This window comes from Canis lupus, chromosome 34 (genome assembly GCF_011100685.1).
Source record: "Canis lupus familiaris isolate Mischka breed German Shepherd chromosome 34, alternate assembly UU_Cfam_GSD_1.0, whole genome shotgun sequence".
Lineage (NCBI taxonomy): Eukaryota > Metazoa > Chordata > Mammalia > Carnivora > Canidae > Canis > Canis lupus.
The window spans coordinates 11,656,462-11,767,594 of NC_049255.1; the positions used below are offsets into that span (position 1 = coordinate 11,656,462).

Sequence of the window (111,133 nt, forward strand, 5' to 3'; positions counted from 1 at the left end):
TCGTGAGGCAGGAAGGCTGGAGGTGTCTGCTTGCTTTTGCCCAGTCAGATGGGGCTCTGGCATAGTACTTACTCCGAGGGACGCCTTTGCTCTGTGAGCGGGAGCCACGGGCGTATTTCAGATGGTCCTCCTCCTATCCTCTTGCCTGAAGCACCGGGTACAAGGTGACTTCTCTCCCATCTTCTCCTGAGAACCTACCGGGGCTCTCGGAGCTGGGACTCACCACAGTGTGGTGGCCCCTGAGCCATCCCCAGGACTTTTCAACTCACAAGCTCATTGATTACCACTTAATTCCTATAGTATCTGGTTCTGCTCATGGCAAGTGTGCTTCTCGATGCCCTGTTCTGTCCTGAGCCATTCATGCCCCTAGAGACAGGGAGGCCCCACGACACTGGGCTCGTGTCGTGTGTGAACCAATAGATGCAAACCTGTGAGCTAGAGAGGTGAGTGTGCCCCCCAGGACCCATGGACCTCCCTGCTAACCCACGCCAGACCCTACAGGACATCCCATAGAGGCAGCCCGCGGGGCCCGGGGGCTGACAGCCTCTCTAGTGTCTATCTTCCCAGGACCGTGGGAGAAGCCTCCCCAGTGGGTCTGCCTGCCTTCTCCCCAACCTGCTGCATGGTGAGTACAGGGCATGGGGCTGCCTCGTGGGGAGGACTTGCAGCATCTCTGCAGTGAGGACCCTCTGCCTCTCTATCCACATCCGGGTGTGTGTGCCATGTGCCCGCCTAACCCGGGGCAGCTTCTTACCTAAGGCTATGTAATGTTTACATTGTAGGGAACAAGTATATGAGACTTTCCAGGCAGGACCACAAAATTAGCAAAAGCCTTCATACTTCCTTCCTCCAAAACCTTTACTGGTAACTCAGAGACACAAAGATTTATTGCTCAGATGGCTCTCTGGACCAGCCTGTCCAAGAGCATGCACTGTAAGCCATTTATGTACAAGTGATTTTCTAGTTTTCACATTTAAAAAGAAACCCAAAAAGAAATAGATGTCATTAACTTTGATATTATTTAACACAATGTGCCACAAATATAATCTTGGCCACAGCTTAACCAGAACGTACAGTTGTTAGGATGCTCTGCATTCCTAGTGCTGTGTCTTCACAGCCCTCCATGGAAGGCCGGTGTCAGGGGCCTCACAGGCCCAGGTGGCTGGTGTCCTAGACACGTCACATCACATTCAGGGGCAGTCACACCCAAGTCAGCCCATGTCTGCCCCACGTGGGGCCCTGGGCTGCAGGATGTGTGGGGTCCAGGGCCGGGGGACATCGGGATGGGGGAAGGGCCCTGAAGCTTGCCTGCGCTGTGAGCTCTGCATCTTGCATGGACTCTGAACCCTGTACAGCAGCAGGCCCCCAACTCTGAGGTCAGCACCCAGGGATGTGCATGCACCAGCTGCTGAGACCCCAGCAGGCATTGACCTAGGCTCAGGGTAATGCCTGCCCCTGCCTCTCTGGAACATCCTTCATGCTCTGGGCCACAGGCTTGTCCCCCAAGAGGGTCCCCATGTACCTGCCTGTGGTTGGTAGCACACTGCCCCTCGGGCCTGGGGCTTGTGATCATGGAAGGGTTGGTGGCCAATGGGACCTCTCAGCTCCCCTGCAGGCCTCCCTGGAGGCCAGGCCTTGATGCACCCGGGCTCCGTGCCCAGGCTCAACCTACAATGGGTTATAGGCATCCAGATGTAGCCACCCCACTCTGACAGCCCCAGCAGGGAAGCCGGGTTTGTGCCCTGCTGTAGCCTTACCAGTAGACATTCAGGGCCGGCCTGCGGGCACTCGGATGGGCCTGGGCCCATTCCTGTTTCCCGGCAGGCCCAGGCAGCTGCCCTTTCCCTGGCCACCACAGGAGGGAGCTGGAGCCGCAGGTCCTGCCTCTGCTGGGTGCCTCCCAGCCTGTGGCCACGTCCTAGGATGCATCTAGGATGCATCGAGCCTCAGCCACCAGCTGTCTTAAACCCCCAGACTACTCTCTGGCCTTAGATCCCTGAGGCGCATCTTGGTGATGGACAGATCAAGTGTCATGACCTCAGCATCGACAACAGACAACACTCCAAACAGCTGAATAAAACTGAACAAACGGGGCCTGTGGACAGAAGGCAAAGGTGTTGGGACCTGGGAGGCATCGCCCTGCGAGCAGCCCCTGGAAGAGCCGTCCGAGGGTGACTTCCAGGCTAACAATGAAGTATGCACAGGGTCCATAACTATACTCCCAAGACAAGTGGCAGTGTCTACAGGGAGGAGTGGGACACACAGGAAACAGACTGACACACTCAGTGCCTGAAACACAGGGTGCCAGCGGGCCGGAAGGGGCCTGGGTGGAGCCCTCGAGGCCAGAGGGCCAGAGAGTCGGTACCTGCACCTGGGGTCACGGGAGAGAGCAGACAACCCAGAAGGACAAGGGACTCGGGCACTTAGGACGTGCTTTTTCTGAAATATTGTGTGGCAGCCCTCGAGGCCACTGTCCCCTCGTTCAGATGAGGTGCCAGGGCTGATCCCCAGGGACGGACTTGCTGTGCCAGGCAGAGGGAGGGCCAGACGGGGGTCAGGTGGCAGCCAGACAAGAGTCAGGTGGGGTCAACAGGGATCAGACAGGGGTCAGATTGGGTCAGACAGGGGTGAGATGGGGGCCAGACAGGGGTCAGACAGGTCAGAGAGGGACCAGACTGGAGCCAGACATGCATCAGATGGGGGCCAGATGGGGCTCACCTGTTGGGATATGTGCTAATACCAGGACCCCTGGTCTGTCCCTGAGGGTCTGAGAGCCCCGGCTGCTTAAGGGTCCTGGCGACTGATGGGCTTGTGTTGAGCAAATCTGGCATCAACTCCAATTTTTCCTGAAGATGAGGACAGACTTGGTCATTACCTACACACATCTGGAGATCAAAGCCTTTGACCATTTTATTTTTTATTTTATTTTATTTTATTTTATTTATTTTATTTTATTTTATTTTATTTTATTTTATTTTATTTTATTTTATTTATTTTATTTATTATTTTTGCCTTTGACCATTTTAAAGTGATGCTGGTGACCTGTGGCTGAAAGTTACCAGTACCATACTTCTCACGCTGAGTGAACATGCAGCCATTCATCTCCCAGAGGAGGAAACTGATCTCAGAACAAGGAGGCAGCCCCAGTGTCCTGCATCACTGTTTCCACTAAAAGTCTGTCTTTTTAATCAGGATGTGGCCAGAGTTTTCCCACCTGTGCATCTAACGTAAGCAACAGGTCCTCCTTCTCCTCTGTTCCAAAAGCTAAGTTGAATAAAAACTAGACAATCACTTGCCAGTTGTCCTCCAAAAGGGAAATAAAAGATGTTGTGTGTCAGCAGAAAATATAATAACCCTGCTAGAGACTGGTGGGAGGCCGGATCCTGCCCTAGAGTGGCTCTTGCTCTCCTGACCCAGACGGTGCTGGGGCTTCGTGGCACTCCCATTGGCAGCCAGCTTGGCCCAGCACATGCAGGAAGGGGACCATCCTGCTATCACCACCCATTCCCCGAGTTACCCAATGTGTTAACAGCAAGTCCCCAAATCACAGGGTACAATAAACTAAGCCCTGCCATGTGTTCTGCTTCAGCTCACTTTGATTTAACAACTTTAAAAAAAAAAAAAAAGATTTACTTATTCACGAGAGAGAGAGAGAGAGAGAGAGAGAGAGAGGCAGAGGGAGAAGCAGGCTGCACACAGGGAGCTCGATGTGGGACTCCATCCCAGGTCTCCAGGGTCACACCCTGGGCTGAAGGTGGCGCTAAACCACTGAGCCACCTGGGCTGCCCTGATTTAACAACTTAAACATGTGTTCTTTCCCAAATCACAGGGGACCCTGCTCACAGGTGAGTATAGTTCTAGGTGAACATGCACACAGGGACAGGTGCTCACAGGGGACAGGTTCATGATGTTCAGCCCCCTGGGCACCTGTAGGAAGTATGACATGGAAACATTACGTGTGATAGCCCTAATAAAGGTGAACATCTGTGGCTGGGACAAGCACCACCTCAGCATACAGAGAGCTGACCTAGGAGAGTGCTGACATTAGCCAGCCCTCGCTCTCTAGCCCCAAGCACAGTTGGTTCTACCTACATGGGGCATAAATTATCAGTCTAGGTGGCTGTTAAGCAACGGAAAAAATTAAGATAGTCCAAAGCCAGTGCCTGTCTTAAGCATGGATGTTTAAAACTCACAAGTTAATGTAAAATAACATTCTGTTACAAGGACTCATCAATGATGGCTAAGGCAGCCCAGCCCCAAGAGAAGTGAGTGCACTTCAGCTCCCTGGGAAAGGAACCTGGGGAAGGGCATGTGGTGGGGGACAGGATGTGGTGGGGGACAGTGAGGGTGGCTCTGTGGCCAAGGTTGTGCTCTCCTGGGTTCCCTAGGCTCTGAGGCCGACCAGGGAGGAGGGCTGGGGAGGGAGCGGATGGCTGTGAGATCAGTGGCTGGCTTCCCTTCCAGACTTCCTCCACCCTTGTCACTCCTTATCACAGTGTCCCATGCGGCAGTGAAGGTCAGAGCCAAGGGCAGTGTGGGCACAGGTGCATCCACTCCCTGGGCCAGGTGAAGGGCCAAGCACATGGCAGTCTTCAGGAACTGAATCTAGCATGAAGGGGCCCACAGACTGGGCTTGCATTTCACAGGGCCACTTGTAGCTGGGAGCAAGCAGGTTAGCCCCCAGGAGGCAATGCAGTTAGGGCCCCATGTGTGGTTCGGCACAGTAGCTGCGGGCTGGCACTGTCTCTCCAGAGCTGCTGGCAGGGCAGTGGGGTCCCCACCTCCCCCAGCGCCCCTAGCCACAGGGTCCCACGTGCCTGGTCCAGGCCAGGAGCAGTGGCTGCTGCACGCTGTCGGCACCATACATGGCAGAGTGACAAGCATCGGAAAACACCCTTATTTTCTGAAAAACTCAAAAAGAAACCAAAACACTGATGTACGAGAGAGCAAGTGACTTGACCCAAGTGGTTGAGGGAGGGCCTCCTTTCCCTCATGGCCTTGGGGAGACAGAGGAAAGGCTCGGGGACAAGCAGACCCGTAGCATCCTGGGTAACCTGGCCTCGTGGAGCGCTCCCGGAACACACGCTCTCAGTGGGCTCCTTCCCGGGAGACAGAAAACTAAAGCGACAAAGATCATCTGTGCCCCAAACTAACTCCAGAGAGTAGTCAGGATGTGCGGATTCACAGCGGCCATTCAACATGCCTGCTTTCTCCAGGAAAACACTGCTGGGCGAAGACAAGAAGACCATCGAGAGCCAAACAGGTGAGCAGCGCAAGGCTCTGGGGATGGAGGCACAGAGGTCCACAGGGGAGGACCTGAAGGAGAGAAAGGACCCTCCCACCCCGGGACAAGTCAGGGGATGCAGGAGGAGGGTTTCCTGTGTGCACATCAGGAGACGGGGGAACAGTTCATGATGTGTGTGAAAACTTAGGAGGCGAAAGACAAGGTTGCCGCTTGGAAATGACACCTGGGCGGTAAGGAAGGGATGTTTCCAGTCATAAGTAACTCAGATGGCCAAGAAGGGCTCTCTGGTCGCAAGCGGTGACACAGGCAGCAGAGGGAGTGTGGCTCCAGGGCATGTGGTAAATCAGCCCGTAGAGACCTCTGGTCATGGATGGCCGCTGGGGTAGAGACAGCCTCCGCTCTTCAGTCAGTGCGCCAGGTAGAACCCCGCCGCAGCCATCAATGGCGGCTCGGCTAACGTGGAGAGAAGCTTCTGGTCAAAAAGGAGAACTCAGCTTTGACAGAGAGAGAATGATTTTAGTCCTAGTAACTCAGTGGGGCAGACAGAGATTTCCAGCCCCACACTGTGCCCAGATGCTGGGGAGCCGTGTTTCCAGGGGTTTGCGACAAATGGAGGTGGATGAGTGAGGGAAGGTGACAGAGCCACAGGTGGCTGCACAGAAGACTCCGTCGTCAGCCGCCACCCACAGGACGGGAAGAGGTTTCAAGAGGTACGTGGGAGCTGATGAGGAAGGTTCTAGTCATTACTGATAACTCAGATGCTACAGAAGGAAGGCTTCTCATATGAAAGAATAACTGCAGACACTAAGCCTCTGATCAGCAAGGATGACTCAGGTGGTGAGGAGAGACCACGAGTCACAAACGATAACTGGATGACAGGACACCCAAGGCTGCCGGGTGTAAACGAAACTCCTGTGACCTGTGAGGAAGGCCCCAGGTGCCAGTGTGAGCTCAGGTGACACAGAAAGGGGGGTTTCCGGTGACCATTCACAAGTCGGGTGATGGACAAAAGCAGACCTCACGGGAGGGGAGGGCTCGTGTGGATGAGATGTGGCTTGTCAGCCACAATTGTAGATGCAGCAGACGCTCCGCGGCAGGCAGGTGGCGGAGACAGGTGATTTCCAGGCTCAAGTGAGAGATCACGGAGGGAGGAAGGTGTCTGACCACGAAGGACAAGTCGGGAGGCAAAGGCAGAGGGGATCCGGTCATGGATTGAGACTCAGGCAATACCAGCCCCAAATGATGACTCTGGAAAAGAGAAGCAAAGTTTCCAGGAATAGCCATTCCATAAGCTGGTGGGAAAGGAAGCGCTCCCATGATATGTGGTGACGGTAGAGAAGGGTGCATTCCAGTTGGAAACCACGGCTACGACATCCAGAAGGGCCCAGCTCATCAACGGCAGTGGAGTTTTGTCATAAACCATAATCAGGAGACAGAGAAGAAAGAACTTCATGGGAAATGGCAACTGAGGTCATGGACAGTTCTCCAGGCTGAAATGGCAGCTCAGATGAGGGGGTTGAAGGGTGGGCGCCGCCGCAGCTCGACACTGGGGCACAGGCCTGCGGTCGTGACGGCCTGCAGAGAGGAAGCCGGCCGCCCAGCGACCACTCCTGAGGTCGAGGCAGAGGAACCCTGGCCACACGCTGGAAACTCACGGTGGCAGCGAAAACGGGCACATGACTGCAGATGGGACTCACCTGCTGGAGAAGGGTTTCCAGCCCTTGGTGAGAGCCCGCGAGGCAGAGAAGGTTCCATCTGTACTGTTGGTCCAGGTCGTGGCCCTGCGGGGCACGGCAACAAGAGGGACAAGGGAGCATGGTACCCATGCTGCTCGCTGTGCCGAGACACGAAGACCTCCCTCTGCCACCCAGTCTTGAATTTCTCACCAGCATCCATGGGACGCATTTGCTCCGAAGTGACCCCCACAGTAGTGCAAGGGGCCAGTCTTTTCTCCCCACAGGGCCTCTGCCGATGGCCCGTCTTGGCTCCGGTGGCCCTGTGGCTAAGTGCAAAGGGTTGAGTCTGCTTGGCAGTCTGAAGGCGTCCTTGCCAAATCCTGCTTCTTCCCTGGGTGGGGTGCTCACCACCTGGTGGGGAAGGTGCTCAGCCAGCAGGGACAGAGGAGGCTGGCTGTCACCTGCACAGGAGCCAGAGGGGTGTGAGGTGCTCGCAGGAATGACCAATGTAAGGACAGGGCGGTGGGTGGTGGTTACTAAGGTTCGAGGGTGTCCTGTGTGCATGAAAGGGATGACCGCGGGGGAGCGTGAGGGCCAGAGTCTGCAGATGCTCAGGGAAGCACAGCTTACACAGCAGAAAAGCAGAGAATTCTGTGGTTGAGCAGCTGGACCCAAGATGGTTGAGTGCTCTGTGGAGACCCCACCATTCAGCGCCCCTGTGGGATCCCAGACCATTACCCAGGGATACACCGTCTGGGTGAACGGGCCCCGAGTCTACCCCAGACCCGTCGGACCTTCTAGCCTCTAGCCATGGCCCCAAACCAGGGCTGAAGAGCACAGCTGGGGACCTGCCCAACCCCAGGATGCTGCGAGGGAGCTGGAGGGAAAGACAGGCCTGCAAGCCTTCGGGACTTCAGGTGCTTCCTTGGGACATGGGGTTGGATCCCTCAGCAAAGACCGGGGAATGAGCAACCCCTGGTGCAAAGGCCCTTGGAGGCCAGGTGGAGCCATGGCAGCCAAGGAGGGTGGGTGGGCACAGGGGGCTAGGGACCAGGCCTCGGTGCTTGAGGGCCCACATGGCCACAGCGCCACCTGCATCTCCTGGCTGCGCTTGAGATTGCGCCGAGTTCTCTACATCGGGTCCCGCCCATTGGGAGAGAGCAGGAGACCACCTGGGAACCCAGCCTCCAGCAGCACGTGGTAGAAGGGGGCAGGGGGCGCCCCTCCCATTCCTGTTCATTCGCTGCCTGGAACTTCTGGGACCACAACCCTGTGATGACCGTGGACATCCTCAGGCTTGGCTATGCGGTGGCCCCACTGGCCCTGGTGCCCACACCCCTTCGCCAGGCACAGCCTCGTGGCTACGGTGGTCTAGGGGGCCTCGGGTTGTGGCTCGTGCTCCCTGATTTGGAGGACTCAGAAGAGACCTTGCCTGTGTGGTGCTCATCTCCCCATGGATCAAGCTCACGGCCCCCGGGCAGCTGCGGCAGGGAGGCAGCGCTCTGGCCTGTTTCTCCAATGCGGAATGGGCTGCCCACCACAGGGACATGGTCCAGCTGCCCCTCAAGAACCTGCCCCCAGGGCAGGGAGCCCCTAGGAGCACCTAGCCGTGCCCAGCGACGAGCACGTGGGGAGTTGGGGCCACCACCCATGAAGTGCCCACAACAGCCTGTGCCAGGAAGGAGACTGGGCTTGTGTCCTCTGTCCGGGGGCCCAGTGTGGCCCCCTTCTTACACTTTGGCCCACCCGTCTCCAGCAGGCCCCTCAGGACAGCTGAGTGGGTGGGATTGGCCCCTACAGCTTCTTAAACTCACCTGTGAGCTAGGTCCTAAGGAAGCATGACAGGCTGAGAACACTTGTGTCCCCGCGGCCCCTGCTGGCTCCCAAGAGGTGGGAAGTCCGTACCTACACACGTCCCAAGGCACAAACACATGTGGACACACATGCCACATGGGGAGAAGAGAGGGCCTCTGCTGACCAGTTGGTCTGTCTACACCAGGGCCCTTGCTGAGCCCTGGAAACCCCTCCTGTCCCACTGCATGGGGCAGTGTCACCCTCTAGTGGCCCACAGGCAGACGCATCAGATGCACCCAAGAGCGTCTGGAACCGACTTTCTGAGAAACGGGTCTTGGTCTGGTGGACCCTACCTCCCCTTAGATTTATCATCCTCTGCCTGTGGGGCTGGCCTCTAGGGCCCTGTGCCCACCTGGTCTGTCCCTCCGGGCCCTTCCTCCCCCTGCCACCTATCCCCCCCACACCCCCGTCTTTCTGCCCACCTGCACCAGCCCAGGGCCTCGGCCCCTTCCTTCCATCTGGGCACCCAGGTAGCAGGCATTTCAGTAGCAAACTGGCCAGATGAAGTTGTCTCAGGGTCCCTGATCCTGGAGCATGGTGCGCCCCTTTTCCTGACCCCCACTTCAGGGTCTCAAGGGAACCAGAGGGCCAGGCTCTGGTCTCCAGGCAGGAAGGCTCCAGGCTCTGAATCTGGTTCGTGGTGCCATTCCCACAAACGGGCACAGTCCCCTCCTACAACTCAAAGCATGGCACAGGTTCAAGGCTAATTATTCATGTGAATAATATTTTAATAAAATTCAGAGTGAGAAAAGTCTGGGGAAAAAGTTTTAGTACTTACAAAGTTCTGTAACAAAGAGTAACATGTTCCTCAGAGACGTATATAAAACACAAACAGAATTTTAGCATCAGATAAGAGCAAAACCTGGCATTCCATGAGACACCCTGATTCTCAGCTACTTTACATTGTTCATGTGAATCTGCACTGGAGCCACGGGCAAGTGAGGGAAGGAACGACGCGACAGGCAGCACTACTGCACGACAGGCTGCACGACACCACCTGTTGCAGACGCCAAGGGGTGTGGCACCGGCCCCCAGACGCGGAGGCTGAACCTTTCCCTCAAACAGCACCAGCAGAGTATCGCGAAGAATGCTCTACCTGCAATTTTTGTCTCAAGTCTCAGGACACAGGAATAGGGTGTTCTTTATTCATGGGTCTGAAATGTTTGCGGTAAACAAAACAAGCTCGGGGCAGGAAGCAAAGGCTGCCTTCTGGCTTCAGTGAGGTGGGCATTTTTAATGCTATGATTACATTCTTCTTTAAGGAGGTAAGTTTTCTCTTTTGTTTCTTAAAACCTATGTTAACTGCCTTCTTCCAGCATTTGTCAGCATTTTGTGTCCAATCGACCAGACACAGAATGAAATGAGCACAAGACGGTTCTTTACAAGACAGAACTTAAGTGATCGTCTTTCAAAACAGTGAACACAACAGGCTGTTTGTCTTAAAAACACGTAAATAATAACACATGTCTGTGAACACTGCTCAGCCTTGTGGGCTTCTGGCCTGTACACCTGGGCCGAGTGTTGGGAGATTTCTGGGCAGTTGCTGCTGTGAGGAGTGACATCACTTCCAGTCGTGTACACAATTAGAAATCCTGGGGCCAGGAGCCCAGATCAAATGCAAGATGAGAGCTTCTTCCTCTCTTCAAACTGCTTGTCCACTGCCAGAGACAGGGCCTGGAGGAAGCCCTCAATGGTGACGGTGGGGGCCTAGAAGGAGATACGGGCACGTGGGCTGTGCCTGCCCTCGCCAGGGCCACTAGCAGCTGCAGGGGCACAGCCACAGCATGGGGCAGGCAGGGGGACTCCACCGTGCTATTTTGCATGGGTGCTCCGAGTGGGGCAGGGAGGGCTGGGGAGGGCCAGGGTGGGCCAGGGAGAGTCAGAGAGGGCCAGGGAGGGCCAGGGAGGGTCAGCGAGGGTCTGGGAGGGCCAGTATGGCTCTCAGTGAGCCACGGACGTGTGTGAGTTGCCAGCACCCCCTGGTCACCACAGAGGCAGCGAGCCATAAGCCTCCTCTTGCCCAGGAGCCCATCTCTTAAAAATGGAGAGAAATCAGGTCGATGGTGTCCCATGCGATGCCCAGCGAGGCCCTGCCCTGCCACACAGAGCAGTGGCAGGGAAGGCAGAGAGCCAGAGGCAGGGACGGCCGCGGAAGACTCACCTGGATGTACAGCGCGTGAGCCAGAAAAGGGAGTTTTCTCAGGACGCGGCCACTGAGGCCCTCACTCTTCCTGTGGGCAGAACCAGGTTTGGGGAACAGGTTCAAGCCGGGTTCCCTCATCTCTGAACGTTGTCCCCCCACCAGTGGATCTCGAAGGGGGCTGGTCTCCCCCAGTCCCCAGCTATGGCCCAAGGCGGGACGACATGCCACCTGCCTTGGAGCGCGCACATGACACCATAGGCACCGCCAGCGGCACAGCCCCCAGGTACCAGGCTGCTCCGAGTCTAGTACTTTTGCACAAGTGTCTGAATGCCCCTCCCGGCCCCTTGTCAATCAGTTTAAATCTCTTCAACAGATTTACCCAAAAAACAATGTTCATCAGGCTATCCCTTTGTTCAAAACCTTCCACAAGCCTCATGGCTTCAGAAAGTTCATGCTCCCTGGGCAGAACGCGGCCTGGGGACTGTGGCTACCTCATCTCTGCAGCATGACCCAGCTAAGGTCCCCTTGCACACAGGGCACCTGGTCCCCTTGCACACAGGTCACCTCATCTCTGTAGCATGACCCAGCTGAGGTCCCCTTGCCACCCCATCTCTCTCCAGTTTATCACAGTTCTGTCCTTTGAGGCTCTGCTCCATCTCCCTGCCTTCCCTCCTCATGCCCTCAATCACCCAAGCCATCTGGGAGGCTGACAGCACTGTAGTCGTGGGCCCCCACACACGTGCAGCCCCCCCCCCCTCGAGGCTCAGTGCAGAGCACGTCCCTCCTGACAGCCAGGGCTCTGGGTGTGCTCTCTCCTTCCCCTCCCAAAGCACCAAGCACAGGACGCTGCAGTTCTTTACTCCGCTTGCTCAAACAGAAGCTTCCCATGTTTTCTTCTTGACAGTTTGTACACATTTTACAAATACCATTTTAGAAACCATTGAGATGTCGAGAGCCTTGATTTGAATGTCTACCTTTACAGACAGAAGCACCGTGCTGTTTCCAAGGTTTGAAAGCCGCCTGTGGGAGGGCAGCTGACACTCTGGCCCAGGAACCCGAGACCGCGGTGGTCAAGGGCCCTTGACACGTACAGGACAGAGGCCTCAGGATTCAACTCCCTGCCCCTGGACAGCAAACTGCCACCTCAGGCTGCTACAGCCAGCTACGCCCTGCCCATCACCACAACGGAGGCACTTTTCTTGGTGCAACGAAGTCAATTCATACCTTGAAATTTCACTCAGGAGAAGGCTCAACTTCGACACGTTGTTTTCAATGAAGCCAATCATCTCCAGCTCCCGGAGGGTCAGCAGCTGCTGGCGAGGGTATATGATCTGACACTGGAGACAGAGACAGGGCATTACGGCAGGCTCGGCAGGGCAGAGTGTGCCCTCCCTGTCAGCCACGGGGACGGCACCCAGGGAGCAGGCGACCACATGCCATCCCATGGCAGTGCGGGCGCAGCCACACCAGCTGCCGGCCGCTCCCCTCTTGCTCATATGCACACCCCCACTCCTTCCAAGACAGGGAAAACCACGCCTCAGGGAGCAGCAGCCCACCCTCTTCTGTGCCTTTGGTCAGGAGGTGTCTTGACTGCATTGTCATGGCAGGGAGGGATTTGGGGGGCCCAGGCCTGCCTGGTCCTGGCTTCAGTGCTACACCTTAGCCCAGGAGAGCAGAGCTGGCCCAGGAGCCAGGACCTGGCCTGAGCTGGCCTTTCTAGGACAGTCTCCATGCATAATTTTTATGATCAGACTGTTGTGTGGTCCAATGGTGCAGCCTGACCCTGGACTTGGGCCCCTGAATTCCCGCCCAGGCTAAACGCATCAGGGTGCCCAGTGACCACTGTGGAATGACTCCTCACGTGAACTCTTTTTGGAGGGTTGGTGAAGACTGTGGGTAAATTTAAGAAACATGGTTTGTGTTAGGAGTGTTTTCTTTCTTTCCTTTCTTTCCTTTCTTTCCCTTCCTTCCTTCCTTCCTTCCTTCCTTCCTTCCTTCCTTCCTTCCTTCCTCCCTTCCTTCCTTCTCTTTCTTTTCCTTCCTTCCTTCCTTCCTTCCTTCCTTCCTTCCTTCCTTCCTTCCTTCCTTCCTTCCTTCCTTCCTTCCATTTTTATTTATTTATTATTCATGAGAGACACAGAGACACAGGCAGAGACACAGGAAGAGAGAGAAGCAGCCTCCATACAGGGAGCCCGATGTGGGACTCCATCCCGGGACTCCAGGATCATACGCCCTAGACCGAAGGCAGACGCTCAACCACTGAGCCACCCAGGCATTCCTTGTTCTCCTCTTTCTAAAGTGACAGTCCCTCAGGCCCCCTGCAGCCTTCCTGGGACCCCCCCCCCCCCCCCCCCCGGCGACACAGGCCATCCAGGCACACGAGAACTGCTGGCTCCTGACACAGTGGGCCAGTCTCAGGTGACAGCCTTCAGGAGCAGCCAAATCTGCACTAGGCCACCAGAATGTCTTCATTCCCTGTAAACCATCTAAAGAACCACCCCTGCCCCACATGCTCAGCTCCTAGAAAAGTCTATACGTTTGTCTAAGCCTTAGAGCATCTCCTGGATGCACAGCCTCCATGCCCTTGTGACTGCCAGCAGGATCTCACCATGCCGACTTCCCGACAGCGACACTTTCTGAAGTTTACCAAGGACCTCAAATCACAGCTCCATAGGGCACCTCCCTTTCTCTCTGCCACAGAAAAGGTGGGATGCACACACCACGACCAGTTCTCCCATGCCCACCATGGGTGACGTCATCGTTGCTGGGGGCATTGGGGCCCCAGCTCCGTGGTGCCAGGCGGGGTTCCTCCATGCGCCATGACCTCCGGTCAGGCTGACGTCCCCGAGCGCCGTGACCTCCGGTCAGGCTGACGTCCCCGAGCGCCGTGACCTCCGGTCAGGCTGACCTCCCTGAGCGCCGTGACCTCCGGTCAGGCTGACTTTCCTGAGCACCGTGACCTCCGGTCAGGCTGACCTCCCCGAGCGCCGTGACCTCCGGTCAGGCTGACCTCCCCAAGCGCCGTGACCTCCGGTCAGGCTGACCTCCCCAAGCGCCATGACCTCTGGTCAGGCTGACCTCCCGTGCACTGTGACCTCTGGTCAGGCTGACATCCCTGAGCACCGTGACCTCCAGTCAGGCTGACCTCTCCGTATGCTGTGACCTCCAGTCAGGATCCCTGTGAACTGTGACCTCCAGTCAGGCTGACGTCCCCGTGGGCCATGACCTCTGATCAGGTTGACTTCCCCGAGCACCGTGACCTCCAGTCAGGCTGACCTCCCCGTGTGCTATGACCTCCAATCAGGATCCCTGTGAACTGTGACCTCTAGTCAGGCTGACTTAATGAATCAGTGGCCACAATTTCAAATATCAACTCAACCTGCAAGTCATATCTGCAGTTTTCAACCTAAGAGGGTTAACGTCATGATCAGATAACTAACTCCGTGTTGGAAGATCTATTCTGAGCTATGTTAGGGAACAAACAGAACAGAACACCAGAAATCCACTGCTAAAAGAATGAAAGGACAGCCAGTACCTTCATCAGTTCTTCCAAACAGGAGAGGTAGATTTTGAAAATGGCTGCTGCAGAGGGTGGCCCGATGTATTGCCTGATGTCAGCCCTGTCCACAAAGGCCACGTCAATCCTCTCCGTGATGTTAGAAGTAGTCAGAATCACCACGTTGCAGTGCCTGGAGGCAGAGGACGTGCCAGTCACCAGGTGCCTCCATGACTCCCTCACACCCCCTGCTCCTGGAGGTCCCAGTGTTCAGCCAGCGTTCCAGCAGGCTGCACTCCATGTCCCGACACCAGCCCATATGGCCTTCCGAGGCTCATGCCTGAGCACCTGCCGGACTCCGACTTCCACCAGGCTCTCTTGACGGCGACACAGGACACCAAGCAGATCCTCTACTCCTCTGCCTTCTGGAAAGTTCTCCTAGGTACCAGCGCGCCCCCCCCCCCCCCAACCTTAACTGTCCTTCTCCTCCCTCAGCCACAGCGCGGCCCAGCTCTCACCTGTGTGCAGAGCCCTGACCACCCCATCAACCTGCCCAGTAACTGCTCTAAACACGTTCTCATGACCTCCACATGTCATGAAGCAGACTATTTATCCTAGGTACCAGCTCCTTCCCCTCTAGCTCTGAAGCTGCGCGAAAAGGCACCTTTGTCTAGTCTGCTCACTGATGTGGGCCAGCACAGAGCAGGTATAAGACAGTGGCGGAGGCTCGCGGGCGGTGGACGCCGCAGGGTCCCCTGGGGCCAGAGGGCCAGCTTTAGCTGCTGGATGCATAACGCAGGGTGAGCAGGGGTGAACCAGTGAGGGTGGGGGCAGGGAGTGCTTGGATCCTAGGAGCCCAGGAGTCAGACCCACACGAAGGCTGGCTGGGAAGAGTCACCCCGAGGGACCTGAAGTAAAGGGGACAGGAAGGTGCACAAGACCGGACGCCCACGTGTCACCATCCCCTCTGGAGCCTACCCTACAAGGTCCCAGGGGCGTGGGGCCCCACCTATTGGCTCGAGTAGTGGTACCCCACAAGGCCATCCATGCCCTGGGAGCCCTGGATGTGGGGGTTTCAGTGCTGAATGAGTGCACCTGACCTGGCCCAAGAAGACCACAGGCCTCTGAAGGCTGAGCGACAGAAGAGGGTAGAAGGCCAGGCATGGGCTGCCCAGGCCGCCTGAAGAGAGGAGAGGCCAGCGGCAGAAACTGAGGTGGCCTGGAGAGTGGAGGCAGGAGAGGTTTGCTGGGGTCAGATGCTGTCGCCAACTCCTTGGAGAGCAATGGCCCTCAGGTGAAGGAGGCGGGGGTGGAAGCCAGATGGGGACAGGGCAGGAGGTACGGGTGGGCCCGTACCTCACACAAGTGGCCTCGCAGCCCACCCCAACAGCCGATAGCAGTATCTTAGGCAACCAGAGCCTCTCTGTGGTGAAACTTCCCCGAAGGCCTGGAGCAAAGAGCCCTTAGTACAGCTCAGTTCCTTGCAAGTCCACACGTAGCAAGCTGGCTCCTGAGTGCCACTCTGGAGGGCAGGGCCCCAACCCAGCTGTGACCACCTTTTACACTCAAGCTTCGCTTTATGTTTTTAGTAGTTTAGTACAAGTACTTAATTCCTAAGCTCTGCATGTAACAGATACACTACCTCACATGGGCGTAGACAGAACCAATACTCAGCAGCAGCAACCCCATCTCCATAAACAGGAGGCAGAGTTAAGACCTAGGGGTGTGCAGGCCCCTCACACTCTGCCTTGGCTCCTCATGTGCCGCCACCACATCACCATTACCTCTTAATCTGATCGATCTGGGTCAAGACGGCGTTGACCACGCGAATGGCATCTGAAGGCTCGGTGCCTGCTCTGCAAGCATTGCGGGCGGCCGTGAGGCTCTCCACCTGTGGGGACGGGACAAAAGGTTCCCCTGGGACGTTGCCCCAAGAACATCAACTGAGCAAGTGAGGAACAGGTGCATGCACGTGTAAGCTTGCCATGCTGGGAGCGCCCTGCGTAGGACGCCCAGGAGGAGCGGGCTGCGTGATTGCAATGCCGGATGGAGGCCAGGCTCAGCCAGTGCTTGGATTTGCATCAGTCCCAGGTGTGATGTCCAGACATGCTTACCTCATCAATCAGCACAAATACCAGGGCATCTTTGTCATCAATTAAGTCCTGAATCTTCTGGAACATCTTTGTTACCAGCTTGCCACTCTGGAACCGAAATGATCCTTCAGTGTTGACTTGCACTTTCGAATCCGTGGTCCCTACCCAGCTCGGGTCGGAGCCAGGGGGCCCCACAAGCCCACTGTCTCCTGAGGGCCCCTTGGAGAAATCCCTAAATCCCAGAAGGTGGGGCCACATGGGAGAAGGCCGACCCACATGCCAGCTTGTCCTGCTCCATGTGCCAGGGCAGCGAGTCTGGACCCACACTGGCTCAGCTCCGGGCCACTTGGCATGAGCGCCTCACACCTCAGTGCACTTCCTCCTTCTCTTTACACACCGTCCCCATGACCGGGAACAAGATGGGTCATGGATGCAAACATATAAGCTGGTGGGTGCACACCTTACAGGGGCTCCCCATACTGGCTCACCACCCCAGAGGGATCTTCTGACACAGGCACCTGCGTAGAGCTCTCCTGGGTGAGGGGCCCCTACAACATCACCCTGGCTGAGCCCCGAGGGCATGCTCAGCTGAGGATGTGACCCTTGCTAGAATGTGGGTCCCCTCCCTAAGCTGAGGATCTGCCCCACCCAAAGGTCTGGATGTGACCAGCAGAGGGTCCTCTCAAGTCTCACACTATTTCCAAGTTACTGCTTAGTTCCGGGACTTCTCTCTGACCCTTAAGTCAGCCCCACTGTCATGTGTTACCATTTCTAATGCTCCTGGTAAAGGAAGTTTGCCTACTACGTGGGACCTTTTCAACTACGTGGTCAGCAATCCTGAGAAGTAGAAGTGATGCCAATACTTACTTCTGAAAACCACTTAGAAAAGAGGCTGTGGCTGTTTATTTCAATTAGTTGGCCATACTGGTACCTGGGAAGATAAAACAAAGTTAAGACAATCGGTCTATAAATCATTCCTATGGCACCTCCAGTGGCAACCACTCCTTCTTTCACACTGCCCACTAACTGGTTATATCACCAGCTACCAACCAGGCTGGAAGTAATCATGAATCACCTCAAGATAATACTAACGAGGGCTCCAATAATTATGAAAACTTAATGACATACGGTCGGTGGTTCTGGTTGAAGCAAACAAAGTGTTTTGAATTGAATAACAGCTTCATTTGAATCAAAGCAAGAGTAAAATCTCCCCTACTTCTAACCTACTCACAGTTTACACCCCTAGTGTTATAAGAAGCCAAACAAAACATCATCAGAAGTTGTTTGCTGGAGCTGAATAAGCTTTCCTTCTTCTGTAAAACCAAAATGAGCGTGACAATCTGTTTCCTAACACAGAATCACTGCCTGAGCCCTGGGGTGCCCAGACGCTCCAAAGTGAATGTCATAGTGACGTTCCACATACTGACTGTAATCTAGTGCTGACCCTCTTTGCACACTGGAGGTGGCCGAGACCTGCATGGGCTTAGTTCTAACTAAAATCAAACAGGGTGAGACTGAGGCAGAAGGGAAGCTAAGCCAGGTCCCCTGCACCTTGAAAGTCCACACGAGAAAAATAATCACTTCCAAATCACTTCTTTTCTGTTTACAAAAGAGGAAAGAGAGAAACAACCTAACGATATAAAGATGGCCTGAATGTTAATGTTTAATTCTAAAGCATTTTGATAAGAAAAGCAACAAAGGCTAAGGTTTATTCTTACAATTTATAAGCCACAAAATAAATGCATATTTCTAGATGGTTGTACAGATGTATTTATTAGTAACATCCTTAGTCTCTGGTGTTTTAGGAAACAGCCCCAAGAGATCTTGAAAACATGGGTGCATTTCAATAAGTCAAGATGAAAACCAAGTTGTTAAACATAGAATAAACAGTAGAAATAGAGCAATTTCCCTACATAAAAATACTTAAATCCTTTAAAAGAAGTAAAATAGATTAATTTAAAGTACACCTCATAGGATTCCCTCTTCTAAAGTCATACTGGAGCAATAAGTATCAGATTAACTCTCCAAATTAATCAACCAGAGAACAAGAGACAAAACTGCAACAGCATATGTGAAGGGACTGGACAGCAGACATGAAGGACTGTTAACCCACACGGGACTGAGGGAGCCCAACAACTGCTCTGGCTCTCTGCCTGCAGCACCTTCCAACCACAACCCTGGAGGGGACCCAAGAAGTGCGCAGCCGCTGGGTGGACTTGGACACACAGGCCTGAGTTCCAGAAGCCTGAAGCAGCTGGGGTCTGCAGAGCAGAGTTGAAGAAGGGGCGCAGATAAGCAGGACTAAAACTCTAGGAATCATCACGGGGTCCCTCTGGGTCTTTTCTGAACACTAGACTATGCTTCAAAGGGGAAATCCCATGAGGCCGGAGAGCCGAGAGCCACACAGTTCCAGGCATTCGCAGCTGGGACGTTCACGTTCCCAATGGCCCCAGTGGACAGTACCTGCTATCACTCAGGGTGCCAGGCTGAGACCCCGGAAGGGCCTCGGTTCAACATTCGGTCTAGAGCTCTCTCCAACAAAGCTTAAAAACAAACCTTAAGAGGATCACACCAAATCACAAGTAACTGAAATACTCGCTAGAACAAAACCCAACAAAAACAATGCTTGCCTTTAATCAAAACTTACCCTATAGGACAAGAAGCAGAAATTGACCCCAAAGCAAGAGAAACAACCGTCAATCAAGAGACTCAGAACTGACAACAACGATGGAATTAGTAGAGAATGAAGTCAAAATGCCAGTGCTTGAGCATTTTAGCAAGAGCACAATGAGAGACCTGAGAGGCATAAAAGGAACCAAGCAGAGCCTCCAGAAAAGAAAAACACCATCAGAAATGAAGATGTCACTGTATGGAATTAAAAGCAGATTAGATATTTTAGAAAATGACCCAAAATGGAACACATAAAATTCTAAAAGCCCATTAAGACAAAATAGCACCTAAGTGGCCATGGGACAATATTAGGCGATTGAACGTGTGAATAAATGGGTTCCTAGAAAATGGGGGGTAGTTGAAAAAACGAGCACAGGGTACCTAAGCACAACGATGGAGAAACAGACCCACTCTGAGAGGCTGGCCACTCCTCTCCCAGGTGACAGAGCAGTGCTGTCAGCAAGAGCAGTATGCATCCCAAGCTGCCGCTGAGTTCCATCCCTGAGAGCAGACACCGTGTCCTGACGTGTATGGGACAGTCACCAGAAAGACCACATACTTGAAGTAAAGCCAGCACCATCAATTTAAAATGACTGAGAAGGGTCTCAGGGCACTGCTGAGTACAGAGGCATTAGTTAACCTGCCTGAAAGAGAGGGATTTCGTGTGGGTCAAGGGACATCAATGAAAAAATAAAAACCCCTCTGTGCCACAGAGAAACAGGCAATCTTGTTCAGCTCTCCGTTCTCGAATTACCACGTTACCTGCTTGAAAGCCTAATGGTCAGTTTCTGGGCTAATGCTTTACACAGGGATGTTTTTCCAGTTCCCGGAGGACCTGCAACAAAACCCAAGCAAATGTTAAGTCAGCTCTGCAACAGGTTTCTTGAAATAACAGTAGTTGCATTACCCGCAGCAGACAAAATGGGGAGCAGCGCTCAATGCTACGAATGCTATCACCCCAAGTACTGCTCGCTGACTCACAAAGAAGTCTGCCAGCAGGGTGAATGTCACAAAATGTCAACAACAGGCTTCACGAGTCTTTTCCATTTCTTCCTAGTTTGAACTCAGCTTGTGTCTCTGGTCTTAGCTTCCAAGACCCCAACACCACACTGCTTCCTGGCACGTGGGTCTCCTCAGCATCCCAAGCAAGCACTACATTTCCTGGTCGCTGTCTTCACTGACACCATCCTTGTCCCGGTCCTCTATAAAATCCGCTCACTGAGGCACCTTGCGAAAGGTCAAGTGTATCTCGTGGCAATCATTTCACTGAGGCCCACACTCAACCACAACCATGGCCAGGCAAGGGCCCCCCCATTCCCACAGCTTCTTCCCTATGTGCCACTTAGCATGGGGCCTTCTACCAATGTAGAAGAACAAATGCATCTGTCAGGTAACGCAGAGACATTCAACTCTGATTTTCTGCACACGGTCTTGATAATTAAAAAAACAAAACAAAATAAAAACACATAATTCTAAAGAGAAAATGAGCTCTTTCACTAATTAGAATACCTGTGGATCACCAACTCAGAACTAGTAGGACTGAGAATAGCACTAGTAGTGCTGAGAATATCTGCTGCTTAAGACACTTTAAGATGGCACAGCAACCTATAACCTTAACTGGTGGAAGAAGCTAATTACTTTGCACCCCACCTCACTATCATTTGAGTATTCTCTGGATTCCTTTCAAACTACTGACATCAAGAAAAAACCCAGTGTCTTCCTCAGAGAAGATTCAGACAGAATTTCAGTAAAGTATGGTTGTTGTGGTTTACGGTCACAAAGTGAAGCTCTAAGGATACTGCAAAGAAACACAAGGCAACTTCTACCCTAAGGTTCGTATGATCACTTGGGGGAATTAGGCAGTTATTTGAAAAGTTTGATAATAACATAGGAAAGTCCCAAGGCAGTGGGTGGCCACCAAGTGAAGGGTCAAGTAGCAGATGCCCCGAGTAATGTGAGCTAGATTGGCTCCTCAGGGAAGGTACATTCTAGGACAACTCTGGCTGCATCAAAAAACAGAATGGTAAATCCTCAAAGAAGTCAATGGGACAAATAAAAAAGCCCGATTTCACAGTTTATCTTGTTATATAAGTGACACCCCACACGCTTTACCGTGCAGCAGCACTACCCGGTTCCAGGCAATGAGATTGCTGTCGACATTCTTGTCTGAGAACAGTAAAGTTGTCATCACGTAGTCGAGGAGCTGAGTGAAGAAAGGTAAAATGCAGTCAAAGCTGCAGACAGGGTAGAGAATTCCCACCAGAGGTGCTGCTAGAGCTCATGCCCAAGGAGGGCAGATGGGCACCCGGCCACCCCTCAGAGGCTGCCAGCACCACTGCATGCAGATGCCTCACAGGCTCTCGGTTTAGAAGAAACTCAAAACAGGAGGATAGGCTGGCTGCTACTATTGTAAGCACAAAGGACAAATGCGAAGGTCACTTTGACTAAAAATGATGATACAGAATGACGAGATTTATCAAGTGATGAGTAAGCTCCCACCTCGGGGACAACAGAGCAGTGGGTAAGCCACAGCATGTGTGCTCAGGACACTAGCCAGGACTCTGTGTCTGGGGGGCTGGGCCTCCAGTGTCCCCACAGCCTACAGAAGGACTCCTCCCCTTGAAGGGGGCTCAGAGGAGCTGGTGCTCACTTGGGCCTGCCCACCTGCTCTGTCTGCCCCCAGCCCTGCCTTCCCAGTCCCTGTGGGTTCTTAAGAGCACCATCAATGAAAGCTGTCTTCATATTGGGCACCTTCCCCTTTCTCCCCGAGACTGACTCTGCTGGGGGACAACCCAAGGACAGATACGCAGGACATGGGCTGTAGGTGGACCTAAGTTCCCAAAGCCTATTGGAGTCAAGGGGTTACAAGATGTTGAAGAGCAATACAATGTTGATCCCACTTTAAACAACCGGCCTTCTTGGAAAATAGCACAGCAACTTACATGAGATTTGACTTCCACATCATATACCAGGCTGTCCCAAAGCCCATGGAATTCAGCTGGGAGAGAATAAAACAAAAACCTAATTTTAGGAAAGGAGGCATTACACTGACCTATGAGGTCTGCTCTGAGCCATGGATGCTCTCCATGGCTCCATGTGTGGCTGGCTGAGATTCTTACTATAAGAAAGTTAAACTTTTGAACTTTTCTTAAAATTTCAATTCTTCTTAAAACTGAAGTTGTTGCTTTTTTTTTTTTTTTTAAAGGTTTTATTTATTTATTCATGAGAGACACACACAGAGAGAGGCAGAGACACAGGCAGAAGAAGAAGTAGGCTCCATGCAGGGAGCCCAATGTGGGACTCCATCCCGGGTCTCTAGGATCACACCCTGGGTTGAAGGCGGCGCTAAACCGCTGAGCCACCTGGGCTGCCCAAAACTAAAGATGTTAAATAACTGCCAGTCACATAACTTTTGACAGATAATTCAATAGAATAGTTATTTTCTTGTCATGTTACCACACACAATTGTCTTTTGTGGACCTGCACTCTGCCAGGAGCGCAGACCCTGGCCCATGACCACTCTCCCTGCTAGCCAGCACAGGGGCAGGGCAGCGGCCGGTCTAGTCCAGCTGTTAGGACTTCAGACATAAACTCCAAGGAGGGAATTAACCCCAGGACTCCACCTGCTAGAACTATGGCAAAGTCCACAGAGAAGCACAGAGAAGGCAGGAGCAAAGAGTGGCTCAGCAGGTGACCAACTGGGCAGAAAAGGAACACCTCCAGATTCTCAATCCACACCAGCTCAGAGGGACCTGCCTGAGGGGATACAGTTTCACAGTGGAGACCTCTCCTCTCCTCTATGTGACATGTTTTCCATCTTTAAGAAATAAGACATCCCAAAAGCCTAGGGATGAATACAGTCCCCTCAGCTAACAACTTGGGAGAGTCACATGCCGGCATCTGATGTTGTGTCCCTGGGTGTGGCCCGCCCACCATCACTGTCCCGCACCTGCAGGCAGGACCCAGTGACTTGCCGCAGTGATGTTCTCGGTTTCCTCCTCTAGAGTCTCGCTGCTGGGGCCACCCTCATTCAGCTGGAAGACGTGCAGTGCAATTGTGCAAGCACCCAGATCAATGGGCTGTGGTGAGAAAAGAGATCAAATAAATCCATGCAAACTGAAAATAACTCACTTCCTAATTCTACTCATCAAAATTAGATGGTAATTTCCAAAAACAAAGATCAAACGTGCAGAATATCAAAAAACAGTTTTTAGATCAGGAAGAGAAGCTTTTATGTTCAAATTTAGGATTACCTAATTTTAAATTGTTTCTCCCCGCCCCTTTTGTTCAAGAAAGCCCTTAATTATTCTTTGTAATCATGAAAGTTTCACATAAACCTGAAAATAGGTGGAAAAATACAAAAAACACAGAATGAAGAATGCCAAAGGCCTCCACATCCGCCTCACCCATGCTCTGGTCTATGACACAGCCACACGTATTTGACCAAAATACATCTGACTGCAGATTTCTAAGTGTGCCTTTCCCCCTCGGTAGAGCTTGGAAACATTTCTGTCAGTAGACGGGAATCTGACCAGTGCTTTTTCCTAGCAATTCCACATTGGGTGTGGATGTATCATTTGCCTAGCCAACCTCTGACTGATGAACAATTATTTCAAATAGAACTATTCTTAACAACATATATAAGTCGTTCACGTATCTCTACAAAACCACGCACTTGTCATCAAGACAATTCCTCTAGCTGAACCTGCAGGGTCAAAGATGAGAACATTAACATGGTTACTAGCTCCAGTTAGGCTGTTAAGCTGTCCTTCCTCCACACTGTGGAAAGCTCATCAGGTTCCTTCTGGCTAGCCAAAATCTAGGATGACGGATAAAACTGACATAGCCACAAACGTTAGTCCCAGCATACAGATGGGGAGGTCCACCTTGCAAGCAAAATCTCAGTGCCAAGCCAATCCTACAAACTGATTCTTTACGAGACGTGAACCACACAAACATAGGTGCTGCATCTTCCCATCTTTGGGTTGTCTTCATAGTGACAGAAAGGCCCCACAGCATCTACCCTCTCATGCAAAGATGGTGAGTGAGTAGTCCACACTGGACTAAATGAGGACCTTCTAGAAGGAAAGCCCACTTCCTCTCTGCAGCCCCCACGCCTCCTATGGTCCTGTGCCCAGTGAGCACACCAGACCCCCACTGATCACAAGAACAGGGAGTGGGCCGGGGCGGGGGTCTCATCAGCACAGCCCACCACCCCACTGTGCGGCATCCAAAGAGGAAGGCCACATCCACTTCAGTACCTGGCTCTTTACAGAGCCGTGCTCCTCTTAAAAGCCAACAGATAAACCTGCCAGTTTCTGACAACACATCACCAAAGAAGCAAGCAAATATTTGTGATACTTTGTTGGTTTTTTTTTTCCTTTTTAAAAGTAAATTCTACATCTAATGTGGAGCCTGAACTGCTGAACCTAAGGCCAAGGTTACATGCTCCCCAGACTGAGCCAGCCAGGTGCCCTTGTGATGCTGACTCTATATTCAGCTGGGGATGAGGGATTCCTCTTCATGGTGAACCAATTACCTGTGGGTCTTTCACCTTTAACTCTGTGTCGACAATAGACACTGACTGCACGTTTCTGGCCAGAAAAGGATCATCGAACTCATTCCACTTGTAGTCCCCAAACACAATATTATGTCTGTTGAGTAGCTTTCTTACACTCAGCTTAATGTCTTCTTTTTTTGCAGTGCTGGGAAAACAAAGGAGACAGGAGGATAAGGGCTCAGCTTACTAGACTGTGAGAGTAAGCCTACAAGTGAGGCCACTGCAGATGGCACAGCTCTTGCCTACGGATCCACCTGCACCTGACTTGCAGCTACAGGGAGTGCTTGGAGGATGATCCAGGACCTGTATGCTCTCCTTCAGGAGAAAGGGGTGGCAGCAGTGCTTTCTGCTATACCAGTGGCCCGGAGAGTGGGTCAGCACACCCACAGTGCTAGGGACCAGGCTGGGAAGGTGGGTCAGCAGGTCCAGGTGCTGGGGACCCGGCCGAGAGAGTGGGTCAGCACATCCAGGTGCTGGAGACCAGGCGGGGAGGGTGGGTCAGCACGTCCGGGTGCTGGGGACCAGGCGGGGAGGGTGGGTCAGCAGGTCCGGGTGCTGGGGACCAGGCCGGGAGGGTGGGTCAGCACGTCCGGGTGCTGGGGACCAGGCAGTGCACAGCCAGTGCTCAGGAAGGGCCGGCTCTGACCGCTACAGTGAAAGAGCAAACCTCCCAGCGCGTCGGGAAGCCTTTTGCCAGGAGCCCCGGGGGTGTGGTTCATTGGAGAGAAGCCCAGCTTGCAGCGAATCTCAGGACCCTTGGGGACCCCGGCTGGCCCTGGGACCCAGATCCCCCCGCTCTGCGACCCTCGGAGCCCGGGAGCGTCCCAGGGGGCGCAAGCAGCTCGGGAAGGGCGGCTCCTGCTCCCAGGCCCAGACCCATCTCCCGGGGCAGGCCCCGCGCTCCCTCCGGAGCCGCAGCCCGTCCTCTCTCGCGCCGTGCGAGCGCCCGCACGAGTCAGGGCCGGGGTCCGGGTCCGGATCCGGGTCCGGGTCCCGGGTCGGGGCCGGGGTCGGGCTGGGGCTCACCTGCAGCTGCGCTGGTGCACCTCCACATGCACGGTCGGCGCCTCGGCCACGCAAGGCAGCGCCTGCTTCAGGTCGCCCACCGCCTCGTCCATGGCGCCGCCGCCCTGAGCAGCGGGGGCCCGGCCGGAGCGTGGCCGTCGCCGCCTCGCGCCCTGCAGCGCCACCGCCACCAGCACCCCCGCCGCCGCCGCTCCCGCCGCCCGCCCGCGCTTGAAAGTGCCGCGCGCCGACCCCTGACCCGGAAGCGCTAGGCGCCGGCAGGGCGGGGAGGGCCGACTTCCGGCCGCGGCGCCTGCTTCCGGCGCGGCCCCGCGACCTCCGCGGGGCTAGGCGGGCGGCGAGCCAGGGCCGCGGGGGCGGCGGCCACGCTCCGGCCGGGCTCGCTGCTGCCCTCGGCCCCGCGCCCGGGCCCCGCGCCGCCATGGGCAAGAAGCACAAGAAGCACAAGACCGAGTGGCGCTCGTCCTACGAGGGTGAGGCGGCGGGCGCGCTTTGTGACGCCGGGCGGGGCGTTCGCGGCGGGCGGGGTCCCGAGGGAGGGCCCTGGGCGCCCGGGCGGGGGGGCAGGGAGAGGGTGCAAGGGCTGGCCTCGGCGGGGGCCCGGGGCAGGGAGAGGGTGCAAGGGCTGGCCTCGGCGGGGGCCCGGGGCAGGGAGAGGGTGCAAGGGGTGGCCTCGGAGGGGGCCCGGGGCAGGGAGAGGGTGCAAGGGGTGGGCTCGGCGGGGCCCGGGGAGGGGCCGGGGCCAGGGAGAGGGTGCAAGGGGTGGCCTCGGCGGGGGCCCGGGGCAGGGAGAGGGTGCAAGGGCTGGCCTCGGAGGGGGCCCGGGGAGGGGCCGGGGCCAGGGAGAGGGTGCAAGGGATGACCTCGGTGGGGGCCCGGGGAGGGGCCCGGGGCAGGGAGAGGGTGCAAGGGGTGGCCTCGGAGGGGGCCCGGGGCAGGGAGAGGGTGCAACGGGTGGCCTCTGCGGGAGCCCCCAGGGAGGGCTTTCAGGGCCTCAGCAGGTCCCCAGGAAGGGTCCAGGGCAGGAGGGATCACTGGAGGGGGTTCCAGGCGGGAGTCCAGGGCTCTCAGGCATCTGGTTGGGTCCTGAATCCTTGAGGAGGGAGTCGAGCATCTGTTGGATGCTCTGGTCTTTGAGTAGGGGGTGACCATCCCAGTGCTTGCCAACAGGCCTGCGGCAGCTTGTGCCCACATGAGTGGACCCAGCAGCTGCTGCTGCAGGACCAGGGGGTGGGGAGCTTAGGGGCGGGGTGGGGAGCTCCTGGATTGGTCTCCCCCCCCCCCCAGACTGCTTCCTCCTGGGCCCCCTGAGCATAAGGCGGCATGAAGGGGAGGAAACAGTGGCTGCTCTGGGGTCCGCCTCCCCGTCTTTCCACCGTGGTTCTGCCGTTTCCCTGCCTGCTGCCTTAGCTGGGCCGACGCCACTGCCTCCTGGGGCCTGGGCATTCTGGTGGTCACACCTGCACGTTGAGCCCGCCGTGCCATCCCCTGGGGAGGAACACACAGTGAGGCCCCGGGTTTCTGTCCACAGATTACACAGACAAACCTCTGGAGAAGCCCCTGAAGCTGGTTCTCAAAGTCGGAGGAAGTGAAGTGACTGAGCTCTCGGGGTCTGGGCACGATTCCAGTTATTATGATGACAGGTCAGACCACGAGCGAGAGCGGCACAAAGAGAAGAAGAAGAAGAAGAAAAAGAAATCAGAGAAGGAGAAGCACCTGGACGACGAAGAAAGAAGGAAAAGAAAGGTAGAGCCAGGGACACAGCGGCCTGTGAGTGCTGCGCGGCCTCAGGCCAGGGTTGTCCTGTTTGTAGCAAAACGCAGGCCAGCAGGTCCTTCTGGCCTGAGCCCCGGGGTGGTTGCTGTGAGGTGGGGCTCTGAGTAAGAAGTGCTCTGCAGGGGTTTCTCTCTTAGTTCTGTGTTTCCCCTCAGTTCCAGGAGATCTATTTAAAACTGCTTGCGTTGCTCTCGCTGCCCTGCCTCTGCCTCACAGGAAGAGAAGAAGCGGAAGCGGGAAAAGGAGCATGGCGACACAGAGGGAGAGACCGATGACTTTGAACCTGGGAAGAAGGTGGAGGTGGAGCCGCCCCCCGATAGGCCCGTTCGAGCGTGCCGAACACAGCCAGGTGAGGTTTTCCTGGAGCATCACGGCTCGCGTCTGTGACATCCTGGTCGGCACTGGTGTGCTGGTTGGCGTCTCAGGAGGAGTGCGGGAGGGAGGGAATGCTATTTTCTTGATATGAAGCGTAGCTGGGCCTCAGGTCTTACTGTCACCTTTGAACTTCTAGAGCGAAGCTTGGCCAGCTGCTCCTGTGTCCCGCTCCCCCCGTAAACTCCCAATCTCATCGTGGGTAGGAGGAAACTCGTGGTCGAGTCAATTAGTGAGGCTGTCAGAAACCACAGGGTCATACCGTCTTCACCAGAGGAAAGGTTCTGAGCCGCTTCTGTCAGAGACTTGCACATGGTTGGGAGGCTATGGTGTTTTCTGGACTTAGGATTTGACTATCTATAGTTTGGGAGGGGTCCCCGTGCTCTGTGTAAGTCATTGCCACGGCGAGCAGGTGGGAGGTGGGGTGCAGAGCAGCAGCGCACTAGGTGAGTGTGTGTGCGGAGTTTAGACAGTTGCCAGTTACCGTGAGCTGAGTCTGAATAACGGCTTGCTTCAGGCCCCACGTGCAGTGCTTCCCTCCCATGTGCTTGAAGCGCTGATGTCACACCTCGAAGACCCACTGCAGGTCTGCACTCCTTAGTGCAGCACGGCGTTCAGAAACTGAGGTCTGGGTGCTGGCATGGCCCTTAGTGGGGGGCAGGAGGAAAGGGCACCTGCCTGCTCACAACCAAGAGAACAAAACCTGTGCCAGCCTCTGTGTTTACATTCACCAAAATCCTCATGTTCACATGAGGGCCCAGAGACATTGCTAACCTGGTGTGTGTGTGTGTGTGTGTGTGTGTGTGTGTGTGTGAACGCGCGAGGTTCCTGCACAGATGAGGAACAGGCAGGACCAGAGATCTAGGACTCTCGTGAGAGGTCATTTGGCGAAGCTCCACCTCTGTGTCATAGTCTCCTCTTCTTCGTACCATGTCTGGAATATGCTGGGCCTGGGGTGACTGGCACTGTCACACATGGATGAGTGACAGTTCCCTGTTGTCACACTCAGGTGTTGGCGCTCTGAGGGGTTTTTGGGACTTGATGCTGTGAGTGATACCCTTTCCCACCCAGCTTAGCGTTTTAGTGGCCAGGACTGGACCTGGTTTACTCTTGTACCCAGTTCCTTTGGAACTGAAAACACCATGAAACACAAAATAGCTAACAAAAGCTAAGTGCATCTCATGGTGTCGGAGCTTTACAATGCTGTGAGAACAAAATCTCTCGACTGACCTTTATTTTTTTATTTTTTTGAATCATCAGCTGAGAATGAGAGCACACCTATTCAACAACTATTAGAGCATTTTCTTCGCCAGCTCCAGAGGTAAACAGTTTCTTGAGAGCTTGAGCTTGGGAACATGGGGGTGTCTTCCCCCACCTCCACCTGAGAGGCAGACCGCCGGTAGGGTGGGGGGTGGGCGAGCATGTGCGGGAGCAGTGTGGGAGAGCCGGCTGCCGAGTCAGCGCAGAGGGGTCAAGGCCGTCATGATTCACATGTCGCTGGAGCCAGGAAGGCAGTTTCGGAATTCTTAGTCACATAAAACATCTACCACAATTGTAAACAGCATAGGTGTTATGTTTTATTTTTAAGAAACAGGCTTAAAACTTGGTGAGTTGTGTTACGTTTTTATTATGTGGAGTTTTGTATCTTTTGGAGATCTAGATCTGTAGTTTTCCCAGTTTAAGTAAAGATGTTTTTGTTTTTAGAAAAGATCCTCATGGGTTTTTTGCTTTTCCTGTCACGGATGCAATTGCTCCAGGATACTCAATGATAATAAAACATCCCATGGATTTTGGCACAATGAAAGACAAGATTGTAGCCAACGAATACAAGTCAGTCACGGAATTTAAGGTAAACTAGTTTCAGTTCCTCAGATCACTGTTGTGAGGCTCCGTGTGTTTATGTCCAGTGAACACTCTGTCTTAGCTCGTTTCCAGTTGCAAGTTTCCATGGGCTTTGGAGCATTTGGGCTGGGGTCGCCCAGACACAAATTGAGGAGTGGGTTGGCTGAAACGTTCGCATTGAAGGAGCGGATTGGCTGAAATGTTCTCCTTGTTTTTGTCTGGAAACCCAACTGTATGTTGCAAAGCCATAGAAACGCATTGGGTCAAACAGGAGTGTGTCCGATTTGGTCTAGCTATAGAGCGGTTATTTCTGGAAAAAATTATTCTAATTTTTAGTTTTATATTATATTAGCCAGGAATTTAGCTTTTTTTTTTAATAAAAGATTTATTTTTGTTTATTTATTTATGATAGAGAGAGAGGCAGAGACACAGGAGGAAGGAGAAGCAGGCTCCATGTCAGGAGCCTGACGTAGGACTCGATCCTGGGACTCCAAGATCCCGCCCTGGGCCAAAGGCAGGCGCCAAACCGCTGAGCCACCAAGGAATCCGCACCTTTTTTTTTTTTTTTTTTTAATAATAAATTCTTACAGCTCTTGAGTATACAGCTTTTATTTACTTATTTATTTTTAAGATTTTATTTATTCACAAGAGATACACAGAGAGAGAGAGAGGCAGAGGGAGAAGCAGGCTCCATGCAGGGATTCCAATGCAGGACTCCACCCCAGGACTCCAGGATCACGCCGTGGGCCAAAGGCAGGGGCTAAACCACTGAGCCACCCAGGCGTCCCGAGTACATAGTTTTTAAATCTGTTTTTTGCTACCATCTGTGAGATAGAAATTGGTTCTTGGCTTCAAAACCTAGAGGGATCAAAATGAGTGCTTGACAGTTTTGCTAATAATGTCATTTAGGAAAGGGCATCAGGTTTCTTTCTTAGTTTCTGTGAAATTTGGAAGACTTGGCTTTTTTACTTTCATTTCCTGGTGATGTGACTGAGAGGCTTTGCTGAGTTGCAGAAGCAGTACCACATGAAAGGGTACGGCGTGCGGTGGGGTTTCCACGGGAGGGTTGGGCAGATGGCTAGCGGCAGCCCGAAACTCCTCTACCTTCCTAACATGGGCCTGAGTTTCGTCTGCTGCCCGGTGACCGTCCTGGCTGTGAGCAGTGTCCCCTTACCCCTGGCATCCTCAAGACTGGTACCTTGGGGCCAGCGAAGGACAGGGGCTTGGAGGCCTTGGCTCAGGGCCAGTGCTGGCATTTGGAAAGGGCCGGGAGAGATTGCACTGCATTGCCCGGCTGGCTTTAGCTGTCTTTGTGCCTCCTGGTGGCTGACTCACCTGTGACAGGTGTGTGCCCAATGTAATTTGGTTAGGGGGACAAGATACTGAAGTTTCCAATAGTTTACCTTTAACATAAGTTGTTCAGTAAGAGTCTCCTTGTTTTAGGGAAAACGTTTTCTCTGATACTTGTAGAGCAATTACCTGTAGACAAAATTCTGAATTCTGTGGAAAAATCCCAGAGATAGAGGACATGAACGTGCCCAGGTCTCAGCTCATCCCTTAACTTTAATTAAAAGAAGCTGACTGTCAGTTCTTGTTCCATTTACATCTGAGTTCCTCCCAGAATGGGTGAGCTGGAGACGGAAGAGAGGGAGCCGCCATATTCTTAGAATGTGTGCGTGTCACACTTGGGAGGAAGTTCAGGGCTTGGCAGGCTTCTCACCATGTGCAGGGAAAGACCAATGAACAGTTAGGAACGTTTTTCTGAAGGGCTATGGAAACCGTTTGTTAAACTAACGAACCTAATCTAGTTGTTTCCCACTCACTTTGAGCCTCTTGACAGGAATCCAATTTCTGCTCTTGTCTTGGTGGTATTTCAAATTGGATGGATACTATTTTTTTTTTTTCCCTTTCAGGCAGATTTTAAACTGATGTGTGATAACGCCATGACCTACAACAGACCAGACACTGTGTATTACAAGTTAGCCAAGAAGATCCTTCATGCAGGCTTTAAGATGATGAGCAAAGTAAGAAGCCCATTGGCAGCAAGGAGCCACAGAAATGAGAGTTCTCCTCTGTGTTTTTATGCCTAAACAGAACCTCACCCCCAGTGAATGACATGCTTCCATCCATCCGTCACTGGCCGCGGTGTGGACCCCCTGCTCTAGGGTAGATGTCCCAGGTCACCCTTCCCTGCAGGCAGTCTCTTTTCTCTCTCTCTGCTCATGCTCATGACCCAGCTGTAACGTCTTCCGTAGGGTTGGTGGAAAGATCTGGATCTGTCGATCTGAGCCTGGGCACCTTGTCTCACTGGATTGCAGCCAGCCTATGATTTGTTTTACGTGGCTGCCCACTGAATCTAGATGAGACATCTTGGCTGTCGGAGTGGCCTCCCAGATCTGTCCCATGAGCCAGGTTGCATGCGTCATGCATCTAGGACCAGTGCCTTGTGCCCGATCAGCCTGTAGGTGAGGTGCGGGCCCTGTGCCCCCCGGCCTGTCCCCTCTGCCGGCCCCGGGGTGCTCCCAGCTGGTCACCCACACATTTGGTGCTGACTCCCGTGACCACCTCCTGTGGTAGCGCTGTGGGGGTCAGCGGTTAGGCCAGGTGAGGCTGGGCCATCCCCATCCCACCCATCGTCATGGCACCCTGGTGTGGGGCAGAGGTAAAGCCCTGCTGCTCTGTCCTTTTTGATTCTAGGAGCGGCTGTTAGCTTTGAAGCGCAGCATGTCGTTTATGCAGGACATGGATTTTTCTCAGCAGGCAGCTCTTCTGGGCAATGAAGATACAGCTGTCGAGGAACCCGTCCCCGAAGTGGCACCTGTACAAGTAGAAACTGCCAAGAAATCCAAAAGGCCGAGTAGAGAAGTTATCAGGTACAGGGAAGTGCATTTGCCTGCTGTGTGGGACACACTTGGGAAGGCGGGGGGGTGAGCCTGTGCCAGGGCCCACGTCCTTGGAGTCGCTCAAGGACGGGCTCCTTGTGCCACGCACTGGGGGGGACACAGGCCCCTGGGCCTAGATCCGAGCTCTAGCGTCAGGCGCTACCAGGCAGCTGGCAGCCAACCTGGACCAGCTAGGATTTGTTCTGCAGGAGAGTCACTGTCTTGCTTGTGGACATAGGGGGCCAAGGGCAGGACAGCCTCTGCCACCACACTGGGACTCTGTCCCAGCCGTGTCACCAGATCCCATCAGGTCACAGCTGCTCCCATGCGTGTTTTGTTTGTGGATAATCATTGGCCCTTCACTCCTAAGAGGTTCCGTCCTATGCAGGACGCATGCTGCTGGCCTGGCTTAACTCTCTCAGCCTCGAGACAGAACTGTGCTGTTGGGCAGGTGGCACGCATGGGAGTTGGGGCTTCTTTCTCATCGTACCCTCTGAGTGTCCAGCTCCTGCGGTCCTACACCCTGGACCAGAGAGAGAGCTTTCTTATAGGCTCAGGGTCCCCAGGCAGGCTTTCCTCCCATAGCTCCTTAGAAAAGGTCTACCATTTGCTTCTAGAACGTCCCACAGGAGAGGCCCACCTCCTTTGGGTGCTGCACCCGGTGACTCTTGATTGATTGAGTAAAGAACTCCTTCACATGGGGCTCCTGGGGCCCCTTGTCTTTCCAGCTCACACTTGTTGCTGATGCTTCACCCCTCCACGGAGTTTTGCCCCTTTTTCAAACGGTGCCTCAAATGACACTGTAGTTTTGTCAGCTTCCTATTAAGCATTGAGGTTCCAGTCAGGTGGGTCTCAGATGGACATGTGTAGCTGGGACACGAGGAATGCCTTGTGGCTGTTGGGGTTACCTTTACTCCTAGGGGGAAGTGTTTTGTGTTTCTGTGGTTGCAGCTAAAAGGTAAGGATTAAGGTGTGCCTTGTGTTGCTCCTGCCAGCTCCTGGTGACCTTGAGGAGTGTTAGGGACTGGCCACGGGTGAGGTGGGAGCAGCATGTGCCCCGGTCTCCTGGTGACTTGTGTGGTGCTCCTGCTTCTTCATAGCTGCATGTTTGAGCCGGAAGGAAATGCTTGCAGCCTGACTGACAGCACGGCGGAGGAGCACGTGCTGGCCTTGGTGGAGCACGCAGCTGACGAGGCTCGGGACAGGATCAACCGGCTCCTCCCAGGGGGCAAGGTAGCGTCAGAAGGTCTGGGCGGCCCTGCGCCCTGTTGATGCATTGTTCACTGAGGGGTTGTGTTGGCTCCTGTCACCCGCTCTGTTTCCTGGGTGGGAAAGGCCTCCGAGGGTGCCTCACAGGCAGGACCCTCCCAGAGGCGGTGTGCAGTGGGTGGACGGCCATGACAGACCCGCCCTTCAGTGGGAATGTTGGTTACCGTTGATGGAAGCCGGACCTGCCAGGCTTCTGCACCACAGCTTGAACCTTCTGGTGTGCTCATGTCTCTGCACCTCTGCGGTATGCCGTGGGCTCCTGTGTCCCAGGTGTGGGCCTTGGGAGCTGCCGCAGCAGCTGCTGGTCCTCAGGAAGAGGCCCCTGCATCCTTTCAGGACTTTTTCTGCCATAAGAATAGATCAGCATGTCCTGTAGAAACCATGCAGATATAGAGCGGTTTAGATTTTATTTATTTATTCATGAGAGACCCAGAAAGAGGGAGAAGCAGGCTCCCTGCGGGGAGCCTGATGTGGGACTCGATCCCAGGACCTCGGGATCATGACCTGAGCTGAAGGCAGGTCAACCACTGAGCCACTCAGGCATTCCCTGCATAGTTTTAAACCATGTGGTCTTGGTAACAAGGACAGAGATGAAATTAATCCTGGTACGTTTTATTGACATGGTATATCCACAGTCTCCTGTCAGCGGGTACTCTGAAAAACACTAGAACTTCACATTCTATTTTAATGTGAACTCTTCAAAATGTTCAGTGAACGGAATATAAAGAATTCTGACGGATGAAATTTTAGATGTGCCAGGTTATATAAAAACACTGAGGTAAATTTCTTTTTTACTTACTCTAAAGCTTCCTGGTAGGATGTTTGACGTTCCCTGTGTAGCTTGTGGTGGTGTTCTCCTGGACCTGCTGGTGTGCACGCCTGTTGTGCTCTAACCTTGGGGTCTCCAAGGAGCCCTGGGGCCCTCCATGGGTAGGGCTTGGAAAAACCCAGTGTTGACCTGTGTGTACTGGTCAGAAGCACGTGCCCACACCAACACCCATTGCTCCTGGCACTGCACCTGCTTCGCTGTCCTCTGTTTTGGTGTTAGAATTCCACAGTGAGAAACCTGATTAATTTCTTGGTCAGGGACAATCAATCCTCCCGTCCCCACCTCTCCTCCCAGCCCTGCACTCAGGCTCCAGCTCGCAGGCCCAAAGGCCCTCCTCGTCCCATTCCCACATCAACGTGCAGGTGCTCCTCTTCCTGAACAAACGTTCCTAGAGGTTTTTAGAGGAGGAGTGGTTTTGTTCATGGTTGGTCTTTAAGTGGAAGTAAGTCCCTTGTGGTTTAGAGATGGTGCCTCTAGGCTGTCCACAGACATGGCACTTGGAGACTAGGGTCTTGTTCTAGCTTCATCTGGTTCAAGTTCCCCTGCCCTATAAATTGGTCATCTCTGCCTAAAGCCTCCTATTTCCAAAGCGGCTTTAGAAGGGTCACAAGCCTGAGTCCTCCCAGTGCACACACGTCTGAAGTTAAATTGGGGAAGGTATGAGAGGGGCCTCTGTGGCCTTTTCCATGGGGAAACCAAGAACCTCGTGGCCTGGGATTCATCCCAGTTAGGCTGTACTGGAAGGCCTTGATTTTATTGGCATAGCAGCAGCAGCCACGATAGCAAGAAGCTCATTGGGGGTACAGGCACTCAGTTGTGCTTTTTTGCAGATGGGTTATCTGAGGAAGAATGGGGACGGCAGCCTCCTCTACAGCGTGGTCAACACGGCTGAGCCGGACGCTGATGGTGAGTGGGCTCTGGAGGGGCTGGGCTTCTCTGAGGCCCACATGCTGCTTTCTCCCATCTCTGCACTGCCAGGGGTTTTGTTTGAGATCAGCGTTTCCCCTGCAGAGCGTGGCACCCATGGTAGAACATAGATGAGCATCTCCTTGATGAGACCTGTATGTGATAAATGGACAGAGGGCAGTCGTCCAGTGGGGGCAGAGGTGTTGCTCAGGCCTCTCATGCTCAGTGGCCCCTAGGCTAGGCGGCAGGACTTGAAGCTGCATTCCTGCAGAGCTGTAATTCTAGAAGTCCTTATGGCTCGACTTCCTGATGGCATCGCAGAGGATTTCTTGATATGTCAGGTAGAAACCAGAGTATTCAAATCTCCACTCACAGAGCTCGGAAGAGCCCCAACTGCGAGCTTTGGAAGAAATTCCCTGTTTGAGAATCCTGTTAAGGAGAGTCTTGAGGGAGGCCCAGATGCTGGGTCTGCTCACCTATGCAGTCACTTCGCTGGGCTCTAAGAAGCATGTGTATCCTCATCCATCTCTTTGAAAAGTGTCTCAAAGGGTTGTCCTTTGAAGAAAGGCAAAGTTCGCTTGCACTTGTAAGACACTCACGTACCAGGGAAAATGAGATACTGTGCATTGGTCTCGCCTGCATGGCTGTAGGGCTGCTCCCACCCGCCGGGGCACCCGGCAGTGTTCTCTTGGGGTGGGGAGGGGGGCCCTGGATGGGAGATAGGTTTGCTTCGTGTTCTCCAATGCAGACCATGTGTGCGCTCTGGCTGGAATGAGCGGTAATGTTCTTGTGAGAGAACAGATGAGCGGATCAAGTGCTGGCTTGGAAAGAAAAAGAGAAGGTTTGAGAATTATAGTGGCTCCTGTGAATTTGACTCTAGCTGGTGTTTGTGAAAAGCGCCTGTGCCCTCCCCCATGCCCTTGCCCGTGCCCATGAGAGGCACTGCGGGGGCTGGGGGCTCCCCGAGCTGCAAGCTCACAGCAGGTCGTCTTGCAGAGGAGGAGACCCACCCGGTGGACCTAAGCTCACTCTCCAGCAAGCTGCTGCCCGGCTTCACCACGCTGGGCTTCAAAGATGAGAGAAGGGGCAAAGGTGAGTGAGACGGGCAGGTCGGGGGGGGGGGGGGTCACAGTAGGGGTGTGGAGCGGGGTCCTCCCGAAGGTCTTCATGGATCACCGGTTTTTAGTACTGCGTCCACATGCTGGCTCTGATGTAGTGGAGAAGTTAAGGTCATTAGGAGTGAGGGGAATGGAATAGAAGTGAGCAGGTGAGCTCTTCCCTTGCTGTCTGCTCTTACCAATGGGTGGATCTGAGCCCCATGCCAATGGTGGGGAGTGCATGAGAGTGTCTGGACAGCACGAGTGGGCAAGGTGGGAGACGGAGGGCTGGGTGGGCACACTGGAGGAGGGAGAGGCTGCCGTGTTGGCTGCGCTGGTGTTTGTGGCCGGCTTGCCAGTTTCAGAGTATGTCAGGGCATGCAGCAGCTTTGTTCCCAGGGGACACCTAGCAGTTCCTGGGGATGTTTTCTGGTCACACTGGTACTGCCGGCATCGAGTAGGGGAGAGGCCCGGAGCACTCCCTCCTCTCAAGGTCTGACTTACGTGGAGGTGCCAGCAACGCCTTCTCGTGGGTGGTGATCCTCTGACTCCCTTGACATCCTCTGGGCAGGAGGCAGCCTCTGTCTGCTGGCACAGCTGCCAGCACTCTTTGGGATGGGATGGGAACCCGGTGCTCACCTCACTACAGAATGTAACCGGTTCTCTGCTTGTAAAACGAGGGTAGTTGAGGCAGTTCTACTAGTTAGACCCAGAAAGCTGCTCTAGCTTCAGGTGTGTCAAGAGCGGAGTAGCATGCAGGAGGTGGGGTGTGATGGTGGGGGCAGGGGGCGCACAGCCCCCAGACAATGCAGCGTGTCTCCTGCCAGGCAGCACTAGCACATGTGTCTCATGTCCTCTTGCTCTCCCTCTTGTGCTCTCAGTGACGTTTCTCTCCAGTGCCACTACTGCACTTTCCATGCACAACAATTCAGTATTTGGCGACTTGAAATCGGACGAAACGGAGCTGCTTTATTCTGCCTATGGGGATGAGACGGGTGTGCAGTGCGCGCTGAGGTAAGCAGGTTTGGCATCACCACCCGGTTTCTTGCTTGCTGCACAGTGGGACTGTTCCTAGTGTGGGGTTGGCAGGGAGAGAGAACTGGTGGCAGCGGGTCTGCACAGCAATTTGCAACCTAATTTCTATAAACCACTGGTGTGCTGCAGGCTGATCTTGAAGTTCAGGTAACTTGGCTGGTACTGTAAGCAGGTGACAATCCAGGTTCTGCTTTAAAAAAAATGTGAGAACGTGTGCATTGACAAGACAATGGGGGACAATACAGCACCCGCTGTGCTTGTTTAGAGTTTGTTGTGTGATTTTACTGAAATATGGCTTCATGGCTGTCCTGGTCTGCTTGGACCACCAAAATGGAGCGCCACAGGCCGGATGGCTTTGATAATAGGCATTTGTCATCTGGTGGTCCTGGAGGCTGGAGTCTGAGGTCCCGGGGCAGGCAGGACTGGTTCTCCTGGGCATGTAGATGCCAGGTCTCCCTGTGCCTTCACTTGGGCGTCCTGCACTGTGAGCTTGTGTCCTCACCTCTGCTTCCTTTAAGGACACCAATCATAAGGGATGAGGGCCCACCTTAAAGACTTCGTTCTAACTTGATCATCTCTTACAGGCCTTGTCTCCAAAGACAGTCCCATTCTGAAGCACCAGGGTTAGGGCTAGAACATGAGAATTATGGACACAGACGAGTCCCTAACAGGGACTTTGATGTGGTTTTATTAGGTGCGGTTTTATTTTTATTTTTTAAAGATTTTATTTATTTATTCATGAGAGACACACGGAGGCAGAGACATAGGCAGAGGGAGAAACAGGCTCCATGGAGGGATCCCGATGCCGGTCTCCAGGATCATGCCTTGGGCTGAAGGCAGGCACTAAACCTCTGAGCCACCCAGGCTGCCCTAGATGTGGTTTTAAAATCATAGATGCAGTACTGTGCTTTTGTAGAACTGTTTTTCTGTGTATTTTCTTGCTCTCCATGCTAGGTAGAGATGGGTCCCTTCTACAGAATTTTAGTAATTTTCCAGCAGAAAAATAAAATTTTGCTAACCTCTAAGAAATTGGTTTTGTCCACATTAGAGCTTCTTTTAATTCTAAACAGAATAGAGGGTATATTTAAAAAATGAACAATAAGAAGTCAGCCCTTAATACAGTGAGTACCTTATGTGACTTTTGTGAGACCAGAGAAGTAGAAGTGGAACCAAGGAGGAAATTTGTTATAGGCAAGGACAGGTCACAAGTGGTGACCGTCTCCTTTACCACCTGCGCTGTCACAGCCCTTCAGGGACAGCAGCCACCTTCAGTTCGGGCGGCACAATGCTCCCCGGCTGTGGTGGCCTTCCCCAGGCATGTGCCTGAAACACATACATACAGTGGAAATCCCAGTCCTGTGGGCAGTGTGTGGCAAGCAAATAGCGCTCCTCCCTGGTGTCCCCTTGCCACTTCCCCACATGCTCTGTTCTGGGGTGCTTCCAGACCATGCCCTGCTCCCTTCACACCCTGTTTGCTGGTGTCTCCTAAGATGATCCTGGTGGAGACTTGTGCATTGTCATAGTTTCGCTTCCACTCTGTGTGAATTTCTGACATCTGGGAAGCCGTTTGGAGCCTTTGCCTGGGCTTTGATGCTAGAACTTGGGCTTTTGTTCTTTGCTTCTTTTTCAAAATCTTTTATTTATTTTTTATTTTTTTAGCATTTATGTGGGTCCAAAAATCAAAATGATGCTCTAGGGTGTACATGGAGACTCTTGTTTCCATACCTTTTTCCCCCCTTCACATTCCGGAGCATCTCTCCTTGATCTACTTAGTTTTTTAAGTCCAAAAAAAAAAAAGATAAAATTAGGTTTCTTTTACAGAAGTTAGTAGAAGATATTTGGTTGACACTTGAGCAACACAGCTTTCAACTGTGCAGGTTTACTTATATGTGGCTTTTTCTTTCTTTCTTTCTTCTTCTTTCTTTCTTTCTTTCTTTTTTTTTGGCTTTTTCTTTTCATTAAGCGTAGTACAGTACTATAAACGTATTTTTTCTCATATCTTTTGTAACGTGTTTTTATTTAGCTTTATTGTAAGAATATGATATGTAATCCATATAATGTACAAGATCTGTAGTACTCCGTTGTTTTATCTCATCAGAAAGGTTTCTGGTCAACAGTAGACTATTAGTAGTTAAGTTTTGGGGGAGTCAGAAGTTTTATGCAGATTTTCAGCTGGGCAGGTTGGCGCCTCTAATCCTACACAGATTAGAGGATCTAATCCTGAACATGCATGGATCACCTGAACATGCATAGACTGTTGTTCACATTGCTTTTTTTAAAAATAATTTTTTCTGGGGATCCCTGGGTGGCGCAGGGGTTTAGCGCCTGCCTTTGGCCCAGGGCGCGATCCTGGAGACCTGGGATCGAGTCCCACATGGGGCTCCCGGTGCATGGAGCCTGCTTCTCCCTCTGCCTGTGTCTCTGCCTGTCTCTCTCTCTCTCTCTCTCTCTCTGTGACTATCATAAAAAAAAATAATAATAATAAAAATAAAAATAATTTTTTCTTGAATTGTTTCTAGCCTTTTTTGGGTCATAGACCACTTTTAAAATCTGATGAAGACTCCTGATACCCTCTCCGAAACTGTATCTGGGAGGTTTGTTGCTCTTGATAACACCGTCTCTTGTAGAGGACCATCTGAGGAGGGCTGAATAGGGCAGGCTCCTAGGGTCAGGACCAGTGGCACTGGTGAAAGAATCTGGAAGACTAGAGCAGGTGGTGCCTGTTTGACATGTTCTCTCACGGCCTTTCCAGCCTGCAGGAATTTGTGAAGGATGCTGGGAGCTATAGCAAGAAAATGGTGGATGACCTCCTGGACCAGATCACCGGTGGGGACCACTCACGAATGCTCTTCCAGCTGAGGCAGGTGGGTGCACTGTGTGGTCCTACTTGTCATGCACCCACATGCCCTTGGCTCCTGCCATTGGCACCACTGCCATAGAAGGAGCCCATCCTGACTGATGTGGTTGTTAGGGAATTGCTAGCTATTCGTCCATCATTCATTGTAAGTCCTCTCTGTTGACCACATATTCACCGTTTCTGGCACTCTTTATAACTTTGTGTGTACCTGAAATTTTTTTCATCTGCTCTTGTTTTCCTTCATCCCGGAGAACCTTCTTTAATTTTTTTTCTGGTATAGACTTGCTGACAGTGTATTTGGTCATCTTTTTTTGGTCTGAAAAATGTTTTTATTTTACCTTTATCTTTGACATTTGTCATTCCTGGGTCTGGAATTAGAGATGGTTGTCTTTCTGTCTCAAAGATGCCCGGTCACATTGTTTCTGAAGCATCTGTAATCATTTTTATCTGTTTTCCACTTGTCCCCCATTGTCTGGTCAACATCAGGGATTGGCACACTTTGGCCCATGAGCTACAAATGTTCTTTTACTTTTCTTAATGACTATAAAAAAAGAAGAGTGTGTGACAGACCTTAGGTTTGGTCCTTTGGAGAAAGTTTACTGACCGCTGCTCTAGATGCTTTTAAACTTTTAATCATTGTAACAGATTCTCAGCGGCTCATTACTGATATGTCGTGTTCTTCATGTTTATTCCACTTAACATTTGTTGACCTTCTTGGACCTGTCAGTTTATAGTTTTCATCAAATTTGGAAGATTTTCATCCATTATTTCTTCAAATACCATTTCTGCCCACCCTCCACTTCCTTCATTTTTCTAAGACTTCAACACTGGTGTTAGAGATCTCAACCATTCCACATGCTGTTGATGCTCTGTTCTTTTTTAGTCTTTTTTCCCCTCCTTCAGTTCGAATGGTTTCTGTTGCCGTGGCTTCAAGTTGAGTGATCTGTTTTTATGCCACGTCTATATCTGCCATAAATCACAGACGATGAGTTTTTCATTTCAGGCACTGTATTCATCTAGACTTCTGTTTCGTTCTTTCTTGCATCTTCCCTTCTACCACATTGTGTTCATGCTTTCCTCTAAATCTTTGCACCTATTTCTGACGTTTATTACAGGTGCTTTAAAGTCCTTACGCACTCATTCTGTCATCTCTCTCACTGCTGGATTTGCCTGTTGGCAGATTTTCCTTTGCTTCTAGGCCATGATTTGTTGCTTTTTTGTTTTATTGGATCCTGGGCGTCACACTTGAGTCTCTACCATCTAGATTGCTGATAGAGCAGCCAGCAGCCTCAGGTGGCTGGTGGAAACATTACTGTGGCTCATCTGAACTTAGGATGAAAATGTGAGCTACAAACCAGAATTTTAGAGATGAGTACAAAAAATGAAATGTAAAGATATTTTATTGTTTTATTTGGATTATATGTTAAAAAATTCTTTTGGTACATTAGATTAGGTGAAATATGTATTGTTAGTAGTGCATTAACATTAGTTTTCATTGGCTAGTAGAAAACTGAAGTTTGATGTCTGCTCCTATTACCGCTAGGCAAGGCTGGTCTGGATTTTACTGTGTTCCTTTAAAGAATGTTGGCGTTCCGTTTGGCAGAGTTCTTGTGAGTTACCTGATTTCTTGGGGTTTGTTTTTAAGCTTTATCAGGGCAGGTCTAGGTGGCCTTTATGTTGGGTGAGTTAGGCCTTGATACTGAGGAATGGCCCTCTGGGGTCCCTTCTGGTGGACTGCAGTGAGGGCTTTGCTTGGCCAAGTGGAGCTCAGATGTGTCCCATCGTGCACGCCTGGCCCTGTAGTGTTCCATCTGTATGCACAGGTTCCTGTCTGCTGGGTTTGTTCCTCCTGGATTTTGAAGCCCTTGCTATGAGTTGTCCTCTCCAGACTTTGTCCCACCAGCCTGTGAACTCTCACTTTTCAACCTGCTGTGGCTACTGTGGCCTGAGGGTTTCCTCCCGGCGCTGCCCTGGGCCGAGCGTCTGAAGCTCTGTCTTTATGCCATGTGGTGGTTAGAGCAGAAAGCCCCATCACATCCTGCTGACTCACTTTGCTTTCTAGATTCTGGTTGGATGACTTTTCTGAGTGAACTTGCATGGTAGGAGTTGTGTGATTTCCAGTGTGCTTCAGGATTGGGTAACGTTTGATACTAAAGTGTATACGTTAGCAGAGGCTTATGTGTGAAATAGTGACGATATTTATTTTTCGGTTTCACTTTATAAAAATCACAGTGGAAGTGGATTTCTAAAACATTATTATAAACGAAAGGTCTCAGATGCAAAAGCCTACAAGCCGAATGATCGTTTCTGGTACACGCACACACTAGGGTATGCTGAAGGTGACGCTCCTGCAAGGTTGTAGGGTAGTTGGATTTAGGTTTGTGATCTCCACATGCAGTCATGTGTAGCTCGAAGTCCCATATGGAATGTGGTCACACAGTAGTAGTGAAGTGGGTGCTGTGTAGCCTGATGAGAAGGGTACGTGGCCCCATAATGTCCCCCATCTGAGGGCACAGGTACCTCTTCATCAAACACATAAACCACCAGTCTTGGCATTTTTCCCGTGTTGCCCCTGAGACAGTTCAATGTCAGGCTGTAACTTTGTGGAATAACGTGGGTGCCCTCTCACTTCTTCATCTCCATCTCGCCCAGGGTACTCTCCGGGCACTCGGTAACCTGCCAGGGGTCTTGGCTGGGGCTGCATGAATCGTGCCTTCTACAGGTCGGCTTGGCTGTCTCACTCCGTCGGCCAGCTCCAAGGAAGCAGGCAGGGCCCAGCTTTGGTTCACACTCTGGTGTGAACATCATGGGGACAATCCTAGTGATAGTAAGCTGTTTTCAGTTCACGCATGCGGATGTGACATGAACGGATGGTCCTATATAGAACTGCTTTGGAAAAACTGGCTTCTCTCCTGTTTTGATTTGCAGAGGAGAAATGTTCCAGTGAAGCCTCCAGACGAAGTGAAGGTGAGTTGTACAGACACATAAGTAAAAACCTAGTTATGAGCATTCCTGTGGGGAAGGGTCACATTCAGCCTCTGAAATGGGATGGCTGAGAAGAGGTTCATGTGTTTTATTGAGAAACTGATTAAGTGGTAGTCTCCCCGACTCTGATTTTTAATGACTTGGGTAAAGGATAGAAAGCCAAAGCACTTCTCTTCCAGCCCAGATGCAGCAGCCCGCAGAGCAGTGACCATGCCGGGGGCTCTGTGTCTGCAGGTGCCTGGGGGAGCAGGGGGCCTGTTGGGGCCTGTAAAGCGAGGAGTAAGCTTAGTTCCTAGAGCGGTGGGTTCTTCAGCCCTCTCAGCAGGAACTGTGTGCTGTCAGCCAGGTGCGTGTGTACTGCACACTGGTGAGGAAGGCCAGCTTTGGAGACCCGTGTCCTTGGAGCATTCCCAGAACCTAAAGCAGACGGTCTGGATTTGAGGAAACTTAATTGTGGTCTGCTCTTAGTTTCCGCATTTTTCGTGTTCCTTGGGAGTAACTTGAAACGTGCACATTGACGATAAGCTTTGAACATAGCCCCTGTGTTGGAGCAGCAGCCCTAGGCTTTGGGGTAGCCTGTGGGGGCCTGGGCCACAGGTGTTACCTGGCCTTGGTGGACAGAAGGCCCACTCAGGGCAGGTGTGACAGGTGCCCATCAGGTGGGGCTCATTGTGTGACAGAATGGGTGTCTCTCTGAGGGTGTGTTCCCTGGTGTGGCCAGGTTTGAGACGCAGGTGGGGTCCTCAGGGCCTCTGGCCTGGAGCACACGTTCCACATGGTGTCTGTGGAGAGCTGGGACGTGCTGCAGGCCGTCTTGAGCTGGGAGCCCAGCACTCACTCCCTCTGTCCAACCACCCTCGCCTCCATGCAGACAGCCCAGGGGCTGCCCAGGGAGCTTTCAGAAGAGGCCTCCTGTCACCTAGGCTGTCCCTTGTGCCGGGAGCACCAGGCCCCAGTTCCCCACCCTCTCAAGCCCATGGTAGCAGCCAGCCATTGGGTGAATTCCCGCTGGCAGGCGGTGTGTGGCCTGGTCTTGGCATGTGAGGAGGTGCCTGCCTCTGCCTCATCTCTCCTCATTCCATTGGTGCATGCACCCCTCACAGCATCTGTTGCAGTGTCTCCCTGTCACCACTTAGGGCACCAGACATCTTTGCAAATACACCATTCGTGGTTTTCTTTAGACTTAAATTTTTAACACAGTTAAAGGCACAGACTCTAATGATAATGTCATTTCCACACTACTTTGGAGCATAGATCTCATACTTAACAAGTATGCAAAACTGGCTGATGGGAAGGTGGGCACCAGAGTACTTTCCTGTAGGAGAGCCACAGGGCACGCTAACCTCTAGGATGTTTTTGGGGTGTGTGTGGAGGCTGTGGCTGTGTGTGGTCTCTAAGGAAATATTGTAAGCAAACCAGTTTCTTTGAACTTGTTTTTACGAGCTTTAAGGTGCCTCATGTATTAGGATCATCAGGTAAACCTGTAATAACCTTGAAAGCCATAGCTGTGGGATAATTGCTCTAGCCGTGTAAGGAGCAAGGGCCTTGTGTGGGGCCCTGACAGACCGTGCCAAGCCTTAGTCTCTGGTTGCAGAGAGGGTGGTAATTGTGGGGTGGTTGTAGGGCTGTGGCAGCACTCACTCTGGTGTCTGGCTGCTGCCATACTCTGTAAACGTGAGCTCAGCCTGGTGTGTTGATGGCCCAAAGTTATCCCTGTAACACTTCTTTTAAGAGAAGTTATTTATCAGAGCATGGACAGAAGTGACTCTTAGGAAAGCCAAGTGAAAGAAACAAATTTACAAATCATCTAGAAGAACTTAATAGAATGGGGCTTACACCCAGGAAAGACAGCCCAATGGGAGAGGGCTCCCACCCAGAGAAGACAGCCCGAGGGGAGTAAGCTCACACCCAGGGAAGACAGCCTGACTGGAGTAAGCTCACACCCAGAGAAGACAGCCTGATGGTAGAGGGCTCACACCCAGACCCAGCCCCAGCCCCAGACAGCCCGATGGGAGCGGGCTCCAACCCAGAGAAGACAGCCCGATGGGAGCGGGCTCCAACCCAGAGAAGACAGCCTGATGGGAGCAGACTCACACCTAGGGAAGACAGCCCGATGGGAGTGGGCTCACACCCAGGGAAGACAGCCTGACTGGAGTAAGCTCACACCCAGAGAAGACAGCCTGATGGTAGAGGGCTCACACCCAGCCCCAGACAGCCCGATGGGAGCAGGCTCCCACCCAGAGAAGACAGCCCGATGGGAGCGGGCTCACACCTAGGGAAGATAGCCCGATGGGAGTGGACTCACACCCAGGGAAGATAGCCCAATGGGAGTGGACTCACACCCAGGGAAGACAGCCCGATGAGAGCGGGCTCACACCCAGAGAAGACAGGCTGACAGGAGAGGGCTCCCAGCCAGGGAAGACAGCCTGACAGGAGAGGGCTCACACCCAGGGAAGACAGCCCAACGGGAGAGGGCTCACAGATGGTGAAGACTGTCCTCCCAAGCTATGTCGGGAAGTGCAGTCTCATTGGACAGTAGCTCTCCAGCAGTGACCCAGGTCTCCCTTAAAATACCAGAGATGGCTCCTTTAGGTTTATTTTTAAGGTAGCCACATGTTAGCTGTTATATCCTAGTATCTTTGAACAACAAACAGGTGTGGAAGCTTTGCAAGTGGTGGGGAGTGAGTGTTGGGGAACGCAGCATTGTTTCCATAATGACGCAGAGCAGGAATTGACACTGTAGAGGTGCAGGAGGGCAGCAGGTGCCACAGAGGAAAGGGAACACGCTGGCGTGGGTCTGCCTCCCCATCTAGCGTGCAGTCCATGGCAGTCGTGAGCCCTTGGTGTCCTGTGTCGGTTGCTGGGACCTGTCCCCAAGAACCCACAGCCTTTGTGTGGTGTCGGTTTGGTCTCCACAGGGCAGCCCTCCTGAGTTCCCCCCATGATCGTGGGTGTGGCAGTGTGGACTGGACATGCTGTGGTCCTGCCTGCTGCTCAGATGTGGACGCAGCAGAGTGGACCTGTCCTGCCTGTGGGTGTGGGGCCCCAATGCTGCCGTAGCTCCTGTGAGTTCAGCTGGTGTTAACTACTCGCTCAGTGACATCTTTTGTCTTCTGCTTCGTGTCTATCTGTCTCCTGCAGGCTGGGGACTCGCTGGGCGACGGCAGCTCTGTTCTGGACTTCATGGCGATGAAGTCCTACTCTGACGCCTCTCTGGATATCTCCATGCTTGGCTCTCTGGGTAGGTTGTGCTGGGCATGCTCGTGTCATTGGGCTCCTTGGAAGAGGCGGACTCTGCTCTTGGCCCTGGTGCAGCAGTAGCCTGCAGGGCAGCCCCTGGGGGTCTGGACTGATACACTGAGGCATGTCCTTGCTTCCAGGAGTGTGGCCACCATCCTTGGGACCCCCTCCAGGGGTCCTTTGAGCAGTCTTGCCCCAGTCTCCTTTCTGCCATCGTGCTCCAAGTGCAGGATTGCTGTGCAGTTCACACAGGGATGAGCTGCCTGCCATCGCTGCATTGGTGTGTGTACATGTACCCACGTGGCCGTGCCCCTGTGGACAGCTGACCCCTGCCCTGCCACACACAACATCCTCTGCTCTGCACAGCACTCGGTTTCGGGGTCTCCTTGACTACCTGGCTTCCTGCTGACCAATGGCTCTCATGGTGTTCTTTCTCTACTTTACTTTGGACACACTGGAGCCTTACCTTGGGGTTTCTCTCCTGAGAGCGCCCTCCCCTACCTCGTCCACCCAAACCCCCATCGCGCATGGTGGTGTCTGGAGACGTCTTTGGCCGTCACACTTGGAGATGTGCTTCTGGCATTGAGGGGGAGGCCACACATGCTGCTGAACACTCACTCTGAGGCGCAGGGAGCAGCCCCCCAGGAACAACCCAGCCCCAGGGGTCACTGCTGCTGAGGTTCACAAACCCTGGCTATGTCAGAAGTGGGTTTCAACTGACCTTCAGATGACATGAGACTGGGTCTTGCATCTCTGCCTTAGGGTGGGGTGTCTTTAGTGTAGTGTGTGTAGTGCAGTAACCCCATCCAGTTTGGATCTACCATCTTGCTCCTGGTTATTCTCCCAGTTGTTTGGAGGTCCCCACGCTGACCACCAGGTTTGAGGGTTCCCTGGGCCTCCTGGCTCTGGTTCACTATAGCACAGGGGTACGTGCCAGGATGCACAGAGGGAATGGGGACATAGGCGGGGTCTGCGGGAGACCAGGTGGTACGTCTGCAGATCGCAGGCTCCAGGAAGAACAGCAAGTGTTGACTGGAAACCGCATCGACGGTGTGGTCAGTTGATGTGCAGGGACCCCTGTGTCTTGGGGTGGTGGGGACCGTCAGCAGCCAGGGGCCATCCGAGCTTTTGAGGCCAGTGGTCTGAGGCTGCAGTGGTAACGCTCTGCCAGCCGTTCTTTCTCGAACTCTGCTGACGATTTTCTCAACTGTGCTGGTTTTGGTAGTTTGGCTATAACGTGCTTCCACATGCCTTTGTTAGCTTGACCATTCCTGTTTGGTTCGGTTGGGTGACTTTGGGGCTTTGTCGACTTCATCACCCCTGGCAAGCTGGGTCCCCAGTTCTGCCATTTATTGCCTAGTCCCTTCTGTGCTTTGTGTCCAGCCACCACGGCTGACCTGCTGTTGCCATTCTCGGGGTAGGGTGGGGGGCTTGTTACAGACACCTCTCTCCCCCTGCTCACCTTTCTCCTCTGCCTTTGAGGGACAAGTGCCCAGTCAGTGATCAGTGTCTGTCTTGTTCATACCCTTTCCTGCTCTCCTGCCTGGTGGTGGCTCCCCACAGGTCACCCTGCAGCTCTGCCATCAGACGTGTTGGGTCTTTTTCTGACAGGCCGTGAGTGATGTGTAACCTTCAGACCCTGCCCAGGTTTTGTTTTGCAGTGTTCTTGGGGTAGCCCCAAGGCACATTTAGTGTAGGGGGGCCTTGGTCCCACCATTGGGCTATATCCTTTTGCAGACATAGGCCACAGGTGTTGCAGACGTGTGTGAGCTCTTGAATTTCCGGGGGTTGTAACCTCCCCATGCACACACAGGTCCCCTTCCCGCCAGACCTGGGAGGTGTTTAGGCAGCCCATCTTCACCTGCTCTTAGACTGCCCATGGCTCTGGGTCCCCACCCGGCTCTGGCCTGTGGCCTATTCTGGCATTTTCAGGCCTCTAGTACACACTGTCCTGCATCCTGTTCGTTTATGTGGGGGGGTGGGGGGTTCAGCGGGGCGTGGGTTATAGCTGTGTGTGTGAGATGGCCCAGATTGGACGTGGCACCTGGTTCTCGTCTACTCTGGCGATCTTGCCCTGCCCTCCAGGTTTCCCTGTGCTCCCCCAGCTTCGTGCACTTTGGTTGTCATCCTGAGCGTGCATAGAAGTGAGAGAGAGCACATGGTTACAGGCCACAGGTGCTGGCGTGCAGTGCTAGCCAAGGCTGCTGGCAGCCCCGCATCCAGTCGTCCTGTGTTTGCACAGGGAAAGTGAAGAAGGAGCTGGATGCTGACGACGGCCACCTGAACTTGGATGAGACAGCAAAGCTCCTGCAGGACCTGCACGAGGCACAGGCAGAGCGTGGGGGCTCCCGGCCGTCCTCCAACCTCAGCTCCCTGTCCAACACCTCCCCCTCTGACAGGGACCAGCACCACCTGGGTAAGGGAGCCCTAGGCCCCAGCGTCTGTCTCAGCCCACAGGCGTTGCGCATCATCTGGGAAGAGGGCAGCCGAGCCGCTGGTGGGCGGGGCCGAAGAGCCTGGTACTTGGGTGCTCACACGGGCTGCGGGTCAAGCCCCCAGAACTCTGCAGGCCCTGCTCCCTCCGCAGGGCGTCCCTGTCTCCGGGGATTCTGAACCACGTCTCCCTCGTCAGGCAGTACACAGGGTCAGTGTTTTGAATGGAATGTACTCCGTGTTAGGTGTTGTGGTCTTGGCCGTGGGGTGCTGGTTGTCCCTGTGTCAGGAGCCCTGGCTCCTGCCACATCCCAGGGCCCTTGGACAGGGAAGCACCAGGCCCCGGACACTGACAGGCATGTTGAGTTCAACTTTGGGGACGTTGGTTTCTTCTGCTGTTCTTGTTAGTCCTAGAATAGGGTGTTGAGAAATGCTTTGTTCCTCCAGGACTCTGATGTGGGGAGAGCAGGTGGCCTTGGCCTGGGGCCTTCTCTCTTTAACGAGTAGGGTGACGGGTTGGGCAGATGCATGGATGCCACCAGGATTTCAGCTCCTCCAGGAAGGGAACCAAGTGTTGCTTCCTAGCTTCTTGAATTTGCTCAGTGAGCTCCCTGAGCTGCTGTTTCAGTTCTCAGATACGAGCACCAGCTCTGCTGAGCCCCTGTTGATGTTGGGCAGTTAGGGGGTGCTTATCAGCTTGAGGTGGGGGGTGGGAGGAGGAGGGTCCATGGCTCTGTGGCTGACCACAGTCACGAGGACACATTTCCACGGGTCTGGTGCATGGTGTGTGCGCAGACCCATCGTGTGAGCGCCCCGTCTTTCCCACACTTGCAGGAAGCCCTTCTCGCCTCAGTGTTGGGGAGCAGCCAGAGGTGACCCATGACCCGTACGAGTTTCTGCAGTCTCCGGAACCTGCAGCCTCTACGAAGAGCTAGCCTTGTAGATAGTCTTCCATTATTTTTTAATTTTTTTTATTTGCATGTACAGAGTTTTTGTCCTGAGACAAAGACTTCCATTTTGTCCCCTTTGGCTTGCGGGAAGCAGCCCTGGGGAGGTGGTGAGTTGTCTCTAGTACCATGTCGGCCACGCACGGATCCAGTGTTTGTGTGCATAGCCCCATGAACCCTGAAGAGTGGGCAGCACACAGAAGGGTGTGCGGCCACATGGGGTTGAGCCGGTGTCCGTGTCTGAGCTTTGAGCAGAATGTAAAGCCCGTCTGTGCACTGGCCTGTGCTCCCTGGGATGCGGACCTGCCCACAGCGGGACTCCTACGTGCTCTCTGCCCTGCCCACCCCCTGTGCCCCCGTGTCTCCGAGGCAGGTCCTAGGGGCCCGCACCTTCCCGGCCCGGGACTGGCCCTGTGCTCCTCCTCCTGTGCCGGGCGAGGCCTGCCTTCTGCTGGAAGACCACACTGCCTCCTGGCCACGGCCACGTGCTGTGTCCATAGACCTTTTTATTCTGGATGTGTTTACTGGATGCCTGTTTACATTTGCAAAACAGAGATCTCAATAAAATACACAGAGTGATTGCGTATAATTATTCGTAGCACCATGGGTGTCTGCTACTGAGGGACTTCTCAGCAAAAAGCTTTGTCATGAAAGGTTGCCGGTGTCCACTCGTGACACTCACCATCTCCCCTCCCTCTGCCCATGTCTCTCCTGCAACAATATCCAACTTGACCACCCTGCACATTTGCTTGTGTTCCTTTTTTGAAAACAAAGTTGAGGGCTCTGTTACATCCCAGGGCGAGTCAGTCCTGGGAGAGAGAGTGTGCATGACTGAGGCAGTGGGTGGCGCCATGCGCCCCAGCCCCCGAGCGCCCCTGGGTGCACAGGGCCCCTCACAGACATGAGGTAAAGGGAGCACAAGCGAGGTGTCAGGAAGCAGCTGTGGCAGAGTGCCAGTGAAGGAACGAGCCGCTGGAGGGTGAACCGCGGTCAGCTGCCAGCCTACCACCACAAGGTCAGGAGGGTGCGGGTCTGCGGGTGGGCTCTGCCTTCCCCAGGGCTCCGAAGGTGAGGTTCTGGGCAGGTTTGGCCCTGGGTTCAGAGGCTGGAGTTGCCTTGCTGAGCCCTTTCCTCTCCCTGGCCCCCAGCTGGGGTTCACGACTGTGCCTCTGGGACATGGCCCTGGTGTATGTTTTTGTGAGACCTACTGAGACAGTAGGAGGCCACAGAGCCCCATCCCCCATGAAGGGACCAGCCCCCCCACCCCGAGGGCCTCATCACATGTGCCTGCGCTGCAGATGGGCAGATCGGGCAGGGCGACCTGGGGATTCCTGCCGTCTGGGCATGGCCCCTGGGGAGCCACAGGCTGCTACTCAGAAGGCCACATGCCCCACAGGAGGGAAGACCGGGATAGGAGGGCCCACTGAGCCATCTTTTTATTTCAGTAAAATTCATGTGACCTTAAATTAACCACTGACCACTTTAAAATATGCAATTGAGCGTCATCTGGTACATTCACAATGTTGTGTGCAACCACTACTATTGAATTCTGGAATATTTCCATCACCCCAAAAGGAAACCCCATCCCCATTAGCGGCCACTCTCATCCCCTCCTGGAGCCCCTGGCAACTGGTCCACTTTGGCATCCATGAATTTTCCTGTTCTGAGCATCTCGTCTTAGTGGAATCTGCGCTACATGGCCTTTTGTGCCTGGCTTCCTTTCCTTAGCACAGTGTTTTCAAAGTTCTTTCATGTAGGGTATGTCAGCATGGGCCCAGGGATGCCCTGTCCTTGCCATGGACCCTGCCAGGGCTCAGGCTGCTGCTGGCGGTGTCACAGCCATGAAGGGGGAACCTGGGGCTTGGGTTGCCTCCCTGGGCCCTCTGCTTGAGGAGCCTGGCAGGCTCCTGGTCAGTGCCTTCCACTCCTCGGCAGCCTCCTTTAGGGTTTGCTGAGGTGCAGGGCACTGGGTCTAGAGGTCACAGGCCCCAGGAAAACCCCTGGGGAGGGCCTGGCAGCCTGCACACAGGTGTATCTGGAGAAGCATGTTCCGTGCAAGAGGCAGAGATGTTGCTCATCTTAATTTACTGGAAAGCACTTTTAGGCCCTGTACAGACTGCACTTTCCAGCAGCTAGAGTGATGCATCACTGCAGATAGGAGCCGTGGCCTTGCTGCTGACACTTGCATGCTCTGCCAGAGACAGGCCTTCCAGAAATGAGTGTGCATGGAATGACCACACTCGAGGGTGCCCTGCCCTCATGTCCAGTTCCCAGCAACCAGTTCAGTTACTCCTGACACCTCCCACCGTCCACAGTCCCTCCTGTGCTATTGGCCAGATGCTCGGGGTTCTGAGACCTAGGTGTCTGGTGGTGCACTGGCCTGGCCTGGGAGCAGTATGGATAGTGGTGGCCGGCAGGCCCAGCTGCATGGGTCTCTGGTTCCTCCCTTGCAGGGACCTGGTGGTCTGCCCATGGGCAGGTGCTGTATGCAGGGCCCACAGGGGGCGGCCACTCTCCCCACTGCCAGCAGCCTGGCCTCCAGCCCCCTCACCCCCTAGGCCCCTCTCATCTCGGGCCCTGTTTCCTGCCCATCATGGTCACACAAGGTGGCCAGGATCAGCGTCCCTCTCATCCGCATGCGTACTCTGCTCCTTGGGACATGTTGGACCAGAGGGACACAAGTGTAAAGATGCAGAAGCCCGAGTGAACACAGACTGGGTGGAGGGGGACTGACCCAGCCCAGAAGTAGGCCTCAGCACCAGCCGCGTGGCCCAGCTCCCTGCCCAGAGGAGAAGTCCCCAGGCACCCCAGCAGGGCTCTCATGGCCGCCCTGGCCCTGCCCACTGGCTTCTCTTCCATCTTGGGCCTGGCCCTGCTGTCTGGTGAGAAGAAAAACCCCAACCACCATGGTTGCCGGGCAGCAGGGCCACACACTGCCTGTGGGAAGCCGCTCAGCACTCCTGGCTTAGGTGGCTTTCCCCAGGAAGTGTGTGATGCTGGGGTCTATAGAGCCTCTGCTGTTCCCCCACCAGGGAAGGGTCAGAGAAGGCTGGGGGGGGGGGGGTCCTTGGACCCAAATGGGCACTGGAAATGTCCTGTTCTTGATGATTGAGACCCTGAGGAAAGAGGCAGGGGAGGGGACGTCTGTGCTGAGCCATCGTTGGGAGGGACCCCTTCCTGGCACATGGTGTCCATGTGCCCTTCGCCCCCCCCCCCCCCCCATGTTGGCCCTTCTGTGGCTCCTGAGGGGGTAGACTGGGAACAGTGGTGTCCGATCCGACCTGGACAGAGCATGTGAGTTTGGGCCCCTAGAGAAGACTTAGCCACCAGGTCAGACGTCACAAGGAGCCTTGGGATCAAGGCCCCTGCCACTGAAAGAAGAGGTGGCAGGAGCCTTCTGCTGGTTCACTGAGGGGCTGCCGTGAGAGGTGCTGTAGTCAGAACTCGGGACCAAGTAGAAGGCCTCCCGCCTGCGGGTGCTGCCTGCCAGCACGCCCTGTCGGGGGCCCCTGTGCCGTCTCTGCACCCCGCCCCTCCCCCAGCAGGCAGTGGGGGCTCCAGGGAGGGGGGCAGCCCTGGCTTTATGAGGCACCTCCCCGGGTTCCATTGCTGCCATGGCAACCAGGGGTCCTCAGCTGGGTCTGGGCCAAGCGAGAGGCCCGTGCTCTTCTGTCCAGCCTGGACCGCTGATCGGGGGCTCGCAGAGTGGGTTCTGGCTCCCGGGGTGGGGGGGTAGGTGCCTCGAGCTTCTGTTCTGACTGCGGAACGTAAGCAGGTGTAAGCTCTGCACGTCCCAGGTGGGATAGAGAGCAAAGCAACCACTGAGAAGCTGGCAGGACCTGTGTTAGGTGATGAGTCCAGAAGGTCACATCTGCACAGGTTGTAGTGTCATAAATACGTAGGCAGGGTACCCAGGATGCCCTGTGCTGGGGAGCACGGTGTGACAGGGTCTGCACCTGGGGATGGGGACACAGGAGATATAGGAAGAGCAGTTTCAGCCTCCTGCCCCCATCTACAGTGGGGGGACCAGCACAGTGGCACCTACACGAAGCTCCTGCAAGTCTGCCTTGCTCGTGTTGGGGACGTGGAGGTGACAGTAGTCTTGTGGGAGCATCGCACACCAGGACACAGGCTAGAACCCTTAGGGAGGACAAAACACAAATGTTAGGAACCAAATGGGCTAAAATGGGCCCCAGGCCTAGCAAGGCTCATTTCCCAAGCCCACTACCAGGTCTACCCAGTGGGGTGTCATGCTCCCCCCTTCCCACAGGCGGGGTCCAGACTATCAGTTTCAGCATTTACAGGAGTAGATTTGGCGGGTGTCAGGGAGGTTGTCCAGAGACAGTGACACCACGACAGGCGCAAGATCAAGATCTTGGCTGTTGGCGGGGATGGGGCGCGCAGGTTCCAGGCCAAGGAAATAGGCTGAGAAAGAGGAGGAAGAGAAATGGGTCCAGAAACCCTGTGTGTCTGTGGTGTGCATTTGTGGTGCATGTGTTGTGTGTTTGGGATGTTTCTGTGGTTTGCATACAGTGTGTTGTGTGTGTGGTGTGCATGTGATGTGTGTGTGGCGTATGCATGTTCAGGGAGGGTGGTGTCCTCTCGGGTGTCTTGTCTGCACGTGGAGCCCACGTTAACTGTGCCCTTCGCACCCCAGGAGACAGGATGTCCCACATTTGTTGCGAGCCTAGGGTTCATTTGCAAGTTTTGAACTGGTGTGATCCCCATGAGCTAAGTAAGGATCAGAGCAGAGGAGATGCTCTGCCCCTTTTGCACACACGTCAGACGAGTTGAGGAGAGCGTATGTTTTTTTCATGCACAGAGGTGTGTGTGAGCGAAGTGCCCACCATGGGAGGGGACCCTTGCCCGCCAGAGCCCACGCAGCTGCGAAGCCCTGGGGACTGACTACAGCCACGCCTGCCCCGCCTGCTCCTGGGAATCGAGGGTGAGTGTGCGCCTCCTGTGGCGCTCCAACCGCGGCCCGCTTCTGTCCAGGCGTGACCCCTGCAACCCTGGGCTGCACTTGCCCCTGTGCGTTTCCCTCGGTGCCTCCCGAGGTCTCGGGGCCTCCTCCAGGTCTGATGTGGGAGCTTCCCGGAGCCCTTGGAGGAGCAGGGACTTGGTGTCCCTCCAGACCTCATGCTTGGCCACTGCACACTCGTGACACTTGGGCAGAGTCTGTTGAGGTTCAAACCGCTCTCAGAACCTGAAGAATCACTCTTTTAAATTTTACACATTGCAATACCAGTTGCAGCTTTGGGGCTTCCACACTTGGTCATGGTGACATTTCCATCCTGGGGAGCCCTTAGGACAGGGTGCCAGTGCGGGCAGCCCTGGGCTGACCCACATCCTCGCGTTTGCTCCTTCTGCAGGATGAGTGGTGTCTCTACCTCTGTTCTCATGTCACTTAGAATTTCTTCTGTCAGTGCCATGGCGTTGCCTTCCTGTCCCAAGGTCTGCGCGTTCTCTCGAGCTGACCTTCTCCATCACGGGGTTTGGTTCTTGGCAGTGTTCTTTCTGTTGATTGGCGCTTCTGTCTGAATGTTGCGGTTACTCAGGAATCGCACTGTCATGCAGGGTACTACCCCACTGCCCAGTGCTCTGGCCTTGCTGGCCCAGTGGGATGCCCACCATGGGCCCCTGAGGGTCCCACTGACCAGGGAAGCCCCACCTGGCCCCACAGCCCAGGAACGAGGCAGCTGGCCCATAGGACAGCAGCCACCCTCTGCCCTCCTGTGGCAAAGTCTTAGGGCTCCACCTGTGGTGGCTGTGCTGTGTCGCTCACCCATCCTGACAGCCTGCTGCCTGGCCAGACGTGGCCACAGCTCCCTCCCAGCCCCTGGGCTCAACCCCAGTGACCCCAGAGCATCTGAGGCCCCAGAAGCCCCACGGTCCTCAGATCTTCGTCCTGTGGCAAGAATAGTACGACTCTCTGGGGATGTGGTATCTTGTTCTGTCCTTAAGGGAAACTTACAGGAAGATTCTCTGAGGATTTCAGGCAGGTGAAAGCGTCACATGGTCACACCAACAAGGGTCTGCTTTTCCTGCAGACTCATTGTCGGTTTCCCCAGGGATGAGGGCCTCATCCTGATGTGTCTGTCTTCCTCCTGCACATGATGGGGTTCCTGATGCATCAGTGCACATTTGTAAACAAAGCCCACACTCATCTCTGGAGGTGGTCGTGGCCAGGCCTGCACTGGAGTCCCTGGCGCGTACCCTCCTGGGTCCTGGGCCCTGTGGGCCTCACACCCTCCAGAGTGTTAGCACCAGTGCTTTGCTGCTGTGGCCTGGGCAAATTGCGGGATTCCCCAGGCACCCTGGAGGGCTCCACCCACCATATTCCTCAAGATGTGGGCAGCCCTGGGGTTCCCTTGCCACACAGGCCACAGGAAGCATCCATGCACACCTGTCTGCACCCCTTGCAGATGGATTTGTGCAGCAGGAGCTGGAGATGGGTCGTCCCAGAAGCCGGGGGCAAGCAGGCCTCACCCCCCCACCTGTCCCGAGTGAATGGCTGGTCGAGGCCCCTGCACTCCTTCCAGGTGGTGGCCTGGGCCACATTCCTCATCTTGGCTGTTGCCAACTTTGGCATCTTCATTCCCTTCCTGCCACATAACTGGAAGTACGTTGCCTACGGTGTATCCTTTACTGTGGGAGCAGCACCTGCTGTCCCAGGGAGGCTCCCAAGGGGCCCTCCCCAAGCTGGCTCGGGGTCAGGCCATGCCTGCTGGTTCCCCTTGCTACTCTGTCCTCACTGCTCCGTCCTCGGCTCTGAGTCATCCCCAGGTGCATCACCCTGCCCTCTGATCCCACTCCCCCTGTTCACCCCAGACAGCCACCATGGCCACAGCGCCTGATGCCCACATCTGTTCCCTGTGTGGCTCACTGGCTCTGAGTCCTAACTAAAAGCATAGGCATGTCTGCCGCTTGGCCACCCTTGGTTTGGGGAGAGCACTCTCGGTGGCCAGGGGCGGAGGGGTCCCGGGGTGGGGCCAAGGACGGGAAGGAATCACATGGCCAGAGCATCCATGCAGGCACACATGGGCACAGTCCCACAGCAGCCATGCCCGTGTTCACACACACAGGTACTTCCTCGCATCCGAACAGCCCATCTGGCTCAGAGAGTGAAGGGTTTGGTCTCAGGGTCCACTCACATGTCCACAGTGGGCTGGATCCAACTGGTTGGGTGGGGGAGCCATGCCGGGGGCCAAGGCGGTGTTTTTATAACACTGATTATAATGGTGGCCCGCCTTCAGCTGTTCATCATTGTGCTTTCCTGTTTGGTCCCTCTGGTAATACAGGAGCCTGTGGTGGTTGGGGCGGACCTGGCAGAGAGAAAGCCTGCCGGCTGCTGGGACTCACAACACAGGCCATGGTGCAGGATGCGTGGAGGTGCTGTGCTCCGCCCCCAGCCGCCCAGGTGTCGCCCACCATGCCCCTCTTCACGCCTTACAGTGTGGGTGGCGGATCTCAGTTCCACCAGCGTGTCCGTGTCTGGGGGCCACAGCTGCGGACCCCACCAGTGTACCTAGGCATCCGCCATGGCCTGATGGGCATGCCCACTGCCTCCCCTGCGCCCGGTGGCCCCTGACCTGGTGGTCCCCCTGCAGGGCCCTCAGAGTGCCTGGTCCCCAGGAGCAGAGCAGGGGAACATGGGTCCTGTGTGCCCCGGGCCCAGCAGCCCCTCCTGCCATCTGGTGGTCTGACGGGGTGTGAGGCAGGGCCCAACGCACTTGTGCTTTCACTGCCGACAGGATGGGTAGGAATACCCATCTTAAAGGCAGCCTATCTTAAAATTTCTCCAGTGGTCCTCAAAACATGGGAGTAATTTACCCAGAATCCAGTCACAGTTCACACCTTGCATGTGGTGTTGGGTCTCCCACTCTGGCCCAGCGCTGTGTCCACGGGTGCCCTGGTCTGTGCACCACCCCCATAGCGGGGCCAGCCTGCAGGTAGGCCTTCCCATTGGAGCCCCCTCTGGCTGGGGCTTGTTGGGGGGGAGTCTCTGTTTGCCACTCCTCCTGTGTGCTCAGCTCACATAGAGGCTGTGCATAGGGCAAGGTGGCAGCCGCTGGAGCAGAGCAGTGGAAGCCAGCAGGTGCGGGTGGGCTCCCCTGTCTCTGCTGCCCCTCCTTGTCTGTATTCTAATGTGTGCCCCTGACTGGGGTCTGCTCACGTGCTGCGTTACAAGCCCTCATCCTCATGGTCCCTCGACTGACCAGAGCTCAGCCTGTTTGGGGGTGTTTTTGAGCTGCCCTGTGTATTTTGTTCAGGGGGCACGCTGGCACTCACCTGCTCTGGGGCCCACAGGTCGATTCCTGCTGGCTTCACGGACGTCCAGGACTCAGGCTGCCCTGGGACAGCAGGCGACCCTTGGGCCTGGGGACTTCCCTCAGGCCTCACTGCCGCCTGGGCCCTGCACTCTGGCCACCGGGGGGCGCCAGTGTCCTGCCACGCTTGCAGGGACCTCTGGGCCCCACAGAGAAGGGCACCTCAGGAAGACATTGCTCAGGAGGCGGGTCCATGGGTTTCTGGCTGACCCTCAGAGTCTGAGCCTCCCCCGCCATCCTGCAACGGGAAGCAGGCTGACCCCCAGCCCATAGCGTCCACTGTGCAGAGGGACCAGTGTCTGATGTGACGGGACTTAGTCCGAGGGGCTGTGGCTGTGGCCAGGGTGCAAAAGCCCCTGTTGCACTGCTATGACAGTGCTGGCAACATCTCACTCTGATTCCAGGGGCTGGGGTGAGGCAGACGCGGGGGGGGGGGGGGGGGGCTGGCTCTGGGGGCGCCTCACCTCTTCCTGCTGAAGAACCGGAAGGACGGGAGGGCGTGTGTCCTGGGCTGGCGGGTGTCCTGGGCTGGCGCCATTGCCTGTTTACCAAACACAGATTGTTGCTAGGGGACCAGGCCTCTGCTAACTGAGAGCCAGACCTCCTACCCTGTTGCTTTCCCTCTTTGTCGTTCATGGGAACCTGAGATCCTCTTGAGATAAATGAGAGCGGGAATTTGGTGTGGTACCCACTCCGTGACACTGGGGGCTCAGCGAATGGTCTTCTGGTCCATATTTCTGTGGGTGACCTGGGCTGTGAGGGCCCCCCTGAACCTGCCTGAGTGCTGGCTGGGCGGTGTTAGGTCAGACAAACTGCTGGGCTGTGTTCTTGCTTGGGCGGCTCCATGCCCCAGGGTGCCTCTTCATTCCTGGGGGATGGGGGACTCATCCCAGGGGCGGCCTGGCCAGGACACCTGAAGCATGGGGAGATCTAGGGAAATTGGCCACAGGCAGCTCCATGTGCCTGGCCCATCAGGCTCAGGTCACATGCCTTAGGTACCTGCACATCGAGGGTTGGAGTGCCAGCCATGCTGTCCCCACAGTCTCCCCGGTGGTCTCCTATGAGCCAAGTGTAGCCATGGGGGCAGAGGGCTTCAACCACACATCCAGGCCCAGCCTTACCTGCTGCCCACCTGTGCTCCTTCTCATGTTTCCTCCCATGCTCCCTCCGGGGCTCCCTGTTGTACTCCTGCCCAGGCTCCCTCTCATGCACCCTCCCGTACTCCCTCCCAGGCTCCTTCCCAGGCTCCCTCCTGTGCTACTTCCCAGGCTCCCTCCCCAGCTCCCTCCCAGGCTCCCTCCGATTCTCCTGGCTCTGCTCCCTCCTGGACACCCTCCTGGGTCCCTCCTGACCTCCCTCTTGTGCTCTCTCGTGCTCCCTCCCAGGCTCTCTCTCATGCTCCCTCCTGTGCTCCCTCCTGGTCACCCGCCCATCCAGTTCTGTTGCAGGCAGAGAAAGGGGCTGCCCTGGGGCTGGGGCGTGGTTTCACTTCCTGCTGCATCTTATTGCCCTGGACCTGCTGCTCAGGATGCACTCCTATTGCCCCGGTAACCACACAAACAGCACCATGCGTCTGGCCAGCGCCTCAGGCTTTGGGGAGCAGGTGCAGGGGGACTGGCCTGCCAGTGTTGCGTTGTTGTCTCTTGCTGTGGTAGTGAAGCCGTGCCTGGCCCTAACCGCCCGCCTGCCGCCCCATACCCTGCATGGAGCAGGGTCTTGATGTCACTGCATCTTCTCTATGGCCCGAGGGATCTGGTCAGTTCCTTCCCCCTGCAGGTCTCCCAAGGTGTGGCTCAGCCGCGTCATCTGCCCCTGGCCTGGGTGCCAGCCTTCCCGGCTGACTGTCTTGGCCCTCAGCTCATTCTTGCCTGCCCTCTGTACAGCCAGGTCTCCCCAGCAGGGCTGGCTCCCCAGCCTCTGAGCCCACATCCTAGGTCTGCACTGTCCCTGGAGGCGAGAGGACGAGGGACCATAATCAGCTCTGGCCAGAAACAGCCTCTCCCTCAGGCTTTTGGCGCATCATGGACATTTCTTACGAGGAGCTCATGGAGGGAGGGGCACGCCTGCCAACTCCAGGCCAGGCCAAGGCTGAGTGTTGTTGCGAAGTGCGCAGCAGACCCCGGATCACAACAGTGACAGAGCCGAGAGGGACCCCAAGGGGGGCTTCCCACAGCCCCTGCTCAGGAACCCCACCCCATAAAACCACTGCAGAGTCCTGAGCACCCGGCTGCTCATTTCCCCGCCACACCCTGGAGCCCTCCAGGGAAGCGGGGCAGGGCTGACAGGGAGGCGGCCTCCACCTCCTCTGTTTGGTTTCCATGGGGACGGCATGTTGGTCCTGAGGTGGAGGAGGAGGAGAGGGTGCAATCCCCGGGCCTGGTTTTACCCTGGGTGCTGCGGAGGGAGTGGGTGCTGGAAAGCTGGAGGGGCCAGGGGCAGGGAGACATGAGGGCAGATGGAGGCAGACCGGGTGCCTCACACAACGCCCTCCCTCCCCTTCACTTCTTGATGATATGCCTGCCTCCTACCCCACATGTGCTGTGGGAGCCTCCCGAAGAGCCCCGACACCACCTTCAGCACCCGGCATGTCACACACCCCTCACGGCACTCTTGGGCTGTCAGCAGGCACCTCCGCGGCCCCCTTCCAATGGGAGAGCCTGTCTCCTGTGTGGGGCTCCCTTGGTGCCAGGCTCACAGCTCCCATGGCACTGACCGGCGGCCGCCTTGAGTGGGCACCTTCGCTGTGTTGTTCCTTGACACTCCCTCCTCAGGTGACTGGTGGGCTCTTCTTTCTCCACTTCCTGGTCCACTTGATTACAGTTTCCATCGACCCAGCTGAAGCTAACGTCCGTCTCAAGAACTACTCTGAGCCTATGCCAACCTTTGACCAGTCCAAACACACACATGTGATCCAGAACCAGTACTGCCACCTGTGTGAGCTCACCCTGTGAGTGCCCTGGGTGTGGAGGCAGGCGGCATTGGGCGGGGGGAGCTGATCCCTCTGTGGCCTGCCACCCTGGGGGACCACACAGGGGTGGGGCCGCCCAGGGCCACCCTGTGTCCAGGCGGCTGACCAGCACCACTGTCCTCAGACATACAGGGCTCCTCCCCGGTCTAGCCACCCCCATCAGACCTCTACCCGGGCTGGTCGAGGCCCTGGGGTCTCCACCCAGTGGGCAGCCTGGAAGGGAGGCCACAGCTCAGGGTGGATCTGAGGCCTAGCACCATGTGGATGCCCCAGGTGGGCAGGGCTCTGACCCAGCTTCCTCCTGCAGGTGCTGCCACAGACCCCCTCCTGATCTGAATTCTTCCTTTCAGGAGCGAGAAAGCCAAACACTGTAGCGCCTGCAACAAGTGCATCTCTGGCTTTGACCACCACTGCAAATGGCTGAACAACTGTGTGGGCAGCAGGAATTACTGGTGAGGGGCTGGGGGGCTGATGGGGGTCTTGGGGAGTGGGTAGGGGGGAGACCCAGGTGTGGCGGAAGGGTGAAGAGGTGGGGGACCTCCTGGGTGAGGGTGGGGGCCCCAGGCAGTTGGGGGGTCACGTCCTATCTCCAGCATGGTGGTGTTTCATGTCCCTCTGTTCTCCTGTGGCTCTGAAACCTGTGACGTTGGCAGGGGCATGGACCCAGCTGCCTGGTCATTGACCCGCTGGCCTGGGCCCAGCCTCCTCCTTCCAGTGAGGCCGTCCAAGAGTATGTGGACCGAGGCTGCTGTAGGACCAGTGTCCAGGCCCGGATGGGCTCAGATGTAGGGCCCATGAGCATCACTAGGACCCCATGTGCTGGAGCCTGGGCTCTGAGTGGCCAGGAAAGGCTGCAGCCCCTCAGCTCACACTGGCCTTCGCTGACTATACATGCCATCCTGCAGCTGATGTGCCGAGGGAAGACCATGTCAGGAGGGAGCCACTTGTTCAGGCCTGGGGAGCACTGCTGCTTTGAGCAGAAGGAAATACAGAGCTCTCATAGTTAGAAAAACCCAATCAGCATCAGGTGACAGGGGCTGCCTGGAAGTCCCCGTCCTGCTTCCTCCCTAGGAAGAGGAGCCCAGGGCCAGCCAGTGTGGGGTGGCTCTCCTCTCCCCCTGGACGCACCTCCTTCAGGCCTTGCTGCCATGCGCTGGTCACCTTGAGGTCCAGTCAGCCGTTACAGGTGTGCAGCCCTGCCACTGAGGAGGACTAAGTGGACTGGGTCCCATGGCACACAGGTGGAGCTCAGAGGTCCTGACAGTGGGCCCTAGGCCCAGCAGTCAGAGGGAGCTCCCAGCGGGGACGAGAAGACCCTGGACCATGGAGGAGCCCCGGAGCCCCCCTGGCATCTGCTGGGCAGGGTCAGCAGGAAGGAACAGGTGCCTGACATACAGCGTAGGGGGTACTAAGAATGAGCACAGGGCCACCATCCCTGCACATCTGCCCAGATTCCTGTCCCTGCAATCATCCAGCAGAGAAAGCAAGAGGGAGTGACTGCATTTACAAGACAATTTGTCAAAAAAAAGTGATCAAAGCATAGTAAGCCCTGAGAGAAGCCAGGTCTTCACAGAGAAAGTGCTAGATGAGGTGCTGAGGTGCCACAGACCCAGGGGTCAGAGAGGGAGGCAATGTTTCATGTCCTGAATGTTGGCTGGACAGGCTTGGTGCCCTGCCTATTGGAAGGGCCTGTCAGGGCAGGACAGGACAGCTGAGGGGCTTCCAATGCCTAGAGGGGCTCTCTGGAAACCAAAGCCAGGTACAGGGCCAGGCTTGAGGACACAGGGCACTGGGCCTGTGCAGGACCATGCAGGAGACATACCTGGGGAACCAGGGATAGCCCTCAAGACAGCTACTCTCTGGGACCCTAGGGCCCCACTCCACAGCCACCTGACCCTGCAGGAACGTGCACATTTTAGCTCTCCACCTAAAGACATATGTAAAGAACCCTCAAGAAGTTCTGGAAAAGGGATGCCTGGGTGGCTCAGCAGTTAAGCGCGTCTGCCTTTGGCTCAGGGCCTGATCCTGGAGACCTGGGGTCGAGTCCCACATCAGGGCTCCCTGCATGGGGCCTGCTTCTACCTCTGCCTGCGTCTCTGCCTCTCTCTCTCCGTCTCTCATGAATAAATAAATAAAATCTTTTTAAAAAAGTTCTGAAAAAGATAATGGAATCCGCTAAATTTCAGATGAAGAGACAATACTGGGATTGAAAATGTTAAAGGAGTAGTTCCCTTCCCTGTCCCAAGAGCAGAAAGCCCAGGGGAAGACGTTGCAGTGGGAGCATATTCCAAGAACTGCTACCCACAGCTTATTTTCTGGATGGATCAGTTATTCTCTGGGTCTCTGAGTACATGCAGGGGGGCAGGACTGATTCTGGTCTAATGTCGAAGCACAGGACGTCATCGTGCACAGCAGTGTGCGCAGCCCCAGGGAGGGTGTGTGGAGATGGCCACCTGTGAGCTGCACAGGGCCAGGTCCCTGTTACAGCACACCCCTGGCCTCCCCAACCTAACCCGGCTTCGGTGCCCTGATGGAAGGCCAGCACCAGGAGCCCCCACCATGTGTCCACACCCAATTCTATTCAGTGGCAGCAGTCACGACCACAACCCGAGGCTAAGAGCCACAAGGGCTCATTTTCCACAGTTCTGTGACCGGGCGGGGGCCCCAGGTGAGCAGCAGCCGGGATGTGGGGGACTGTGTACCCTACTTGGCCCAGAGTGTCTGCGTCCCTACCTGTGGCCCAGGGTGGCTCCTCCTCACCAGCTGGAGGGGGTCAAAGGGGAACACGTTTGGAAGCCATGAGATACAGAAACCACTGGTGCCGTCAGGGTGGCCTCAAACCAGCAGCGGCCCCTGGAGAACTCAAAAGGGGCTCCCAGGATAGGAGATGGGAAGAAGGCTGGGTCTTGGGTCCAGGTCGCCAGGCCCTGAGCCCAGCTCTGCCTCTGCCTCTCCTGCAGGTACTTCTTCTGCTCCGTGGCCTCCGCCTTGGCCGGTGTGGTCTGCCTGACAGCCATCCTGCTCTATATCTTCATCCAGTTCTTCATCAACCCAGCAGAGCTCCGCACGCACCCCTACTACAAAAGTACGCACTGGCTTCTCTGTGGTGTTGCTTCCCTTCGGGTCACTAGCAAGCGGTAGCCTGTCCCTCCGGCTGCCTTTGGGGTAAAAGCCTTCCTTCTGGGGAGCATCAGCCTGGCCTGCCCCCCAGCTAGGTGAGCAGTGGGGCTGGCAGGTGGGCAGCAGCCTCCCAGGCACCAGGAGGAGGGGTTCAGGGCCTGTGGGCACCAGCTGCTGAGGCCATGCTCCCAGGTAGCGCCAGGCACTGGAGGGGGCCCCTCACCCAGTCATCCTGGAGTTAGCCTTGGTGGGGTGGGAGGACAGGGCTGCTTGGGGATGGCTTCTGGGTGATGTGTGGCTGCGGGCCTCTGCTGAGTGGGTCCAGGACCTGGCCTTGAGAGCAGACGTGGGATTGGATGTGGCCTCAGAGGTATGTCCTGATCTCACCCCCAGACCTTATTTGGGAAAGGGTCTTTAAAGACATGATTAGGGATCCTGAAATGATCATAGATTACCAGGGAGTGTGTGTGAGGGGTGTTGCATCCATTGAGAACATCCCTATAAGAGACCTGAGGGACACAGCCACAAGCCCAGGGGTGCCTGGGCCCTGCTACACCCTGACTTCTAGGCTCCATGTCTGTTTAAACCACCCAGACTGTGGCCATTGGTCAGAGCAGCCCAGACACCGATGCTGGGAGGACCTCAAGTGGAGTACCTTTTGTGTCTGTCCTGAGTGTTCAGAGACCACAGCCCTTGGGGTGCAGAGCAACGCTGCCTGTCTCAGCCCAGGCCTCTCTCCAGAGCATGTCATCACAGCCCAGCACAAAGAGCAGGAGAATGGAGGCACTTGTGGCCCACCTCAGAACATTCCAGGGACTGCTACCCCGCCCGGGCTCCAACATCTCAGCAAGGCCCTGTGTCGGGCTCCAGAGCAGGTCTGGACAGTGCCCTGCTCCCAGGAAAGTGAGCCGCCAGCTACTACAGGGCCAGTGAGAGGATGCGGTGGTGGGACTGAGCCCCCACATCTCCCTTCTCCCTCTGCCATCTAACCAGAGCCCAGTTGCACTGCCCTTCTTCCTGGGGGGTGCGATGCCTGTGCACCTTTACCACTGGCCCACACAGCACCTGGCATGGAGGAGCCCTCGTGGCACAGACTGTCTGACCTGCATCTGCTCCAGAACACATCCTGGTTATTTCTGTGGTAAAAGGGATCAGTGGGGGTCTCAGCCAGACCAGGCCCCACTCAGCAAAAGAGCCGCCCATGCTTTGCACACAGCCAGCTGGAAGCCTCCACCTGCGATGCTCCCTGACAGTCTCTACACGTAGCCTGAGCCAGGGGGGCTAGCCGTGCCGGCAGCCTCCAGAACAGTCAAGGGTGGGTGCAGCCCTTCCCATTACATGGCCTCCCAAGGTCCTTACACACTCCAAATGTGGCTTGCAGCTGTGAGCGGGGACCTCAGCACACCCAAGTGCCCGCGCTGCACCTCTGCACATTTCTTCATGGCCTCCACACTGATGTGTAGCGCGGGGTCGCAGGGCATGGTGACCGCCTGGAGCCCACCAGCCTCTGTGGCCACAGCAGGTACAGAGAGGCCAAGTGACCCTGGCTTCTCTCTGGGACTTGCTGGCCCTGCAGCCATAGTGGGACCAGCTACACATGAATACCTGATGACTGAGGCGATCTCCTGGGTTTGCTGCTTCAGAAGATTCCACAGGGCTGCTTAACCACCAGTTCCCTGGGACACTTTGCTGTCATTGGTGGGAATTCATCAAAACAGCACCAGCTAAGGGGACAGCGTGGGGTTGACCACCCCACGGTCCAGCCAGCCCCCCACCCCCACGGTGTTGCAGCCCCTGAGGCCAGCAGCCACCTTTTGGGGCGCTACATAAGGGACTGGAGTCAAGCACCTTCTAGAGTGAAATGAGGGCATTTCAGCCGGAATTCCATCTCATGGGCCTGCTTGCAGATTCCTCAGTTTGGAAGTTATCAGCAGCCTTTGGCACACAGAGGACTGTGTTCTGGAGATGCCCCGAGGCGCTGGCTACAGCTCTGTAGTTCTCTGTGAGAGTGGCTGGTTGAGAATGGGGAAGGGCTAGGGCCAGGCAGCGGGCCAGGCTCTGGGTCCTGGACACTTAGTTATCCTCTTCCAGACCCATAAGTGGGATTGTTGGGGGTGGGTGTGGCTGCACTTAGGTAAGGTAAGGCACATCCCGGGGCAAGGAAGAGGGAGGGGCTCCCTTGGGCTGGTTTCCTTCTCACACTGCTGAGCCATGTCCTGAGGGGAGGTGCAGCCGCCGTGCCCCTGGTGATGGACAAGTGGGTGTCTGCCCTGCCTCCACAGAGATCTCCAACAAGAACACCTGGCTGCTGTTCCTCCCACTTTTCCCTGTAAAGACGAAGATCCCGGTGGTCCTCGGCATTGGGGTGCTAGTGCTGCTGTTAGATGTCATCAGCCTCCTACTGCTTGGGCACCTGCTTATCTTCCATCTCTACCTAAGTATGTGTCTGAGCCCCTACTCCAGTCAGGCCCCCATGCATTCGCTTGTGTCCCAAGTCAGAAGACCGCTCAGCTGGCCCCTGCCAGAAACAAGCACAAGACAAATCACAAGGCCGGAAGAGACACCCCTTGAGGGGCAGCAGGGCTCGTTCTGTTCTGAGACATCTGAAACACGAGAAGGATTTTAGGATTTTAAGAGTGAGTTTGAATGTTCAGAAATGAAGGAGCAGAATCTGAGGCAGGAACAGGGCACCTTGAAAAAAGATCAGGGGATTTAGGGAGGCACTAAATCCAAACAATGAAAAAAGTAAAGCAGTGATGGGTATCTGCCGACCAAACTCACCACAGGGAGCCTGGCGGTTTTCTGGTGTCCTCACAGCATCGTGTGCCACGGGCTCTGCCTGGGCACAGGGAGGGCAGGGTTCTCCCCATGAAGCCCTTCCTTGAACGTACGTGACTCTCTGTGGCCTCTGCGTGGGAGAAGGTGGCACCAGTGGGCCCTCCCAGCTGATAGAGAGTATCCTCATCCTCAGCAGAGCCAGACAGGACCAGCCTTGTGTAGCTCAGTTGTGGAAGTGATGCCCCATCACCTTTTCTGCAAGCTGCTGTATCAGCCTGCTCTCCAGGGGAGGGGACTCCACTAATGCCCTGAGGTGGGGGGAACTGCTGGGGGACACATCAGAAACTCCCAGCAGTTGGATGTTCCATTTCCAAGCTTGGGAAAAGGATATCCAGATGGGTCTGCAGCATGTGAGCAGGAGTGGGAGCGTTGGTGAGGGAAAGATCTCCCGGGAAGACACAGAGATGTGGGAGTGCCAGCAGCAGGGGTGGGGAAAGCCACCTTCACAAGTGGGAGCGAAAGCATCCTGAAGGACAGTGGCCCCCAGCTTCTGTAACGCTGGAGGGAACATGGTGGACACTTAGTGTACCCTGAGCTCTGGCTTCACTTCCTCAGCTGCATTTCCTCTTGTTACTCTCAGATGAAATTCAAGACAAGTGTGAGCTCTGGGAGACAGTGTGTTCTGACCATCTGATGGTGATGGTGGCTGTGCAAATCCATGCAAAAGAAGGAGGGTTTCCACTAGCATGTAACCAAGTGCAAGTTTATACCCTGAGACACAGGTTCTGAAGGGGTGTGAGGAGCCAGGTGGTGTTAACTGAGAAAGAGAAGCCAAAGCAAACAAAAACAAAAGCACTTGTACAAAGCACCCAGGAAGGGAAAAAAAAATAATAAATTAAAAAAAAAAAAAAGCACCCAGGAAGGGGATGGGCTCTGTTCCACAGGAGCTCTCTCCACCTGGGGAGCAGCCTCTGAGGGCTCCACGGGGGTGTGTGGAGCGGTCCGTCCTCTGTCTGCTCCTCGAGCTGCAAATAGGCTTTGGTGGGTGGCCCTTCTCACTTTCCAGAAATAATAAGCAGCCATCTGTCTTCATGTCTGTTGGTTTTAGGGAAAGAGAAATGGGAAGTTAGGCACCTCCACTGAAGCACATGGCTGCAACAGGCACAGAACCCATTTTGTGAATAGTGCTGTCTACCAGTAAACCTAGGCCTCAGAAGGTTCCTCCAGCGGCCTGGGGTGTTCCTGCCATGATGCTGGAGCTAGTGTCCCAGCCCAGCAGAGCTGGGCACAGCCCTCAGCATCACTCCATATTGACTCTGCAGGCCTGGGAGGCAGGCAGGACAGCTGCTCCTAGGGTTGGGATCCAGCAGGCCCTAGGGGTGTGAGGAGCTGCTGTCTGCTGCCCACAGGCCAGAGGGGCTCTGGACTGGCCATCCAACAGTCCCCCAGGGCTCCAGCTTAGGAGGCAGCTCCCAGCACCCTAGATGGGGGAGCCCTGGACGGCTGGGTTGTGGCACATGGGCCACTCTGCCTACTTGCATAATTGTAACTGCCTGTTTCCTCCTCTGTCCTCTCTAGTGGCCAAGAAGTTGAGCACATTTGACTACATGACACAGCGCCGCCACCGAAAGACTCCAGCAAGAGCTTTATCAGAAAAGAAAGAGCTGTCCTTCCCAATAGGATCCCCACAGGTACGGGGTGTCTTGCTACTTCACTATTCATATTATGTAGGCCTGAGACAATGCCAGGGTCAGCTTGCAGCTGGGACTTGTGTTGGCACAATCCTCTGATTCTGTATGTGTGAGTGGGTGAGTGTGCATGGTGAGTGATGCAGTGCGTATGTGTGATTTATCTATGTTTAGAGATGCAGTGTATGTTTGTGTGTGGTGGTGTGTGAGTGTGCATGGTGTGTGTGGTTGTGTCTGTGATGCAGTGTATGTTTGTGTGTGTGTTTAGTGTGTGTGTTGCATGTGTGTTATACCATCTCTGCACTCACTATGTACAGAACCAAGCCAGGGGGGGCGACTCCTGGCAGGGCTGACGTCATTTAGGGCCACATATTTCTGCAGCTGCCTCTCATCAAAATGAAAAACATTTGCTTTTCAAAAGGTCACCATTAAGAAAATGAAAATAAAAGCCACAGGCAGAAATGAAATACTTGTAAATCATATATTGTGTCCAGAGTATACAAAGAACTTTCAAAATTCAGTTATAAGAAAAATGACCCACCACCTTAATTTTTTAAATGGGCAAAAAATTTGAACCAGCTGTTCACCAAGGAAGGTCTATGGGTGACAAAACGGTCAACATCATTTACCATTAAGAAAAAACAAATGAGGGATCCCTGGGTGGCGCAGTGGTTTAGCGCCTGCCTTTGGCCCAGGGCGCGATCCTGGAGACCCGGGATCGAATCCCACGTCGGGCTCCCGGTGCATGGAGCCTGCTTCTCCCTCTGCCTATGTCTCTGCCTCTCTCTCTCTCTCTCTGTGACTATCATAAATAAAAAAAAAAAAAAAAGAAAAAACAAATGAAAACCACAAGATCCATTACACATGTTAGAATGACTATAATCAAAAGGAAAAACAATACCAAGTGTCGGCGAAGCTGTAGAGAAGGAAGTCTCCTATGTTGCTAGTGGGGACAGCAAATTATATCACTTTGATAAGCAGCTTAGGAATTTTCTTTAAAAAGTAAAATCTATTCTTTCCATTTAAGTCAGCGATCCCACTCTTAAGTTTCTTACCTGATAGAAGAGAAAACGTGAGTATTGTGGAACAAGGGTGCTACCACCCCCCCAGTGAGGTCATTCCCTGGGACCCAGGAGACTCAGAACTACTACTCAGAATTAACTAATAAGTGGCTTGAATTTTGTAGAAGAATAAGCTCACAGTCTAATTTTTTTCACTTTATGAATTTTTATTGCCCACAGAAAGCAGACGATCCGAGTTCTTCTGCACATGGGTAAGTCTGGAAGCTTACTAGAGTGGTTTTATTTCATTATTTTTAAAAAGATGTTATGTACTTATTCATGGGAGACAGAGAGGCAGAGACACAGGCCGAGGCCGAAGCAGGCGCCCTGCGGGGAGCCGGACGCGGGACTGGACCCCGGGACCCCGGGACCCCGCCCCGCGCCCCCCTCCCCCCGCCCGGCGCTGAACCGCTGAGCCCCGCGGGGGGCCCCTAGGGTGGTTTGACCTGTTTGAGAAATACTATACGCGCATAACGTATTGCTTTAAAAAGTCGTCTTTCCTCCAAAATTCTACAAACATCCTCCATATTCCTTGCTATTTTCCCTCTTTTCATTCACTGTCCTCGCATTTCGACTTCCAAGCGACCTGAACTGTCTGCCCAGGGCGACGGGGCGACGGGGCGAAGGTCACGTAGCTACCGCGGGCGCGGCTCCCCCCAGGACGCCCTGCGCCCTGCTCCCCGGGGAGACCCTCTTCCGGCCGCGCCCGACGCGTCCGGCGGGGAAGCCCCTTTATAAAATCTTCATTGCCCTGGACAATTCCTTCACGATTCAAGTTTCCGGGAAACCTTTAAAATCGCTTTGCGCAGCTCCGAGAGACGCGGAGCGCCCGTGGCGGTGCACGGGCATCCCCTGGACGCGGGAGGCCTCGAAGCCCCCAGGTCACCGCCCCGGAAGTCGGTCTCCTCCGACGGAGCGGGCCGGAAGCGCCGCCGCACGCTCCCAGGTGTGCGCGGAAGTTCGGCTCTCGCGGAAACCTGCAGTGGGCGGGCTCCGCGTTCCGGCGGACCGGGGCTGGGACGGGGCCCGGGACGGGGGCCGGGACGGGGGCCGGGACGGGGGCCGGGACGGGGGCTGGGACGGGGCCGGGCAGCTCCCCGCCAGACGCCCCGCGGGAAAGCGTCTTCCCCCGGACCACCCGCTCGGTCCCTCGGCGTTGTTTCCACACGCCCGGTGGCGACGCTGCTGTGAAAACCGGCTCCTTCGGAGTTTCACTTGAAGCATCGCCTCACTGTGGTCCTTTAGGCACGACCTGAGCACATCCCCTCCGCGGTCCAGCCTGGGGGCGAGCCGCCGCCGGAAACAACCGACACTAAACCCGGCGTCGGGCGGGGCGGGCGGGGCGGAGGCTGCGGACCCGGGGGAGTCCGGGTGCGGGACGGGCGGGGGCTGCGGACCCGGGGAGTCCAGGTGCGTGCGCGCGGGGCGGGGCTGGGGTCCTGCAGTGCCGCCCCCCCCCCCCACCGCCCTCCCACTTGCTGCAGTCGCTCCTGGCGCTCTGAGTAGTGACACCAAGTACCATTTTAATAATCATTTGTGAGTTATACACACAATGCTTCGTTTTTATAAAATTATAATTGTGTAATTTCTTAAAAGCCCTTTTAATAATTCCATATACCATGAACACTGTTAAAAGAAATATGATTTTTAAAAAAGATTTTATTTATTTATTTATTCATGAGAGCACGAGAGAGAGGCAGAGACACAGGCAGAGGGAGAAGCAGGCTCCATGCAGGGAGCCCCACGTGGGACTTGAGCCTGGGTCTCCAGGATCACAACCTGGGCTGAAGGTGGTGCTAAACCGCTGAGCTCCCGGGCTGCCCAAGAAATATGATTTTTAAGAATAGAAGCTATTGTTTTTGGGATGAACCATATTCCTCAGTTCTGGAATATTATTTTTATTTTCAGCCTAATGTTCACTTCTTCAAAAGAAAACGAGCTCACCTTCCTGGTTGAAGTGGGTTGTTGTGTGAGAAGTGTCATACAAACCTCTGGGTGACAGCAGCAGTTTGAAGCAGTGGTGTTTCTTTATTGCAGAAGTGTCCCCAAGGGGTCCTGATAGCCTGAGAGGACACTGCTTGGACACTTACAGCCTTGTACCTTAGACAAAGCCTGCTGTAGCAAGCAGAATATCAGTTCCTAGATATCAAGGGATGTGTTTAAATCATGTGACATGATGCCAATCCAAATAAGAAAAATTAACTCTGTAAGTGTGGGTGGAGTGAGATAACATTAATTACGGGTAGGTTTCTGTGCAGGACTTTTTTTTTTAAGATTTTATTTATTTATTCATGAGAGACACACATAGAGAGAGGCAGACACGCAGGCAGAGAGAGAGAAGCAGGCTCCACACAGGGAACTCAACGTGGGACTCAATCCCAGGTCTCCAGGATCGGGCCCTGGGCTGAAGGCAGCACTAAACCACAAGGCCACCCGGGCTGCCCCATGTGTAGGACTTTTTAAAGTGCTTCTCTCTAATGGTAGTCATCAGACCAGTTTCCTGGGAGTATTTCTTCTGGATTGTTTCTCTGTGGAAGGATAATCACATGTATTAAAGACAGTTCTTGCCTAATTCTATAGCTGTTGTACTTGGCTAATGTCCACCAACTGACTTCTATAATTTTCTATTGCTACATGGCAAATTCTCACCAATTTAGTGGCTTAAAACCAGACTCATTATCTCAGAGTGTCCCAAGCCTGGGTGAGTTCAGCGGGGTCCCTGCCTAGGGCCTCTCAAGGCAGCAGCCCCAGTTCACAGGTCAGCTGACGTTTCTGGAGGGAATGGAGAGGAATCTGCTTCTAGGCAGATTCAGAATGCTGACAGAGTTGTCCCATTCTCACACTTCCCACCTTGCCCCTCCGTCTCTAAGTTGGTAATGGTGAGTCCTCTTGTCATACTTCAGATTTCCTGGATTTCCTCCTCTTTCTCATTTCTCATTTGTGAAAGGTTCATATGATTGTACTGGACCTACTTGGGAAATCAAGGACAATCCTCCTGCATTCATTGCCTAGAGCTGCTGCTAGAAATGAGTGTGGAGTGGTACGGCCATGGGTTCCGAGGCCCATCACCTGGTCCATTTGTGAGTGAGCCGTGCTGTGCCCACGGGCTTGTGGATGCAGTGGTCCAGGGTAGGGCACTGCAGTAGGAAGAGTGCCTCTGTGGCCTCCCGTTGGCGAGCTGGTGGAGACCTTTAGCCCTGGAGAGCTCTGGCAGGGTGTCTACCGTTGTGCAGTCCAAGCAGGAGAGCTGCTGGCTCTGAGAGTCCACAGACGAGGGCATCGCCATAAAGGCGAGCATGTGGCGCTTCGCAGCCCTCAGTGGCACGCTCCGAGCTCACTGCCCAAAGCAGGCTCCTTCTTTGCTGATGGGAGTCTCTCCTTCCTTCTGCCCCGTCCCTACAGAGAGAAGCACAAGGAGCCGCAGCCACCGCCGAAGTATCCAAGTCTGTGCTCCACCACTACCATGTACTCAGAGAACTCCTTGCTGCTGAAGGTGAGCACAGAGCCACAGGGCACGTGTGTGCGATCTAGGAGGAGAGCCGCATGAAGGGTCTCCGGCTCCCCCAGGAGTGAGGACAGAAGGTGGTGCTTGGAATTCCTTGAGTGACGGGTCTGAGACATTAACCTGGTCCCCAGGGATGCTACTTATATGGGAACAAAGGTGGGGAAGGGACTAGAAGAAACAGTGAGGGATAGAAAATATCCTTAGCTGTGGGGCTTGTATTGTGTGTGTGTGTGTGTGTGTGTGTGTGCAAGAGGGAGGGAGGGGGAGGGGGGATGCAGCACAAACATGGGTTTACTACAACGGAAACGATATGTGTGCTTTGGTGAAAGAGACAGATGTGTGCACTCAGCAGGTTTTGAGGGGCACCAGAAAATAAAGTGATGACTGGATGATCATCTGGTAAAAAAAATATGTACAGTGAACTTTTAACAACGATAGAACCCAGATGTCGCTATTTGGGTGTTATTGTACAATCCTTACAACTTTTCTGCATGATGGCAATTCTTGTTTAAAAATGCTAGGAACTAAGTCTTAGGAAACAGGTGTGGAGTAAGAAGTGTCTGTGTGTGTGTGTGTGTGTCTGTGTGTGTCCTTCACAGGCCAATAGGGCTGCTTCCTTCTGGACCCACTCATTTTTGCAGCGTCTGGGAGTTTCCGGTGCCGTATTTTAAAGCAGGGTTTGTGACTTTTCTGACGTTGAAGGTCACAGGGGACCTTAGGTTTTCTGTGGGAGGAGTTTCATCCCAGCAGAGCCCCTGCAGGACAGCAGAGGGAGAGCTCCTAGTACTAACTTACCAGGAGGAAGAGGCCACCCCCCCACCCCCACCCACTTGTAACAGTGATACTGTTAGCAAAGTCATTTTCCTTCCTGACACACCTACTAGATGTTTGGAGACACTTTCGTGGAGACTGTCATGCCTCCCGCCCATACCTACTCCCCGGGCTCCGTCACTAAAGATGACCCTCATTCCAAGGCGCGAGCAGGTGTTTCTTTGCTGCCCTGAACCCAGGTGACCCCGTGTTCCTGTTTGCCTGGGATAGTCCCATTTGACACCTGCTGCCAGCCCCGACCATGTGGCTGCCACTGTGACAGACACTTTTCCTTGATCATGATGTTAAATCCTGCTACACTTTCTCCCAGACGCAGCTATGTTTTTTCCACTTGGTGTCCAACAGGAAGAATAAGGCCAAGCTTACCTCCTAAATGCACATAATATTTAAGCCTCTGAAAGCTGATCCCTTGTCCTATCCCACCCCTGGCAGGACAAATTCTTGTCAGTATTGAAGAATATAGAATACCAGATATGCACAATGACTTCTTAATGCAAAAACGGTAACATCATAGGCTTGGATCTCTTCAATGTTTCTATACTTAAAACGTCTCAAGGTTGAAACATGCTTTTTTAAGAAAGGGAGTTACCATTCAACTTAGCTGACATGAATGACCAAAACCGAGTCAAAAAGAGAGGGATGCCTGGGTGGCTCAATGGTTGAGCAGCTGCCTTTGGCTCAGGGTGTGATCCTGGGATCCGGGATCAAGTCTCACATCGGGCTCCTTGCATGGAGCCTGCTTCTCTCTTTGCCTATGTCTCTGCTTCTCTCTCTCTCTCTTTCTATGTCTCTCATAAGTAAATAAAATCTTTTAATAAATAAATAAATAAATAAATAAATAAATAAATAAATAAATAAAATCTTAAAAAAAAGAAATAGAAAATTCAAATAGACACATAGCAAACAAAGATAATCACTAACTTAAATTTCCCACAAAGATCCCAGGGCCCAATGGTTTTGTTGATAAATTCCATCTGATATTTTAAGAAGAAAATACAAGCAGTTATGCACATCCTTTCAGAAAAAGAAGGAAGGAGCACATCCTAGCTCACTCTGTGGAGTCAGTGTGCGACACCAACACCAGACAATGTCATCCCAAAGAGGAATAGCATGAGCTGATGCTATACATAAATATAGATGCAAATACCATTAACAAAATATTAGCACACCAAATGTAGTTACAGAGAAGCAGGATTATACATAGTGACTAAGTGAGGTTTATTTTAGGAATGCAAGGTAACACTCGAAAATAATGTAATAAGCATCTTAATAAAACAACATTAAACCAGAAACTGGTTAATCAGAAAAAGCATTTGACATGAGAACACATCCATATATGACAAAAACAATTCCACAACCCAGGGGATGGGGAGCACCCTTAATCTGATAAAAGAGCACCTGATGAAACTTGTAACTAATTCACACTTATTTTTTTTAAAGATTTTATGTATTTATTCGTGAGAGACACACAGAGAGAGGCAGAGACACAGGCAGGGGGAGAAGTAGGCTCCCTGCCGGGAGTCTGATGTGGGACTTGATCCCAGGACCCCAGGATCACGCCCTGAGCCAAAGGCAGATGCTCCACCACTGAGCAACCCAGGTGCTCCTAACTCACACTTAATTCATACTGAATACTTCCCCCTTGAGACTGGGACAGAGCTAAGAATGCCCACTTCAAACTTCTATTTGACAGTTTACTATAGTTCTGGCCAGTGCAACACAGCAAGAAATATAAAGACATAGATTTGAAAATCAAACTGTATTTTTTTGTGTGCAAGATTTAATAAAAAAGCAAACAAAAATAGGAATGTTCAAACTGTATTTATTTGCAGGAAACATGCTTATAACAAATCTGCAAAAAAATAATCTATAGAAATAATAAGGTAGCTCAATAAGGTGGTGGGATACAAAATCAATATAAAAACCTCAATTATATTTCTTTATGCTAGCAATGAGGAACCTGAAAATGATATTAAGAAAACTATTCCATTTGCAATAGCATTGAAAATAATAAAATAATAAAACAAGTGCCAAATATGTATACTTAAAGCTGCAAACTACTGGTGAAAGAAATTGAACACAATCTAAATAAATGGAGAGATTTAGAATACTCATGGACTGCAGCACAAAATATTGTCATGATAGAAAATTTCCCCTAAATTAATCTGCAGACTTACATGATCCTTACTGGATTTCCAGCAAGATTTTTTTTTTTTAAGGAAATAGCAAGCCAATCCTAAAATATATATAGAAATTCAGAGCACCTAGAATGGCTAGAGTGGCCAAAATAATTTAGAAAAAGAAGAAGCAACTTGGAGGGCTTACACAATCTGCCTTAAAAATTTATGACCAAGCTACAGTAATCAGGACCGTGTGGGACTAGCATGGGGATAGACATACAGATCAGCGGGGTAGAGTAGAAACTTCAGAAATAAAGCCTGAGCAGTGGATGTTTCACAGAGGTGCCAGAGCAAATCAATGGGGGAGAAATGGGAGTATTTTTAACAAATGGTGCTGAAACAATTGGATAACCATAGCAAAAAAGGGGGAGGGGGACTTAATACCCTACCTCACATCATACACAAATATAACTCAAAATCAATCATAGGTGAATTTAAGAGCTAAACTATAACACTTTAGAAAGAAAACAGAACAAGATCTTTGTGACCTTGAGTTAGGCAAAGTTTTCTTTAATATGACACCAAAGCACTATTAAAGGGAAAAAAAAGAAAAATTGGACTCCATAAAAGATAAAGCATTTGCTCTTCAAAAGTCACCATCACAAACATAGAAAATATAAGTCACAGGCTGGAATAAATATTTGCAAGCCATGTACTTATATTCAGAATTTATAAACAACTCTAACAACTTCATAAGGTAAAACATAGCCCAATGTTTAAAAAATAGGGAAGAGATTTTAATAAACTTTATCAAACAGGATAATCGGGGTGGCAGAGAAACACCTGAAAAGGTGTTCAGCCTCATTCACCAATGGGGAAATGCGAATTAAGCGCAGTCAGGGAGCCCTTCGCAGCAGTGGGCACCTGGGCTGCGGGCCAGAAGTAACGGAATTTAAAGTGATGCCACTTGGGAAAGCAGTTTGGCAGTTTCCTGACAACTTCACTGTACTCTCCTCATTTGCTGCCACGCTCACTCCCCGCTCCTGCCAGAGAGGGTTGGGCACGAGGGGAGCAGGAGTGGGAGGAGGCGGCTGTCCCACCCAGGATGCCTTCCTGCCACGGCTCCATCTCTGAGACACGCTCACTTGACACGAATAATGGACTTGATTTTCCGAAAGAATAACCTGAGTACCAACTCTTTCTTCTTTTTCATTTTCACTGATGCGGGACATGGAGGAGAACCTGAGTTCATCCGCAGAGAGGTAGGTTGCCCACTTGCCAGCCTGTTTGATCTGCTTGCTCTTCCTGACTCACATTACTTATATTATTAAATAGTGTGTAACATTATTTCACTCAATAGTAACACAGCGCTCACACATCTTTTTCACTTGCCTTACTTGGGAAAACCCCCTCCCTCACTGCAGCTAATATCTGAACGAATGTGCAAAAATCCACACTCATTGATCGTCTAAGTCAGAGAACAGGGGGTGGGAAGTTGAGTCGAACCTCCTCCTCATGACCTCTGATAAGACCTGGTTATTTTCGAGCACCAGTCCTCCTTGCCTTGAGTCAGTGTGCAGTGTAGACGGGGACAACCCGTCCCTGGGGCACTGCATGCATGCACACGAGGCGTGCACCACTGTGTCCCCTGCAAGGTCAGGGAGGCAGAAAGTGGCCAGTGGTGAAGTTCACCATCCAGGGTGAGTGTCTCCACATTGAAACTGCAGCTGTGAAAAGGCATCGCGAGGCAAGACAGGTGCTCACAGGACGGCCAGCATCTCCCTTTGCTCTGGCCGCCATCACAGAGGGCCACCGAGGAGGCAGCTGGCTACAGACATGGTGGTCCCACTGTTCTGCAGGCTGGAGCCTGAAATCAGGGTGTTGGCAAAGTCATGGAGCCATCATGGCCTCTCTTCTTGGAGTGTAGATGGTGACTTCCTCTTCATGTCCCTGCACATTCCCTATTTTATCCCTTTCTAGCAAGAATGATTGAAAAATTAAGGAACCAGATCATAAATTTCCATCTTAAATTTTGTCTCAGGATGGCGCACCAGTGAGTATTCATATAGAAACTTTGGAGCTTAGAAACACTGCCCATGTGTGGATGGAAATCCTTCCTTCCTCCGCCTGCCCGTGTCCTCGCTGGCACTCTGGCTGCCGGCTTTCAAGTGTCCCGCACATCATTTCCGTGCATCACGCACTTAACGTCCTCTTGTCTACAGTGACAAGCCCATTTACAGCTCTTCAGGAGCCTGCTTTTAAAACCCCATGTGTTGTGAAGCTTGTTCTGTTAAAGAAAGTGGCCTGTATTCAGACTTCATCTGGAGGGTGTACCCTGTTTCTCATCAGGATCTTGTCATTTGCAACACGGTCTCGGGTTAGTGTTTAATATGTGAGGACCTAGGTCAGCCCCCGAGTCCCGTGGATGTGGCGACCACAAGTCAGGGGCAGCCGTTTTCCATGATGGGAAGTGTTCGTTGGGTGACTAGGGCTGGACGTGCCCACAGCCTCCAGGTCACTCCCGTCTAGCAGGCCAGACTCGTGTCTGGAGACCAGGGTTTGTCTCAACCTCTTGACGCTCACAGCAGTGTGTGTGTAAAAGGCGGAGGTGCCTGTGCAGTCAGAGGATGGGATTGTGGGCTGGCCGTAATCACCATCTGGGCCAGCCATTGGACCACCTCGACTGCATGCCTGGCAGAGCACGCTCCACGATGGCTCTACAGAAACTACCAGACAGGGTGGAACGTGACAGGGGAAGGGACCACACGTGTGAAGCCAGAGCTCCACGCCGCCGCCCCTCGCCAGGTGCCCATCCTCCGTAGTTGCACCGCAGAGGGGCTCCCGACGCCATCACCCTCTCACAGTCTCCAGCCAGTGAAACGGGCCTCTCTGCCCCATGGGACAGTGCCCAGTGTGTGGCCAGGGGTGCGTTCATTTCGGGAGAATGCACCTGTAGGCTCAGCTGAGATACTGATAGAAGTTGTGTGTTCTCATGCTGTCACCTTCAGCCTGTGGGTCAGCGACGGCGGGCTGACTGCATCATTCTCCCCCTGGTCTGTGTGGAAAGAAGCCAATGACATAGCAGACCCTCTGGGTAACTGTGCATCATCCTGTCGTGGTGGTGGAGGTCCAGGCAGCAGAGTCCCTCACTGGGTGGCTCACATGGCAGAGACAGGTTCTGTCACAGTCTGGAGGCTGAAAGGGCGACAGCAAGGACCTTGTCTTGTGCAGCCGCTGGGGGGCCCCGGGGCCCATGGCCTGTGGCCACACCCCTCCAGCCTCAGCGGAGGCTCCCACTGCATCTCTGTGCTCTAGCGTCTTGTAAGGATCCCAGTCCCTGGACTGAGGGCTGGCCTCGGCCCTGGGGTGACGCTGTCCGACTGCATCTGAAAGTCCCCCACTGACAACAGTATGAGCTCATGGGTGGACACTGCTCGGCCCACGTCCACAGTTGCATTTACTTGAGTGACCCACGAGCTCTGTCTCTGACCCATACCACGACTTGTGGTAGTTCCTACAGATCTCGTTCTTCCTTCCCCTCAACCCCCTCCTGACCCCAGGGGGCACACAGCACCACCCACCCCTGCTGCTTCTGCAGCCCCTCCCCTCAGGTGCTCCTCAACCCCCCTTCCCCCCGCCCCTTCTCTGGCATCTCCCCCTGCGCAAGGGATAGAGGGGCTGAAGAAGAAAGGGAAATTGCAGGAAGGAGCCACAATGCTGCTATGGCCTGTGGCTTTAGTAGCCGTCTGCATTCCCTGCCTTGCTGACATGTGTCTCCCCTTCCTCCTGCCCCATCCTGTCAGAGTGAAGCCTAAGGAGCTCCTGCTGCCAGACCTGCACTCACGTCAGGCCTGCTCCACCACCACAGTCTCAGAGAACTCGTGGCTAAAGGTAGGTGAGAGGCAGCTGTGCATAAGCCTCAAATACAAAGGTGAGAGCCGACCTAGGGTCTAAGCCTCCCCCCAGGAACCCAGGGTAGGGCAGTATTTGGAATTACTTGTTTGGCTGGTTTAAAGCATTTATAGTGTTCCTAGGGATTCGGCTCAAACAGGGACAACGGTGGGAGGGGAACGCAAGGGAAATAAGATGAACGACACAGACATTGTAAGCAGCGAGGTGGGTGGATGAGCAGAGAAGATAGAAGAATGGGTGTTGTCACGGGAACAGATACATCACAGGTGTGCTTGGATGACGTGTGTGGGCATCCGCAGCCAGCACTCCAGCGGGTTCCTGGCAGGATTCTCTGGCATGTCCCCCAGGGTCTCAGCAGCCCACCTCCTGTCTCAGTGGAAGGGCTCCCCTATTCATCCCCCAGGTCAGTGGGGAAGAAGGACGCACCCAGTCCACTGTGCCATTACACAGCCTGAGCTCAGAGTTCCATGTTGGGGATGCTGGTGGCTGGTCTTCAGTGGGGACTGGTTGTGACAGGCCGAGTCACAGCTTAAACCATGGCCAACACAATATGGCATGACTCCCCCTGCCAGTCCACTGCTGTGTGACACATATAGACCTTACATACATGGAAACCAGGGTGGCACTCAATCCCAGGTACAAGTGGTGGTGGTTACAGCATCCACTGGTACCCGACCCCTGTCGTCTCCTCTTGGGTGGTGGCTGCCATACAGCTTCTTCTGAATGACAGGAAGGATGGATCTAGAGAAACAAAGACATGATGATCATGCAGGTGTTGACCGGGTGTCCCACCTGGTTGTAGTGTGTGTCCAGGTGAATGTACTCAAGCCTTCTCCAGCATGTGGCTGAAGCTCATCTCTAGAACGTGTGGTAGAGCAGTCTCAGGACCCTTCATTCCCATCCTGTCTCAAGAATCCAAATCAGCCGTGACCATTCATTGCCACTCTGCTGGACACTTGTCATCCATCATCATGTTTAATCCCTCTATGGATTATCTGAGACAGATCGTCATTCCCACTTTGATGGCTAAGATTAAATAAGGCTGAGCTCACCTCTGAAGTGTGGGCAGAGCTTTGAGACCTCAATGGCTCAAACCCTCCCTACTTCACGACCAGGACACATTCTCTTCTGCTTTCAAAACCGTAAATACCAAATAAGCATATATGGTTTTCTAATGCAGCAGAAGTAATAGCATGGGTTTGGGTCTCTTGAACTTTTCTATATTTGACTTAAAACTTTCAAAGTTGAAAAATGCATTCTTACTTAAGAAAGGTAGTTACCTTACCAGTCAATTTACACAAATTAGCAAACCCAACTCAATAAAAAATAGAAAATCCCTAGCCCTGGTGGCTACACTGTTGAATTCTACTGAATTAAAAAAAAAATAACTACAGCTGTACACATGTTCTCTCAGTAAACAGAGAGAAAACCTGTTCTGTGAGGCCAGTTTCAACCTGATACCGAAGCCAGACAGTGTCATCACAAGAAAATACCATGAAGCAAGATCCTTCAAGAAAATACAGAAACAATTGACTAAGTGGTAGCAAACCAAATCCAGCAACACACAGGATTAAATACCATGGCTGTGTGAAGACCAATTGACCTCATATTAAATATTAACAGTAAAGGACAATAATAATATAATGATGTCAATTCAGAAAAAGGAGATGCCAATGAGAAACTGTCATTCATGATAAAAAAAAATGTTCTCAACAAATTAGGAAAGAATTGAAAAGATCTTCATTTTGACAACGAACTAGAACTAACTTCCTAGTGAAAGATTGAATACTGTCCCTCTTACAACTGGGCACAAAGCAAGGATGTCCACACTCAGTGCTTTTATTTAACATTGGACTAGAGTCCCAGCCAGTGAAATAAAACAAGAAAAAGGAATAAAGAATAGAAAGTGGAACCGTGTTGATTGCAGACAACATAGTTCTAAAGTAAAAACAAAAACAAAACAAAAAAAAACTAGTAATAAAATAGCTAGAGCTAAAGTAGGCTCTGGAACATTTATCTTCAATGAAATCAGTTAGAGTTCCCACCAGCCATCCCAGGAAATCACTTCAGCTCTGGTCAAAGTCAGAGTTTCCTTAGTTGCCTTAGTTGACCTAGAAATGTTTTATGTAATTTGCCATTATCTGGAATGGAAACAGTTGTTTTTAAAAATCTCTTTTGGGGCACCTGGGTGGCTCAGTTAGTTAAGCATCTAACTCAGTTTTGGCTCAGGTCATGACCTCAGGGTTGTCAGATTGAGCCAGATTGGCTCAGCCTGTCAGATTGGTTGTCAGGCTCCTTACTGGGTGTGCGGCCTGCTTAAGATTCTCTCTCCCTCCACCCTCCCTTTCCCTTTCCCTTTCCCTTTTTCCATTTTTCCCTTTTTCCCTTTTTCCCTTTCCCTTTTTATTTATTCATGACACACACACACACACACACAGAGAGAGAGAGAGAGAGAGAGGCAGAGATACAAGCAGAGGAAGAAGCAGGCTCCATGCAAGGAGCCCGACGTGGGACTCAATCCTGGGTCTCCAGGATCATGCCCTGGGCCGAAGGTGGCACTAAACTGCTGATCCACCCGGGCTGCCCCCCTCCATCCTTTCTCTGTCTCTGTCTCTCTCAAAAAAAGAAAAAAGTCTCCTTTGACTTTCTTATTAAAAAATAGCAAGTTTAGGGACATCCAGGTGGCTCAGCGGTTGGGCATCTGTCTTTGGCTCAGGGCGTGATCCCAGAGTCCTGGGATCGAGTCCTACATCAGGTTCCCTGCAAGAAGCCTACTTCTCCCTTGCCTATGTCTGTCTGTCTCTCTCTCTCTCTCCCTCCCTGTGTCTCTCAAGAATAAAGTCTTTAAAAAAAAATAGCAAGTTCAATCGTGTTTCTATATTTGGCAAAAATTAAACTGGAAATAATATTAAGTATTCCATTAACAATATTTTTTAAAATAATAAATTTAACAAGACTGGAGTAAAATCTAAATACTGAAAGTTATAAATCATTGCTGAGAGAAATTGAAGACATTTAAAATAAATGGAAAGATATACAGTGTTCATGGATTGGAACACTTAATATTGTTTTTTTTAAATTAATTATTTTATTGCTTATTTCTTATCAGAAAGGATTTTTTTAAATTTATTTTTTATTGGTGTTCAATTTACCAACATACAGAATAACCCCCAGTGCCCATCACCCATTCACTCCCACCCCCCGCCCTCCTCCCCTACCACCCCTAGTTTGTTTCCCAGAGTTAGCAGTCTTTACGTTCTGTCTCCCTTTCTGATATTTCCCACACATTTCTTCTCCCTTCCCTTATATTCCCTTTCACTATTATTTATATTCCCCAAACGAATGAGAACATATAATGTTTGTCCTTCTCCGACTGACTTACTTCACTCAGCATAATACCCTCCAGTTCCATCCACGTTGAAGCAAATGGTGGGTATTTGTCATTTCTAATAGCTGAGTAATATTCCATTGTATACATAAACCACATCTTCTTTATCCATTCATCTTTCGATGGACACCGAGGCTCCTTCCACAGTTTGGCTATTGTGGCCATTGCTGCTATAAACATCGGGGTGCAGGTGTCCCTGCATTTCATTGCATCTGTATCTTTGGGGTAAATCCCCAACAGTGCAATTGCTGGGTCATAGGGCAGGTCTATTTTTAACTCTTTGAGGAACCTCCACACAGTTTTCCAGAGTGGCTGCACCAGTTCACATTCCCACCAACAGTGTAAGAGGATTCCCTTTTCTCCGCATCCTCTCCAACATTTGTTGTTTCCTGCCTTGTTAATGTTCCCCATTCTCACTGGTGTGAGGTGGTATCTCATTGTGGTTTTGATTTGTATTTCCCTGATGGCAAGTGATGCAGAGCATTTTCTCATGTGCATGTTGGCCATGTCTATGTCTTCCTCTGTGAGATTTCTCTTCATGTCTTTTGCCCATTTCATGATTGGATTGTTTGTTTCTGTGGTGTTGAGATTAATAAGTTCTTTATAGATCTTGGAAACTAGCCCTTTATCTGATATGTCATTTGCAAATATCTTCTCCCATTCTGTAGGTTGTCTTTGAGTTTTGTTGACTGTATCCTTTGCTGTGCAGAAGCTTCTTATCTTGATGAAGTCCCAATAGTTCATTTTTGCTTTTGTTTCTTTTGCCTTCGTGGATGTATCTTGCAAGAAGTTACTGTGGCTGAGTTCAAAAAGGGTGTTGCCTGTATTCTTCTCTAGGATTTTGATGGAATCTTGTCTCACATTTAGATCTTTCATCCATTTTGAGTTTATCTTTGTGTATGGTGAAAGAGAGTGGTCTAGTTTCATTCTTCTGCATGTGGATGTCCAATTTTCCCAGCACCATTTATTGAAGAGACTGTCTTTCTTCCAATGGATAGTCTTTCCTCCTTTATCGAATATTAGTTGACCATAAAGTTCAGGGTCCACTTCTGGGTTCTCTATTCTGTTCCATTGATCTATGCATCTGTTTTTGTGCCAGTACCACACTGTCTTGATGACCACAGCTTTGTAGTACAACCTGAAATCTGGCATTGTGATGCCCCCAGATACGGTTTTCTTTTTTAAAATTCCCCTGGCTATTCGGGGTCTTTTCTGATTCCACACAAATCTTAAAATAATTTGTTCTAACTCTCTGAAGAAAGTCCATGGTATTTTGATAGGGATTGCATTAAACGTGTATTTTGCCCTGGGTAACATTGACATTTTCACAATATTAATTCTGCCAATCCATGAGCATGGAATATTTTTCCATCTCTTTGTGTCTTCCTCAATTTCTTTCAGAAGTGTTCTATAGTTTTTAGGGTATAGATCCTTTACCTCTTTGGTTAGGTTTATTCCTAGGTATCTTATGCTTTTGGGTGCAATTGTAAATGGGATTGACTCCTCAATTTCTCTTTCTTCAGTCTCATTGTTAGTGTATAGAAATGCCACTGATTTCTGGGCATTGATTTTGTATCCTGCCACGCTACCAAATTGCTGTATGAGTTCTAGCAATCTTGGGGTGGAGACTTTTGGGTTTTCTATGTAGAGTATCATGTCATCGGCGGAGAGGGAGAGTTTGACTTCTTCTTTGCCAATTTGAATGCCTGGAACACTTAATATTGTTAAGATAGCATTTTCCCCCCCAAACTAATCTGTAGATTTAGTGCAATCCCTATTAAATTCCCAGGAGGCTCTTTCTTTCTAAGGAAATCAACAAGCTGATCATAAAATGTGTGTGGAAATTCAGGGGATCTGGGGTAGCCAGAACAATTTTGAAAAGAGAACAAAACTGGAAGAATTATACAACCTGACTTCAAAATTTACTAAAAAGCTACAGGACTCAGGACAGTGTGGTACTAGGATAAGGATAGACATATAAGTCAATGTAGTAGAGTAAAAATTTTAGAAATAAACCTTTACATTTGTGGTCAATTGATTTTCAACAAAGGTTCCAAGTCAGTCCATTGGGGAGAAATGAAAATTTTGACAGATGGAATTGGAACAATTGGATATCCACTTTGAAATATAAGCAACTTAATACCATACTTCAACTATATAAATAACTCAAAACTGATCATACACTTGAATTTAAGACGTAAAGCCTTAACTCTTTTAGAAGAAATTATAAATTGTGATCTTGTGTTAGGCAAAGGTTTCTTTGCTATGATAGGGAAAGTACTAAATACAGCACCAGGGATTATTGTGGAAGGTCTGGTCAACACCTCATCATCTCAAGTGGTTGCTAGTGTGTGTGTGAGATGCTCAATCTGGTGCACAGTTACCATGAGGTGCACGATCATAGGGTTAGTTTTTAAGTCAGTCTGTTGATGAAATTCTGACCCATGTGCCCCTGAGAATGAAAACAGACTGCAGGATTCCTGGATTCAGTCTAGCTCTGCCTGTAACCCTGGGTGGGAACCTCATTCGTCTTTGCTGGTTTCCTCATCTAAAGGAGGACAATAAAATTATCTTCCTATAAGTGTTTTGTAAAGATTAAGTGAAGATAATCCATGTACTTAGTACAGTAGCTAGTACTTAGGAAGCGCTCAGTTGTTTAATATTATTACCTGAAGGAGTCAGTTATAAATGTGGGCAAAACTTTATGCAGAGATGTTCACTATAACATCATTTGCAATAATGAAAAATGTGAAACAATCTAAAAATCCCAAATCAGGTGAGTTATTAAGCAAAATAGGCTGAATATCCAATTCTGAAAGATGACGGAGCCATTGGAGATTCTGACTATGAAAACTATATCATATCTTTTTAAAAAGATTTTATTTATTGAGAGAGAGCGAGCACAAGCAGCAGAGGGAGAGGGAGAAGCAGGCTCCCCCAGTCAGCTGGGAGCCTGATGTGAGGATACATCCCAGGACCCTGGGATCATGATCTGAGCCACCCAGGTGCCCCTATAATAACATTTTTGAAATGCTTATGATATAATAAGTAGGGGAAAGCAGTATAAAATTACATTTATGGAAAATTTGCAATTGTATAAAATAAAAACAAATCCTATAAATGGGGAAATAAAGATTAATGGGAAATGCTGAGAAATATATTAGGAATATGGAACTCTGGGTAAGTTTTAGTTTTCTCTATTTTCTAGAGTATTAAGTATATTCACGTGATTCTTAGAGTAAAAATATATGAAATAATTTTAAATTATTTAAAATTTAAAGAAGAGGGATCCCTGGGTGGCGCAGCGGTTTAGCGCCTGTCTTTGGCCCAGGGCGCGATCCTGGAGACCCGGGATCGAATCCCACGTCGGGCTCCCAGTGCATGGAGCCTGCTTCTCCCTCTGCCTGTGTCTCTGCCTCTCTCTCTCTCTCTCTCTCTCTCTGTGACTATCATAAATAAATAAATAAAAATTAAAAAAAATAAAATAAAAAATAAAATTTAAAGAAGAAAAAATGATACATTGGACTTCATCAAAATTTAGGGTTAGATTTCAACAAACTTACATGATGCTCAGCATCATTCAAGATGGCGGGAAAGCAAGTTACAGCCACAGGAAGGGGCCACAACAACCCACCTAGAATGGAGCAGCACCAAGAATGTGCTGTCAGAGTTGATCAGAGCTGGTCAGAGCTGGTCGGAGCTGGTCAATGCTAGTCGGAGCTGGTCAGAGCTGGTTGGAGCTGGTCAGCAGAGTTGTGTCCATTGTGGTAGGGTGGAAGTGGGAATGGAGGTGATGCCATGCTGGCACACAGCAGGCAGTACCTCTGTGGAAATGAGCAGGCCTCACAGGAGTGGCGTCCCACCCTGGGTGCTCCCCAGAGGTGGCATGATGCACCAGCTCCTGCAGCTGCCACCCCTGGCACAGACTGCGGCTTCAGTGAGGAACAGAGGATCTCACCATCTGTAGGTTGGGAGTCTGAGGTCCAGGTGTCAAGGTTGGGTTCTTCTGAGGCCTCTCTCCTCTGTGCACCTGCGTCCTCTCTGCCTGCGCATAAACCTGTCACAGAGGTTGGCTGCCTGGTGGCCTCACTCAGTGTGCTCCCTCCGTACAGGCCCCACCGCCCAAGCAGGTGCCCTCAGGGTGCCCAGGGGTCGGGGCACTGGGAGGGAGGCACTCTCCCGCAGGGACCCCTTCCCTGGACCCAGGGCCCAGGCACCCTTGCTCAAAACGAGCTAATAATGGACAGATTTTGTGTAAGAAGAAGCTCATGTCAAGCACGCCTTTGTTTCTCATGCTATGAATTCTCGTTTACACCCTCACAGGAAGCGGATGGTAACCCGACTGTGTTGGTACTCGGGTAAGTGTGTGAGTGTCCTGAGGGGTTTCCTGCCTGGAAATAGCCGAGTCCCACCCTACCCACCATTCCTGAGGGAGACAGTCTTGGGTGGGAGACCTCCCAACGCCGCGGGGATGGATTAGAAGACAGAATTGCTTCCCCCGACCCCACAGACGTGGATGGCTGCTCAAGCGGCTCATCACACTGGCTCTCCTCGGACAGTCACAGTACTGCTGCTCTACGTCCTTCCCAAGGGCCGTGTGTCCATGCGCAGGTCCGGGTGGCCCCCCTTTTTTCTGGTCCTGCGGCCCGTACAGGTGCAGGTCGTGAGTGTAGCGGCGTTGGGCCGAGTCAGGGCTTGTCCTTTTGCTCCTTCCTTGTCTCAGGGCTGAAGTTGTGGCCGCCCGCCCCCCCCCCGCCCCCAAGGAGCACGCAGCCTTTCCACCCTGGGCTGCGGGGGCGGACAGTGGCTGCTGACAGACTGTAAGATCTGTGGAGCCTCCCAACTTCTGTCCCCACAACGAAGCTCTGCGGCCACCACAGGCCGTCCTCTCCTGGAGTGCTGCGTGCAGCACGCAGTGAGTGCCAGCTCCCTTTGTCCTTAAGAGGGTGGTCCTGTGAAAATAGTGTCCTTAGCCGTGCGTGGACATGGTAGCCTTCATTCAGTGCCGTTTAATGCAATTTAAAATAAAAATACAAAGGGCGAGTCATTTACTCGAATGTCACCCACCAGACACACAGGCCCCTCTCTGGCCCTCAGGTAACGTCCCTGCCACCCCCCCCCCCACCGCCCCGTGCTGTCCTCCCCTCCCCGCACCCCTGGCCTCCACGCCCTGGCCTGGGCTCCTGGCTGGGCCTGCTGTGACCACGAAGGTCATGTGCTGACAGTGGAGTCAGGTAGCCATGCTGGGGACGTGGACGGGAATGCGGACGGGATATCGGAGGGGACGTGAGGGAAGCTGTTCTCTCACCTGAGACAGACATCCACACATCGTGGGGTCCCTGAGGTCGTCTGACCGGCCAGGGCGTGGCATCACCCTGATCCGTGTGGACTTCCTTCTTTCCACCCCAGCAGCCTGGGTCATGGGGCAGCGAAAACCCTATTAGTCCTTTTTTGTTGCCAGAAGCATTTCTATGGTAACCTAGCAGTTTGGGTCGAGTGACCACTTGGCGCTTTAGACACCCCCGACCCCCGTTCCTTGGGCCTCACCTGCTGTCGCAGCAGCCAGGCTGGCGGGGAGCACAGCCAGCCCGAGCCGCGGAGGACAGGCGTCACCAGCGTGTGTCGGCGGGAACCCGTCACACAGACTTTCTGGCGTGTTTGTCTGTCAGGGGTGTTCAGCTCGCTACCGATAGAACTCAGCTGACGGAATGAGCATGTGAGGGGGACGTAGCCCACACTCGCAGCTACTTCTGTCTGCTTGACCATCCTGCTGGCAGAGGAAGCGAGTCCTTGCCAGAGGCCCTCCTGCCTGTTCTGCAGGACCCCAGCACTCAGACGGCCCCCAGCCGCTGCCTGTCCCTGAGGCTGCAGACGAGGGGACCCCAGCAGGGAGACCCCCATGACCTGTGCGCCTGCAGGGTCCCCGCCCTGCGCTCACCCAGAGTGGGGCCTCCTCACTCACATGTTTCTCCTTCTCCACCCACCTAGCAGACCTAGGCAGAAGGTGCTCCTGTCGCTGTCGGGGTCGACAAACCTGAGCTCTGCCTCCAGCACCAGCCCGGAGAACTCCTTGTTGCCCAAGGTGAGCTGGGGCTGCCGATGACTGAGCTCAGACGCAGGGATGAGAGCCCACCGCAGGACGGGGGCCCCCCAGAGCAGAGTTCGGCACCGTGTTCTGGATGCTCGTTGCACCGGTGCTCCCTGATTCCCAGGTGCCAGGGACGCTGCTCAAGGGGCAGCAAGGGGCACATTGTGCTCCTGACATGGGGCCCATGTGCGCCAGATAGAAGCAGATGGAGTCCCCAGACAGGTGTCGCTGGGCCAAGCCCCGATGCTTGCTCTGGTGCCACATGCCAGTGTCGCCATGTGGTAGAGGATGGAGGGCATGACGCTCTGTGACATTCTGGGGTGCTCTCTGTGCCATCCTTCCAACTTCTGGTATGTCATAGTCGGTGCTGGAGAGTAACTGTAGAAGCAGATGGGGTTTGTGACGGATGGTCAACACTGGGCATGTGAGCGAGCGTGTGAGCCACACACGGGCTGGAGTTGGGAAGCCTCAGATAAAGGATGGGTGGCCCCGGGACGGGATGTGGGTGGCCCATGTAGCCAGGCAGGGGTCAGGCAGGTGCAGCACAGTGCTGGTCACACTAGCAGGTGCCCAAAGATCCTGGCAGAGTGGGGCTGTACTCACGGGACTGCCCACCGCTCCCAGCCCGTGGGGCCTGAGTCATTTCTGTAGCTGCAAGAGGCTCAGGACACCCTGGCCTGGACATCCTGTCCCCTGCACGTGCACCATGTCCACACCCCAACCTGGACATCCTGTCCCCTGCACGGGCACCAGGTCCACACCCCGGCGTGAGGCCTTCTGTCCGCCTCAGGCTTGGTCCAGAACCCATGTCTGACCCTTGCTGCACACCAGGCGCGCCCCTCTATGGGTGACCCCAGTGTCTGTAGCTCTCAGCCAAGTGGTTAGAAAGGAACAGGTCCCGTGTGGTACAGGTGGACTTGGGTTCATTATGCCCTGGAGACGTTACTGGTTCCACAGCCCAGAGCAGGTTTGTGAACCACTTGCTGCCTGAGTCTTGGGGTCTCCATGAGGTGGTGAAGGCGTGGCTGTCACTCTCAGGGTGTGATACATGAGGACTCCGTGAGAGGTTGTGAGCACTGCTGCCCGGTGGCCCCCATCCCCCACATTGTCTTAGACCCTGGTGTGCAATAATCATAACTCTTGTCTGGGACACAAACTCATCATTGACCTCTGCATGATCTAATTTCTCAACTTACTCAGTATTTTATGTGTTTTTGGTGCCAGACAAAGTACCCACCACCCAGGAACAGGCAGAGTCCTGATGTGGCCCCTGGTCTGTGGCCCTGGCCACACTCTTTGTACTTGTGTTTCAGGTTAAATATATTCCTGAAAAATACATGCAATTCACTGCTTACTGTTTATCTCATGGAAGGGACAGTGCGTATGTCTGGACTTTGGGAGAATCACCTTTTCACTTAATAGATGTCGAGACAATTGTGAGTGCGCGTGCCTGCCCTCTGTGACCACTGCTCCCACAGCTGTGTGTGCACAGGATAGATGCCCCTGTAGGGGCCTCTTTCTAAAGGGTGTGTGTGGTCTGCACCCCCACAGAAGTGTTTGTGAAACCCCATTGGTCCATATCCGCCCCCCCCGCCCAGCACCTGAGGCACCTGAGGGGTGCAGGCGGTGGCTTCCTGTCCTCCCAGCCTTTCCCTTAAGACTGATGGCACCGCATGTGCACTGGCCAAGTACGTGTCCTCCTACAGGAAGTGCTTGCTCTGGTCCTTGGCCCATTTTCCTGTCATGCTCTTTCTGCTTTTCTTACAGATTTATTTGAATTCTTTATATATTCTTGATACAGACCCCTCGTTAGTTGGGTGAATCACAGAGCACTTGGACTCCTGCTTAGCTTCACTGACATATGATGACCCAGAACCATCCTTTCAATATACTCACATTTGTACATATTTTATGATAATGCTTCTTGAAAAAAAAAAAAAAGATCATGCTCTTTGGTCTTGATTAATCTTTAACTCCAGCATCTAAAAGAAAGTCATCTACAAATTTTCAACATTCGATTTTGAGAGTTGAGTTCTCACCTTTATGGTTCACTGGTGTGTTTGGTGTGAGGTAGGGACCCAGCTTCATCTCTTCCATGTGGGTTTCTGTTGTTCAAGCTGCATTCACCAAACATTAAATAGACTGTCTGTTCCCCACTGATTTGTTTGCTGTATGTCCCATATATTTTTTTATTCCACAATGCTTCCACTACAGCCTTTTTTGGTATTTAGTTGAATTTGCAGACTGTGCCATTTTTTAAAAAGATTTTATTTATTTATTCATGAGAGACATAGAGAGAGAAGCAGAGACACAGGCAGAGGGAGAAGCAGGCTCCTCACAGGGAGCTTGATGTGGAACTCAATTCCAGGACCCCAGGATCATGCCCTGAGCCAAAGGCAGATGCTCAACCACTGAGCCATCCAGGTGCCCTGACTGTGTCATTTTTGTTCTCCTCTTCCTTCCTCCTTATATTTTTTAGTTATCTTCTCACTAGTTACCTTAGGGATTACAATTAACATCTTAAACTTTTTAAAAAGATTTTATTTATTCATTCATGAGAGACACACACAGAGAGAGAGGCAGAGACACAGGCAGAGGGAGAAGCAGGCTCCATGCAGGGAGCCCGACATGGGACTCGGTCCCGGGTCTCCAGGGTCACGCCCTGGGCCGAAGGTGGCACTAAACCACTGAGCCTCCTGGGCTGCCCCAACATCTTAAACTTTTAAGAGTCGAATAATACCAACTCAACTAGTGTTTGTACTAGACAAACACTCTGATCCTCTACATCTCCAGCCCTCCTCTTTTATATTATTAACATCAAAGATTATATCTTTACACATTGTGTACCTATTAGGAAAGATTTATAATTATCGTTTTATGAATTTGTCTTTTAAATCACATGGAGAAGAGGAGCTACAAACCAAAGTGCAATAATCCTGGCTTATTATATATTAGCATGTGTGGTTATCTTTATCAGTTCTTTACTTCTTCCATTGTGTAAAGCCTCCATTTTAGCCCAAAACGCTCCCTTTAGCATTTCTTATAGGAAAGGTCTGTTGTTCATGAATTCTCTTAACTTTTATTTATCTAAAACTGTCTTGATTTCTTCTTTATCCTCAAAAGACAGTTTTGTTGGATTTAGAATTCTTAGTTTGGCAGATTTTATTTTCCTTACCTTACAAGACATGTACCCTCTGGCTTCCATGGTTTCTGGGGAGAATAAGCTGTTGGTCTTACTGAGGCTCCTGGTACGGGATAAACCATTTCTGTCTTTCTGCTTTCAGAATCCTGTCTGGGTTCTGAAAATCTGGCAGTGCCGTGCCTCACTCTGAACCCTTCTGTGTTTATCTGCTTGGCATCAATTGAGCACCTTGGACATGCAGATCCATACCTTCCATCATATTTGGGAAGTGTGCAGCCAGCGTTTCTTCAGATACTTTTTTCTCTCTTCTGTTCATTTTCCTTCATTCCATTTTCTCCCTGGTCCCCAGACTGGATAATTTCAGTTGTCTTCAAGCTCACTGATCCTTTCTTCTCCTGCTCACAGATGGTGGACTCCACTAGTGAATTTCACACTTTTCAGTGGCACAATTTCTGTTTGGTTCCTTATTGTAATTTCTAACACTTTCTTGATATTCTTTTTTGTTCTTTCAGTATTTTCCTGAATTCCTTTAGTTCTTCGCCTTGGCTCACTGAGCACATTTAAGACAGCTGATTTAATGTCCTTGACTACTAATTCAAATGTTTGGGTGTCTTCTGGGAAATTCTGTCAAATTATTTTTCTCCATTGAGTAGATCATATTTTCCTATTTCTTTGTCTGTTTTATGATTTTCTTGTTGAAAACTGGATATTCTGAGTATTACAATGTGTTAGGTCTGGACATCAGATTCTCCCCTTGCTCAGGGATCATTTAGGTTTTTGAATTATCAATTTGTGACTCTTCCAAACTACTTCTGTGAAGTGTGTATTTCTTGTTGTGAAGTTTCTCTCATTATCTGTGTGGTCAGCCAGTGATTTCCTTAAATGTCAGGCTGCAAATAGCGGGAATAAATGATCCAGTCAATGCCCCTGAAGGGAGCTATTGTTGCCAATTTGGCCAGGACAAGAGAGCACCTGTGCCGGCCCCCAAGGGCACGACCAGACCAACCAAAAGGCACAATGCATAGGTTCTGGAGTATGGAGCTCCTGCTGTCTGCCCAGGCGTTGGCTGCTCCAGGAGAAAGGGTTGTTCTCCTGCAGCCCCCGGAGGACTGAGGATGGATGGCTGCTGGCTCACACACTGCTCACTCAGGAGGGACAAGGTGTGCCCCTTCCCTGGTGCTGCACATTGTCACTGTGCTTGTCCAGTTCCAGAGCTGACCCTGATGGTGCGCTTCCACATAGTGGTTATTTCTGTGGAGGACTGACCTCTCGTGCTTCCTGCTCCACCACTTTGTCCTCCAGTGAAGGCTGCTGAGACACACTCTGAAACAGGAGTCACTACCTTCCCCAGATCTCTCCCCATTGCCCTCCATGGTTACACTGCCAAGCTCTGTGGTGTTTTCACCTTCATTCTAAACAAATAGTGTGCTTCCCTGTATTTTCAGTAATACTGTGATCACCTTCACTTCCTGAGCACCTCCTGTGGGTTTTTCTCTCACATCCTGCCTCAACCAGCATTGCTGTCCCCTCTGTGGCCATCTGTGGTGGATGCCCTACTACTATCCATGGGCTGAGAAGTTTGATGGCAGCAGTCACCCACCTGGCTGCTGTGGCACCCCTATTACCTGTCAGAGCCCTGCTCCCACCTTGGTGCCCGTGACTCCATGATGGAGCCCCTGAAGGACTGCCCATCCCAACAGCACATCCCTCAAATCTCGGCTTTCTACAGTCTTCCCATTCACTTCTTCTTCAGGGAATGGCCGTTCATCATCAGCAAGGGCTTCCCTTTCATTTCCTATAAAGTTAGATCTTTACTCATTCAGCATCAGTTTGTATCTTGACTGTAATTCTCAGGTGCCGGCTCAGGGAGGGGGACTGCTGCACTCTACAAACTTAGAAGTCTCCCAGAGACACTTGTACTTGTAGGTCTTTCAGAACTTCCAGGGGCAAACTGTGCACAGTGCAGTGTCTGGTTCCTGCTGCGTGCAGCCCTGAAAGTTAGAATGAGCACCATCCTTGGCTCTTTGGTAAGAACCATGCCCTCCCCTCCTAGCTGCCCACCCATGTGAATGGGATGATAGGTCACCTGATGGCAGGGCCTGGGAACACAAGGTCAGAGAATAAGCTGCCTGCTTTCAGGAGCTGGTGTGAAGACACCGGGGCTCCTGGGGAGCCAAGACTCACCACCAGTAAGCAGAGTTGTGCAGGGAAGGCACCAGGTAAGAGATGGCCTGTGCTGTGTCCTTGTTGCCCCTTCCTCAGTACCAAATGGGCTGAGACCCTCCTGCTCATTAGGCGGAGCACCACTTGTCTCCATCGTGAGAAGCTAGCATTCCCCTCAGTACAACTGTGTCAGCAGCCACACATGGAAGTGAGTGCTCTGAACTCAGGTGGCAAGGTTATTGCCTGGGTCCCAGAGCTCATCAGGGGCACAGCCAGGTTCATTTGCTGCCTCTGGCAGCATAACAGATGCATCCATATCCCCTGTTATTTCTCTCTCTGCAGGTTTCAAAGGAAGAATAAGGAGAAATAAGGCAGCCCATGAGAGGAGACAGTGCCAAATTTGTAGACTCAGCCTAAGGTAAGATACCCATGTTTTGGGTGTTCAGATCAACCCAAGTTTGACTCTCTAAAGAGTTAAATATTTTCTATGGAAAAAAAAAAAAAGGAGAGATAACCAATGGATGATCCCGGGTGGGACACTTGTGTTCTCAGTGACACAGAGGACAAGCTTGAATTCATATAGAACATGGGTGCCTGACATCCCATGCTCACCCGCCTCCTGCTCTGCAGATACAAGAGGTGGGGCCAACACCTAGCAGAGGCATCAGCTGGGAGCTGGCCCTGGGTGTCCTCTGTGTGACCACCAGTCTGAGCTGTGGACCCCAGAGAGCAGTGGTGGCCAACTAGTGGCCAACTCACTAGTGTGCACACAGAGCAAGGGCCACAGTCAGTTTGATGAGCACTAGAACAGAAGGGCTGAGGGGCTCTGTAGAAGCTCAGACCCGGCCACCCAGGTGCTGTCTGCCAAAGTGCCCAGTGATGGCGCTGTCTGCCCACGTGATCCTTGCGGGGTGCTTCTGAACAGTGCTACCTCATCGAAGATGTTTACCACGGTAACGCCTCCCCTCAGAGTACACGGTGCTTGAGTATGTTGGCCTCTTACCATGCCTGTGGCATGGAATCAGTAGCTCCTGGAAAAGGAGGTAGAGGCTGAAAGGGTGAGTTTTTTTTCTCTATGATTCTGGAGAGGACTCAAGTTAGGTTTTAAGGATCATAAAATACAAACCAGTGGCGTAAGTGACAGAGAGCCTGCCTCAGGTCCACTCACATGGCAGCTTGGCTCCCAGGTAGACTGACAGCTGGGAGCTGTGTGCTTGCCACTCATGGGGTGCAGGTGCTCCAGACTGGTGAGGAGCTGGGGATCCTCAGGCCAGGGGCAGAGGCAGAGAGACCCAAAGAGAACTCTGCCATGGGCACTGCTTCCCCTGGGGGGCTACATCTTCCCAGCTTTCCAGGAGGGAGCCAGAAGACCAAGCTCAGAGCATAGCCAGAGTGGCAGGCAAGGGGGTGATCCCATAAAGTTGGGACTCAAATGGCTATCCCTGGATTGTCACTCTGATGGAATGCAAGAGTAACCAGCCATCTCAAGCCTCAGAGCTGAAGGGAGCTGAGAAAAATCTCTGCCAACAGCTTGGAAGGACAGACTGTCCCTGACTTGATCCCTAGACTCCTCAGGCTGAGGATTAGCAGGTGCTGGGAGGCACCAGGAAGAAATAAGCCGCTCTCCCCCAACGTGGCTGCAGACACAGACACACAAGGGCGTGGGGCAGGGGCTCGGGGACAAAAGGCAGAGTAACTGTGCTTATTGTTTTGGGAAACAAAAGGCAAAGTGAAAAACATCTGATGAGGACAGAAAACTTGTTTAATTTACGTGCGTATTTGAAAAAAAAAAAAAACTTAGGGCTCACAGTTCACTGAGGCATTTAGCGGCATGGAACACAGCTGGAACCTGGGAGCATGACCCCAGAGCTGGAGGGTTCCGTGGCCAAACATGGAGGCTGGTGAGCAAAGCTGGGCCAGATCTGTGGTGTGATCTGTCCCAGCAATGGGGGGAGGTGTTTATGGGTGGAGAGCCCTGCGCTGCCCTAGCTGCCAACCCACAGGTCCTACGATCTGATGAGCCCAGGAATGGTGAATGAGATTCTAGATACACCCTGAGTCCACCGGCAAATACCAGAGACAAAATGCGTATTTTTAGATACCCAGCAATACAAGTCAGAGTCCCTTCCGGGGTCTATCGATTAACTCCCCTCATCCCAGTGGAAGCCTTTACTACGGTGGGGCTGCTAGCCCGGGGCGCCCTTTCTGGCTGACAAACCTCTTAGGATGCAGGTGGAGTAGGCATTTCTACATCAGTAAGGAATGTTAGCAAATGAAAAGAGACCATGTTCAATAGCAGGTTTTTAAAAAGATTTTATTTATTTATTCATGAGAGACAGAGAGAGGCAGAGACACAGGCAGAGGGTGAAGCAGGCTCCCTGTGGGGACCCCAATGTGGGGACTCAATCCCAGGACCCCCGGGTCACACCATGAGCCGAAGGCAGATGCTCAACCTCTGAGCCACCCAGGTGACTCTTCAATAGTGTTTTTAAAATGAGGTCCCTGGGAATAAATTGAACAAAAGATATGGAAGACTTGCAGAGAAAACGATGAAACTTAACGAGAACATTGTGAGGAGCCCTAAGGAATGCAGACAGACATGGCCTATGGAGCTGACGCCTGGAGACGCCAGGCCCCACAGCGTGGCTGCTGCAGGACACCAGCCCCAGAAGCTGCTTCTGATGTGTGTGTGGGATTGTGCAGATCCTGGAGAGGAAGGACAATTCAGGACGGCGAGCGCGCCGTTTTGAGACCTCTGTGCAGTTACCCGTAGAGCCCGGCATGGTGGCTTGCAGATGCCGGGGCCTCTCCGCCTGTGAGCACACGGACACTGAGTTTCAGGCAAGGCTGACTGATGACTGATGAGCAGGGCTGGGCAGGTTTTAATAAATGCTGCTGGAAAGTTTGGTGCCACGTGGGAAAAACTCTAATGAAATTAGACCCTACCTCACACTCTACACAAACTAATCTCACATGGACTAATGACATGAAGGGACAACTGTAGAAACTTGAAGATAGTGTCGAGTGTATCTTTCTGTCCTCGTCGTATCTGAGGATGTGTGCAGTAAGGTTTTCTTAAAGGCGCTAACCACATAGGGACGCAGGCATACAGTAGACCACACGGAAACGAAGGACTTCTGGATACATCGAAGGGTCTCATCAAAGAGTGAGAAGTCCCACCAAAAACTGGAAACACATTTGTAAGTGACAAAGGACTAGTATCCACAATACGTAAAGGAGTATGACTAACGATGACAAGCACCTCACAGAAGAGAGGACCTGGAGGCCAACAAACAGGAAGAGAACTTCACCGTCCAGGTCATCAGGCTCAAAGCCACGTGTGGTGGCGTGATGTCCCCGTCGCAGGAGCAGGTGTTGGTGTCACATCACAAAGGATGGCGGCCGCAGGCTCCCACAGCTGCCCGAGGCCGTCAGCCCCGTGCTAGGGAGGATGTCTGGAAAGACACCCACCCTCTGCTCCAGGAGCCCAGCACTGGTCGTGGGGGCTGCCGCGACGCCTCGACAGGAGGCCCACATGGGGACGCCCTCACGAGGCCACTGCAGGGCGAGTCTCCCAGCACAGTGTCTGTGGGCACCTGTGGTAGGTCCTGGGGGTCCTCGCGTGTGCTGTGACTCAGGTCATCCCTGTGAACATACAGCACTGCATTACCCCCTCCCGCGGGTGGGATGTGTCTCACAGAAAGTGCCCCCTGGGCGGTGGGGCAGGCAGGGGTGGGCAGGGGTGGTGGGGCAGGGGAGCCTGGCAGGGGAGGACTGTTCTCCCTGACTGCAGTGTGAGGCCAGCCGCTTCCCCTCCCCCTGCGCACAGGGAGGACACATGGCGCTCACCTCCCCCCCTTACCCCTTTCCCGTGATCACGGTGACTTTCCTTTGCTCTGCAGGAGCCCCCTGCCCATCCCCAGAACCTTCCTCCTGCAAAATCCCGGCCTGGGAGTCGAACCTGAAGAACCTCATGCCCCTGTACCTGCTGCCCAACCACAGCCAGAACATTCTGTCCTGGGAAGACGCACCCCCGCACCGCCCTCTCCACCGCTGAGGAGCCATGCCCGTTCCCCAGAACCTTCCTCCTGCAAAATCCCTGCCTGGGAGTCGAATCTGAAGAACCTCATGCTCCTGCACCTGCTGCCCAACCACAGCCAGAATGTGCTGTCCTGGGAAGACGCACCCCCGGGGAGCCAGCAGGTCCAGGGCCCCGTGCCCACCGCCCTCTCCACCACTGAGGAGCCAGGGCAGGGGCAGGCTGTCCCGGGGCCGCAGCACCTGTGGCACGGCCAACCTGAAGAACAGATGCCGGAGGTGGCTCAGGCCGGGGCCTCTCTGTCCAGCCAGGGTGCTGAGGGCCTGCCACCCACTCAGGGCAAGAGTGGGCTCCCCTTGCGGCCCCCCTGCCAGGAAGCCCCTGAGTCCACAGCCTGCGTTCGGCCACCATCGCCGACCTGGGATCACAACGCCTGAGGGCTTGGCAGGGCCGCTCTGTGCAGAGGGCAGTGCATCCTGGAGAGTCCCCAGGACCATTCCACAAGGAAGGTCCCCTTGTGTCCCCTCCCCCCCACCAGACACCAGGGGGGCTGCAGCCTGGCTTCCTCCTGAGGGGAGTGCTGGGCAGTGTGGTGGGGAGTCTGGGAGGCAAGGACCCCAGCGCCTCCCGACCCAGGCCTCGGAAGACTTCCAAGAGCTCTGTGTTTGCTCAGCATAGAAGTCCCCTCCCCCAGCCCCACTCCCCCACCCTGTCCCGCCCGCCCCTCCTGCTCTCAGCTTGGCTCCCTAAGTTCTTGGAGCCTCCAGACATGCCCACGTGCTGTCCAGGACTCAGGACCCACCACTGTGCTGCTCTCACTTGTGTCGATGAGCAGCATTGATAACAGGTTTGAACTTAAGCAGCTTTTAAGGAAATTCTTCAGAATTTCTCAGGAAGTTATATTACAGGACATAATAGAAATTAATTTTATTGGCAATAAACTTTAAACCAATCTTGGTTAATTTTACATTTGAGTGCCAGGTGGCCTTTTTGCAGTCTTAATGTGCCCTGCCTGCCCCCCAGCCTGAGCCACCCGGCGCTGGGCCCCGAAGTCCAGCATGCACCGGCCGGGTCTGGGCCTGCAGAAGTGGCCCCCAGTCCACCCCATCCCCCTGCCCCAGCTCCCAGGCAGGCAGGTTGGGAGGCTAACCCGAGTGCAGCCCATGTGGGCAGCAACTCTCTGGACCCCAGAGGTGGCCACCTATTTCTCTGAGCAGTTTGCTGTGGCTCCAGCCTGAACCCACAGCCCCCTGCTGCCGCATGGGCAGGCTTGCTCGCCGGGCTTCCTGGAGGAGGTGGCCCTGGCCCAGGCTCCTCACCTTCCATGCCTGTTCCTCCAACAGGCACCCTGTACTCCCTGGGACCTGCCCACCTCCCCACCATGCTCGCCCTCACCCATGGACCTCCCTGCAGTAATCATTTCCACCCTTCCTCCTGATGGAACCTGTTACCTGCAGGCCCTTCCCCAGGTGGGCCAGCCCTTCCTGCCAGGCTCCCCTTCCCCATTTCTGTATCTCCCTGCATTGCTCCCAAGCCTCCCAGGACCTGTTCCCCCCAAGTGCTTGAAACTTGGTCATGGCCCCCAATGGCAGCTGCCCGACCTTGTGTCCTGAGAGCCTCCAAGTCCACACAGGCTCACAGGACCACAGAACCCAGCACCTGCCTGACCTGACATCAACCTTGAGAGACGATCCTCTGGCTCCTAGAGGGGACGTAGTCTCGGCCTCCCACCCAAACTCACACACCAGAAGATTCTCCAACAGAGAACAGGTCAGAAACTAACCAGGTCTTGACAAGGACGACAGGCTGTGCGAGCTGCACGTGGAGCTCGGTGCTGCGGACACGGCCGGGGGCCACATGAGAGTCAACCGTGGAGCAAAGCCCAGGTATGTGACACAAAGGAAGGGCTTCTGGCTTTATGGTGAAAGTTTCACCACAAAACAGTTGGCGCTGTCATAAATATGTAATTTTGTTGCATCCTGTATTTATACAGAGTGCGAAAACCCCCAGGAAACTTTTGAGAGAAAGATGAACTGAGACATAAGTGGTGAAGGGTTGGGGCTACTTTGAAACCAGGCCTTGAGCCAGAAGCAAAGGGCACAGGCGGCAAGGGTCCAAGGTGAACCCGGCAGCAATCGGCTGAGCTGAACGGGCCCAAGTTGAGAAGCTTGGTGTCTCAGAGTCTAAGATCAGTGAAGACAAGCTCATGACCAAAGACCACAGACCATCATGGGTGAGAGTCAATAAAGAGTAAAGAGAGGATTCAGACGCCCAGGAACGTGAGAAATCAGAAATACACAATAGTAAGTGGGATGCACAAAATATTTAAATGTGAGACCGAAAGACAATAAGAAGAGGATTTTCTAAATGATCAGGAAGTTACACAAAAGGCCTGAATATAATTTTTAGAAATGAATATGCTTGTTACAAACTTAAACACCAGATTAGAGCTAGCTGAAGAGAGAACATTGGACTGGAACATAATTTGAGGAAATTATCAGAACAATGCGGCCACGAGGGTGATGTGCAGGAAGCCCTGGCTGCAGCGGAGGGTGGGGCCAGGCCTCACACATGTCCACCTGGACTCCAGGGGGACACGGGATGTGAGAAGGGACGCTCCAATATTGGGATCGCCCAGAACTCCCCAAAGATGTGAACGCAGAGGTACCAGGGCATCGTGCACAACTGGCAGCACTTCCCGGATGGTGGATAGTGTGACCCTGCGAACAACCGGAAGGAGAGATCACCGACAGAGGAGTGGCAGGCGGAGGGCCGCCTCCCCAGCAGTTAGGCCAGAAGGGAGGGAGGTGAAGCGCTGTCAGCCCAGCATCACGCACCCAGCAACGCCGTATGTACGCAAAAGGACAAAACCTGCATTTTTAGATGATAGAAATTGGGCTTACCAGCACCAAACCTGCCATAATGTGACTCTGGAAAAGACAGAAAGGAGGGGTGCCTGTGAAGTGTTTGTACAGAGGCCCCGGGAATAAGCGGGAAATGCACCCTCATGTGCGCCTGCTTCCTGGGGGCCGCCGGGCTGAACACACAGTGAACACATAGATCCTGACAGTGACCTGCCTGATTCACGGGACGCCCGTGGGCCTGGCTCACAGAGAGGGCGCGTGGTCTCCCCCGGCACACACACCGCTCCAGAGACAGAGCCTGCACTGCCCTGTGCCCCTGAGCAGGTGTCACCGCCCGGGCCCCATGGATGTGCCCTGCTCCTGGCCCGTCCCCATCCCCGCACGCTGGACCCAGTCCCCCAGGCTTCTGGACCTCCTGCTCCTCGCCAGCGGGGTCCTTGTGCTTGCAGCTCATACGCCTTCTTGAATCTGTCAGTTTGGGTTTACATCCCATGTGGAAGCACTTTGGCCATTATTTTCCTGATGCTTGTCTGTACCCCTGCGCCCGATATTTCCTCCTCTTTTGGGGGGCTCCAAGTGCACAAGCATGAGGCTGCCCCACGGACACTGAGGATTAGGCTTATTCATTCTCTGTCTCCTGATTCACTTTGGGGAGTCTCTGGTGCCCCACGTGGAACGTCTGACCTGCTGCTGCACCATCTGAGATACTTTCCATCTCACACACCTGCTCACACCCCACCTACTCAACCGCGCTGCTGCCGCGACTCCCACGTCTCGACTGGACTTTCAGGCCCCGTGGGATGTGGTTACAATGCTGCGCTAACGCCCTCGGTCTGCCCTGGGTCCGGCCCAGGTGACTAATTGGCTGTCACTTGGGGCTTATTTTCCTGCTTCTTTGCACTCCTGAGACTTCTAAGTGGATCCCGGGAGTCATTACGTTTCCCTCTCACGGTGCTGAATAGTTCTGTATTCCTATAAATATTCTTGACATTTATTCAGAGATGCAATTATTTTAGTTCGATGTTTGTGCCTTGGCTTGGGCTGACCGTTCCCCCGAGCTCACCTCCTTCCCTGTTGTCTCCCTCTGCACCCTGTGGGTGCTGAGCCCGCGGGGTGACCGTGTGATCAGGTGCTGCAGCTCCCTGCAGCAGGGGTGTGGCTCCGGTCCGAGCCTCCGCTCACTCGCCCTGACCGCCCTGACCGGGCTCAGCTCTGTTGTCATGAGGTCCATCCCCTGAGCTCGCAGCCTCCCAACTTCGTTCACTCACCTGGGGTGACTGCCAGGCCCTGCCTGGGTACCCTCCCCACAGGGCACGTGGACGCTACCCAGCAATTCATGGGGACCCCGCGCCCTGCTGCCTGACGCCCAGTGTCTTGCAAACCTTGCCCCAAGTGTGAGAGCGTGTCTACTTCCCATCACCTCGGCTCGACACGACCGTCTGCCCTGTGACAGTTTGCTGCACCAGGCTGTGCTCATCTGTAAGATCAGGAGGTGCCATCGTGGGAGCAAAGCTGGACCTTCCAAGGCCCAGCTGCCACATCACCAGGAGGCAGAGGAGCACAGTGCTGCTGTCCCCACCCTGTGAGGGGTCTCAGTGCTTGGAGGACCACAGAAGAGCCCCAGCCTCGATTAACTGGGGAAACGTGGGGACTGAGCCAAGGACAGATGCCGTCACCACGTGGAGCTGCCCCTGATGGGAGCATCCTGGGAGCCTGTGGCCCTTCTCCATCCCAGAATCCGTGTAAGTGACCCCTGCTGCCAGGTTTTCACACACAAGTGGCAGGAGCTCTGACCTCCGTGGTGGTGACCGGCCGGTCTTTGTCTCTTTTATTTTTTTAAGATTTTACTTACTTATTTGCCAGAGATGGAGAGAGAGCAGGAATGGGGAGCAGGGAGCAGCAAGCAGAGGGAGATGCAGACTCCCGGGGAGCCCACGGGTCTTGATCCCAGGACCCAGGATCACGACCTGAGCTGCAGGCAGACGCTTCAGCAATGGAGCCCCCGTGAGCACCTCAGCTTTTATCACTTGAGAGCCTGTTGGGGTAGCCGCTTTGCTCACCATGACCTGTCGTGACTTTGGTGTGCAGGACAGTCCCACAGAGGCCTTTCTTCCCTGGAGCCCAGAGCACACGGTGCTTCACGAAGATGGCGAAGGGAACGCACGTTCAGGGAACCGTGAGCACGTGCAGGGTACCCCACAGGACAGGGACACACACAGAGGGCACAGTGGCCACCAGTGCCATAGTCATGGCCACCATGTGTCCCCAGGGAGACCCCAGCGCCAGGGTCAGCACCGCAGGTTTGTGCAGGGGATGGGGAGGGGAGTATAGGGGCAGAGCGGATGCAGGATCCGCAGCCCGAGGGCATGAGGCATGGCTGCACCAACAAAATCAGTAACAGACTTCAGGTTCTGAAAATCTTGAATAAAAATCAGGGAATTAGCTTAACCCTTAAATAAAACCGTGTGTCCTGTTCTGTGGCTGCAAGGAAACAGTCGTAAGGCACAAAAGCACGTTTCTGAGGTAAGCGTCACACACTGGCTGTGGGCACCAGCCCTGCCCATGTGACTGTGCATCCTCGGGCCAACGGCTCAACCTCTCCGAGTCCCGAGAGTTGCCCGGCAGCAGCTCCACAGTCAGGACTGTGCTGGCCTCCAGGACGACCCCGAGCCCTACCCAACGCTCTTCTATTTGGCCTCTTGAGAGTCTTACCAATTTTTGCACACGGGACCCACATTTTCGTTTTGTCTGGGTCTCGTGTGTGTAGCCGCCCTAACTGGGATGCGCGTCTGCAGGGTGTGCAGCACAGCGCAGCGCCGCCCGAGCCAGATGGCTCACCCGGCCATCTGTCCAGGGCACCGCTCATGCCCGCGGAGGACCCCCGGCACCGGCCAGGAGCCAGGACCGGGCAGCCCCGAGAAGGGATGGCACTCCCAGGGCTGGTGGCTGCCTCAGCCACAGGGGATCATTTAAGCTCCATTTGCATCTCAGCACTTTCCCCATCGTTGAGTGGCATCAACAGGAAGCCCAGCCAAGCTTCCTTCAACGAGTGCACAGCCCGTGCACAGCCCGTGGGTGGGACGGGGAAGCCTGCACAAGTGTGAGGTCCCCAAACTCTCGGTGCCGCCAGATGGTGGGCCAAGGGGGCGCGGAGCCACGGCTTTGCGTGCATGAGCTCCTGCCGCTACCTGAGCGCAGGCTGCAGGCACCTGGCAAAGTAACATCCCACGTCGGGGAACCCGCCGGGAAGGACTTGGATAAGTGGTCACGTGCATTCTAACCAAGAAGGTGTGCTCAGGTCTCTGAACCTGAGGACCCTCTTCCTGCCCACGGCTGCCCTCCACCTCCTTGGGGGCCTTCCTTGGGACCTAGAGCCTGACAGCCTGGCAGGGACACCGGCCCAGCCTCTCCTGTCCTTCATCCTCCAAGCACCTGACACGAAACCTGCCCAGGAAGCCAGGACGGGGCAGCCAGGCTCCTGCTGAGCCACTGTAACTGCTGGGCCATACCTGGGAGAGCCAAGGAAGGTCTGCACTGGGTGACGGCGCCCCTGCCAATCATGTCCCCCTGGACCTCAGGGTGTGATTTCATCTGGAGAAAGGGCCTCTCCAGATATGATTAGGGGCCTCGACATGAGGCATCCTGGATTATCCAGGTGGGCCCTGATCCAATGAGTCTTTACTAGACACAGGAGAGGCGACCCTGTGAAGACGGAGGCGGGCGTGGGATGCCGGGAGCCCCGCCCTGAGTGTGCGGCTCTGCCCACGCCCTGACTTGGGACTCCTGGCCCCAGAACAGACGGGTTTCAGGCTGTCAGCATGTGGCCCTTTGTCCGGTGATCCCAGGAGACAAGCCCAGTGTCTCACATGTGCAGACCGCTCGGGCCACGCCCATGCAGCTGCCAGGCAGATGTGTGGACGCGTCCTGCCAGCTGTGTCGGGTTGCAGTAATGAGAGGGCAAATGGAGGCTGTCCAGGTCACTGGCGGGCCAGAACCTGGAGGTACAGCTGCCTCCCCCACAAAGGGCACACTAGCCGGAGGGGGGCCGGTGACCCCCGGACCAGGGTGCGATTCCATCATGATTCTGTAGAGCAGCACACCTGTGAACCGAAAACACTTTGTGCACAGCCAGTAATAGTCCATGAATGGGACGGACCACAGCCCCAGCTCCAGCCACTGACTGGTCCAGCGGGGCGCCAGGCCAGCCCGGGACATGGGGGCAGGGCCTCCATGGGCTGTGGCTCTGCCTGTCTGGTCCTGGGGATCCCCTGGAGCCCGCCCATCACCCACGGCCCGCCTCTCCCCCTGAAGAACATGTTTCTTGCACATCCGTGCTCCTGAAGCCTGGTGCTCACCTCCATTGGGAAATCACACTGCACTCGCGTCAGAGCACAGCACGGGTTTGCACAACGGAGCAGACATCTTGGGCTCACACGATAACGAGAACATGGAGAGCAGAGTTTTTCGTGACTTCACCTGCGCTGTTAGTCATGACGCCCAGGAGAAGGTGGCGCAGGGGTGCAGCCAGCCCCAGCCTGGACAGAGCCCGAAGTCTCAGCAGGCACACCTCTGCACGGATGCCCGTCTGTCGCCAGTTTGGAGCAGAAACCAGAGGGGTTGAGAGGAGGCACGGGAGCCAGGACCTTTGTGGGGTCGGAGTGGGCTGAGCCAGGACACCAAGAGCTGCCTGTCCGAGGCTCCCAAAGTGTCAGGAAAAGCTGTCCCGTCCCCACCCCCTGCTGCCCCAGGCAGGCCGGCAGGCAGCCAGCGGTCTGCTGGGGAGCCAGCACCAGCCCCCCTCTCAGGGGCAGCACCCCAGTCTGCTCTGCTGCCTTTGCAGGCTCTGTGACCTGGCTGGAATCTGGGGTGAAACCCAGCGCCCCACTCCTACCTGCGGGGTCCTGCCACCACTTCTGGCTCCTCTGAGGGCAGGGCAGAGCCTGGAGGGGTCCCAGCCAGGACTTAGGAGGGTAACGGCTCCTCTGCTGGGTCCAAGGGAGGCTCCGCAATGAAGTGACCTCAAGGTCACCCCCCTCCGGGCTGGGCTTCCCCACCGGCCGGCGGGCGTCCTGGGGGGCTCGGGGGGAGTCCCAGCGCTGGCTGGGGGGGGGGGGGTTTGCCTCCTGACCCTGGGCAGGGAAGGAGCAGCAGGTGCCACCAGGAAAGAGAAAGGGAAATTGCACGAGGACTTCCGGAGGGCGGCGCTCGCACAGGCACCCAGGGGAGGCCCACCCCGGACCGAGGGCAACCAGGGCCCCGGGCGCGGCTGACGCTCCCGCCGCCGCAATCCCCACGCCCCGGCCCGGCCGTCCCCGCGGAGAGCCCCGTCCGCGCGCTGCGGGCCGGCCTCCGGGGGCCCCGGGTCAGGTGCGGCCGCCCTGCGCCCCAGCTCGCCTCCCCCGCGGGGTTCCCACGCCCCGGCGCCGCGCGGGCCTTGTAAGGCAGAGGCGGCGCCGCAACCCGCCTCGGTGCGCCCCGCGCGCTCCCGGGCCCGGGGGGCGGGGCGGGCGGCGGGCGGGGGGCGGGGCGCGGGGCGGGCGGGCGGGGCGCGGGGCGGGCGGGCCAATGAGCGCGCGGGGCGGGCCGGCGGGGGCGGGCGGGGGCGGGCGGGGCGGGGCCGGCGGCGGGGCGCGGGCGCGGGGCGCGGGCGCACGCTGGACACCCGGTCGCGCGCGGCCGAGTGGCGGAGGCGCCCGCTGCAGTCGCCGCCATCTTCCGAGGTAAGAGGCCGCCGGCCGGGCCGGGTCGGGTCGGGTCGGGGCACCGGGCGCCGCGCCCCCGCCCCCGCCGCCCGCAGCGCCTGCCACCTGCGCCCGCCGAGCCCCTCGGGCGGCGGCCCCGCGCGTCCGTGCGCCCCAGCCCTGGGCTTCCCGCTGCGCGCCGGTGCTCCGGGGACCGCGTCGAGGCCGCGGGTCTGGGGGCGCGGAGGGCGCGGAGGGCGCTGCAGAGGACGGGGGGTCAACAGACGGGCCCTGAGGCTGTGGCCTTGCTCGGCGTCGGTGCTCCACGCGGGTGGAGCCACACGGGGCCGGGGGCCGGTGGCTGCCGCCCGCCGGACGCGGGGAACCAGGGCTTAGAGGGTCCTGCAGCGCCGCCTCCGGGAGCCCCAGGGCCGCACAAAGGGCCGGGAACGAGGGGGACCCTTGGGCACAGACTCCGTCGCCCCTTGGGGTCCCAAGGCCCCCAGCCCACTGTTTGCGTCACCATCATCACTGCAGGTGAGGCTGTCAGACCTGCAGCCTGCAAATCCAGAAGCCTCCGGAGGGGTGTCTGTTCCCTCTCACACGTGAGTGTGGAACGCGGTCACGACTGGTAGCTTCCTTCGCGCCCCCCGGGGGGAGCCGGGCCCCAGCTACCCAAATGTAGCCCCGAAATGAGGTGGCAAGAATATCCATTCCTGCTGCCCTGGTCTCGGGCATTTTGATAGGCGTTTTGTGCCTCTGATCATCAGACACCTTTTAGGGTAAGCTGGCTATGCTGTCATCGGTCTGCACGTTTATTGGTTAATTCAGCCAGCGTTTATTGGATGCCGGCAGGGTCTCTGGGGGACGATGAAAACAGGACCCGGTTCCCACTTCACACTCCCCACACCCAGCCCTCAGGGAGGACCCACTGTGGGGGGCTCTGCACAGCCCAGGGCAGCCCCTCGCCCCTAGGTGGGATGGGATCCTGAGTGCATGGGCCTCTGGGATGGAGTGCTGCGGAGAGCAAGCTTGGCACAGGCAGGAAACGGGGGAGGGGCAGGGAGCAGCCGGCTCCGACCGGTGGTTAAACTGGATTCCATGACCCCTTCTCTGGTACCAGCCACTGCTCCCATCACATGGTCGGCATCACAGGGCTCCGTGAGGGGTGATGGGGGGAGGGGTGCTGCTGAATTCCCTGGGAGCATCTGCAGAAAGCTGTGGCTCACAGAGAGGTGTGCACTTCCCTGGGGAGAGGCCGGCCGGCCCAGAGAGGTGCCCTGCTATGACACGCCTGTCCACGCGTGCCACGTGCGTGTGTGGGCAGCCGGTGCAATGGGGATCAGGGGAGGCCAGGCCAGCTGTGGTCTCACCTTCCTGGCGTCTTTTGGCTCATCGTCCAGAGTGCTTTCGAGTCACAGTAAATCATGGTCATAGCTACACACAGGCTGTGCATCCTCAGGGCGGAAAATGTGCAAGTCACAGGAGAATCACAGAAAGAAATTGAAATCGTTCATCCTGCTTGAGGTTTGAGGGAAGGCTTTTAGCAGCCAGACCGTCCTCAGGGCAGCAGAACGCTCCCGGCAGGGGCGGCTGAGAATTAAAAGCTTCCTCTGGGAGAGGCCAGCTGCCTGCGAGCCAGGCCTATTTATAGTGGCTGATGTTGCTGGCGAGGCAGGGGAGCGTGTACAAGATGCCGTCTGGGGACCTCGGCCGGGAGGCTTGGGCGCCTCCGCTGAGGGCCAAGTGCACCTGAGCCCTCCGACCCTGGACCTGCGGACGCTGGCTCTGGGCGGACGGAGCTGGCCCCAGGTCCTGCCACTGAAGCAGCAGGTGCACTGGGGAGGAGGGGGGGTCAGATGTGGTGTCAGAACCCGCATCATCCTGCTCAGCAGCCAGCCCTCTTCCCAGGGGGAGCCCCCCGCCCCGCACCTGAAAGTCAGTCCGGGAATGGCTGTGATTTGCCCCAGGAGGGAGGGAGAGGGGACCCTCCAGGAATCCTGGGGTGAAGGGCAGCTCCACATAGGGCCTGGCTTGCCGATCCCAGGTCTCATCTGATCTGGGGAGTCAGGCTGGCTCCCGACCAACCCAGCGAGGGCACATGGTGGCCGCTCGGTTGTCAGTGGCAATGTCACGTCCAAACGCAGGACCTTCTTTGGTGAAGAGTCAAAAGTCTGACAGAGTGTGAGAACACAACCACTCGAAGCCTCCTCCCCGCCTCCCGCAGAGCTGTGCTCCTCTCCTTCACAGGCGGGCCTGAGGGCCTGCCCTCCAAGGAGCATGCTCACCCCGACTTTTTCTTTTAATTAGGTTTATGGCAGGCAGGCAGGCTCTTAACTTTCCTCAAGCCGAGACATTAAAACCACCTGGAGCCTTTTCTGCTCCTCCTCCCGTGATTCGGTTCACCCACTGTCCCTGCATTGTCCCTAGATTGTCCCTAGCGCATCTGGGTGACTTTCTGCCCTCGGCCACGCTTCCCCATCCCATCCGTTCACACTGTGTGATTGCGTGTCTGCCGAGCACCAGCCAGGTGTCAGGGGAGCAGAGGCAGCCTCCACTTGGGAAGCTCTCCCTGCAGTGGGGATGCCGCTCAGCAGCCAGCCTCCTCCGGGGACCCCGCATGGCCTCACACACCCCAGTGTCCCATCTGCACCTGGGAGGGGTCAGCCGGGTGGGTGGGGTGTGGGTGTGGCCCCTGAATCTGACCCAAGCTGGCTCCCCAGACCCTGTGGCTTCCAAAAAAGCCACCTTCTTACCAGCCCAGGTGGACACACGGCACGTGCCTCACGGTTCTTGCTGCTGTCCGCCTTCCGACCCTCAGCCCTGCTCTGGGCGTCTAATGCTGGACAGACAGCCCCAAACCAGGGTAAGACAGCGACCACGTTGGCTTTGCTTATGGTCTCCATCTGCTGGCCGGGCAGGGCCACCTGAGGCTACCCTGCTCGCTCACATCTGGACACAGTGGTCTCCCTGTGCCAGGACAGAACCCAGGGGGTGGTCTCCCCATCCTGGGGCTGTGCCCCCTGGTGCAGGCAGCTAGGGAAATGCCCCCAATTCATGGGTGGGAGACGGTTTCTGGGTGCTTCTGAGAGCCCGTTGTGGCTGCCCCTGTGCCCCCAGCCCCGTGCCCCTGGGCCACCCTGCCCCCTGCACCCTCCTGCTCTGAGACTCTGTCCTCCCGCTGCTGCAGGTGCCTGGGGCAGGTGCCAGCGCCCCAACTGC

At 53.9% G+C, this 111,133-nt stretch overlaps 3 protein-coding genes and 1 long non-coding RNA gene across 13 annotated transcripts; 2 read left to right on the forward strand and 2 right to left on the reverse strand.

Annotated features, from left to right (window-relative positions):
* Positions 1-9,485: 9,485 nt before the first annotated feature.
* Positions 9,486-25,948, reverse strand: TRIP13 (thyroid hormone receptor interactor 13). The gene is given in 13 exon segments (NM_001313869.1): positions 9,486-10,482; positions 10,937-11,006; positions 12,143-12,255; positions 14,454-14,607; positions 16,199-16,305; positions 16,529-16,615; positions 17,375-17,438; positions 19,940-20,012; positions 21,290-21,380; positions 22,120-22,175; positions 23,127-23,256; positions 24,717-24,882; positions 25,764-25,948. Coding segments are annotated over 13 exon segments (1,299 nt in total). The 5' UTR covers positions 25,856-25,948; the 3' UTR covers positions 9,486-10,386.
* A 106-nt stretch (positions 25,949-26,054) lies between these two features.
* Positions 26,055-55,178, forward strand: BRD9 (bromodomain containing 9). 5 transcript variants are annotated; one of them, XM_038583367.1, is made up of 16 exons: positions 26,055-26,236; positions 27,295-27,509; positions 27,756-27,888; positions 29,172-29,232; positions 29,616-29,760; positions 31,667-31,777; positions 32,451-32,626; positions 33,736-33,868; positions 35,564-35,639; positions 36,636-36,731; positions 37,618-37,750; positions 40,524-40,635; positions 43,557-43,595; positions 46,755-46,854; positions 49,096-49,269; positions 55,056-55,178. In XM_038583367.1, the coding sequence occupies exons 1-16, from the start codon at positions 26,185-26,187 to the stop codon at positions 55,136-55,138; spliced, it is 1,839 nt and encodes a 612-aa protein (XP_038439295.1). In that variant the 5' UTR covers positions 26,055-26,184; the 3' UTR covers positions 55,139-55,178. The 5 variants fall into 5 exon arrangements, with proteins under 5 accessions (XP_038439295.1, XP_038439294.1, XP_038439296.1 ...); XM_038583366.1 differs by lacking the exon at positions 55,056-55,178 and adding an exon at positions 50,121-50,822; XM_038583368.1 differs by lacking the exon at positions 55,056-55,178 and adding an exon at positions 50,121-50,822 and having other exon boundaries at positions 32,511-32,626.
* A 1,480-nt stretch (positions 55,179-56,658) lies between these two features.
* LOC609445 (palmitoyltransferase ZDHHC11) lies at positions 56,659-104,539 on the forward strand. 6 transcript variants are annotated; one of them, XM_038583372.1, is made up of 15 exons: positions 56,659-56,871; positions 61,335-61,510; positions 61,882-61,983; positions 64,492-64,616; positions 66,934-67,089; positions 69,008-69,120; positions 70,359-70,390; positions 73,581-73,671; positions 77,856-77,896; positions 80,438-80,525; positions 88,258-88,292; positions 89,923-90,016; positions 95,670-95,745; positions 99,230-101,252; positions 101,360-104,538. In XM_038583372.1, the coding sequence occupies exons 1-13, from the start codon at positions 56,659-56,661 to the stop codon at positions 95,685-95,687; spliced, it is 1,284 nt and encodes a 427-aa protein (XP_038439300.1). In that variant the 3' UTR covers positions 95,688-95,745; positions 99,230-101,252; positions 101,360-104,538. The 6 variants fall into 6 exon arrangements, with proteins under 6 accessions (XP_038439300.1, XP_038439302.1, XP_038439303.1 ...); XM_038583374.1 differs by having other exon boundaries at positions 77,862-77,896; positions 99,230-104,539; XM_038583375.1 differs by having other exon boundaries at positions 77,871-77,896; positions 99,230-104,539.
* LOC102152910 lies at positions 57,401-59,807 on the reverse strand. The gene is made up of 3 exons (XR_005383720.1): positions 59,685-59,807; positions 59,028-59,104; positions 57,401-57,558 (listed from the first exon to the last, which is right to left on the reverse strand). It is a non-coding gene; the product is annotated as an uncharacterized LOC102152910 (long non-coding RNA).
* Positions 104,540-111,133: the final 6,594 nt, after the last annotated feature.

Excerpts from the sequence above, each read along its gene's own strand:
- LOC609445 (XM_038583371.1), top strand. The coding sequence starts at position 56,659 with ATGGATTTGTGCAGCAGGAGCTGGAGATGGGTCGTCCCAGAAGCCGGG. Across the intron at positions 77,897-80,437 it reads CTGAGTTCATCCGCAGAGAG|AGTGAAGCCTAAGGAGCTCC; the intron begins GTAGGTTGCCCA and ends CCATCCTGTCAG. Across the intron at positions 80,526-88,257 it reads CAGAGAACTCGTGGCTAAAG|GAAGCGGATGGTAACCCGAC; the intron begins GTAGGTGAGAGG and ends ACACCCTCACAG.
- BRD9 (XM_038583366.1), top strand. The coding sequence starts at position 26,185 with ATGGGCAAGAAGCACAAGAAGCACAAGACCGAGTGGCGCTCGTCCTAC. Across the intron at positions 33,869-35,563 it reads GGCTCCTCCCAGGGGGCAAG|ATGGGTTATCTGAGGAAGAA; the intron begins GTAGCGTCAGAA and ends GCTTTTTTGCAG. Across the intron at positions 46,855-49,095 it reads CTCCATGCTTGGCTCTCTGG|GGAAAGTGAAGAAGGAGCTG; the intron begins GTAGGTTGTGCT and ends GTGTTTGCACAG.